We start from the raw sequence: 138,499 nt of genomic DNA, 5'->3' as shown, positions 1-138,499 counted from the left end.
GAAGAGCGGTAAACCTGGCTGGCTGTTCATCCTCAGTGCAGTGTCAGCCATGGCCGGTTATGTTGTGTGTATATTCACCTCTCCTGTGCAAATCAGAGCAAGAACAACTTCTTTTCCAGGAATGGGAAGTTCCTGGCTCTATTACATATGGTAATAGAAATACGCTATATCAACTGCTGATAAGGTGCTGATTTAAAGAGATGCAGACTGTGAGTCATGGGTTTCAGTGGACATATTTACCTCAGAAAGACTGAATACAAGCAGAAAGGTTTTTGATTGTCTTCCGTGATCAACATCTTGAATTTAAGAGCTAGATTTCCTCCAACAGCAAGTGGACAAATTTCAATTGTTAACAGAGTTTGTTTGTGAGGATTTTACATTGTCTAGCTCCTTAAAGAAAATAGCTTGCGAGTAAAACCAATCCCTTTTGCTTTGCCATCTTTTCATGGGTGTCTGCACAAGTTCTTTTTGTTGTTGCTGGTCTGGTTTGTTCTGTTTTGTATGAATTTGATCACTTTCCAGTCTCCTTGCATTAAAGCATGGTAATAAAATCCAATGTGACAGGTCCCCAAATGTTCCAGTGCTTTCAAGAGGGAGGTGTGAGGCAGCAAAGAAAGGCTCTGCCCTTGAAGGAATTAAATCTCTTGGAAAACAGTCTCAGGCCCTTCCAAGCGCTTCATTGACCGACTTTCCAGCAAACTGCTGACAACCTAATTGGACTGTGTTTGGATTGGTAAAACAGATCTGCGAGGCAGTCCCTAAGCAAAGGGGAAGATAAGAAGGGAAATGCTCTCAGGCTGCTCTGAACTTCCTCAGACTACTACACTGTGCAAGAAGAAAGAGCCCCAGGCTAGCTTCTCTGTGGTGAAGTCTGCCTAGTGCAAGACACATAGACCACTTTGCTAAGGCAAGAGGAGGCAAGCTGGGCAGTATGGGCAGCTACTGGGCTCCAGGGAACCAGAACTTCATATTCAGTGGGGGAGAGAAAGGTTGGAGGGAATAGTGGAAGGTGTGCTCTCTGCTGCAGCTTGCTCTCCTTGAACTGATGCTGCAGCAATCACTGGCTGAGGATCATGGTTAACCTCTTTCCAGTTTCCTTCATCCCCCGTCCTCTTTTAGGTAACTACCTAAAAAAGAAGAAATACTTAGGTTTGCTAGATTGCCTGTAATGCAATCCCATCAAAACAACAGATTCTTTTGATGTCATGCCAAGCTCCTTGCAAGAACAGCTATAACCTTTCATTTCTGGAGCAGCTCTATTTTGTTTTCATCTCTGATGAATCCTAAATCTATGACCTATGCTCCAAAACATACACTAGGACTTAATTCTAATCAGAGACATGTTTATCTCAAGGTTCAGATTTTGAATATCATTGCAATGAATTCCACTACAAGTACACATGCTCAGATAAATAAATGCTGTAGGCATAATACCTGTGGCTTAGGTGCATATTTTCTTCCAAAATTGTAATAGTTAAAAGCACTGATACCAGAGGTCCAGGAATGTACAGCTGGCATCCCTTTGCATCCTATGTGTGATAAAAGTTAATGTAGAGTGCAAATAAAGTTTGCACCACAAGACAAAGAGTATTGCAGTAAATTAGTGTCTAAACATATAGCTGAAATAGAGAAGAAAGAACAAACTTGAAGACTCAGAATGAATCCAAGGACCCTTTTCTAGTAGGTGATTGTAGATTTCTTCTGGAGATCCCCATCTCTATGCAGAGGTGAATGTCCCTCTGATGTTTCAGACTCCCCACTCTTTCAAAGGAAATACATTCTGTGTGGAACTGTATCTGTTCAGTTGTAATTGCAGGTAGAACTGGCCTCATAAAATGAGTGTAAAATTAGTAACAGCATATAATTATTAAAGCTTATCCCTTTTCTTTCTCGCTCATTTTACAGTTTCTCTGAGTAATGTCATTTTCTCCTGTAATTTAAACTGGAATCACTGTACTCATATCTCCTAAGTCTGCCTTTTTTCACTAAGGCTTCACAACCAGCTGAAATTAAACCTAGCCAAAAGGGGCTCATTATCTTCCCTTTACCTTGTCTCCTTTCTGCCTTCAGTCCATTTCTTTGTCTTTCCCAGTCACTGAGGAAAACATAGTTATTTAGTCTGTTTCTCAGGTCTGTTTCTCAGACTTGGACTTCACATTTGACTTGCCTCTTTTCTAGTGTTATGCTATGTCTGTCTCTGGAGCTTGTAGAGTCATTCTCTGTAGTATCTCTATGATAATGACAGCCACAGGGCTAAACTTTCATCCTGGGGCTTGAGTCTCTGCTGCAGTAGTCTTCTTGATGATTTGGATTGCTCTATCCAGAATGATTTTGCTGTAACCATTCTGACTCATCAGGACACACTCTTTTGTTTTCTTATCTTTAATTTGCTAAGTCTAAGCCACTTGTCTTTGCTCTCAAGACCATTCATAGCCCTTTTATCCTCTATCACTCAGTGTAATAGATTCTTCATTAATCATGGTAACAACAGCTGTGGGCTAGAGTCTGCTTTCTTTTTCCACATGCAACGGTGTATTATTACCCCTGGAGTAGCTGCTTTGGTTTCAATGGGCATATTGGAGAGATTGCAAAGAACTCATTCAGAGTAAGGGTAGGAAAATCTGTTCTGAATTAAGGAATCTCCAGATGAAATCACTGGATCGATTTCAAAAATCAGTATCCTCTGAAATAGCAAAGCAACAAGAACAGATGTATCATCATGTTAACATGCATTACAAATGAAGTGAATGGATGCCTGTGCGTGAATGCCCTGACTTGTAACATCCATCAGCTCATGTTTTGTAATAGCTGGGGTAAGAAAACTGTGAAAAATTAGCATAATTAAACTCATACAATATTAATTATAATACTGCACCATTAGCTAGTTTAGAAAGCTTTCAAAGGCAGATATAGATGGACTTGACATGGCACCACTGAACCAATAAGCAGATTTATTAATCTTTGATCTCCTTGTGCCCAGGGCTACCCTCTTTGCAGTCAGTAGGAGTCATCCTTGCTAATGATGAAACTGTTTAAGAAAGAGCATTAATGGAGAATTAATTAAATATCATTAAGTAAACTTGAAGTAGCTCTTGTCACCACAGGGAATCATGCATGAGTCATTGAGAAGTGATTGGATTTAACAGCTTAACTGAACAAAACAGTTCCTTTAGTCCAAGATTTAGACTTTCCTAGAACACCAATGGAAATGCATTGCCACAGTGAAGAAGAGTATATCTCTGTTTGGTTTATTTATTTGTATAGTGGATAAAGGTCTGTTTCTGTGTGCATTAGGATTTATCAGAAAGTTGGTGCCCACTACTTTGGAGTAGGTAATAACTGAAAACCTGGAGAATACTAAAGTTTATTTTTAAAATGGTATAGGGTGAAAAACAATGGTTTATGTAGGCTCTGATGTAAAAAGTACATCTTAAACTCTGAAAGTAGCACAAATAAATAGTTAGCTGCTTTTCTTTGTCTTTTCCCTTTGAGTATATTTCCCCATTTTCAACTGCATCAAGAGTTCATTCATTTAAGGGAACCTTTCTAAGTCGGTGGGAAAATAATCTCTGTGTGTCAGTGACATGCATTTAATGAAAGTGACAGCAAATTGCTCCATTTTCATAATGTTCCAGATAAAACACTGCCTTTTTATGAAAACTGACTTAAAATTGAAATCAGTCTCATAGATAAAGTACTTTTATTCTAACTGCAGGACTGCACAGTTCTATGTACTAGAGAGAAATGGTGAGGAGGTGCTGCCTACAAAAGCATGCGTATGTGAAAGATATTAGTTTGGGGTTTGGCAGGTGAAGTTCTTAAATATCAATACAGTGACATTCATTCTGGTAGGAGTTAATCTTCGTAGAACTGATCCAACTGGTAGAGAAAGAATGATGTCCTAAGGCAGCAGCAGACCATATTAGCATCTGCAGTGGAAATCTGGGTTTCTGACACATTGCCGGCAGTGCTTTATACCACAGGGGTTCCCTTGGAAGCCTGCAAGTGCAAAAGCCTCTTCTTTATTTTCCATTCTTGCGTGACTCAGAGGCTTATTCTGTCAATGTGCTTTCCTGTGGGGATGGAGACACAACAAGAATTTTTAAAACTTGATTTCCAAATTTCTTTTCCTTCTTAAATTCCAGTTCTGGCACCTCACTTGTAAGTGTGGGTTTGCATTCCTGCTATTGCTGTAAATATGCACCCTGGTGAGATACAGCTGGCAGAAAATCCAATCAGTTAAAAGCAGTGAGTTTCAAACTGAAGTATGGAGTTATCCTGCTTTGCTCTTCATTTTTTAAAATCCCTTTCCCTATACTTTTTATTTATAAAGATATAAAAGGGGATGTGGGACAACTAAATGCCATGACCCTGCTACTGCTTGATCACAGATGATTATAGTGACTTTGGATAGTCCTGGTTAAGATTCACTAGATTTCCCTCCTATCTCCAGACTGAAACAAAATTTACAGGGCAGAGCTGGCTCTGGAGTGACTTTGAAGAAAACACCAGAATTTACTGCAGCCTACATTTCACAGACTAAAGGAATGGAAAGGAATCTCAGAGGATTATTTTTTCTCTAATTCTTTACATTTACAGGCATTTGTAGGAAAATCACACAGATGTGGTTTGTTTTCTTAGCTTGTGGTACCTTCAAATTATATCAGTTTGATGTAAACATAATATTTAGATAGATAGTATTGAAACATTAGCTTCTTACAGTACCAGTGTTTTAAGAGGCAGCCTAAGAGAAGTGATTTTTCTTTATATTCATCTGATAATATTCCAAATATCAATTATTTCATTTTGCCCCACAAGTGAAACAATGGGCCTGGGGAAGGTGCCAAGAACTTAAAAAGTATTCCAACATGTTGGCTGGTACGCCTGATGGCTTGTAAAGCAAATGTTTCTAATACTCCCATCATCTTTCTACACATGCACACAGTGCTATCCTAATAGTCTCATCTGCTACAACATTACATTGTGTCTAGAGATCACAAAGAGTCAGTCTAGCAGAGCTACTCCACAACAAGCAGTAATGCCATGAACAAATGACCTCCTCTTTTCTATTGCTGTCAGTGCCCAGGGCTGGGAAATGAAAGGTTTTCATCTATTCTAAAACCGGAGTGTTGATGTGCTGCTGTTGGGCTATGACACGCAGCAGTAAACAGTCTTCTAGATATGTCAGGACTGTCATGCACTTAGTGCTGTATGAGCTCTAAATGGCCTTATATACTACTTGAGTTTCACTTTTGATACTCATTTGGAACTGGGAGACTATGGTACAGATTTTTTTGTCCAGCTTCCTGGTGGATTATTGGGAAGAGCAAAGGACCTGTAAATCAAGTTACAGATCCTGCAAGGTACAGAGGGCTTTTAGTTCTTGCTTTAGGAAGCAAACCACCGGTAGTGCTTCAGTTGGAGTCCCACATAGATAATCAGCTATCTGTTTGTCTTTTCAGTGCATCACTTATCCTTTCTGCCCGTCTTACTGTTCATTACCATTGTGAGTCTGTTTTGTATTTAGCATGGTGGCCCACCTACTCTTCTTGTCAGATGCAATTAATGTCACAACATCCAGAGGAAGGAATGACATTCGAGAGCTGGCTGCACAAACTTGTTCCCTCATACAGTACAACTGGTTAACTCTTCACTTCTTTTCTTGCCTAGCCTTTCTCTAGGTTGGGAACTCCATCTGAAATATGTGCCAGCTGAACTGGCGAGGTGAATCATTTCAGATGCAGGAGGTAATACCTTGAGCCAGTAACACATTACATCTATTTCTGGGGTTTCGTCCTACCTAAAGAGACTAATGCAGCATACTATATATAGTCAGTGTCATACCACTCACTGCATGTGAGTATGGTACAACCAGGCCTTTGGATCTGTCAGATAAAACAGAATTTGAAACCTTTAGCCAGCAGCAAACTACGCTGTCACAGTCATTAGACTAAAAACCACGGGATGTGCATTAGAGATTGTTGTGAAAGTATATTCTGTCTGACCACAGCTACAGGCAGTGTCTTTCTGAAGCAAGAAATAAATCATTAGAATGCAGGTCTGATTTAACAGCAGAAGTCAGGAGGAGGTTTTATGCTGTTTACCTTAAAAGGGATGGGGAACCTGTTTGTTTTGGTGTCTATAATTGTTCTGAGTTCATGTAAATGTTTCATTGTTCAGTCCATGATGCTCTGCCCATTTCCCAAAGGCAAATGTTGTTTCTGGAACTGGAATATCTCAAAATGATAAGCAAGGTGTTGTTCCTTTGCAGAGAGTTTGCTGGTGTCACTTGAGAAGACCAGCAAACCTCTTATACAAATCACAGTGGACAGAGATAATTGTAGCTGCTGTCACAATCTGTCCTTGTGTGCCTTGCCAGGAGAGCACCATTACCTAATGACTGAAATGAAGTGCTGAATCCTCTCCAGTTCTTAGTTCCCTCCACTGATCAATGCTCCTACTCCTCAGTTTCTTGCGTTGCAGGTACAGCTTCCATACCTGGCACCTGGAAGCAGAGGTATTTGATATCCCACAGGCTGACTGCCTAATGATTATGCCACCTATACCACACCTGCGCTACACCTATGCCACAGTTTGCTGAAATGCATAGTGTATCCAGTCCTTAACAGATAGCGAGTTCATCTTCCTGGAGCACAAGAAGCTCCTGAATACAGTTTAGTTGCCTTGATATTTACCAGTCTTCCCTTTTGTTTCATATCATAGGCAGTTTTTCCAGTAATCTTGCTTCTGATAGTGGAACATCTCTTTGTTCAGAATAGTAGCCTCCATTACTAAACTCTCTCTCTTTCTAAAAAGGTTAGTCTAAGTCTTTTATTACTACCACTCTGGCAATAGATCATGGAATTTCACAAACAACAAAAAAACATTAGAGAGAGTCCATTCAAAGTCAGTGGTATTATTATCTTGGCAGAACCCCTCCTGTTCCATAAAGGAGGATGCATTCCACTTAGTGGCTTTCTGTCATAGCCCATTAAGCAAAATCAAAATTAATCAATATACTACAATTTCTTCATTTCCAGCTGTGATAATCTGCAGTTATCTCTCTGACATATGGGCTCCATTTCTCTTTAGAAATTCTGCTTAGGCTTGTAGCTTTCATTTTAGCAGAGATTCAACAGCCTGGGTCCCAGATACATACACTGTTTCATTTGTACCAAGAAAATATCATTCACAATTATTTATGAATGAACAAATGTAGACAGAATTACATCTACAGCATCTGGCATAACAGGGACTTTGATCTTGGGAGGGTCTTTGAAGGCAGTAGTAAAAAACAGTGCAGAGTTCAAAAATCTTAGTGATGTTTGTGTTCATAGGCCCTTTTACAATTTAGGTCTGGCTCTTTCTGTGGAACTATTGAATGTTTCTTTTGGGTGTAGACGTAGACTTAGTATTGCTTTTAAAACGTGCACATAATGACATTTCTGCTTTTATAAACTATCCCCCCAGACACAAGCACTCTAAATGATAAACAAACAGTGCCATTCGTTTTGTCCTTTTTCCCCCCTTTTTTTCTCTTGTATGGTTGGAAAGCCAGAGCCATCTGACACTCTGGTGGCAGAAATTGAGTTCAGATGAGGAGCGTGCTCTTTATTCAGTGACCCACAACAGTTAATGGTCAAAAGGAAGCATTTAGCTTTCGCTGTACAGTCTGTGGTTTGAGATGGCTGTTCCCAAAAATGTTTCTGAAATGGAAAAATGTTGGTGCTCTTTACAAATTAAACCAGTATTACAGTAAAATAAAAGTTTAAATATCCCTGCAGCTTCACTGTGGCCCCTTTTTCTGTCAGCTTTGTTCTGAAAAGTGGAGATATTACATCAGCACAAGCAAGTTTTGAGTGTAGCTTCTCTTTAATAGTGTACCTATATAGTCATCTTTCTGTTGTTTGTATGCCAGTTTTTATGTTAATACCTTCCTGAAACGCAGTTGTAGCATTCCACCTACTTACTTTGAGAGCTGATATCTTTAAACTACTCAACATAATATCCTGTCCTTCTCCCATGTTTTTCCTGTTAACATTATTGATGGAAGATGCTCAAAGGAAACTGCTCAAGGCCGAATGCATCTGGGATGCAGACGGAGGAGCTACATGTGAGCGCAGTGACATGAAGCATGCCCTGCACTAGGTGGTGCTGAAGGGAGAAACTGCAGCCTCCTCAGTACTCCAGCTGCTGCCATTATCTTTAAAATATACTTCAAAGTGATTCTGAGACAGAAGTGGATTTCTTAGATTTTGAATGAGGAAGGGGCTCTTGAGAAAAACGAAACAAATTCTGTAGAAAGCGTCTTGTTTGTACTAAGGGGTTGCATGAATGTAAAATTGTGTCTGCTGTGCCTAAGGAACTGAAACCCCAGGTAGTATGTCCCTGTATCTGAGCCAGATTTTCTGCTTTTCCAGGGATTTATGAAGATCCCTGAACCTGTGCAGCCATTCAGAACATCAGGCTTTTCATATCTTACGTAAAGAAAAGGGAATATTCAGAAATATGTGCTTTGCTCATGAGCACTTTTGAAAATCATGTGGATCCTAAGCTATAAATTGAGAAGCCTACATACAGCTTCTTCTTTGGAGAATTCTGTTCTTTCCCAGTTTGATTGCTTTCAGCTCTTCATCTGAGCATTGAGTGAGACTCATAGGTAAAAATACTGCGATTCATAGAGGTGCTGATTACCCTTTCCTTTTACTGACATCAGTGGGAGTTCAGATTATTATTAATTCTAAAGACTAAGGTTCTTTTACTTGGATACCTCATGATATAGTTTGTGCATATTTCAGTATCCTTGTTTGAAAATCGTGGTCATAATCACTTAGGTCCCTTGAGATGACCCCTCTAATCTTAATTGACAAGGAAGTGGCTTGAGTTATCTTGATGCTTTCCAGATAATGTTTAGACAAAGAATGTCTGCATTATTGCTTTTCAGTCTGAAATCTGAAGATCTAGTACCAGGGAGGAAGCCTGGAAAACAATAACCCCCTTGTCAGAGACTCTGGTTTCTGTTGGGAACGGTCACTTGGCCTGTTTAGTTAATAAGGCCCAGAAACCTTCTAAATTAGAAAGAGCAAAGGATGTTAGTTTAGAAGGTCAGAGGGTTAACAATGGAAGGAGCAGTTGTACTCAAGGTCATTTTCTAAGCAAAGTTTAGCAGGACAAAACAAAGATGGGAGAAGGATTGAGCGAGTTAGAACACCTACGGCTTACGTATTCCTAGACGTCATCTTCTGGCAGTATAAACTGTCATAACTTTAGTGGAACTAGTAGAATCATGGTTGCTTTTATTGGTAAGGAGTAACTCCAAACCCTTAGACTTATTATTGCTTTGAAATAGGCTGATGAAAAAGTTTTCAAAACAGTTGGAATTTTAAATTGAATTAGCGGATGAGATCTCTACTTCCTGGTTCTAATTTATGTGGAATGCTAAATATTCTGTTGTGTTAGGAAAGAGAAAATTAATTTTCTTCATCTTCTTTTTGTCTGCCAGATGTAGTGGAAAGCTTTTGAATTTAGCATATACACAAAGGTCAGGGCACCAGAGTAAAATCTAGGATTGTGCAAATGGCATGGCCTTTATAGCTTCAGGACATGGCCCTGTTGGGAGTTCATTCCAGACCTAAATGAGAATATATTCCTTTGAATTCACTCATTCTTCTTCTGGACATTTGGAAAAAATAACACAGTCCTCTATCCCTGGAGATGAAGATCCTCTAAGAGTCTCCAAAGGCCATGCATCAGGAGGTCCATCTGCCTGAGGAAGTAAATCTTAATAGACCTGTGCTGTCTTCAAAGAAGAGCTGACACAGTTTGATTACTTTTATATTGACAGCTATGGCTTTATTAATGCCTTTTGTTCAAGCAAATGAGACTTGCAGAGTTCCCTAAAGCCTCTGTGAAAAGCACTGATTTCTGACACCATGATAACCCCTCCATGAAAAAGAAACAACTTTTCTGTGTTAGTGGTTACAGGGAGTGCTTCCAATATCACAGTGAAACTTCAGCACTGTCACAACCTACAGTATTAAGGCAAGGCTGGGTAACACACAGAGCACTGCTCCCACTTTTCTAGCATGGTTCAGTTTGTTGTGACCACAAAGAGACACTACCAGGCATAGCTCAAAGGAAAGGCTGGGTTTTAAAAGCTGCTTTACCAACACCACTATCCCTTGCCTGACTCAGATGCACATTTGGAGACACCTACTAAATACGTAATAAGAGCTATTTATTTAAAAGCCTCTGGTAGGGGAACAGTAACTTCATTCCTGACTGTTGGACATACCTGTGAAAGCTTATTTGGATCACAGATAGTTTGATTTTATTTCCTAGAGATCTATGTAGACCAGTGTGTCCCAGCGTCAGGAGCCCAGGTAGTGCCTGCCATAGCTCCTCTGGTCTCCTAGCCTGGTCCTTGCCTTAAGTTGCTTGTGAGCAAGTGCAAGTGATTTTACTGCTTAAAGAACTTTGCATTATCCTGGCTGAACCAAAGGAACTGGGCTGAAGGAAAGCATCCCCGAAATTAGTTGAGTCACTCTGAATACACTATTTAATTCAGCTTCCTTCAGTGAAGAACAAACTGGGGAAAGAGAGCCGCCCTTGATTCACAGAATCACCAAATCCATCAAACGTGCATAAGGCTCTCCACAGAAGATGACTTTCACTCCCAGGCCATTCTCAACTTTAATAGAGTCTGAAATTCAATACATTCTCTTTTCTTTTTCTTTCTGAAGTACATTATTTTACCCCCAAAAAGATAAAGCTCTGTTTAATCACGTCAATAGATTTTTTTTCCCTATCCGTACAAGACTGTATTTTAAACTTGCAGACTGATAATGTGGCTTCAAAACTGTTACTTTCTGCCCTGTTGCTTTATCTGAACCAAAGGGGTTTTGGAACTGATAACTCCCCTTAAGCTGCCAAGCCACATGCAGAATCTGACTTTTGGGAGACAGAAGTGTTCAAGGCAGCTGGTGATGGCTGGGCAGTTTGGCCAGAAGGTAATGTCACTTATGTTCCTATCATTCTCCGTCAATGCTCAGATTCTGTGCATGTACATTAAAAGGTCCAGCTACTTAAAATCTATATTGGATGCTGGTTATTCAGTCTGACCCTTCTGCACAACCATTCAGCAGTTTGCAAGTGGTTTTACAAAGCAGTCATTTAAAATAATTTATATTACAGACAAAATATTAATCTGAGACTGAGTGATCTTGATTTTCCTCTCTGCTAATATTTGTGGGTTTATTCTGGTACTGGCCCAGGAAAAAGTACCCTTGAGCATCTCTAAAACACAGTTCCTAGTTATTATGTTACCAGCATTGCCACTGCGCATTGCTGGATCAGGATCAAATTGCTCAGCAGTCTGCAAAATTAATGCCCAAGTGAAAACACAATCAAACTCCCTTTGTTTTCCAAGTCAAAGCAGCAAATTTCACTTTGGTTAAGAAAACAATCCCCCATTTTATTGTATTCTTGTAGCAGTTCAGGAAAGCAGGTGGCCAGCTTAAGCCTGACTGTTGCAGAGAACAGGGATCAGTTAGTTCCCCTTGAAAGGGAACATTATAGGGAATGAATTAAATTATAATATTTAATTGCTTTTAATGAACATAAAACTGACAAACACTTTGCTGTCTGCCTTTACCAGTGTAAGTATTCATTTAGTTTCCTATTAGTTAGGTCTCAAAAACCAACAGGGTAACTTGGGACTGGAAATGCCTCTAACGTTTTAGCTTGGGAATAGTGGGTGTTCTTTCAGCTGGATGAGAGTGCAGTCGAAGGTACAAGGCAACAGTGCAGAAATGCTGTGTACTCTGCATATATTTATATTACATTTCACCTATTGTCATGCTGGAGGCCCACTGTAAAATTATTTGGCAGATAAATTTACAATGGTAATTTGCCTTCCAGTTGTATAATTTTTTAATGTCAGAAATAATTTATTATATTCTTCCTTAAACCAAGCTTTTTTTTCTAGGTACCACCTTAGTAAATAAAATTTATTGTTTACACCGGTCCTTATGTGACTTCCCAGTGGTCAGTCCATAACCTCAAGGGGATAGTTTTGGTCACATTACTGGTCACTTACTTGGATGGATGATGGAGTGCCCCAGTCCCATCTGTACATATATTACTTTCTTTTGTCTTAGGGGCACCGTTGGAAAGATTAATTAGGTCCATCTGCAGGGAAGGATCAGCCTTAAGGGATTCAGGTAAATAAAATAAATGCCAAGGGGAAAAACTGCTGAGGGGGATGTTTTGAAAATCAAACTGTTTTCCATAACATTAATGGGGAAATTACATACAGAAGGAGACTGAAAGAAAAGTAAAACTGCCTTTTAGTCTGGGTTATTTCAGCGTGACCTGATAAACATCTATTGCTGCTGTGCTAGGATAAGGATCTGTGAAGAGGGTTAAAGTCCATGGGCAATACTCTCAGCTGATATAAATCGGTATCACGTTCTGATATCAGTGGAGCTACCTTCACTTTATTACACTAGAGATCTGCTGCAGCGGTATCATTTCTGTCCTTCAGCTGCATGACTCAAGACATGCTGTAAACTGATCTTAATTCACATTCTGTCCTCTTCTAGTTTCTTTTTCTTATTATAACAGTGCTATATTCTTTACGGATCTTACACCCTACCTCTGTTTTCCTTTCCTTTCAGCTTCTTTCCATATTTTCTTCCTTATCTTTTTCTTCCCTTTCCTCCAAAGTTCAGCATGCAAATAGATCCAATAGCATTGAGCAAGCTGATATGGTCACAGTTTGTAAAATAGAAACTCAACTGTTACAAACTTTTATATAATTATTTTTTATTTTATATCATTTTATATCATTCTTTTTATTGTTAGAAATGTGAGGGCATACTTTTGAGATAGAGAGGGAAAACATAAATTATTTAAAATGAAAGGAAGAAGCTTATAGAGAGGATACAAAGAAAAATGTAACTCAAAGAGCAAGGGGAGGATGGTTATTGGTGATCAGTTCAGCTACTGTGTATACATGGGGAGCTGCTGCTGAGAGGGAAGATGCCTGTCTCCAGCCTGTGTCAGCAGCAGTGGCCCCTCAGCCTCAGAGAGAGACAATTCCTTCTGTGGCTGAACTTTGAGGTCTAATTCCAAACAGTTGGTGAGTTCACAGTATGCAGTGCTTGAATGAAACTGCCTCTCTCTATGAATAAGGTGTGAATAGGTACATATTGCCAGACAGAGCCAGTTTAGACACCTTAGGGTGTATCTGGGTTTTTGTTTTAGGAAATGTACTGTATACGTGAATCTGTAACTCTTGGTATTTAGACAAGATTTTCAGGTAAATTAAAATGTAATGTCATATCTATGTATTTAGGATGAACAGCTCCATGTACTGCCATTGCAGTAGTGTTCCCTGTAGCTGCAGGGTATTATGAAGGTTCTCTCCAGGTCTTCATGAAATAGGTCAATGGCCACAGTCCAATACCTAGAAAGCAATTGATATATCTTAGACTCTCACAGCTAACACCTACTGGAATAGTTCTTGTTCGTACCAGTGGTGCAGCAAACAAAGGAACAGTTATAGAACTTCAGTGGTTCTTTAAAGAATAAATTGTCGCCCCTTAAAATCTTCTGGGCTGATTTGTTTTCTCAGGTAGTGATAGGTGGTCCCTACCTTGTTTATGCTACACACACTTGTTATCACAAGTAGCTAAGGACTTTGTCCTTCAAAGAGTGAGCCAGATCACATCCCCTGGGCTCCATGTGTACATATATTCTGCAGAATTCTGGAAGCAAGCCTGAATGATGGTATTATGTTTTCAGTTTAGCAATTGGGAACCTGAAACTGAGGATCTGAGCAGGGTTTTTCCTCACCATTTTGTAGCAATACACAGATTGGGTTTCTAGGACCTGCAGCCTTTTCTTTGTAAGACTTGAATCTACCTGCAATAGGGAAATTACTTGTGTGTTTGGGTTTGGGGTTTGTTAGTTTGCTTGTTGGTTTTGGAGGCTTTTTGAGGCCATTGGAAATCTTCAAACAAAGTATTTCTGGTGGGGATTAATCCTTTTTTCCTTTGCTAGGAAGTGAAAAATGCCTCATGCTCTGTTTTCTGGGTTTGGTTTGATTTGCTTTTCAAAGAAACCTTGTTACTGAAAACAGATATTCCTCACTGGAGTTGTTATTTCAGGGAAAAAAAAGCACATATGCATCAAAATATTTCAGGTACAGAACCATGCCAGGTCACAAGGGTATCCTTCTGAAAAGACAAGAGGAAAATACCTGTAGGAAAAGAGTGGCTATCAACAGACAAATATTTGGTTCTGCTCTATGATTCTTACTCAGGTAAAATTCTTCCTGGAGTAAGTAGGCAAATTTCACTATATAGGAACTGGAGAATCCTGCCTAACATATGGCTAAAGTAACTCCCAGATCTGTATATTTTCCAGGAGTGACCACATTTTATACGTATCTCAAGTAACCGACTTGTTCATTTTACAGAGTGAGTCTAACAAGTGAAGAGTGGTTGTGAATGTACCATGAAGCTGGCTCAGCAAAGGTTTTCCTATAATTAAAATACATCTGGCTCTGTTCTGAGTGGGAAATCACAGACCTCTAATGTTCTGAGTATTTCCTTATGCACAGCAGCAGCAGAAAAACTCCATATGCCTTAACCCATCAAATTCTGTTGCCCTTAATCATGTGGATAAATCAGATGCAATAAGGAACTTTAATCTAGCATCTTTGACCTGAAACTAAGTGATTGGTCATGGAAATGGGAATGGTCTGGAAAGTCTGAGACATTGTCTATGTCTTTGTCACCTTTCTTGAAGTGGCAGGCTTGGATCAGGGGGCAGTAACAGATTCCTTACAGCAATCTCCTGCCCTGGAAAGGGCTCCAAGGTTAGCAACATTGGAGCGGATCTGCCAGGCTGGGAGGCTTGTGTGCCTGGGGAGCTCAGGGCTAGTGTGGAATGTAAGACTGTGCATCAGCCCTCCTGTGGAGGGGATCAACCCAGCATGAGCTCAGAAAGGCTGTTCTTGTTAGGAAGTCATCAAGTCCTCAATGTCCACCCCAGATGAGGGAAAAGTGACTGTCAGGCTCTCCTTCTCTCCTTCCTGGGGAACTCCAGGAGGCAGCTGGCAGGCTGTGAGGGAAGGAAGGGAGGAAGGGAGGAAGGGAGGAAGGGAGGAAGGGAGGAAGGGAGGAAGGGAGGAAGGGAGGAAGGGAGGAAGGAAGGAAGGAAGGAAGGAAGGAAGGAAGGAAGGAAGGAAGGAAGGAAGGAAGGAAGGAAGGAAGGAAGGAAGGAAGGAAGGAAGGAAGGAAGGAAGGAAGGAAGGAAGGATAGATGGATGGAAGGAAGGAAGGATAGATGGATGGATGGATGGATGGATGGATGGATGGATGGATGGACAGACGAAAATGGATAGATGGACGGAAGGGCAGGTGGATGGATAGACGGATGGATGGATGGACGGATGGACAGCCGGCAGGGCCATGTCTGGGCGGGCGTGAGGGGGCCGGCGATGCCGCTGGCCCCGGGGGAAGGGGTGGGGGCCGGGTGGGTGTGACCCGATCTCTCCCCGCCGCCGCCGCGGTCCGCCCCGCTCACAAGGTGCCCGAGCGGCAGAGCGAGCAGCAGCAGCAGAGCCGCCTCCCCGCCGCCCGCAGCGCCCGTCCCGCCATGCCCAACTTCGCCGGCACTTGGAAGATGAGGAGCAGCGAGAATTTTGACGAGCTCCTCAAGGCGCTGGGTGAGGCGCTGGAGCCCGGCGCTGGGCAGCGGGAGGGGAACACGGGGAGGGGGCTGCAGCCGGGGCCTCGCTCCGGTGCCCGCTGCCTGCGAGGCCGGGCACCCGGGATAGCTCCTTGAGCCCACCGCAGGCGGGAGAGGGCGGCGAGCGCTTCCCGGGGAGGTCGGAGCCTCACCGGCGAGCGCCGGCGGTCCTGCCCTGGGGATCCTGTCTTGGGGATCCTTGCAGACCCCGCGTTTGCCGCCCGTGCAGCTCCCCGCCGCGGAGGGTGCGCGGAGGGAGCTTTGTCGTGGGGGCTACGCGCGGTGCCTTTGCGTGGTGCTGGGCGAGCTCAGCGCAGGGCACGGCTGGCGGCTTCAAGCTGTGCTTCCTCCCCGCTTCGCCCAGGTGTCAATGCCATGCTCAGGAAGGTGGCGGTGGCTGCCGCCTCCAAACCCCACGTGGAGATCCGCCAGGATGGGGACCAGTTCTACATCAAAACTTCCACCACTGTCCGCACCACCGAGATCAACTTCAAAATCGGGGAGAGCTTTGAGGAGGAGACGGTGGATGGACGAAAGTGCAGGGTAGGAGGAGAGCTGGGGTGTGTGTGCGTATGTGTGTGACCAAGTTCTTTTTAGACAGAACAAACACTTCTGCTGCCAGTTCCCGGACAGTGGCATCGCTCCCCACCACTCTCTTCTTTACAGAAACACTCTTTGGGGGTTCTTAGTGGTCATAGCTCCTCTGGTCTCTCTTCCAACTTTTTCCCTCTTGCAGGTTAAAACTGAAACGTGAAGGCAACAGTGCATGGCAGGTCCAAAAGGCAGAGTTTGAGTACTTGCTTCTCCTTGGCTGGCAGGGTTTTGTCCAGCTCTTTTTGCTTCCCTCTCCCCTGGAGACCTCAGTTGCAGTTAAAGCTCTCCCCAGCCTCTGTCCCTGACAGAAGCATGGGGAATGGTGGAGAAAGAGAGACGTCAAGGGTCAGGATTTAGTGCACAAACCTGACATAACTTTTGTCCTAAACTGAATCAGCAGAGCTCACAAGCAGGACTGCAGACTGTTACTAGTCTGGGGCTGAAATTGTCTTTCATTCCCTTTCCAGTTTGCTGACCATGTAAGTCTCTAAGGGTGTAAGACAGACTTTTAGCTAGTGTTATACCAGCAGAAACACTATATAGATACTGTTTCCATCTCCTCATGCAGAAGTGTATTAGAAGGTGTTCACTGGAGGGTTTTGGGCTTAACTCTCTGAGCCCCTGGTCCTCTCCTTTGTAACCACTTCTATGGTCATGGAGGGGTCTTTAATTTGGCAGCATCCAACATCAGCTTCGCAGTAGTCTTGATACATGGGACCTGGAGTACTGGAAAGCTGGGCTGTGATCATAGTTGTCTTGTGAAAAAAGTTATCCTAGGCTCATGGGCTAGTTGTCTTTTCCTCAGGCACTTTACTCTCACACTTACAAGAAAAGTACATAAAAGAAGTATGAATAAGGAGTATTGGAATGTAGTCCCAAAGGAGAATACAGTTTTAAAAGTACCCTATGATGGTAAAATGTTCTACTTTCCAAAATACGATCTCTGCTAATCCTTGAGCCAGATTCTGAGACCATTTGCACTACTAAAAATGCAGAACTTAGCGTCTGGGGCGCAGTAGGGAGTCAGTGAATGTTTAGAACATCCACTTGGTCTCTATGATGAGTTCTTGTGTGTTTAAGAGTTTGTTCAGGAAATGTTGCTGGCTTCGTTAATTTATCTTGTTCGGCAAAAGCAGTATTTTAGTGTCTCCATGAATAATGCATATACAATAAATGTGACCCGCTTTCTAGAGAAGGATTTATTGCTGCAGATGGAAAAACAATAATTACAGCTGCAAGCTATGAAAGTTGGAAAAATCTGAAAGAAATGTGTTTTGTGAAGTAGCAAATTTTTTCCATGTGTTGTGAAATTATTTATAGCCCACTATGAGGAATAAGTTGTAGTGCTGTGTGTATCTCACCAAGATGGGCCCACAGAGCAGAAACTGACAGATCATAAAATCATACTTCAGAATGTAATTTGCAATTTCTGGCAAAACTGCTGACGGGTGATAGATTTTTACACACTTTATGGGGTGGAGGGTTTTGTTCTGCCAACTAACTTGATCCATTGTTCATACAGACAAAGAGCAAGCGGGATGGAGTTGTACTGTGCAAGGCTCCTGTAGCTGCCACTTGAGGTGGCCTGTTGGCTTAAAAAGCTATTGTTTTGCTAACATATTTATGAAGTAAACAGCTAGTTTTAAATCAAAGTAAAGTTTGTTTCCCTTGGAAAGTCTGGGAAGTGTTAACTTGAATTTATGCGTACATACGCACACACACACATGTATATGTATGTGTATGTATATGATCATAGACTGATGAATGTCTCCCATGTGCCAGTTATAAAGTGATTGCTTGCACATTCATTATGGGGCATCCTTCTGCACAGCTGTTCCATTGCACTGTAGAATAATAGTTCACTGCTAGAATGAAAAGCAACAGAGTCAGGGCTTGCCTGTTTGTGAAACCCAAACAAAATCCTGTATTTTCTTTTCTTTTGTTGGCTTGTTTGGGGGTTCTTTGTTTATTTTTTCAGTGGTTTCATAGTCGTTATTGAAATGCTTTGACCAGACCCACAACCTTAAAAAAGTAATGTCCCAAACACTAGAATTCTAACCAAGTTTCTTGAATTTAGTTGTGATTTATTCTAGTTGGTCAGCAGACCCAGTGGTTAATACACAGTTACCTTGGCACAGAGCATGAATGGGTGTAAGTGACAAATGCTGCATCATTTATGACCACAACATGATACATGTGATTGTTTATGCTTTTATGCTAAGGGGACTCTGTAGTGATAAATACCATATCAGATCAAACCACATGTGTACAAAGATGCTTGGGAATGTAGACACTACATTATCACATGTTTCTAAATGATGCTGTTCAACATCAAGCATTTTATGAAAACTGGCTTTTTAATTTGGAAGCAAATGCAGATTTGCACTGAAAAGAGACATTTACGATTACTTTGTTACTAATATAGACCTATTTTCAAAATGCCCCCTCACACCTTAATTTTGATTTCACCACTTTTCCACTGATCTCTTTTGCCCTTTGCCGTTATCTATGTGTTGCTCCTTTACTGCCCCAATTATTCTCACTACTGCTCATTGTTGTCTCTCTGCCTCATGCTGTTGGGGAATATAATTAATGTTATTCCTAATGGTTTTCTTGCCTGCAGAGTTTGGCCACTTGGGAGAATGAAAACAAGATCTATTGCAAACAAACTCTTATTGAGGGAGATGGCCCCAAAACATACTGGACTCGAGAATTAGCTAATGATGAGCTGATTTTGGTAAGACCCTTGACCCCACTCAACACATGAGCCATATTAACAGCTTTTTGTTACCATGTAGTGTGACTTCCTATTTTTCCTTACTTAAATCCATCTGCAAAACTACCATTTTCATCTTCCTCTACATCACTTTCATACATTACTTTTTTCCCTTTCTTTTTAAATGTTTCTCTTAAGAACAAATGAAGATATATGCAGGTTCTCACTCGTATTTTACTGCTCTGGCTTCTGCCATACTTTCACTGGTTGAATAATCACAAGTGGGCCACTTCTGTTCTGCAGATTCACAACACAATCAAAGGATTTTCTTGATTTATTGCAGATTTTCTGTGGTGAAAGTGAGATCAAGGCATTTGATCTCATTTCTGGAGAACCGTCTCTTTTAGGCATGTGTATAATATGTTGCTTCTTATTCACAATCACAGGTGTATATCAGGAAAGATGTGGCATGTTGTTAGCATGCTCTAATTTCATTCTGTTTATGAAGAACATACAATTCCTCCCTAATCTCTGCCACCTTCACCAGCTCTTTGATCACCTCTGAATCCAGTTCACAATTGCCTTTAAGAGTTTCTTAAAATATACTGATTTGCACATTTGCTGTCAGCCAACATCCTCTCACTCCTGTGTGACCTTCCATAGGGCAGCAGGGTTGCTGTAGGCATGCTGAGCAGCACCTCTGCAACTGCCTCCCCACTTATGCCATGAATCGTGTGCACTTTATTTATTTATATCATTCTTATTGCTCTAAGAGTTGAGTTCTCTTCCCTGAATCTTTCCTCAGCCGTCACTCTTCATTAATGAAACATTATCCAGGAGTGGATAAAAACAGTTTCTCTGAGTTACAAGTAGCACAGTTCAGCTTGAGTTCAGAATCACTTTATTGCACATGTTCTTACGAGTGGATTCTGGATAAATGGTCGATTAGACTGTTACGCCTCATCAGTTTGGGCATGGAAGACAGGCTGCTGGAGTGATGGGTAAGAAAACATCAAAGCAGGGAGGGTTTATATCACAGTTACTAAACCTTTGCACTTTAAAAAACAGTCTCCCCAGTGTTTCTCTAAAGCAGTAGGAGCTCTGTTTTTAAGATTGCATCTGAAACAAATCCAGACCCAAACCTAACTAAGTATAAACAAAAAGCTTTTAAGGTGTTCATATTATTCCAGACATCTTGGAACTGTTCACCCGCCCCTCATGAGGAGGTGTACGCTGTTAGTGAAATCACACTGGTTTCTACTGAACAAACGCTCCAGTTCTGGATAATTTCTTTTGAGTCAACCACTGGAATTCTTTATATTATCCAAAAGCTTTAGGAAGCCAGGTTCTTTGATCTCTGCTTCAGATCTTTATATATAATGCAGTGGACAAAATATATTCTCAACTTTTATTTTTCCAGCTTTCTAACAGTATGTTTCTGCAGTTTACTGTTTAAGCAAAAACTAGTGAGGGTGCTGTTCAACAAAGTGAACTGCTCCAAACAAAACAAGGAAACCAGTCAGAATACAATTGCCTCCTGCAATCAGCAATGTGAACTTATGCTGTTGGGGAAGAAGAAAGAGGTTGGTTAAGAAACCAGAGTGATTTAAAGATTATAAAGCCATCTAACCTGTTTTCTTGTAAAATACAGTCTGTTGAGCTTTTCTGAACTAATTATTTTCCAAATTAGATATAAATTAGGAAGAACTTCCTTGTTGTTGAAATATTTCTATTTGTAGGAACTCAGTCACAACTTCTGATAAGTTGTTTTACTGGTTAATTTCCTTGCCATTAAAATATACACATCATTTATAATCTGTAAATGTCTAGATTCAACTTCCAGTCATTACATGTTGTGTATAAAAGAGCCTAAATTATATGCCAAAAGTTTGTTATTGCAAATACTTCTCTTAACAGCACTGATCAGGCCACCTTGGAAGAACTTTTTTTGTTTTAAAAACCATTGGAAGACCTTGAGCCCTTCAATATAAAGGGCTTTTATAACCCCCTCCAGTTTATCAATTACCTTTCTAAACTCTGAACACCAGCACCACACATACTGGTTGGCTGGCAATCCACTAGCACCTCATGGAGTGGTGACTTCATCTCCCTACTCTTATCTAAAATTATTCTGATTTATATGCAAAGACTGTATTAACTCTTTTTTGGGAACTCTCACTCAGCTGATTGTGATCCCGAGTAATGTTCCTGCTTTCTGACTCTCCTTCCCCTCTTCAGTAAGTTGGGACTATGTTCACTGGTTGCATTATGAAAACATAGTGGTTGCTTCCAAGTGATCCAGATCATTCTGTGTGTCTTTTAGTATTCAATATAATATGTAGTTCCATTCTCCTACCTCTTTTTTTGGAGCATAATGGCTTCTTTTGCTTTATCAAATATTAAGATATTACTTGGTCATCAGGACAAAGATTTTTAACCCCTGATGGCATTTGACCATTATTTGGGCTTTAAAAGCTAAACTACCTGTAGGGATTGGCGGAGGTATGTTCCTCAGCTCTAACAGAGAACAGAGTAGGAATAGGAGCTCTTAGTGAGGACACCCTTTTGATCTCTTACCTCTCAGCTGTGTTTGGGTTTTTCATCACTACACTGAAGAAAGATTCAACATAAACTATTTTATCTTACCCTTGGAAATTTTCCTTGGATCTGAGTCTGCAAAACCCTATTTACATCTTCAGAACTGAGATCACAGTGAGGAGAAGGTATTTTTCTTTGTCTTCCCTTTTTTTCTTCATCCATCCTCCCAGCTTTGTTAGGGTTCTTCAGGACCTGAAATTCGTTCTCGTTCAGGTTTGCTGCCCATATCACTTCAACTGCTTAGCAATTCCTATCTTCACACTTCTAAAACCTTCCTGCTTACCTAAGAAGTATTTTCTGTTCTTTTACTCTTTCTGATGTGCTTTGGTAAGCTTCCCCTATTTCCATTCTGGCAGAGCACCTTAAGTAAGCAGAGGAAACCATATTCTTGTGAACTCCTAGATGTCTGCAGCTAGGAAGCTGTCTGCACGGGGCAGAGCCTGGGATGTAGCAGGTTAGGAACTCTGTAAGGCTGACGCTTATTCTCACAGTCTCTGCTCCTGTTTCTCTAGCCAAAGAAATCTTTAAACAAGTCTTGGGTCTCCTTCTTAGCTATTTGCAGAAGGAATCAAGAAAACACATACCCCATCTGGAAAAAGTTGCAAGAAGGAATCTGAAATGTGTTAGACTGAGGCAGGAATTAGAAAAAGGCTTGGGGCAACAGGCAGGGGGTAAGGAATGAGTGTTACTCTGCTAATACTGGCTGCATAAATGTTGGAGCTTTGCCACATCATTTTGATCTAATATGCTGCATTGCTTAGGGGGTCCATTTGATTATGACATTTTCCTAGTGGAGGGATACATTTTTCCCCCAACACAGCATGTTAAATAAAATGCATTGACTATCACATATAATAAATGAATAAATAAAAAATCAGTGTTGAATTGTCATGACTACCACAGAGCTAAAATAGAAACCATATTACTGTATAATTATCCATCTTTCTTGCATCCTGGCAGAAGAATTCCTTATGTTCTTCAAATACACTCCCTCGGAGCAGTATGATGGTCTTCCCTGTCACTTCGTGTCCTTTGGTACACAGATGCTAGGAACAAACTATTTAGTTAGCAAAGTTCTTCTTTACCTTCAGGTACCGGTTAAGTTTGAGTTTAGTTCTGCTTTATAGAAAAGGTGCTGTGAATGTGTTAGAACACTGCAACTCCTCTCATCAGTGATGGTTATTCTGATCTCTGATGCGTTTGCTGGGATTTCAGTGCTGCATTCTTAGAAGTACTGGACAATGTAGATAAAAAGATTACATGGAATATGCAAGCAAGGGAGGGTGGAAAGGATAGATCCCCACCAAATCCACATCTGCTTGTCTTGACTGTATCTTTAAATTGTGTTGTACTTCAAGACTATAATGCACACAGAGAGTCAGGATATCTGTGTTTACAACTCCACAGTCATAAACTCTACTTGTATTAGCAGTTGATCAGAATGTAACACAAAAATATATATTACCTTTTCTTGTCTGAAACTTAAGACCTGGGAATAAGTCTGTTCTTAATAGGCTTTTTCTTCCCTTTTATAAGGTTTTTGCTGTTGCTGTGTGTTTTTGTCAGGGATATTAATGAACTATCAATCACTTGTGTAAGTCAGAAGAACAAAAGGTCTGCTCTTTACAAAGTTAAAGGATGTTGCTTCCAAATGTTAGTTATTCAAATGAGAAACAGTTCTATTCAAACTTTATCTGCATTGCTGCTTTCATGGCTGCTCATGCTTCTATATATTTTTCTTTAATCTGTAACACACAAACATTTTAAAGTGGGTAATTACTGAAGTGAAGCTTTAAAAACAGCCTCAGACCACATTTTGCACAGTTCACATATCACACAGGGGTTCTCAGAATCAATTATAGCAAGGGTCAAAGATCAGAACATTAGGGGGGTTCAAGCATGGTTTCTATTCTTCATTCCCTCCCCAGCAAAATCATGCTGTAGTTGATTAAAACTGGTGAACTGTGGAGCTTAGATGAGTGAGTGAACATCTTTTAAATGATATTGCTGGCTTCGGAAATTAAAATAGTAGGTGAGAAGGGTCAATGTGAATTTGGAAAGACACTTTGCAGCCGAGTGCTGAGATTTGTGATGTGCCTAAGCCTTGTACTGAACACTGTTAAACTACCTAAGTGTTTGACTTTTCTATAGTTTTTGGAGAGTGATATTAAATAAAATCAGTTATCAAAAGGAGGGTCCACTCATACGGAGGTCATTATGAGGGGGGTTTTGTTGCTGAACCTTGTTAAAGCAGCCTTGATTAAAGTTTGTAAGCCTGTAATAATGCATATATATGTGTTGCATGGACCTAATGCTTTAATTTACTGTGAGCAGATTTACAAGGGGGCTTAGGGATCTGCAGCCCCTGCTCACTGGTACAGCTTGCTCTGGGTAACATCCCAAGCATATAAGCAGAAAAAGAAGCCAAAGCCAGTTGCATCTTGGATGCATCTGATCCTGCATGCAGCTTAAATGTTTGCTGTATACTGGTTTTACTCTGGGAGATACCATTGTCTCATGTACTTACTTCCGTCATTCATTTGCTGTATGACTCTGAGGACCTGGACTTGTCCATGGACAAAGACTTTTCTGAGCATTTAAGTAATAGCTTCTCTTCTCTATTTGTCTGCTGATATATTCTGTCTTCTTTTTTGCAAGTTGCCCCTGCAGGTTGGTCAGTCAGGAGCAGATAACAGGATTCTTGCACACACTGACAGAAGTGATCTTTCCCAGGTGGTTAGTTCCATGACACTCTTTGTAATTATACTGTGTGCTCCACTTACCACAAAGGCTCCTCATCAAGTGTTTATAAAGAAGGCCTTCAAAAAAGCAGATTTACTCATACAGTAATATATTACTGCCCTGTAATTCTCTCTTAATCTCTACTGATGTCAGTGGTCATCAGGTTTTGAGTGAACGGAGTGAGGTCGTTGTATTGGATTATCCCCCTGTGCAGGGCTTTGTTTGCAGGGTGCTTTCGGACACTAAGCTACAGATTATGACAAGCCAAGTGAAGACAACAATTCTGTAATTTGCAGTCATGGCATATATAAAATCCTATTTTAGATTTAGATAGAAGCCTTGTAGCATTTTGCAACGTAAGGAGGACCTTTGCAAACTGATGAGAAGGTGATGATTGAAAATCCGTCATATTCTCATTAGACTTTAACTGCAGTTTGGTGGTGCTGCACTCTTTTTTGAGTTGCTTCAGTGAAACTTCACAACCACATAGTCAGGATCGCTCACTCTTTCTTTTTTATTAGGAAGTTCTACTCCTTTGGGTCATGGAAATCTTTAAAGTTTGCTGGTTCTGATATGAACTATCACTTCTTTCCAATCTAGAATTAGAACCATAGACGCTTAATGTCTACTTAAAGACACTGCTTCATCTTACCACCGAATACGAGGATTTAAGTGCGAAGGATAGAGGAGTAGCAACCTTTTGATTTGGATCTTTCTCCTGAGCTTGGTCCCAGCTGTACATTAGACATTTCTGTGAGTAACCACAAGAAAAGGAATGCAGCAAGTTTGAACACGTTCCTCTTTGCTTTGTTTAGAAACATTTAGTGGAGTTTTATCAACAATGCTAGTAAATTACAATAAGATAGGGAAACACCTTTTACGTAAGTCCACATTTAAACCATGTACAAAGCCATTTATTTATGTGCTTCAGTATGGAATTAGGTTGCTAATTATCTGAATGGGTATAAGGTACAAAATCTAAGTGCTAAAATATGCAGCTTATCCCTGAAACAGGTCAGAGGCCACATAACCAAAGCTGGATCTTCAAGGAAATGATGCTTGGCTGTTTGAGAAGTGTCCAGTGGCTACATGGTACTCCAGAGTAATTGTAATTGGGCTTTGCATGAACTTTCTCTCTTTACATTCTAGATTTAAACATATGATTGTGTGAGATCATAGTGGTTTCCCAGACTGTGAGGCTGTTGTGTTGCAGAGAATGACAATTCTTGTGTATAGCAACTGATTAAGACTAGTATGGTTTTGGGGTTCCCCAGGTATGTCCATGTTTTTCACACTTAGTTTTTATCCTGGCAGAGCAATTTGAATGCAGTCTTTTGCCTGAGATCCTCAAGAGTCCAGAAGTCCAGCTGGAGCTGGATGTTGGGAATACAAAACGAACAGCCATTGCACTTTGTCACAAGCATGTCATGCTGTGACTGTGTGAGTGCACAACAGTCAGTCTGTGTGTACATACAGTGCACTCGCCGCCTCTGCAGTGCTCTGGATGTATCCACACTATTGAGCTCTCCCAGAAAGTTACTGTTTCTCTTTTCTTCCTCCACAAATTCTTACCTTTATTTTCACACTCCCTCCTGTGGGTCTTGCAAGGAAGCTGCCAGACAGGTTACATGGATGTCTTAGGAGCAAGCTCCGCCCAGGAGCGTGGTCTCAGAACTGGATACTTAGTCCTACCGTGGCATCCTAGACAGGCTTGCAGTATGGATCACATCTATTGCAATCTACTCTTCCCTGCACTGTTCCCTCTCAACACAGCTGCTGACCTGTTGTGAGAATAACTGCTGTTGCACAGGATTAGGGGGAAGGAGTTTCTCTCTTAATTTCCTAAAAGAATAGATACAAATTTACTAGGGAGGTTCCAGGAGTTTTGGCAAACTGCTGCTGCAGCCTTTCTCGTTAGAACTGGCTGATGTGGCTGCAAAGCTGTGCAGCTCCAACTGTCAGCCTGGGGCTGGGCCAGCTCTTGAGGAACAGAACACAAAACCTGGTTTACTATTATTTATGTTGAAGCAGCAGCAGCAGGGTACCCAAACTTCACTGTGCTTAACAGCACCTGAGCGTACCATAGAAAGACAGAAAGACAATCACCATCACAGTGACCTTCCAGTCTCCACAGACAACCTCAAGCCCTGGCTTCTCTTGACTCTGACTTGCTTTCTCTGGCAAAGCTTGTGCTAAAATCATTTCACCTTTGTGTTTCATTTTGGAAAGGTTGAAGGAAGCCATAGCAAAGTTATTGGCAGCCACAGCTGCGGGCAATAGAGACCTATCTGCATCCTTTCATGTTAATTTTCAGACATTTTCATGTATAAGCTAAAAATGTACATATTGATAGATGTGATGTGCTATTTATAGGCATGAAATCTCAAAAATACTAACAGACTTTTCTTCTCAATAAAGCCAGAGTCACTTTTAAAGCGAAGTCCTTTCAAAGAGGTGTTGGCCAAACCAGGTGTAGAAAGCATTAAAACAAATAAAGTCCAGCTGAATTTTCATAGCACACTGGGGTAGGTCTTAATTATATTTTTCAGTGAGACCTTGGCAGTTATTACAGCCAAACCTCCCACCTCACAACTTCTCAGTGCTGAGCCCAGAGCTGTCAGTGTAGCTAAGCAGGAAGGACTTTGCAGTCAGTATTTCCTCACTCTTGCACCCATTATTTCCTTCATGTTTAATTGCTTGCTTAGATTTTAGCCTGCCAGACCTGAATACATACAAACACTTTGGGGTTCAGGTGGCTTCCTCACACAGCTGCCACAATCACCGTCCTGCCTGAATGTCCTGCTAATCTGTGCTTCAATATTGCTGTGATAGAATTGCCTTTTAAATGCAAAACTACAGAGTGATTTAAAACTCGCAGGCTTTCAGATGCATGTCTGAAACTGCTTCAGTCAATGATATAGCATCATATAACACCAACTCTCAGTATCTGGAAAATAGAGGTACTCTGAGGTACTGATTCTGGTGTAAGAAACAGGATGATAATGGGACATAGTCTGCAGTAAGTCTGTGACTTTCAGATATGTGATGATCAACCGTTTGTGAGATCTCATAGATGTTTAGTCATGTGAAATGAGCTTAACTTGATCTCCACTAGATTTCCCTCCATTATATGCCCTCATTTCAGACCTTCATAATAGTTAACAAATTCACTGGTTAAGGTCAGAGTATCCTGTGACTGACACTGCCCACATTATGGCTTGGGAGAGAGGGTTTTGCTATCCTAGCAGAGTGTGTCAACATCTTGCAGTAGCATGATATGAACAGGTTATAGGTATACATTCTTCTGCCCTTCAGCATTGCTCCACTGACTTCATTTGAAGTACTCTGATTTATACCTGCAAAAACCAAAGAATACCTTTTGAACATTCCACCCTCGGCATTTCCAGTTCAAAGTGCTGCAACTGCTCCTAAATGTAACAATGGTACATTCCAAATTCTCTTTCTTTTCTCGTGTTTATTTATAAATGCATGCCAAGAAACTATAGTAAAAGGGAATTTCTGTCTCATTTATCATTCTGACAGAATTCATCGTGCCTTGGGAGAAAAGGTCACTTACATTGCATTCCTCTTCCAAAATGATTCATTTCTTTACTCTCATCTGTCAGAAGACATAAGAAAACGTATTTCTGCTGTTGAACTAACTACTATTGTAAAAATCACATCCCCAAATCGTGTTAAATGTTTGCTGGTTCTGTCTCTTCTGATTGTTTTATATTTCTTTTCCAGACCTTTGGTGCTGATGATGTTGTGTGCACACGAATTTATGTAAGAGAGTAAACCCATCAATTTACTTGTCATCTGGGATGAAGTGGAGAACTGTGAAAATCCCCAGCATAATGAGTATTTGTGTGTGCTGTTACTAATGCAGTGTTGTATGTGACCGTGTGTGTTATATCTGAACCCATATCCTCTGTAATGTGTATTTTGCTTTCATTTTTCATCGCAGAAATCCCACTTTCCCACTTTCATGCCATCATTTTTTGTGTCTGCTTTGTATTTTGTAGTTCTCAGTTGATACAGTTTCATCAATTATTAAACTTATTGGGCTTAACTCAGAGGCGTCTTGGGGTGTTTTTAACAGAGAATCCAGCAGTGCTTTGGTTATGACTGAAACACTTTTTGCCCTCTGTTGAAAGCAGTGTGGGGTTTCACTGCTGCTGGCTAGCACTATGCCATCAGGGAACACCTCCTAGGGCAACACGAAGCACAGGAGAGAAGTGAATTGCAAGGCCTTTGGCGGAGCTGCAGGCTGCTCTCTCAAACCCAGAGCTCTGCTTCTTTCCTTCTTTCTGTCCCTGTTGTTGAGGAACAATTCCTGTATCCTGTGGTTGCTGGGACTGTGATTCAGCAGAACCAGACAAGGAGAGATCTTTACTCTCTTTCCTGCTGTCTCTGAAGAACGCTCTAACTTCCCCTGTTGAGACACTCATTATCCAAGTAGGAGGCCCAGTGCATCTACAGAACAAAAACCATCATGATCACGACTAATACTTATTGTCATCACACCCAAGCACCTCAGGCCTGATCAGAGAGCCAGCAGAATCTGACAGACTTTACTTGTTTGGGCCATAAAAAGATAAAGCTGATGAAAGCTGCTTTTCTCTTACTTCCCCACCTGAGAGAGAAAGCTTCTGAAGGCTTCAGTCCCCTGAAGGGTTACAGCTCTCACTTTTGATGGCTCAATATGAACAACTAAATATTTCACAAACCAGGGCCATAGTTCAAGAATTAAAGAAACACCACATTTAATGTATATATTCTGGCTCAGAGTTCTGGCCACAGCACTATCAAATATTAGATTCAAGCTGAGCAAACATTCCTCTAATGAGTCAGAGACTCTTCCCTTCTTCAGCCTTGGACCTATCTGGAGATTAGGAGCACTACTTATTTCAGTGCAATATCCAAGCTTATCTGACCAACTTTCTGCTTTGCAGTGACAATTTATCTGCTTCATGCCACCCAATCATAGCAGATTTATAAGTGGTTCAGTGTTAGCAGAGTATATGCACTATTCACTGGGCTGTGCTCAATATTCAGAATGGGAAAACAGGTCCAGATCTTGATCATCTTGAGACATCCATAGGAAACAAAGTACTTTGTCTCTTCATCCCTCACTTAGCTGTGTAAAGGAGTTCCCTTCCATAGCATTGTCCAACTGCTACAGAGTTGTCCAACCAGCCACCTGCTCTATAGCAGTGTGAGCTACACCAGCAGAACAGGAGAGAAACATGCACTGTTTCCTGTCTCCTCTGACGGGCTGCACTTTATTCCTCTGCCATCAGCATTCAAGATACAAGATTGCAGCTGAAAGGGGCGACATTTTCCTTCCACACTCTGACCTTATGCCAAACCCTGTTTCCAGGACCTTGGTTCAGTTGGTACCAATTAAATACACTGCACATTAGCTCCCATTGAAGCATGGGCTGAGTGCATTGTGGTTTGGATGCAGGTGAAGATAACCCCTGGTAAGAATGAAACACGAGCGGGAATGACAGGGATCTACCTTTATTTTCTTTCATCTTTGAGGATTCAAATTAAAACAGTTGGGTCTTTTTTTCCAAACAAATTCCCTTCAGGAGTATCTGGACCTGCTTGTGCATTCAGCTGTGCCAAAGGGACTCCATAAAAAGTGCCGGGCTGAGCTAGCTCAAAGCACCTCAGTGATCCAAACAAAACTCTGTCTTGCCACATCAAGGCTAAGAAGTAAATAGCATTGTGTTGCAGGACACATGGACACATACCACATCCTACAGCAACAGGAGCCCACCAACACTGTAGAAGACATGGGGTGGTGGATATGGGGTCTGGTACAAGCAGATGAGGCAAGTAGGAGAGACAAAGCCAGTAGGTAGCAGTGGTGTTCTGCCATTCCAGAAAAATACTGCTCATAGCACTTATCTTTTCTACCCGTGTCTAAAGCAGCACTGATGCATGGTTCAGCAAGGTATTGGTATGAACCTCATGTTGTCTAGAGCAAGCAAGTGCATTTCATGGAAACAATGATTTCTGTGTCATTTCTAGGGAGACTCATGTTAAGCTGTTGTGCTGCTCAAGCAAATATCCTTCAGAAAGCTTTCTCATCAACTGGAAAATATCAAGTCAGGTTTTTCATCCAGTTGGCAACTACTATCCAAGTAGTAAAGCATGAGTTGTGCAACTGGGTTGTAGGGTTATGATTAAAAACAGGCTCTTGAGATATAAGCTCCCCTGCATACCTGGGAACTTTCTTCTTCCAGGATTTAAACTGTTCCCCGAAGCTTCATTTGCAGTCTGGCATGACAGAAGTTCCTTTCTTCAGTGTGGAAGCTTCTCCACTTGATTGACTTTCATGGACTTGCATTAGAGTTATTGGTGCATGGATAAATTCATATGAACAGAGACTAGAATTGGTCCAGGGTGTCAGTTTTATGGCTCATTGTTGAAACAGTGCAAAGGCCAAATTGGATTTTGTGAGTCCTGCTGGATTTAAAAGCTCTTCAAATCTAGGCACGCAAGGATTTGGAGTTATTTTACTGGCCAAAAGCCTTGCAGTTGTCTCCTGCCTTTCTTTTATTTGCTGACATTAAGCTCCTTTGGGAACATGGAAGTTGGACAATGCCAGGATGGCCAATGGAGACTGTTTTATTCACTTTTGTGTAAGAAGTCATGAATTAACCCCTCCCCAGATGAGGTGATGGACGCAGAGCAGAGTTACTGTAGCTGGCATCCACAAAGACTTGATCTCACAATGTCTGAGTATGAAACAGTTGCTCAGCTGATGAGGATCCTGAAAGCTTCAGGCAGTCACTCTCTGCACGTAGGAGGGAGGGACTTTTATAGGCAAAGGTGCCAGGACAATGGAGCACCTTAAGGGGGTTCCATAAATGGTTTGAAGGTTACTTGATAGCATGTGAATATCTGAAAAGGGCCCCAGGGATTTTATGGATATTGCCTTCCAGATTCAAACCAAAGAGATGCTCACTCCATCACTAGCTCTTCTAATCAGGCCTGTGATGGAACAAGCAGTGGAGCCAGGGACAAAGCCCAGCTCAGTTACGTGTATCACTGAGCAACCAGAAACTTCCTTCTTCTCATGCTGCTGTGTTTTAACCAGCACTTTGCCATTTGACCTGGAGGCAACTGGCTCCCAGCCTGTGTGCCTGCAGGCTTGGGACCATGCTGTGCACTGCATTGACCACACTGATAACTAAGTGCTACAGCAAGACAATGAAAGGGTTATACAGATATCTGCAACAACTTGGCACATGTGTAGCATTTCACTAAGACAAAACTTCCCCACATGAGCGGAACACCAGGATAGAGCAGCCGCAGTTTCTGCCCTATGGCAAGAAGAGTTCATGTCAGGATTTTCCTTTGATTTGCCATACTTTGTTCTTACGCTGCTTTCATAGAACACTTATTGTTTTTCTTCTCTCCAGGAAAAATAAACATTCCAACCAGTAAAGAGATCAGGCAGTCAAGCTGCATTCAAAATAATCCACTGTGGGAAACCCAAAATATGAAAAAGACCCCAAACAATCTCAGCCAGAAATGTGATATTGCATTGAATTGGTCAGTTCACACGTATCTGTACCACCAGCTCCTATTGTGTGGGAACAGCACTGTCCTGCTGCACCCTGTATGACCTGGAGAGCTGGTGCTACTTTAGCCCAAGTGCCCGCTTTTCGCACTCTGAGTGCAAAGAGATCTATTTCTGCTGGCAGGAAGCTCCAAATCCCACATGGCTGCAAAATACAGTCTTGGAATCCTGTTAAAATATGTGCTGTCTGAATACTGCCATGTCAGAAGTGGAACAACCTAAGATGTTCTCTTTGATATTACAGATGGATGGATGGCTAACGAGCGTGGTGGAAGAAAATGCTGTTATGAATAACAGAGGAATAGGTGGGAATAGATGGAAACATAGAATCAACTTGGTTGGGAAAGACCTTCAAGATCATCAAGTCCAACTTCTACCCTGGGACTGCCAAGTTCACCACTAAACCATGTCATCAAGGGCTTTGTCTACATGGGTTTCGAATGCTTCCAGGAACGGTGACTTCACTACTGCCCTGGGCAGCCTGTTCCAATGCCAGAGCATGCTTTTGGGAAAACATTTTCACTAATATCCAGTCTAAACCTTCCCTGGCACAGCTTGAGGCTGTTCCCTTTTGTTCTGTCAGTTATTTCTTGGGAACAGAGCCCAGCCCCTCCTGGCTCCATCCTCCTGTCAGGCAGTTGCAGGGAGCGATAAGGTCCCCCTGACCCTTCTCTTCTCCAGACTGACTCCCCCAGGTCCCTCAGCTGTTCCTCATCACACTTGTGCACCATGCCCTGCACCAGCTCCATTGCCTTTCTCTGCACAAGGGAATGTCATAGCGCTTCCTGCTTATTTCTTAATTTCTAACATTCCCCACATTGCCTCCCAGAACATGAGGCCAGTTTCAAACAGAAGCAAAAAACCAGAATTCTTGAGATTTTAGCTCACTTTTGCTTGACTCTGCTGCACTCTGCTAAATCAGATTGAAGTTGGGGATTGTGTCTTCTATCTCTCATTCTGTTTCCATCCGAGGGCTTGCCAGTGATGCTCTGCCGACACGATCTGTGGCAGGCACTCAGTTTTGATGCCATGTTCTCAAAGCAAAGAGGAATCTGGCAACTAATGTGTTTTACAAGCTTGAGTCCAATTTGCTGTATGGTCACATATTGCAACCAGGGAGTCTTCTACTAGATACTGCTACCTGCTGCACAAACCAGCTGCTTGCTGGGAGAGGCAGTTCAGTTGCTCAAGCAGAAAGGAGGTGACAGTCAAGGTGACTGACTGAACTTCAGATTTCTTAAAGCCTGTAGGTATGTATCTCAATGTTAATCTTCACAAGAGGTTTGTGTACTGATTTCATCAGAGGTCTGATGAGTTCACAGAAAGTTTTCAAAGGGCTGAGGCTTTCATGTGTGAGCATCTGCCACTGTTGGAAGATAAAGGTGCAATTGGAAATCAAGTGCTCTTACAGAAACTGAAGATAGGAATAGCTACAGTGGGTCAGTGCGAAGTCCTCTTTCCTCCAGTACTTGATTACTAAGACACCTCTGCAAGCCTGCATATCCCTTTAGCAGCCTGAAAGACATAAAGCTAGTCTGCCTCTAGACCATGCACTGGAAGCACCTCTAGGTGCTGGTGTCCTTTTCACTCCAATTTCCTCATCTTTGTGTTCCACATGCACAGAAAACATCAGGACTTTTTCCCCCCATCAAAGAGACTTTGTCACCTCTTTAAGTGCATTGGGAATTTTTGGCATCTCAGGTTGGGCTGAGGCAGACAGTGTCACTCACACATACAGCAGTTCTGATGGCCAAGGACTAAGGGATTCTACCCACTGTGAGCAAATTAGAAAGTTTGCTATCCTTTTGTGTTTAGCTTCTATTCTGCCCTTTGACACAAACCCAGAAAACACACCTACAAGATGGGAGTTTATCTCAGCATCTCTGGAGGAAGAGCCATGATTTAAAACAATCTTGATGGAAAGCAGTGTTATCAGTGTTACTCAGAGAGACCTTCTGAGCACTCACCTATTGTCCAAGTCAGTGCTGAGATTCTGATGCTATTAAGAGGTTGCTGATTGCTGAAGCTATTTCTTCCCATTTCTCTTGCTGCGGTTGGGAGGTTTCTGAAATGTTTCATATGTGGAAGTTTATGTGGAACTGACACTGTGCCATAATGATGAGTGAGTCTGGAACATCTAAATAATTATATTAATTTGCATATGAGCCTCCTTAGAGTGTGCCAGGACATCTGCAATGACTGCAGTGAGAAGTCTGTGTCTGAAGAAAGCACCTAATAACTCTTTTCGCAGGAGTTTTTAACACTGACCCTATGCAGCCTGTAGCAAGGCCAGACACTGAGAACATATTGCAGTTATTACAGTTTGAAGTCCAAGTTCCTTTCAAGTCACGTCACTTTAAGTTCCTTTAAAGCAACGTGTTTTAATCAAAAGTATTTTAGTGAAGTAAATTGCAATCATCTGGACCTGACTGGCATCACGTTCTCACAAATGTGATTTATTTCCTAGTTCTTTTAATGAACTTGATACCAGTACTTTGTGATGAACATGAAGGACAAACAGTAAGGATCTGTAATGTTTCCGTTTAGGTTATACAGAAGTGTTGCGGTTGGTGGCTTTGTCAGAGCAAAAAGAGAATCTTCACGGCAGGTCATAGGGCAGCTATGGGAATGGTCAGACTGCCGTACAAGGACCATTTTCAGGGGCAAGCTTCTTCCTTGCTATTGTTTAAGTAACAGGAGAATGAATTAACTGCTTTACCTCTGACAATTCATCCTGCTGGAAATACATCTTAGTAGATACTCCAGGACTTGGGATGGGGGCATCTTGCAGTGTTTCTCCTGATTCCACAGCCAGGGTCTCAAGCAGGATGGAGAGAAAAGTACATTTTCAAGATAGGAAAGAAAGAGGCAAGAAAGGTGTAGTGTGTGTTCGCCTGTGTGTGAAACAGCTCTCACATCGGAGTACCTCGTGTTCACACAGCTCTAGCAGCCATAGTTAAGGAGAACACAGTGCTCTTTTGCTTTTCAGTGTATCAGCAAGCGGCCAGTTTTGTTCAAAAGTTATTAACTTCTGTCTGATTGAGAGAGAGGTGTCATGACTGAAAGACCTCACTACAACTGTGGGAAACCAGGCTACAATACAATGAGAGGTCTACAGAGGTGTCACTTTTAGTGACAGACTGTGCCCTCCTGCAGGTAGGCTGAGCAGAGCTATGGAATGTGCCATTCCTTTGTTTTCCCAAAGCTTGCTGGAATTGATGCTGTGGTGCACAAGATTTTCCATACAAAACTTACACAGCTCCTTCCCCTCCCACTACTGATAGTATTCTGTGTGTTATGTCAGTGAGGAACCCTGTGCACTGTAGCTAAAAGTGTAAAACATCTCAAGTATAATACTTAGAACTATAGAAGGATCTCAGAATAAAGCCCTGAATCTGTTCCAAGGAAAGGAGGAGGAGAGAGGGAATTTATAACTTTTTTCTACCATTTTATTTTCTTCTGGATTTTGGCTGAGAAACAGAACTTATAGAAGAGTTTGAATACTCTGCGATGGTTAACAGCCTGGGAAGAGCTTCTTTGTGCACTTTTTAACTTCCATGCACCCGAACAAGCTGCTGTATAGCTCCCTAAACTGCTTAACATTTGCTCTTGTTAGGGCAAATGGTGGTTACATCTACTTTTGACCCCGATACCTTGTGAAAGAGTAAGTTGCTCTCTACTGAGTTTAAACATTTGCATGTGCTAAATGTTTGTAATAAGAGCAGTGGCCTGTTAAATTAAGCTTGAATTTATTCAGGACGTGTTAATTTGATGAATACTTTTGAATAAGTAATTATCATTTTGCCTGAAGCCTGTCATTTGGATGCTGCAATAATCAGGGTGCCCCTTACCCAGATTTTATCATCTAGTAACACAAAGCAAATGCAGAAGGAAACTGAGGAGAAAAGAATTGTATCTTGACGAGAAGATATGGGGATAAGGATTTAAACACGTCTCTATAGGGAAGACAAGGGCCGATTCCACAGTGACACAGTTCCAGAGTCCCTCTCACAGAAGCAGCCGTCACAGCTGGGTGACTGGAGGCAGAAGCAGGCAATGGCCCACGGGGATGGTTGGGGACGGCCGCTGTTTGTGTTGAGTAGAGCGTAAGAATCTGATGGCAGCACACTAATGTGCATCTGGTAAAGAGTAGAGTTCACATAAGCTGGTCATAAACAGATGAGATCAGTCTCAAGGAAAAGATGAGAACCAACAAACATCCCAGTGTTCACTGGCTGGGAATGACATGATTCTCCCTCTCAGCTGCCTGGTCCTGGGAGGTGTGGGATTATTCTGTTACCCTGCAACCTGGGCAGCAATTTTTAGCTCATTCTTACAAGATTGCATTATTGCCTTGCAAGGGTTTTACTACCATAGTTACATGTAAAGGTGCTTTTTAAAATCAATTCTTCTCTCTGTAGTCTGGGCGTACGCTCCCAGTGCTGTCTGCTGAGTCTCTGCCCTGTCCAGAGTTCAGTATTGCTGCACAGAAGATGGAAGGAACTTTGGAGGGTTATCCATGGAAATAAAATGTAAGAAGATCTATGTCTTACACAGATGTGAGACATCATGGAGTGACCAGGTAGAGAATGCTATACACAGAGCCAGTGCAAATCAGCAGAGCAAAACAACTTGCCTTTGGTCAAGGAAGCTGCTCTTGATTCTCCTCTGCCCCTGCTTGGCCAGAATCAGGCTGAGCCTTTCTGGGTGAGTCTAGGAATGAGGCACAGGAATATAGGAAATAACAGGAAGGTCAGGGATTGTAGCCATGATTTACTAAAACTGGAGATGTTTGTGTGGGACACACTTTCATCCCTTGAAAACAGATGTGAGAGTGTCCTTATATTTAAGGGTGTCTTACATAGGTCTTTCACTTCACCTAGTAAAGACCTTAGTCCTGCAATGGCTATGTTGAACTCTGCTCTCTTGAAAGCAGCATGGTTACTTGCTCAAAGGCTGCTTAGCATGTGTTGTCCCTGCACACACACATTTCTGCACTGGGAGATCCGGGTGCGAGGCTATTGAAGGAAACTACTGGTGTGGGCATAAGGAATTTCTTCTAAGGTCCATCTGTAAAGTGCCAGCTGCATTTCTGACTGTAGAAATAGCAACAGTGCCCTTTGTATACATGACTTTCAGGGCATAATTTGTCTTATATTGGTATAATAACTACTGTCTTCTCATGCTTAGTGTTGCAAGAATAGCCAGAAGGCAGTCAGCATGCATGAAGCCTGCAGCATATGTTGTATTCTCCATAACATGTGGTAGAGTCCTCTATTGTTTCTGGAAATCTTTGTAGTTTGAACGTGTTATTAGGTAGTCTCACCATTTGTGCGCATGATAAACCGGGCACTTTTGACTTGATTTATAAAACTGTGGCTATGAAAATGAAATGGCCTTTTATTTCATTTGGGTAACAGAGTGAATTATGAAAAGACATATCCATTTTCCTGCTGGGAAGTTCATGTGTGCTTTAAGCCCTAGATCTGACTATGGGCTGAGACTGTGCATTTGCCTTAGTCATTCGCCATTTATACTACTGGAGTACACAGGAGGCCTGAGTCCCACTACTGCCCCAGACCTTGCTGTGCTAGGTGCTGTACAAGGAAGGTTTGAGGACCTCACAAGCTTCAGTCTCTGTAAATGCTGTGGAGCAATAGTCCTGGGAACAGAGAGACACTCATTTTACCCACAGGGTTCAAACCATCCACGCCGAGGTTGTCATCTCTTATTTTCAGTGGTGAGCTGGAGAGACAGGAGGAGGATTAGAGCAGCACAGGAAATAAATCATTCACACAGCTTTGCTTCAGTGCCTCCCCTCAGCTCTCTCCACAGCAAGGCCTTCCTCCAGAGCCACACCATTTTCACTTCACTGAGTTCTTGGCTCAGTCTGGACCTGGGAAACACTGCTCCATCTGCTATGGGGGGTGTGCGTGTCTCAGGACAACCTTTGCTTGTATGAAATGAAGCTGTGCTCAGCTTTCATCTGCAGTCACAGCTGAATGCATCCAGCTTGGTTTGGGCTGCCATGATAGCTGGCTGAGGCCACTTGGTTTCATCTGGTGAAGGCTAAATGACTGGAAGGATGAACACAGGGCTTTTTAATTGCCAGGCCACTTGAATCAATAGGGAACTCTACATGCTACTACGTGTGGTCTCCATGGACCCCATATGAAAGATGAAGGCAGCTGTGACCTCGCTTCACCACCCTTGCCTCAATCAATAGCTACCAGCTTTTAAAGTCCCAAAAGGTGTGATTAAGCCTCTGCTGCATGAAGTTAGTGTTTCCTAGCATAGAGCCCATTGTCCTGACTGAAAGGACCCAAAAGCCCTTATTCTTCGAGGGCTAATGACCAGATGTCCCTGGAAGGGAGCCCATCAGCCCTGGTCCTCAGTGCCAGGAATTATTGCAGCTGATTTAATTCCCCTTTGCATCTGTGTCCTGGCTTCAGTGGGCAGCATGGGGAACTCCACTTGAGTAAATGGGTACATACACGCAGGACTAATCCCAGTGATGTCCTGGGAAAGGACTAAAAAGAGAGTTGTGTTATTCATTACTGTTGTGTGAAGGATGCTCTTGGTCTACGAAAGAAAGCATCAGAGTGATGCGCACTCAAACCCTTCCATACCTGGGAGTATGATAGTGCATGTTTTAAGTCCATATATCCAGCATTTTCTCTTGAGCTTCTTATGCTTGTGTAAATGTGATGGTGCCAGCAAGGCTTAAATCAGACTACCCCTTTGCAATAGCAAGTCTTTAACACATGAGCAGGACAATTGCAATGTCTGTGTGGAAACAGCAAGGGCAGGTTTATGGTTTGCGACAGCAGGTGCTTCAGCACCTTTAACAGGAAGGGAACAGGCAGTATAATTTGGAGAAATAAATGAACAAAGCAAAACTCACCTCACATGATGTATGTAAGCTGCACATTCAGCAGTGCTAATACTGATACGTCATTCTCTAATGGCCATTTTAATGTCACCATTTTCATGCAGAAATCCAACAGTATATATATAACAACTTGAAAGGGTTCTTTGAGCAGCTGGCTTTCTTACTTGCGTTTCTCTTGTGCTCTGTCTCATTATTGATCCCAGAGCTCAAGAGGCAGTGAGGACGTCTCATTCCAAGGAAAACGCTAATACCGGTGTCTTGCTCTCCACATGGTGTATTATTGACTGTGTGTTACTCCACACAGGCAGCACAATTGGACAGGGAATCTGGTTAGCACAGTGTTACCATGTCATGTGTCATTACCAGTCTTACGACATGTTTTTGCAGTCTTTAAGGCTTTTATTTTGCTTTCGACATTACAATAGTGAAAAACTTGGCACAGTATTTATAAATTGTAAATCTCAAGTCCCTGTGGCCAGGAGCAGCTTTGCTTTTGGCAAAAGAAGAGCCCTGTACGTCTTCTTTCCATAGGTTGTGCCTTGCAGGTGACTCTGTGTGTAAGGTTTTGCTGCTCAAGGACAGAGGCAGAAATAAACTTACTCATGCACAGAGTATGGAGCACAGATGAATCCAGTCATGTTTCACTCTGAGTGCAAGATTAGTTTCCTTTGAAATGCCATCAGAAAGCATTTGCTCACAATCTAGGTCACAGCAACAAAGGCTATGAGAGGGATTGACTGAAGGCAGAAGGAGTGAAGCTGAAATTACCTATGGTCAACAGCTGTCTAAATCTAAGCCAGATATCTGCAATGTTAAATATTCCATGGGAACAGAGGTCTGTACCCATGTAGATGTTGTAGTGGGAAGAAACTGAACTGTACATTTATGCAAGTCCACACTATGACCTCCTAACTGCCTTACCTGTGCTATTGCTACAAATCTCTGCTTCCCCTCACACTACAGCTATGCCAAACACTCATTTTCACAGCTAGCTCATACTACGTTTTTTTGCACTGCATCACTTCCTTCCCCTGAACAAAATAATTGTTCTTTAAGCTCAGTACCACGAACCTAACATTGACCCAGATTAAGATGCCCAGCAGTTGATGGGAAACAGAAAATCCAGCTAGACTCATTCAGCATTAACAAGTATTTCAAGGTGCATTGCTCAGGCAGTGATTACTTTGCCAGCTGTAGGCAGAGCTATAGAGGAAATTAAAAAGATGAAGTATGCAGAGGGAAAGTAGTGACGTTAGGGCACACTGATTCATAACGCAGCAGGGCAAGAGTGGAGTTTAGACTAGAATCTGCTGGATTTTAAGGTTCCTGCCTCTTTGAGAGTCAGTCCATCTGTGAGACGCTCTCTATGCTGTCACGCCAGCAGTGGAGCGGAAACTCTTTCATTTTAACATGCAGGAGGAGGGGGGAAGCTCTCATAAGAGGGAAATATGGCATGTACCTTTTCAAAATGCTTCAGGATGCAGCTGCAGATAATGAAGACAAATGATTCCTTCAGAATAAAGATAATAATGGAAACAAGCTATGCCTAGAATACACTTCAGCTTTAGCTTGATGGCAACAAAGATAGTAGCGTAATGGAGACTATTAATGCAGTAGGAAGCAGAAACAGAAAAAAGCTAGAAGGGTGAAAAGTTATTTAAAATCTCAAAGTGATGTGTACAAAAAAAGTCTGAGGCAGGAAATCTTCACTGAGATCATGAAAACATTACCAGTATATGCTGAATAATAGAAGTGGCCTTGCTACCTTTACTTGCAGATAAGTACAAGTAGCATCTCTAGTGCCCTCTCCAGATTGAGATATCTCAGCAAACAGCATTAAGTGGAAAACAGTCTGAATGTTTTCAGAATTACAATTGTTTTTGTCAAGAAACATCAGACAGTCAGGAAAAATCAGTAGATTTAGGGCAGGATTTGTACTGAAAAAGCAGCCACTTATAGAAAATATCCCAGTCATTTTGGCAGTCAATGATATTACAAGAGACAAACTATCAAAAGCTCGTTCAAAGTTCTTCATCCTGTTTTAAATGACGCCGTGAACTTCAGCACAGATATGGAAGATGCTGTTTATGGTAAGAGCTTTTTGGCAGCCTGGAGATTCTGGTCCCTGGAAATGGTGAAAAGATCTGAGAGAAAGAAATCTAACCTATACACACATCTAAACCAGGATAATATTCACATTATCACTTCACACCTAATTCTATCTTGGAATGCAGCAAGGCTGGAGTGTCCTTTGGGGTCACTTTCATTTGTAAGATAAACTGGGACATGAATTAAATGACAGAATAGAAAGAACATGTTTTGAGCTGAAAGTTCTGGAGAAGGAACTGAGAAGATTCAAGGATGGGACAAAACAGATGAGGCAGTAGAAAGCCTGGTTCATGTCTGTCCAACTCATCCCAGGATTGCTGGATGATAAAGCAGGCATCGCCTGAGTGTTCATGAACTCTGAGCAGGAGTGTAGCCCTGTTCTGTGTACAGCAATATATGAAGTTGTCACTAAGGTCTGTTGAGAACAAGGCTGGAAGTGTCAGGGACACGCACACCACTGGGATAACTGTACTTACAGATGACTGCTGAAAGTACAGCTGGCAGCCTGTATTAATAAGGTTTAATCTGTTATCCAAGAAGACCATAAAAATATCATGGGAACCTGTGACCTCCCAGAGGGAGACTGACTACTGACTTCGATGGGATGGTTTAGAAATGATCTTGTAGCCCTTCAACGCCTCTCCTCTACTATCATCTCATATGCTTTTGAGAATCTCTCTCACACCTGGCCTTGAAACCTCAACCTGGTCCTTTCTAAACTTGCCCTGGTAGCTCTTTTAGACTTTCACGTGTAAAAATCCCCAGAGCCACAGTATTATTCCTCCTCAGAAACCCTGCCTGTGTCAAGGGGTCTCTGACACACAGGACAGTGGTGCAGTGGCACAAGGGCTGTGCCACTGCTCCTGATGGGCTTCCCCAGCCATGTGTCATCACTCAGATGCTAAAGCTCTTGCAGCAGGAGCAGTCTGTTATACATCCACACACCACGTTACAGCAGGGCCTCTGACTGGAGGCAGCAGTACGTTACTTCTAAACAGAAAAATACTGCTACTAAGAGAACAAAGACTTTCAGGCAAGATTAACGTTTTATTGCCTGGGCGGTAGGTATCAAAAGGCTTTATGGCTCTTTTGGAGACACTTCAGTCCAGTTGGATTAAAATCAGCACAGCTGTTCCCCAACTGGTTTTAAAAATGCTTCCAGCCAATGCCACTTCCTGCTGTTGGTGTCCTTCTTCTGGAAGCTGCACCGTTCTGCTCAGCTTAGCTCAGAGACTTGCCCTTCCTCTTCCTCCTCCTATACTCCTGTGTGTTTACTTCAGGCCTAGCAGTCTCCATCCCTGCATCCTCTCTGCAGATCCCAGCAATAACCCTCAGCATAAAACTGAGCATGGTGTGGAGTTACCTGTAAGTAAATGAAATTGCACAGGCAAACAAGTGAGGCTGCAAGTCTAGGAGACGTTGGGTTCCACTTCTCTGCCTCTGATGGGGTGCAGAAGCCTTTGACAGCAATGCAGGGATGAACTGGGGCTGGAAGACACAGGCCTCTAACTGCACTTGGAAGTGAGCAACAGCGGGTGTACATTTAAAAGACAATAGTTGAGAGTGGTTGTCCTGAAGAAGCCAGGACAGCAGGATGGTGCAGCTCCTCTTCTGCTAAATAGCAGCAGATGGGCCATGCTGGTGGGAGGCTGAACAGCAGAGTGACAGAAGTAGGGTTCAGAGTTTGTCTAAGCTCCTTTGATTGCTCTCCAATGCGCTGTATCCAGCAAGGCTCTTTCTGTGCTCTAGCCTAGACTTCACTCCATCCCTAGGATGCAGATGCCATCTGCAGGAGCCACTTGCTGCAGCCTCCTGCAAGCTGCAATAGCTGCGAGGGGCAGACTGGCTGACTCAGGCACCTCTCTCAGATTGAAGGTCTCTCCCTGTAGAAGTGAGGGTTTATCACCTCCAGCAAGTGTGTTTGACAGTACTTACACAGAAAGACTGGAGTTGTCTGCTCCCACAGCTGACTTCTTCCCCAGTATGGGCTCTCTGAAATTCACAGGTCTGCAGGACTGTTACCTAGTCCTGACTGAGGAACATTCTCTAAGACAGACGACACAGTGTACTTAGCTCAGACTGTTCCAGTTTCTAGGAAGGATGGGTTTGTGTGGATGATAGCATGAAGCTGGGTTTTATCTTGCTAAAAGCCTCATTTAGTGCAATATATTCAGAAGTCCGGAGCACATCCCCAACATCTCTCTCTGTCCTTTCAGTCACAGAGCAGGTAATGAAATACCAGGACTGAGCTGAAAGCAGAACTTCCTGTGAGCCAGGTCCCAATTCACCAGGAAACAAACCGCAGGAAGTGGCTTGTCCTGCTGTGGAGCTTTCCAGGGGTGACCAAAGATTGTCAGGTGTGGATAAGCTGTCATCATATTAGAAGCATTTAATAGCAATCAGCAGTTCAAAAGAGCTTCACTGCCCCTACACACCAGGGAATTGCAGTGCCTGGTGCTGAAGGGTGTAACCTTGTATTCCTTTTTGCTGACTATTTCACTAAATCCCCCAAATTTTTTTCTTGTGGATGTGTGGAATGTGTTCCCTGCTGCCATCCCTCTCTGAAGGGATGGAGCTCCCGGCTCTCGGCAGCTGGAATGTGCCCAACAGTGGTGCCCAGCACTCAGCCCTCCTTGCTTTCTTCCCTCCAGATGTGAGAAATGCATGTAGTGGTACTTGCCAAATTAAGCATTCTCCTGCAGTGAGGAGAGCAATTTGGCTCCCTAGAATATGTGTGAGCAGATGGCAGGTAAGCTCTACCTTCCTGAGAGGGAAACCACTTGTTCCCAGAGGTTTAAGGGTGAAAGCTTGGCCAACAGTGCCTGGGCTTGCAAGAAATCCTGTGGTAAGAAAGCTGAACTGTGCCTCCCCCCTCAGTTTCCAGCAGTGTTTAGGAAAGAAGGCAACAGATGCCATCCATTTAAAACAAGCATGTCAGTAACAACCACAGCCTGAACCAAACCAGATGTCATCTCTACGGCTGTTAAGCCTGATGTTTCACAGACTGCCCTAAGCGCTGGACAGTGTAGCCTGAGGCTCCCCAGTTGCTTGTTGTACTTCCTGAAATGGAGCCCTCATGCTCACCACTCAGAATCCAGTCAACCTGCCAGCAGCACAAAATAGGTCTCCTTCTCCCCAGCCTCTCTGGGAACAGACTTTGTGTACACTTAGACTCTGCTGAGTAACTAGGAAAGGCAAATTTGCAAGCTCCCTAATGATACAGGAGGGCCAACAGCACTGAAACCTCAAAATAGGTGCCTGTTTTCAGAACAGCAAAAGTTCACCATTCTATTCTTTTATTAATATGATCTATTTGGCAGCAAGCATCTTTACCCTACAGATTTTCTCTTTTGGTACTAATAAACTATTCATAACAATGTTGTTTTCACAAACATAATTTGTGCAGCAACCCATATACTAGCACTTCTCTCACAAGTAAAAATCATCTTAAACACACCTGTTCTTTATCTGGAGAAGTAACATGTACTCAGACAAGAAATAAGCTTTGAAAAGCAGCTTCCGTGAAGCTCTCCTTCTACCTTACCTATACTTTAGAACAGTTCATGTGCTATCTCTAGGTATTTACAAGACAGCATTATCATCTGATTTACTGAGACTGCTGAACGCTTGCAGGTACTTTTAGAGTGCTGTAGATTTGTGTACAGCTCTCTGAATGGCACCTCTTGTAAGAGATTGAAACAAACTTTTTGACTTCCTGAGTGCCAGAATTTTAGAGGAAAAACTTATCATAGCAACTTGAATTGCTACCAGAGAATCAGGTAATAAACGGAGGTAATGGGTACCCCAGGGGTGAGAAATCTAAGGAGTGTTATTTCCTAGAGGAGCCTGAGCACAGGTAAGGAACCTTCAGTCTTCTGTGACACTAGCTCATGCAGCACAGACTCACTGCCATACAGTGTTAGGAATAAATGTGTTCTCCTCTGGCAGTTATTAATCTGCATGTATTTACATTAGTGATTTTGTGCAGCGATGATAGGCAATACACAATCAAAAGTGAAGCTTAAATTCGTATTCTTGAAGATTACATGGTGGATACTGTATTACAAAAAGAAAATCCATTACAAAAGCAAAGACTGTATCTCAAACCATTATCAAAACTAAATATTCAGCCATGTTCTTACAGGAATATCCAACCTGCCGTGTTCTTAGTATACATCTCACCCAGTTCCTGTGGCTTTGCTGCTGTGGCACAAGACATACAGGAATGGCACTACTTCATTTTTGTCTTACGAATTGTCCAACATGAACTTGATGATTTTCCCCAGTTTGTTCCTGAAAATATGCCAATGTCAAAGTGTCTTTGTGGTCTTTTATTGGCTGCCCCAACTAGCTCCAACTTCAACATATTCTGTGCATAGGTTACTGTGCCTTACCCACCTCTGTAGATTCACTTGCAGATCTTAGACCTAACTAATGGGACTGACCTGAATTGCTGAAGTAAACATTCTACAGAGGTTTTCCAAGTTTTCCTCTCATAAACTCACTGATGTGGAAAAACCCTTTAGTTTCTGTGTTATTTCTTTCACCTATAGCTAGGTATGGAACTTTTTACTCTCCTCCTGTGCAGATCTCTCACTGCCTTAGAAGAACTAGGTAAGATTTACTGCATTTGAGCTCTAAATGCACCAGTCATATGGAAGTTTGTTGTAGTCAGGATTAGAAGTTATTTGATTCAAAGACCTGCACTTCAAACTGTTGGACCAGCCATGGTGTGGGTGCTGCCTGGTTGTTCCTGCTGTTGTCTTTAGAGAAAAAGGGAGGAAGACAAAGAAAGGCACAACTAGAAAAGAGCCTTACATTTCTCTGGCTTTCTCTGGTTTGATATGGTCTCTCTTTTGTATGATACTGCCATGGAACATGGACCTGAGAGCACTGTTTAGCCCAGCATTTCCACAACAAAACTGCTTTCTCTGAAGGCTGAAATATGCAGAACAACAATACTGAAATTGTCTCAGTGGAGTGACTGCCTTTTGCAGAAGTGGAACAAAGTAGTTCATTCCATTCACATCCTCTTCTTCATCAAGACACTCCCATTTAGCCTGCTTCTGTCAGCTCTAATTACAAACCAGCAATACCCATCCCCATTTCTCTTCTGGATAAACTCTCCCTTGAATTTGACTTATTTCAGAATATCGGATGCCAGCTTGGAAATGGAGAAAACATTCTGGAAACCGCAAAACCACCATTCTCCCTTGACTATTACACAACACCTTAAAGGACTCTATGGTTCCAAAAGAATCACGCACACACAAAAGAAGTATGCAGAACAGTGGAGTAGCCCAGGTGTTAGTAAGCAAAAAGAAAGAAAATTTTCAGCATAAGTCACTATTGAAAGCCAAACATTGTGTTAAAACCAATATATATGGGATTAGTTTTCCAAAACTCTGTCTGATATGTAAGAAGGGCACAAACCCCTAAACATTTGGTGCTAAAGGATTTAGCATGTGAACAGGAAATACTCCACACTTGCTCAGATTCCTTTCTGTGACTGTATCCAACCCACTACAGTCAGATTCAGCCCACAGTGGAGGATAACCAGAAGTCATTTTGTCACTGGCATCCCGTGGACTCTGCACTATGAGACGAGAGGTGTCTTTCACAAAGGAGAACAAGCGGGTCAGTGCTGGTGCAGCACGTCCCTGGAGATGTGTCTTATCTGAACCTGTCAAGAGACAAAGCTGCCATCATCTGTCTGCCAACGCTTCCTCTGCAGTCAGCAACCTCCCAGCACTGACCCCAGGAGCTCCTGCAAAGTCCTCTGGGAGCAAACGTGTGGCCAGCACGTGTGAGGCAGCTGCGTGCTGAGGAGCAGGGGGGAAAACTGCCTTTGACTGTGCTGGTCCAACCAACTAGGAGCTGTAAATAAGATGCCGCATGGAAATAATCTGTTCAAAGGAACAGCCAGCTTTGGGCATCCTGAACATGCTGCATACAGATGAACTCAGGAGCTCCTCTAGGCACAACCTGGCCACACCACCACCTTCCTTCCCACTGACCAGTTCTTTCTGCCTGCACTTTTCAAGGATATGCCTGACATCACTGTGATCTAGAGCAGGTAAAGATGCCAGAGCTATGGTTGTTCATGTAGTTTTGAGTAAAACTTTTGCAATCAGTGTGTCAAGTCATCCTGTCACAGCTCAGGAAGGCAATGGTAGCTTAGGTCAAGACAGATGCAGGCAAAAGGGAGAACAAGGCAATTAGGGGCTGAGTCACAGACATCTTTTCGGTAATCTTGGTAATGAGCTTGGTAATGATTCTGGCTGTATTAGTGTCTAAGCCCTAGATATTATCTATGTCTTACAGCCTGGAGGAACTTGTATTGCTTGACTTGGTGACCGCTATGAATGTGACCTTACACTGCCACCATTTGCTGCAGATCAAGACAACAGTAAAATTCCATCCTTCCGCTATGAAACAAGATCACCACCTGAAAGCAAAAGAAATATGAAATCTAGCACCATAACCTAGGACCACATCTGGGTGCCAGAGCAAGGGTAACCCTGCCGGGTTACACATGGTTGGTGAATACCAACACGGTGTCTTCCCCCGGCTCCCGCATGGTTCCACAGCAGGGCCAGCTCACGGGGCACATCTCTACCCGGAGGGATTGGTGTGTGCTGTTCCAGAAGCGGAAGGCGAGAACGTGATGAGCTGCAGCCAAGCGCACAGTAACACGGGCTCTGGAGCGCGCCTGCGGGGCGCTCCGGTGGACGCCGCTGGTGGGGTTCGGCCTAACGGTGCCTCGTGAAAACCGTCAGAACGCGTTGCAGCGCTTCATCGCAAGCCTCGCGCGGCAGCGGTGCCGAACCCACCCGGAACCCCGCCGCCGCTCAGGCACGAGTACGAGCACGGGTGCGGGCGCGGGCACGGGCACGGGTACGGGTACAGCCCGCAGCCACACCACGTGTGGGCTCACGCCGCCGGGAGCAGCCAATAGGCGATGCCCGCGGCCACACTCACGCAGCGGCTCGAACCGCTGCCCCCGGAGGCAGCTCCGCCCCCCGCTGCGTTAGTCATCGGCCTCACAAGTATCGCGAGAGCAGACGGCTTCCCTCACTAGGCCACTTCCGCCCACTCCGCCAAACCTCGCGAGATCTCGCCTGCTTTACTCCGCTGAGGCATGGCGGGTATCGCGAGCGGAGGAGGAGGTGGCGTGGGTGGAATAGTCCTAGCATATCGCGAGACTAAGCCCGGCGCCCGAGGAGGTGGGGCTTCGAGAGCAGTCTCGCGAGAGCTGGGGCCGCCCCGCCCGGGCCCGCTCCCCCCGGCCCCCGCCGCTCGCCCCGCAGCGCTAATATGGTCGCCAGCGATGGACCCTGTCAGGCCAGGTCAGTGGGAGGGCGGCCGCCCTTCGCCGTGGCGCGGTCCTCGCTCCCGGGGGACACCGCTACCCGATCTGGCGCGACCCCCGCAGCCTGGGCTGCCGCCTCGCCCCCTCTGCATCAGCTGGCGGTGAAGCGGGGCCGGCCCGGCCTACCCCGAACACGGCTGCGGCGGCCCGAGGCGGTTCACATCCCCGGCGCGCCGTCCGCTCCCTTTCTTCTCTGCCCGCACGGCGCCGTTGTGTGGCGGCCCTTTGTGCGGGAGCGCTGTCGGGCCCATGGCGGGTTCCCCTTGCGCTGTTCCGGGCATCCGCTGCCCCCGCCGTTCCAGCCGCTTTGTTCTCGGCGGCGGGCCCGACTTGGGCTGCGCGGGGCGCCTGGCCGTGCCGGTGCGCCAGTCCCGCCGGGCCTCCCGTTATTCCCAGCGGCTGGTTTTGTCCTTCTTTCGGTTCCCGCCGCCGCGAACGCTGTGGCGAGCGAGGGGTGGCATCCCCGCAGTGCCGGCTAGTGGGGTGAGGTTTCACCGGTACCCGCTGAACCGGGGTCGTTGTGTGGATGACGCAGTTCGCTGTCAGCTGCTGGTGATGGAGAGTTGGCTTTGCAATGGAAGTGTAGCTGTAGTGCGTTAAGATCAAAGCAAACAAAGGGCAAGTGTTATGCTGCAGGCCCAGGGTTTGCTGGCTTTGCTCGGTGATGTCAGAGCCAGCACCATTTTCCCCACTGTTTGTAATCTATGGCTTATTTTCTTAAACTTTTACGGTATGAAGCTTTTTAGGCCTGAGGGAGTCTGTCATTGACACTGCCCCTTTAGCTTGCCAGCAACTGAATTAGAGCTTTCTTTTTGTGAACAGCTCCTCTTAAGAAGTAATTTATTCTCTCCACCTAGTAGCTGTTATGAGGTTTATTTTTGTCTCTCGTTAGCTTGTCATTAGCCTGATGCTTGCTGCCTGATGTTTCCTACTGTATTAAAACCTCTACCTCTTATCTCAGTTGGGTGAGGTGCATTTATCCTGTTTTGGAGATGGTAAACTAAGACAATAAAGGTTAAACGTATTCAGGCGTGTAACTGTGTTGATTACCTGCATGACCTGTGTGTACCTGGTATTACAGATACTTTTACATTTCATCTTAGTCACCAATCTGTATCATTAGGTGTTTCAATCCATTTAGAAACCTGTCCATGTTTCAGTTCCCTTACAGCCCTAGGGGCACGTTATTATTTGTGAAAATCCAGGATAAAAAGCTGTTGTTACGAGTTCTCTACTAGTGATCAACCCTTCAATTCTTTTATGGCTGTAACTTTCTTGTTTCCCCCCTCAGGAAGCCCTTACCAGGCCGTAATTGAAGCATTAGAAAACTGTCCACAGAAGTTCTACAATGTCTCAAAGCTTGGAGGCGCCAAGTATGGTAATGATACTTTCTGGTTGGTTGTAGTTGGGATGGTACGAGCAATAAACATGCACCACATCCTGCTGTGAAGTCGTAGGAGATGCTACCACCATTATGTGAATTGTTAATGGGTGTATCTGAAAGCTGCTCATTTTCTGGTCCTACTGCTTCAGGAAGTTGGTAGGGGGCAATATTTATAGCCTTTTCTTAGTAAGGGAGAACGTAGAGGTGCTGCTGGAGTTGTCAGCAATACACCAGAATTATTTGTCTTTTGGAAAAAATGAAGAGACTACTAAAAAACTAAATACATTTTTTGCCATCATTTTGTACTGCTTCTTGGTTTCACCTCACCAGCAATTGCAGATAATGGGTAACTGTGTGTTTCTTGAACGTAGCTTCTGCTGCAGTTGCTGCAGAAAAGATGAGGTTTTGTGGTGTTTATACAGTTGCTTCATCTCAGCGTGTCATTAATACGTAACAGCATGGAGCGCTATGTGCAAAAAAGACTTTGTGTCTGTGCATCTGGGTCCCTATTGAAAAATAGAGTATGTTCTTGTCTAATGGGGACGACTGTAGATTGAGACAGCTATAGATCAGTGTCAGCTGAAACAGCCTTACTCCTGCAGATAATTGGAACATGCTTTCATTATTCTCTCCCTTTGCCTTCATGTTAAACTCCTGAAGTACTTACTGAGGTACATATTAAAGCTACTTGGGACTTTTTTTCCAGTTTTGTAAGGTCTGAATTACTCTCCTGTGTTCACAGAGTTTGTGATATGTTTCCTAATTAAAAAATTGCACTTGAAACTCGTGTTTGACAGCAGTAAGTGCTTCTCCATTCTTTGAAGGGAAGAGAGAGGAGAACCTGTGCTGGAACTTCTGTGTGACAGCCATGTGTTCTTGCACAGTTCTACTACTTGCAAAAATGAAGGTAATCATTGCAATGATCATGCAAGTGGCTTTGCCCAGGAAGAAGCAGTAGTGTGGTGGTAACAGGACCAGTGTTCTACAGCAGCTTTTTGAACAGCCTTGTGACAGGAGTGGAAATGTATAGAGAAGATGGAGCTTTGTGCGAAGGCATGCCATACAGCTTGGAGCAGCAGCAGATATTCCTGAAGAGGTTTGGAGAAGAAGCTTAAGGAATCTAAATAGAATAGGCTGAGAGTGTCTTTGCCTTCCAATAGAAACTTATGTGCAGAAGTTGGAAGCCTCATATTACCTGCTATTAGCAAGATGTTGAATAAAACACAGATACTGTGTGGGACAGCAGTGATGGCAAATCCAGTATCTGGAATTGCTCATTGCATTTGTTGCTGAAATAATAATTTGGGGGTTTACCTCTTTGCCCTTTGCCTTGAGGCTTCTGACTATAATCTGACAATAAGAGCCTGTTTAAATTAATCAGATTCCAAATGTAAAAGGTAATTGATTTACTTGCCTGTTTACTAGGGAGCATCTGATTTTTCTAGTGTTGAAGAAAGTATTCAGTTATGGGGAAAATGGTAGCTAGAACAAACTCAGAATGATTTAGGGCAGAGAGGGCATCTGTAGAGCTAGTCCATCTGCTTACTGGGACTGGTGTGAACTTGAAGAGCCCTTCTTAACTGAGCTCTGCAAATCTGCATGGATGGAGTTTAACTCCCTTTCCTGATTCTGTGCTTAACCACTCTCTCTGTGAACTTCTTTTTGCTTATGTCCAGTCACAGTGTTCCTGCACCTTCTGACTTTAGTTTTGTCCTTTCACTTTGTGTTTCTGAGATGCCAGGTCAGGCCTCCCCTTCTCTGCAGTTCCTGTTGGGTTGTGGGTGACTACAGTTAGTGCACTACAGCTTTCTCTCTGGGTGAGCAAAGCCAGGTCTCCCAGCTGCTCCTCTGTCGGGTACTGCAGTCCTGGAAGACCCTTCACTGGATATGATCTGATTACTTGAGAGCTGCATCCAGAGAGGCCCAAAACTAGGCGCAACATTGCAGATGTGAGCTTCCTAGTGCCTAATGGAGAGAGGTAGTTGCTTCTCCATAGCTTCTGGCTGCTAAGCAGCCCTTTGAACACTTAGGTTTATCACTGTAAGGATGCACTGCATGTTATTTATAATCCAAGAAAAGGCAGAATAATTTTCTCCTGGTAACTTGGTTTTTAAATCAAGTGAGTGGTGGCATTAGAGCTCATTAGACATGGTTTTGATAACATTCTTACATTGTTTTGAGTGATTTGTCTAATGAGACAACAATAGGTAATACCTGAGAAAGAGACCCAAAGATAACAGGGTCAGTAAATCCTGTATTAACAGTTTGTGGTCAAAACTGTGGGTTAGATTGAGACCAACAAATCTTAACTTTCTTGCTAAAGCCTGAACTGAATTGTTTCAACCCTCTTACAACTAGTTTTTAATATTTCTCACTGTTTTCAAAGTCATTTGTCTGCTTGCACGGTGCTGTGGAAAATAATGGGATTTGGGGAGAAATTATGACTGATATTTTTTGCTGTTGTTTGCAGTGAGTAGTAACACTGATGCTTTTTTCTCCTCCCACTTCTTTGACTCTCGTTTCCAGTTCCCTAATTTTTTTTGTGCAGAAAGCTCTTTCTAGTTAATACCTTAATCCAGATCAGTAACAAAATCAAGTTGTATTTGGTTAAGTTATATTTTAAGAAATGAGTTTAATTTTAGGGCATGTGGCAGAATAGTTTCTGGTCTTAATATCACTGTTTATTTAAAAACATAATCTGTCATTGGATGCTTTTGGCTTTATCTCAAGTAACAAAAAGGTGAAATATAGAATTGAAAAAATATTTTTTAACAATCTAACTGTTTTTGCTTTCCCTCCCCCTCTGATCAGTAATTCCAGCTCTAGATTCCTTTCATCCCTCTCCTGCCAGCATAACATACCTTCTTAAATGTCACTGCCTTAACACAGTGTGGTCAAGCCATTGGTATCTTCCATTCCAATCCCATATGATAACTCAGTTTCTACAATGTATGTTCCATATTGTGCAATGAAGATCAAACCCCAAGGCAACTGGAAGAGCAGGCTCCTGGAGCTCTCATCCTTCCAGTCCCTAGCAAAGTGGAATCCTTTAGAACACTGGGATTGTAATTTTTAAAGAACTCCTGAAGCTGAAGGTGTTGCACTAACAGAGCTCCTTTGCCTTGCCGTAGATACTCTGCCTTATTCCATACGAGTGCTGTTTGAATCCAGTGTCCGTAACTGTGATGGCTTCTTAGTGAAAGAAACAGATGCTATGAACATCTTGGACTGGAAGACAAAACAGAATAATGTTGAAGTGCCCTTCTGTCCCGCCAGAGTTGTTCTTCAAGACTTTACGTAAGTGTGTGCTTGCTGGAACCACTGACACAATCCCTGCAGCCTCACTGGGTTGTACATACAATTCCTTGGCTTGAAAATAAATAGCACCGAAGCATCAGTAGAAACCTATGCACTGCCTCTGTTACCCGGTAGGCTCCTCATGCTAATGCCATGTGATGTAAGTGTAGGAGTTCCACAGAGTATCCTGGTTTCAGTGCAGGTTGCGAGGCTGAAGCTGTTGGCCTACAAGAAGCACTGTGTAGGATAAGAGCCAAAACACAAATCGAAGTGGTGACATTTTGGCTGCAGCCAGATGGGTGACAGTTCTCCAAAATAAATGAGATAACTGCAGATTAAATATTGCTTACTCCACAAGTGTATGTAATCCAATTGAATCCATGAATAATACATAGATTTAAAAAGAAGTCTCTTAGAATATTAAGTTTCTTAGTGATTTGGCTATGGCATAACTGAAAGGGCAGTCCTTCAGCAATTTGTAAATATTAAATTTAAGCTGGATTGCTGACTCCTCATATATTTATCAAGAAGTGAGATAATTTGAAAAAGGAACTGTGGTATTACTAAAAATTAGGTAACCTCTGCTTAGCAAAGTCAGGAACATTTATGTAGTACTGTGGTATATAAACATTGTCCTCAGTTTTCTATTTCAGGTACACTTTATTTGATAGGAGCAAGAGTATTTTGTCCAGTACTATGAGCTTCATAAATGGCTTTGTAAGGAAGGTGTTAAATGTACCACATGCTCATTGTTTGCATAGCAAGGTTCTATTGAAAAGGTAGTAAGTATCTAAAAATCAGTTCTGTGTTAAAGTGCCATCACACTTCAGAAGCATAGCAACATAAGAGAGGAGTGTAATCCTCTGAGGTGTTCCTGTACTCTTGTTGGGTATGTTATATTCAAACCTGCTGTTGGCTTTTTGTGAACAAGTACCAACTCTTAACTTCAATGTTTCAAGTTCCTTAGAATTTAGAGATTAGAATAGTAGGGGTTTATTATTGCCGTAGAACTTGAGTAGAGCTAGACTTCAAGTGGAAAAAAGGTGTTGTATTTTAGTGAGTTGATGTCCCGTGTTGTTATACTATTTGGTTTTTCCATCTCTTAAGTGGAATTCCAGCAATGGTGGATTTTGCTGCCATGAGGGAAGCTGTGAGAAATGCTGGAGGAGATCCTGCGAAAGTCAATCCTGCCTGCCCAACTGATCTCACTGTTGACCACTCTCTGCAGATTGATTTCAGCAAATGGTAACATACCTCTTTTTTTTTTTTTTTTTGGATGAGCTATGTGTGTTTGTGTGGTACTGAAGTACAGGGTCACTCTGGTCTTGGTACTCTCCCATCAAATCCTTTGTCCTGTGTGGATCCTTGATACTACACCTGATGGTGTCTGAAAGAGGGCTGGATAAAAATGGATGAGGTAACACTCCTGAAGGAGAGGAAGGTGAGGACTTGGGCTGAAGCTGTTTGACAACCCAAATTCTGGGCTAAAATAACTGGTTCGATCATGGTTTCCAGAAAATACGCCTGAAGAGAATGAGGCAGAGGGAGTTTGTCATTTTGCTTTACCCTGTTTTTACTGTTAATGTTAAATCCTTCTGCCTTGTGACTGGCTTGTCACAGCTCCAGAGAATGGCTTATAATCCTGTAGGACATACTGAAAGGCTGTCATTTCAGCCCATAGCTTAGGACTAATTTAACTTTTCTTATGGGCCTGCATTTTACCACAGATTAAAAAAGGCTGCAGATAGTTGCAGAGAGAGAAGTGTAATTGTAGGAGCCTGGAAAAGTATGGGGACTAGAAATGTGGCTTTCATTGTTCTGACAGGCAGTAATGTGATGAAAACAGCCCGGGGCTGCCTTTTGCTGGAAGCATGATACTGCAGAAGAGGAAAAACTTGAATTCTGCTCAGTGCTGAAGCAAACACTAAGTAGATAATGCAGCTCCCCTCCATCGTGGAGCCTTTCAGACTCGTGCAGAATTGTATAAAGTGCTCAAGCTCTTTGGGAATTCTAAAAGTGAAGTGAGAGCAAGCCTGTGGCCAAGTGGACATGGGTGTGCGAGTAGTTTGTTTCCAAACACAGAGGATTTCAGTTTGCTCAGTACTGGAAGAGTGAAGAGTAAGAAGCTGCAGCTCGTTGTGTTGCCTACATGTTGTCTTTGTTGCATGCTCTGTCCACCCTTGTGTCTGGAGGGACAGCTGATTTGATTGCAATTAGGCTTGCCTAAAATTCTCAGAAGGACCAAGTGCTGGCAAAAGGTCTCAACATGCTGCTTTGTAATGATAAATCCAGCCTCTGTAGTTTCCGTGTTAGAAGGCGTGCAGGATCTTGGCAGCTGCTGGCCTGTGATAAGAAACCCTTTGCTACAGGATGGTTTGTGTTGCTTTTATGTGGCTTCCATGTCCTGTTGATCAGGGGAGGCTGGCAGACTAGGGTAGGATTTAGACAAGGCCATGCAATATCCTTCAATTGGATAACTGAGTATCTTTTTCTTGATACTAAAGCAGAAGTTTTAATTCCGGATCCTTGAACTGGTGAATATTGAGAGGTAAAAAGGCATTAATGTTTCACAACAAGCTTTCTTTGCTCTCATGCAAAGACTGAATATTGTACAAAGAGGGGGTAGCATGTTATATGGACTTGAGTTGTTAAACCCTGACAACTTTCCTATCTTCTGACTAGAACAGTGTATCAAATTTATCTGAGCCTTTGGGAATTTGTGTAAAAAGCCTAATTAGATAATGAAGTTCCTTTTCTGTCCTTGAGAAAGCTTTGTTTGCTATCATTCCTCTGTGTATTTAACAGAGCATGTACAGCACTATCTTAAAAAGAAACATGTTCAGTAAGCCCACCACTTGGATGAGGCTCTGCCTACCTTAAAAGGTTAAAACCCTGCTTGTAAAGATCTCTGGTCTGCTGTGAAGGAGTTAATCTGGTGTTAATCTTTCAGACAATCCAGTTCTGTTCACTTACTTATTACCAGACTGTTACTTAACTGAGCTTATCCCATGTAGTTAACTTTGCAACAGTGTTGTTGTAAAATAACTTTGTGAGATCATATGTTGTGTTGGGAGGCTTTGCAAAAGACAAAAGAAAAGAAACAAAGAAGGAAAAGGAGGAAAATTCCTGAAGTCTGAACTGTTCTTGTGTTTGCTGTTGCAGTGCAATCCAGAACGCTCCGAACCCTGGAGGTGGTGATGCACAGAAGCCGGTGGCGAAGCTATCCCCGCTGAAGGTGCAGCCTCGGAAGGTGCCCTGCAGGGGTCAGGCCGGCTGCAGGGGGCCCTGTGGCTCTGGGGAGGCCGCTCGCAGCCCGGGGCAGTTTTCTGCACAGATTGAGAACACGCCGATCCTGTGTCCCTTCCACCTCCAGCCCGTGCCTGAGTACGAAACCTTCCTTGTAATTATTTGTACCCTTCTTGTGGTGGTAACCTCTGCCTGTGACAGTTCAGAGATGGGACTGGCTTCTAAACAGCCTCCTGTACTCTCTTCACGTGTGCCGTAGACAGGTTTCAGCATCTAGAAGCAGGTCTGATGTAGCAGTTTTGAGTTAGTCTACAATCATTATCTTTTGTATTTTGCAAGAAGGGCTTTGGTGCAGATGGCCAGCTCTGTGGCTCATGGCTGTGATTTGTAAATTGAATTTGGAGCCTTCCCTCGTTTCTTTGTAGGGACAACAAAGCATTGGGGCAATCCTCTGGCTCTTACAAAGTAAACATCAATGAATAAGCATTGATTTATTTTTAAAAGTAATTTTTAAATTGTTCTATGAGAACTTTTCGAAAGCCTCTGGCTGTTAAAAAAGACCTAAGAGCTAGAGCTAGCCTGTGCATCGTTGTCCAGCGTCTACAGTCCATCTGCCCTTGAGGTGAAATTCAATGAGTATCCTGCCTATATGTAATGCCCTAGGGAAACTTCATCTGTCTGCCTTCTTCAGGTTTCCAATATTATTAACAGGTCATTATATACAACTCCATCTATGACAACTACATGTCATCATCCTCCTCTTTCAGCTGCACCTCTTTTGTCTGCTGGCCTGCTCAGATCCCTATCTTCCAGCACTGGACAGGTGTTGCATTTAAAAACTGATCAGATCTGTATCCCACAGTGATAGGATGCTGATTGTCTTGGTGGTTTTATAGATATGTAAATACTCCTGCTCAGTACAGGTGTGGGAACGCAGTATTAGAATCTCTTCAGCAATATTGATGATTCTGGCAGCAGAGCAGCAGTGGTATTAATTAAGCTGCAGTGTGATTGATGACTGTCCCTCAGGGCTTTGCAAAGCAGGATAGCCACTAACCTTCTGTCACTGCAGAGAGGGAAGGGACATGATGTAAAATACACCTCTAAAAAATTGAGGACTTCCTTCCTAGTACAAAGCAAGTGTATTTCCTTCCTTGTCCACCCTCTTCAAGCAGAGGTTATTCATCTTAAATTGTGGATTGCTCCTTTATAATGAGTATCAGTATTGTAGTAAATAACACTAAGAAAAGACAGTTAATTTTATGAGACTGTATTGATGAGTACTTGTGAAGAAAAAACTGACGTGGAGGCCAAAAATATGTGAATGGAGGATAGGTATAATTGCCCTGATGCTCTGCTCGGGTGCTAAAGGGCCAGTACTGAACACAGAGTGTGTTTTTACATGAACTAGTGACCATCTTGGTTCTTTACTGTATTGAACTTTGAATTTACAACCTCTAAGACTTCTGATCAAGGGGAAAAAAGAAAAGCTTCTGTGCATTGAAATGTGTGCTTGGTAGAGATCTCTTAAAATGAGTATTTTTGAGATCAAATATTTTAAGCAGACTATACCCAGAGTAAACATGTTCCCAGGGACAGCACAAATGAAATCAGTTATTATTCACTGTTTAGAGAAAGCTTGCTGCAAGGAAGGAATTATCTTTGTTCTAATAAATGACTTCAAATTGTGCTGCAGGCTTATGTAAGTCTTTTATCAAACAAGCAAAACCAACACCTTGTTTGTCTGTAATTTGAAATAAATTATGACAGTGCTTGTAAATTTGATATCTTCCTAGGCCTGAGACAGTATTGAAAAATCAAGAGATGGAATTTGGCAGAAACAGAGAGAGGCTTCAGTTTTTTAAGGTATGTCTGTACCTGTGGGCTTTGTATTGTGTTGTGGTTGTCTGAAGAGCTTGCTTCATTTGTCTGCCAGTGTTCACATTTAGATGATAAATGTGGTAATTTGGAAATGTCAGATGCTGAAATCTGAATTTAGTAAGGGAACAGAAGATTGGCTAATAACATGGCTTGTGACTTTGAACGTAAAAACCATTATGGAGCAGCAGCTCTAAAGCAAGGTGTCTCTTAAAGGAGAGATAATCTTTCATAATTCTAACTTGAAAAAGTTTTGCACCGATTTGGCTCTTGGCAGTGTTAATGAATTGGACAAAGTAGGTATTTATGAAGCATTAGTCTTAATGCTTTTTCATGAGCTCCGTGCCTTAGGTCCACATCTGTACTTCTGTTACAAATCTTACTGGGGTTGGAGATGTTGAGCAGAGGCCATGTTGAGACATTGCTGCTCTCTGAGGGGGCAGCAGTGCCGGTAAACTTACTTTTGGTGCAGATCTTGTATGGTGAACATTGGCTTCTTTGTTGCTAGCCAGGGGTCTGCAACATGAGCATTTGATCCTCATCTACTGATTTCACATGGTTGAGTTGTCCAGTGAAACGACCTTTTCATATGGGTAGACTGGGAGGTTTCTTCTCCGTTATTAAAGAGGGAAACTGCCATGCTGAATCTTGTTCTGAGTTTCCATGTTAGCTTTTTTAAATCGAGCTCCTGAGTTCAAGACACTTTCCTGGTTTGCATCTTCAGTCTCATCCAGGAATGTAAAACCTAAACTAAATCCTGCAATAAATACAAGTGCTTATGTTCTGTTGAAATACTGGTCTTAGCTGGGCTGGCTATCAGTTGTGTGAACTGGATGGTGAGAGATTTATGCAGCCCAGCTTTTGAAAGGTAGGTATGAATTATTGATTCAGTCTTCAGCAGAAAAAGAATGCTTGCTTTAGTTGATTAAGAATGTTCCAAGTCCCAGGGGATCATGTACTTCTGTTTGACAAATGAGCAAAAGGCACGTGCTTAAATAGCAAGTACTGCATTCTTGTGTATTAGTCTTGTCTTTTTAGTTATGTTCTAAGAACTGAATATACCTTTGGAATAATGGAATTCCTTTCCTCTTTTTTTTTTTTTTTTTTTTTTTTTTTCCCCTCTAATTTGGGAAAACTACAGTGGAGTTCCAAGGTTTTCAAGAATGTTTCCATAATCCCGCCTGAGACTGGAATGGCTCACCAAGTTAACTTGGAATATTTGTCCAGAGTTGTTTTTGAAGTTAAAGATTTCCTATATCCCGATAGCGTGGTTGGCACAGATTCTCATACAACCATGGTAAATGGCTTGGGTATCTTGGGCTGGGGTAAGTATGCGAAGAGTAACTTGCTAGCCCTTTGAAGTGTCATAACGCATTACTGAGACGGTGTTCTTCCTACTGGATGTCTGTATCTGAAGCGTAACAAACTCTGTCTTGAATTGTTGTTCAGAATGCTTATTGTCTAAAAGGAATCCCAGCTAATATTTTTTCCATTAAAAACTGCTCTTTGTCAATTTAAAGAGAAAATAGTGAAAACCCAATTGATAAGTAAGTGCTGTTAGTACATGCAGTAAAAATTCTGTATGGTGTCCCTTGGAAAGTTACTTTTAGATACAAAGTATTCTCTGGTTGAGTGTGAAGTCTGACTTCAGCAGTAGTCTTGCTTTGTTTTATTTTTAATGTATAAACATTGACTAGAACTTGTGCATTTCTTGCTATAGCCTGGTTGCACTTGACTCATAAGAGAGAAGCAGCAGTGTTTATTGTCGCAAGCCTTTAGGATTAATAGCAAGATCTTTATTAGAGTTCTAGGACCTCAACATATTTAGTGTCAGGCTGCTTTTCGATAGTTAAGTAACGAATGTTCCACTTTCAGGTGTTGGGGGCATTGAAACAGAAGCAGTGATGCTGGGAATGCCGCTTACTCTCACTTTACCTGAGGTTGTTGGGTGTGAACTGACAGACACAGCCAGCCCGCTTGCTACATCCATAGATATTGTTGTGAGCATTACAAAGGTAAGAGTTTGATGCCTTTTCAAACAAAGCAAAGCTTGGTGCCAATTCTTCTAGTGGTGTCTGAGAACTGAATTAAATGCTGGGGGTATTTTTTAGTATGTCTTTAATTATGGCAGTGCAGACAGATACAAACAATCTCCAACCATTTTTATTTACTAGTCCTCCAGAGTAGTGTGTTTAGGGGTTGGGTTTTTTCCCTCCTTCTATAAGGGTTTATTTACAGGCCCTCTTTCACTAAAAGAATATATTAAGAAAAAAAGCACATGTGCAGGGTTGGGGCAGGGAAGAGAAGCCTTGTTTTCCTTTTTTCTCCTGCTGACAGCATGTGGGCTTCTTCCCTAGCTTAAAAACTTTCCCTGGATATGCTTTTCATTCCAAAATATTCCTGCAAGGCACAAGTCCTGTTTGTGACTCTGAGCTGGTACAACTCCAGAACCTGTTTTGTGAAGATGAGGTTTTGCCAGGGTAGTGCAGGCTGTTGCTGTTGTGGTAGGTGAAGAGCATCAAAGCACTGAAGAGCTGTGAATGCTTTGAAAACTCCCTTCTCCTTGCTGGCATGATGCCTGAGGAAGAGTGTATCTGCTCTCCACTAGGAAATCTGCAGAACTTGTTTGCAGATGGAGGTGTGGGGTAGATGTTTAGAACCCCGTATGTTAAACGGGCTTGGGTTTTGTTGCAGATGTGAGCCTTAAAGTTCACCATTTAGTTTTAAATGTTCATGACTAGCTAATTGCAAATTGTTGCAACAAACATTGCTTGCACTGTACCTCTTCTCGTAACAAATATCGTTATCTCCTCTCTTAAACAGCATCTTAAGCAAGCTGATGTTGCTGGAAAATTTGTGGAGTTTTTTGGGAGTGGAGTTTCCCAGCTCTCTGTAGCAGACCGAACCACAATAGCAAATATGTGTCCTGAATATGGTGCTATTCTGAGCTTTTTCCCTGTTGATAATGTGACACTGAAGCACTTAAAGCATACAGGTAAGGTGACCTTAAAGCAGTGATTCATTGTCTCCATGTTTCAGATATGTGGCAATGCATTTTTTTGCTTGAAACATCATAGTTCCTAAACAGGGATTTTTCTGCAGAGTTCTGACATGGATTTGGTGCCTGAAAACATGCTGTACAGTAAGAGGCTGTTTCATGGGATGTACTTGGCTTAACTCTTACCCAGTGGAATCTCAGGCATCTGAGTAATACCTACCACAAATCTTGTGCCATACAGATTTACTACTGGCTAGGTCTGTGGCACACTTAGCCGGTGGTGTTTGAGTCCGAGTTATGTACCTGCTTTATCAGTGCAGGTGTTTCCTAATGTGGATGATTTTGTCTGTGTATCCCATGTATTGAGGTGGGGCTGTAGTTTTTGTATGTACAGCACTGGCCTGGGCATAGCTGGCTACACTTGAGGTTTGTGGCTGGTTCATTTGTCCAACGCCCAGTTTACTAACATCATGTCATTTTTCAACATCCAAAGTCTTCGTTCTGAAAAGCATATATAAGCTTTTAAAAGAAAAGAAAATTCTCGTTACAATATATGCTATATATAGGAAGAAAATTGTCATTTATATTTTGGGAAGTGTATAGAATATGAGTGTTCTCACTATGAAATGAATCCCTTAACCACCTGAGAGTCCCTACAAGATCACAATCTAAAATGGTTATGAGAGCTAAGTGGAAAAAAACCTCAATCACAACATATTGCTACTTTTTTCCACTTTCTTTTTCTTTCTCTCTTTCAAGAGGATTATTTCACTGACCTGTCAAGCTAAACTGGAAGGGTGTTAATTCATTACCAAGCTACTGCAAAGAGAGAAAGCTGCAGGGTAACAGATGTCAAAAAGAACTCGTTCACATTAGTGAGCTTTTCTGAAACTGAAATCTGTCACTTGGAAATAGGAGTTACACATTTTTAATTGCACAGCAAACACATTTTGTCTGCTCAGGGCAGCACAAATGCATCCTTTTCTAATGCTAACCACTCATAGTGCCTATTGCTAACTAAGCACATGACCTGTATTCAACAAGTAAATCTTAATGGGGAAAAGCTTTATGAACATCAGGGGCAAATCTGTAAACTTAGAGCTACAACTGCTGGAGTTGGAGCAGCACGTTTTGGTCCCTGATATAAGATGGAAAGTTAAGCTAATTGTGCATAATTCTTGACTAGCTCCTGGGGGTTGCCAGTGGGTGTGGAAGTGGTGTCTTTGGAAAACAGTACTTGGGATGATATGTTTGAAGTCTGAATTTCTGAGAATTGTTTGGTTGGTTTATTTATAGTTTGTAATGTGACTTTTCTCATGTTTGAAATAACCTTCTCAAGGTTTTGACAAGGCCAAGCTTGAGGTCATGGAAGCGTATCTTAAAGCTGTGAAGTTATTTAGAAGTGATGAGAGTTCTTCCAGAGAACCTGAGTATTCCCAGGTATGCTTGAAATGACTTGGTTTTGTATGTGGTTCTTTTAAGTAAGTACTGCTGCCTTAGCAAATTTGTCTGCTCCTGTAATTTTTATTGCTTTAATAAAACTGCATTTATAAGTCACAATTTTGAGGAGCAAAGTATGTTGCAGGGTGTAGAGCTGGTGGGAGAAAGAAGGGAAGCACAATACAGGTCATGGCAACTAACAGGTACAGAACTCCTGTCACTGCTGAGTGATGAGGTAGCTCTTACAAGTGGTAGAGAAGTTAGGGGTAGTATTAAAACATTTTGGGAAAGTAGGGTAGCCCTTTAGAGTGGGTGGGCTTGAAAAGGGGAGCCCAGAGTTTTCATGTCTCAACACCCAAATTCAAAGTAAAAGAGGTCCTAGATATGTCTCATTCACTGTGCTGTTGAGCTAGAATTGATGCATGTTTTCGCTTTGTTTCTTGTATTTTTTAGGTAGTGCAAATAAGTTTAAGTTCTATAATTCCATATGTCAGTGGCCCCAAAAGATCCCAAGATAGAGTGGCTGTTAATAACATGAAAAGTGACTTCCAATCCTGCTTAAATGAAAAGGTTTGTACAACTGACATATTCTTCAAAAGGTACTTCGTATGACCTACGTGAATGATATTTGTTACTTATTCCTTGTATACCAGCTGAGCTGTCCTGATGAGTAGATAGACAGCATATCCAATAATATTCTTTAGCTTGACAAGTGTCCTGAGGATAGTAGCTGGTAAATCATAGGTGTGTTTGTCAGGAACATGAACTTAGAAAAATCCTTAATTTCGCTATTTATATTGCTAAGGAGGATAAACCTTTAAGTGATAAATCATAGAATGGTTTGGGTTGGAAATGACCTTAAGATCATCCAGTTCCAACCCCTCTGCCATAGGGTTAATAGCAAAAATAGCATAAGCTCGGGAAACATTTACTCATTTCTAGAGTTTTTTAAATGGCTTTATTTTACTTTTATTCCAAAACAATTACCATAAGAAAAGAGAAGTCGTCATATCTTAAAGGTGATGCCTAAAGATTGCCACGATCTGTAGCTAGTTGGTGTTCTGGGTTCTTAACTTAGCGAATGATTTTTCCTCTCAACTTGACTTCCCTGAGGAAATATATTTACTGTGAAGGTGATATTTTTGGTTAGGGATATGCATATGTAGCCAAGAATGAAGCTAATACAGGAAAGCCTCTTCATTTTTAGTGTTTATCATGAACTTGAAGACTGGCAGCAGTATTAGAAGCATACACTGTTAGACACTGTAAAAATACTTTCTGTTGGTTTGAGCAATTCTGGCTTGTAAGGAGATGTATAACACAGAATGGTCAGTTGTGCTAGGGAGAGAAGTGGTAACAGATCACAGATCATGGTGTGGTTGAAGTGGAAAGGGACCTTTGGAGGATATCTGTGTGCTGAAGAGCTGAGGGTATGCAATGTTACTGGCCTAGTTTACTTTTAGTTATCATCCTCTCCCAGTAAAAATCTTAGGTATTCCTCTAATTCAGAAACAAGTGTTGTGTAGTAGACATGTACTTGTCAGGGATTGTTCTTTCCTGATTAGCAAGGAATGTGTGGGATCAGCCATGCTTTGACTGGCGTTTGTTTGCAATTGTTGCAAAGTTAAAGCAGTTATGAATTAAGAAGGATAAGACCACTGTCTGTATGGAGAGAGGCATGAACTGAGGATGGCTTTTAAAATCTCTTCAGGTATTTCCTAGTGGGACAGCTGAGTGTTACCTTAAAGTGAGGGTTCACTTAATCTCACTGTAATATCATACTTCCTGTGCTATAGTAACTGCTAATGTGTGTGTTTTTTCATCTAGTCTGGTGTTAAAGGCTTTCAGATTGCAGTTGAGAAACAGAATGACATTGTACCTGTTCAGTATGAAGGAAATGAATACAAGCTATCTCATGGCTGCATTGTCATTGCTGCAGTAATCAGCTGTACAAACAATTGTAATCCATCTGTCATGCTTGCTGCAGGTACGTTTGATTAGCGACTGCCTGGATCCTAATGGTGCCTCTCTGATTACACAGCCTTTACCTTTTATTGTGCAGGTTCTTGTAATGACTTGACCTAAAGGTTTGACACTAAACTTTTAGCTTTAAGCTTGTTGTATATTCTGGAGGTTATGTAATGAAAGTTACTTTTCAATAATAGAATCTCAGAATTTATGACGTAAACCAGTGTTAATGATAGTAATGACAAAATATTTATGTTGGGTAGTATTTCAGCAGGTCACCAGTGTCAGGGCTGTCTTCAGATGGATGAATAATTGATGCAGGAGTTGCTGAGCAGTTGGTCTGTGCTGTAGTTGCAAGTTAAGGAGTATGTGCCATACCTCTGCAAGCTGTCCCAGAACAGCTACTCCTGTGTCAGACCCTGCTTGCTTATTTTGAGGCCCTCTGGGCCAAGGGAAGCTTTCCTTTGAGGCTGTGTGGCCTGTATCAGAAGAATAATAAATGGATTTAACACTGCCAACTAGAACACGGGAAAGAGATGTTCTTCTTACAGAGAAGAAAATGGGCTTTGACATCATAGGAATGGGAACAAAAACCTGAATCATTGTTACGAATTAAACTTTATTCAGGCAAGTAGTTGCTTGAGTAATAAACTGAAGGTTTACTAATCCTCTGGGGGTGTATGCTTAATTTAAGCTAGCATCATAAAGATGTTCTTTTAAGGGATATACTAATATAAGTTGCTTTTTTTCTGTAGGACTTCTGGCCAAAAAAGCTGTTGAAGCTGGCCTAGTGGTTAAGCCCTACATAAGAACAAGTTTATCACCAGGCAGTGGAATGGTTACACATTACCTCAGTTCGAGTGGAGTATTGCCATACCTCAGTAAGCTTGGGTAAGTTGTGACTCCCACTTCATTTGTCACTTCAGGACAATAGCACACACGGGGCTTATACAGGCTGATAAATGATGGTTATTCATTTGGGTGGCTAATTCTGAACTTACTAGGTTGTCATTTTAACTACTTGCAGGCTTAAAGTTGTATTTTATTGCCACCTTACAATTGACTTGTAGATCTCTACCTCCTCTGAGCTCTGTTTTTTCAGTAGTGGTCTACTTAATTGTAATTGTCTTGCAGGAGAGGATCCACTTGTTGATGTATGTTAAAAGTGGAACCTGGATGTAAATTTATTGGGACAATCTGTATTAATCTTTTCTTTAAACGGCTGCTGTTGTGGGTTGCTTGGCCTGGTTTTGGTTGCTTTGTAGCAGTAACTAGAGTATGTGCATAATTCTGTAATGGTGCCTGGCTGTGTTCTGTGAGGAGTGTTACTGCCTTTGCTTTGCTATTACTTACGGAACAACATCTTGAGATGTTTTGACTTGATTGATTGCAAAAATATTGCCTTGTACCCTCCTGCTTGCATCAGTGAGATGTGGTGTCTGCTGCTCACGTCCTAAAAGGTCTTAATTGTCAGAGAAAAAAAATCCTAATGATGGCTAATGAAAGAAAAACTGCTTTGCTAACAAACTGCTTGTAATCATTTAATATGTTACTTGCTTGTTCTTTTTCAACATAGGTTTGAGGTTGTTGGTTATGGGTGTTCGACCTGTGTTGGAAACACTGCCCCCTTACCAGAAGCCATCAGGAATGCAATCAAGCAGGTAAAGCTCTAAGGCTTGATGAGTACAGAAATGCAGTTCTCACTGAGAGCAAAATATACTTTATTGTTGCTTTGGACTTTGCATGACATTTTAGCACATCTGCATGTCAGAGACCATGATAATTCATGGCTGTGTAAAATAAATGTGATAGTGTTTGTAGCATACAGATGTAAATTATAAGATAAATGCATAGGATTAATTTTATGGAGGAAGCGATATGTAGATTTTGTTCTGTAAATGGGTTTTAAAGATCTATGTGCGTGAGTGATTTTAACCAGCAGTGTCTGAACAGCTGCAGCATCCTTCTGCTGTGAAGAAGGAAAAAAGAATACAAGAAATAAAAGGCAGGGGAGGAGTTCAGTGAAGTGACTGGAGAATACATCCGAGGGTCAAGAGTGAAAAGGAAGGGAAAGAGGAGGGGTGGTGGGAGAGCAAAATGCATTTCAATTGAAGTGTTAGAATAAATAGTGGAATGGTAAAAGCACATCCGACTTAGTCAACAAAAAATAACATAAGCTGTTGAAGTACTGCAAAGTCCTATAGAAAAACAACCAGGGTTCTGCCTTTCAGGGGGATATAATTGCCTGCGGGGTGTTGTCTGGAACAAAGAACTTTGAAGGACGTCTCTGTGACTGTGTCCGTGCCAACTACCTTGCTTCTCCACCGCTAGTAGTTGCTTATGCTATTGCAGGCACAGTCAGAATAGACTTTGAAACTGAGCCTTTGGGTAAGTATTTCCTTACGTCTTCTATTTCTGCATCTAATGCATGTGTAGAAGATGTTTCTGCATCTAATGCATATGCAGAAGAGGTTCCTTCACGTGCATTTTGGCACGAAGAGAAAGCACAGTTGTGTTTGGTGTTGCTCATAGCTAAAGCAAAGCATCCACTTAACTGATGAAATTCTTCACATATCTGGTACCATCTCTGAATACCTGAATATAGACATATTTGTATTCTAATAGAAATATGAAGTCTAATATTCTACACAATTACTGCTCTGTTAAATCTTCCACAGGCACTGGCTTCAATGGTGAAAACATTTACTTACGAGATATTTGGCCCACCCGAAAAGAACTTCATACTGTGGAGGAGGAGTGTGTGATATCAGCCATGTTTAAGGAGTTGAAAGAGAAAATGGAGGCAAGAATGGTCTTTTGTTTTACATAACTTAGATTGTATTTCATGTAGCTTTGTAGTATCTTCCAGCTGAATCAGATTGGTTTGTCAGTTTTTTCCCTTACTGTAAAGGAGGACTTAACTGAGATGGGTACTTGTATTAAATACTGATTCTCAAATAACGTCCACTGAGGTTAACTTGTAGTATAGGGTAGAAAGAAACCCACCAGCAAGTCTTTGGTTTCAGAATGTAAAAATTATAAACCAATTTCTCTGTTCTTTTTGGTTACTTTTTTGTAGAAAGGAAACAAACGATGGAACCTACTGGAAGCACCTGAGTCAACTCTATTTCCGTGGGATTTAAAATCTACTTACATCAGGTGTCCTTCCTTTTTTGATAAACTTGTAAGTACATTGGACCTATCCGCCAGATGATGTGCATTACACTTAAGTATCAGAGTAGTTATTCCAGTAAAGCTTCACTCTTAGAGTGACTAATTTGGTTATTGTTAAAATTTCTCAGTCTTTAAATACTGCTTGGATCTCTGGAACAAGTGGAGCCTGTACATCAGTGCCTTCATATATTGCAGATATGGCTTATGCATATAAAGATCTTGTAAGAAAAATGTTTCTTACATTTCTTACATTATGGTTGTCTGTCCTTTCCCTCCTTCCCTGGCCCCTCTCTTTTCAGGCCAAAGAACCAGTTTCACCACAGCCGGTTGAAAATGCCCATGTCTTGCTCTATCTGGGAGATTCGGTAACCACAGATCACATATCCCCTGCTGGAAGCATTGCAAGGAGTAGTGCTGCTGCAAAGTATCTGACCAACAAAGGGTAAGGACTTCTCATATTAACAGTCTAATGATACCAGAGCACTGCTTCCCATCCCGAATAATTGATCAGCACCGTTACCTGACTGCATAAAGTGGAGATTATACATGGAAAAGCAAAACGGTAACTGTTGCTGGTGTCTGTAAGTATTAAAAAGAGTGAAGCCAGGTTTTCTAAATGAACGTGACTGGTGCTGTAACTCACCTCTGCATCAGTGAGCATCCTGCAGCAGAAATTCCACTGAAATTCCCAAAGACACAGAGCACAACACGATGCTGAGCCACTGCTGAATGGTTTGGAAATTAGATTGTTGCGTTATATTGCAAAGGTGTAATTATTGCAGTATCAGTGAAGCATGACAAAATAATAGCCTGTGGTGTGGACTCCTCCGTAACTAGTGCATTCAGTCTGAATGATTAGTATTATGAGAAACAGAGGAAGACTTAATGGGACTGTAATCCCAGGATAGTCATTTGATTTTGGAGTAAAGCTCTCATTTTGGTCCAACGCTTGTTAATAAATATGCTGGTAGAGCTAAGAGGATTAATAAACAGGCTTGTTTCTTAGAACAGTCTCCCCATAATTCTCATGTAGTTTGTGTCATCTTGCTTGTAGCACTCCATAAAAATATCATAAATTAATATAAAATTGCAATTTTCTTCATGGATAATGTAGCAATGTTTACACATTTGGTTTATGATTTCTTATAATTGCATTTGTTGGTCAAATAGTTCTTTACATCTTGCACTGAAAACTTTGAGATGCTGCAATAATTATTATAAAAATCACAATATCATTGTAAACCAGATCACCTTCAATTGATTCCCTTTTAAATGTTCTTATTCTAGACTCACACCTCGTGAATTCAACTCTTACGGAGCTCGAAGAGGTAATGATGCTGTGATGACAAGAGGTACCTTTGCAAATATTAAGCTTCTGAATAAGTTCATAGGAAAGCCAGCTCCCAAAACAGTTCACTTCCCATCAGGACAAACGGTAAAGATGTGTTTGTTTACAGAGTGACTCTGAACGTGTGCAGCAGGTTTACAGCTCACTCACACCGTTTCACTTGCTTACTCCACAGCTAGACGTGTTTGAAGCAGCGGAGCTCTACCAGAAAGAAGGCATCCCTGTAATTATTCTAGCAGGAAAGAAGTATGGACTGGGTAGCTCAAGAGACTGGGCTGCAAAAGGGCCTTTTTTACTGGTACTGCTGGTTTGTTTGGCTTTGGGGAGTGTCTTTGTGTTACTTGGAAATACCTAAAACCACATTGCTTAGTTTTGGGCATAAATGTGTTCAGAAACTGTCCTCAGTCTTGAAAATAAGATCACATTTTATTTTTAAGACTTCTCAATAATGTCTTTGCTGGAACCCTCATAGAAGAGAATCACTAAATCTGAATTTCCTAATTAACTTCCTGTCCAGACTTGGAGATAAACTATTTCTTTATCCAGTGTTGACCTGTCCTTGGTCTCCATGGGGTACTACATATCCAGCTATTGGAGACTGATTTCCACTAGTACTCGGAATATTCATGTGGAATAATGGAAGCAACTACATTTTGCTTGGGACCCCCCCACCTGCTAACCACAGCATGGTCACTGTCTGTTGTAGAGCTCCATCTCATGCTCTGTGGGCCTGATGTGGTTCATTTGCTTTCATATAGTTGTACAGCTGAAAAGTGTTACCAACTTACTTATGCACAGGACTCCTACAAAGCACTGCTTTACTGTTCAGTTTGAATTGCAAGATGTTGGATATAATGTGTATTTGAAGCTTACTTCTGCATTTTGCTGACTACTGTACTGAAATACAAAATCACTTGGCTTTTTTGCAGGGTGTTAAAGCTGTCCTGGCTGAAAGCTATGAGAAGGTTCATAAAAGCCAGTTGATTGGGATTGGTATAGCTCCACTTCAGTTTCTTCCTGGGGAAAATCCAAGTACTTTGGGTCTCACTGGCAGAGAGCGATTTTCTATATTGTTCCCTCCAGAGCTGTCGCCTGGAATGACTTTGGATATTAAGGTATCTTTGCAGTATTTCTTTTATTTCTCTTTTGAATGTACTGACAATTGAAAGCACAGAAAGAAGTTAGTCCTGATGATGGAAAGCAGGATAAAAACCCAAAACTTAATTGTCTTTGTAAGCAAGCTTGTAGTAGTTTGCTGTGGTTATTGAAGTTTCCAAAAGTATTGCAATGTGAAATGATTGATTGTTCTTTGGAACCTTGTTTACCAAACCCTGTTAAGGTAGAATTGAGTAGTGTGTCTCATTCATGCCCTTTTCAAGACGTGGGTGTGACTATTTGAGAGAGGCTTCAGCTTTCCATTCTGTGTAAGAAGACCTGTAGTAACACATAATATGCCCATAGTAACGTGCATTGTACCATCTTAGGGAAATGGCTTTCTCTTTGTCAACAGCAGGTACGTAGGATGCTCCAGCTGGGTCTGCGCTATGGAGTAAAGTGGGCCTTCATTCTGTTCGCAGCAGTGTCTTGGCTCTGCAGTGGCAGATAGGCAGGGTGAATTTGCTTGTGTTCATCAAAGTGCGGGGTTAGGATGTGAACTGAAAAATGAGCCAAAGGAAGTGAAAGCAAAACTCTTAATTGGTCTCTCTTTTTTTGCTTTTCTTTTGAAGACAAGCACTGGAAAAGTATTCAGCGTGGTTGCCTTGTTTGAAAACGACCTGGAGATAACTTTATACAAGTATGGTGGAAGTCTAAACTTTGTGGCTCGGAGATTCTTGTAGTAGACTGACTGACTGATATGGGTACCTTGCATAACTGGTAATGCTGAAAATGCCTTGTGTGAACCCAGGAACCTGTACTGTGGAACTGCAAACAGTCCTAGTGTGCTCAAAGTTACTTCGTCCATGGATGTAAAAGATTGTGAATCATTGTTACTGCAACAAGATCCTTCCTGATTTTAAATAATATTCTAATGGTGCTATTAAACATTGCTAAAATCAACATGTGTGTTGTGGCAGAGAGCTGTAAGTATGGAGGGGATGTTTTATCAGACCATTTTGTAAATAAACGATGCAAAATCTGAACCTGATCGTGCCGAAGGTTATTATGTCAGGAGACTTTGTGCAGTTGTTTCCGCTCAGTTCTTGCACCTGTAACTCTGTGTACTGCTGTGTGTTGGTTGTAGGGTAGCGGATGGTATGAAATGATAAAGGCCACACATCACTTTAGTGTCATTATTATTTATTTTTGCATCCAGAGCTTAAAACAGACCCTCAGTTTTGAACTTGCTGTATAGTTTATGAGCGTGCTAAAAAGCAGTGCACATGAGGCCTATGGTATCCTGTATTGCAGATCAGGACTTCCTTACCTTTAGTATGGGATTACATTTCATCTGAACCCAGATGTAAAACTGGTCATGCTATGAAATATTGTGTGCCTAGAAGTACAGCAAACATCTCTGCATTCAAAAACATGCTCACGGTTACTTTGCTCACACCAGTTAAGTGTAGCACCCCAGCCTTTGGGAAGCTGCATTGAATTTTGTCCGATTGAAGCTTGTCCCATCTCCTTAAAGGGATGCAGTTTGTCCTTTGTGATACCAGTTGTTACTGTGCTGTCTTCAGTATCATTAGACAAAGTACCTCCCCTTAGTATTTTCACTTTTAAAAATGTTTAAAAACATTAGGACTGTTTAAATTCTTGTGCTTTAAGTACGACCCATGTCTAATAAGTTATAGTTGAGGTAGCCATTCTGCTTCATCATCTGCTGTTAGTTTACAGCTCTTCCAAACAAGCGTCAAGTTCCCCTACTGAAATCCCAGACCACTGAACAAACCTGGCTCTTGTGCCATTGCATCTTCCATAAATACAATGATCAGCACACTGATGGTAAAAGCCCTTTTCCATATTGACTCCTGACAGAAGATGCACAGTTCTTCACAAGTGCTTGTTTTACCACTTATCTAAGCACTGACAGCTTCTAATCTGCCCAAGTGAGTCTTCCCTGTTTCTGTGTTCCTGTATCTTGAAAAGCTTCATGCCACCATTTAGGGTTTACGTAGAGATTAATTTCTTTTGAAGGACAAAGCTGCAGTAACTTGATTAGAAAGTGTCAAGGTTTTGCTTTAAGATCTGTTGCTCATGATAAACGTGGTCTTAAATATCAGAACTTCCAAGAGAACTGTATTAGCTTTACTACCTCTGCTTCCAGTTTATAACCAGACACGAAGGTAGTAGATGCACCATTCAAATCTTTAAATAGTGTGTTTCTGACATTCCTTTAAAAAAACCTGACCCTGACATAATTATATGGTCACAAGCCATTGTTTTGTGGCAGTTCAAATGACGAATTACTTTGACTTCACTGGCATAACTGTGATATGCCTTTTTTACTTTATTGGACAAAGTTCCCTGAAGTTTGAAGTTCTGTATAGTCTGTTTCTGTATTTCACTAGTTTTGCTGTGGTTTTCTTTTAGTCCAGATAAAAACATTCCAGTGACTCCTACCACTGATATGGATGATGACTCAATGCACTTTTGAATACAATGTTCAAATGGATGCTGAGTGAGTTTCTGTTGTGTTGTACACATGCTAATTTTATCCAGAGTTATTGAGCAGATCTTCTTGCACAACAGTGTCTAACACTATTCTTTTCCCCAGCTCAAAGGTATGATTCAGTTCAACAAAATGTGTGTTTGTCATTGGGGAGCAGATAGGAATTTATTGCTGGCACAAAATGATGCTTCGTGCAGATGATTAATAAAACCATGACAAGCCATTGAAAACTCGTGTGGTGGCTGATGCTGGAATGGAACACAGCCCCTGCCTTCTCTAGTGCACTGACATGCTCTTGCTTCAGGAGGAGGCAGTGATGCAGCCCTGTGGAGGTAAAGCAGTATTGTGGGGTTTAGTGCAATTTCATGAGATGTCACTATCCATAAAGCTAGTCATCGCTTAAAAAAACACAATGGGGTTCATAACCATAGCAGCTATTTTAATTCTGCTGCACTCCTCTGTCTTAAAATCAGTGAAGGACCCTGTTGGAGCTGTGCTTTGGCACAGTTGCTGTTCAACCTCAGGCTCCTGCTGTGGTTGCTGCAGGGGGTCCAGCCCTACGTATGCCCAAGTGAGTGGCACCTTTGCCAGGCATGCACGCTGCCTCCCACCTGTCAGACCTGCACACCTGAAGCGTGGTGAGTGCTGTGAGGAGCAGCCCCTTGCAGGTGCCCATCTCCCACATAAAGGTAATGCTTGTGGTGTGCCTGTTCCCTCTCCTGTGAACGTTGTCCATCAGCCCTGTGGCCAAGGGGAGATGTTTAACTTTGGACACACTACTAGGACCTGTGAGCTTTAGCTGGGCAGGAGCAATGCCTGCTTTCAGGCAGTGGCAGGGTATGGTACAGTCAGAGCAGTGCTGTGATCACACACAAAAACCCCAGTGTTAGATAAGACCTCTATGGTATCTGGCAGCATAGGAGGAAATGTACCTTTTTGAGGATATGACTAGTGTGTTGGATGTGTTTAACCTTGGCTTCTCTCCATTTTGATTTGGGGAAGAATCTGTTCCCGCTTTTCTAAATGTCTTCTCTCCTTGCGCCCCTCTCCCTCCATCCCCCTCCCAAACTATGAAGCTTTGGGAGAGTGTTGATGTTTATACATTTTGCATCTAAGTATAAGGACATGAAACTATATATATTAATCATATTTAAGTAACTGCAAATCAGTGTCTGCTGTTTAAAGCCAACAGAACAGTGCTTTAAGTTCAGTAAGTATTGTACAGATATATCTTAAGTTCAATTGATGACAATTGTGCATAAAATGTTACTGATGCTGTAAATTATTTTTAATAAAGAAAATTGTATCACACTTCTTGTATGTTTTCATCTCGTTTGATTTCATGGTATGAAATACGCTTAAAATGGTGTGAAGGGGTGGGTAAGGAAAAGAGTATAATTGTATTTTCTCCTTGAGAAGTGTCTTATGGGCTTCCAAAGCGTGTTTAGTTGCTGTAGGAAGATGTTTCCTAGGTTGGCTGAGCCCCAGGTACCAGTCTATTATAACTATATCAGGTGCTTTTTTTTATTAACCTGTTTGTTCTTCAGGAAAATGTCTACTTTAATCTAGACTCGAGATGAGATCCTGTATTAAAGCCAGCTGCTGACCAGGATTATGGTTACGGCACATAGAGCTCACCGCTATGACAAGACCTCCACAAGTGATCTGGGCACGCCTCGGAAGACTCCCTTTTAGCATGTGAGATGCTAAATTATTCAAGTCTAATCTTTCTTACAGATAAGGGCGAGGGGGCGAAGTCCAGCCTCAGTCCTGGGTGTTGTTGCCTCGCAAGGGCAGTGAGCTTCCCACTGGAACACCGAAGCACGGAAGCCTGTAGGTATGGAATCTTGGCACTACTGCCTGGATGGCAACGAAGGCAAGGCTAGCGAGGTACCAGCCTGCCACATGCACCCACGGGTTGCTTACCAGGCAGAAGGAGCGTATTCAGTTTGTTCTGTATCAAGTCCATAACAGCAAGAACGCTTTCCTGCTCTGTCTGTTTTGTTCCAGTAAGGCAAGCCATCAGCCAGCCTCAGGAATGGACAGAAGGAGCCTTAATATTTACTGGGGCTCCTTTATTCCTGAGACGCACTGGTGTGATTTCTGGGGGGGTGAGGGGAGAGTGAAGTGGTGAAATGTATTGGTTGGTCAGGCACCTTCAGTGGTGTGCTGTGACACTGGGAACAGGAAACCAAGGAGCTTTATTTGTTTCCCTTTATCTAAATTCCCTATTGGATAAAATAATGTTTTCAATTTAATAGCTTTATTATTACAAGTATTGCTGAAATTGTGGCACAGAGCATTCTTAAGAGCTGGTTTACTTAAAACCAGAGTTTTTCCCTTTTTCCCCTCAGATTCCTCACTCTGTGCTAGCAGGATCTCAATTACTGTGGAAGATTAAAAAAAGGTAGAGATTTGTGTATCCATCTTGACAGTTAATGTAAAGTGTGGGGTTTGTATTTATACATAATGAGATTTAAAGCTCTCCAGGCCTGGGCCGGTGTTCCCAGTGAGGACTGGTACAGGCTAAAGGCCAGCGCGAGAACCGGGCTTGTGGTTCGACCGCTCCGCTGATGGAGGGGTTTAAACGGGATCATCACCGTGGGTCTGTGTCAGCGGGAGCCCGCTCCTCACCGGGCGCTGCTCGTTCCATCTCCCGCTGCCTGGAACCAAACCGCTACGAACGGTGTCCGGTTCCTGTGCCGCTCCCGCGGGCCCGGGCCAGGCCCGGCGGAGCCGGCAGGGGGAGGCTGCGGCGGCCATGGGCCCGTTCGCCTGAGGCGGCTCGGCCTAGAGGGGCGCTGCGGGCGGGGGGGACCGCGCAGGTCCCGGGGCTCTCCGGCAGGGCAGAGGTCGGGGCAGCTCCCGCGAGGTCCAAGGGTCGCTGCCTGGGCCGGGGCTCGGCGCTCAGCACCCGGGCAGGCGGCAGAGCAGGAGCGGCAGAGACCGAGCGAGCGCCCGTGTGTTCGTTCTGCAGGCCGCGGCCGGGCGGGAGGAGCCCGCCTGCTGTGAGGGGTACTGAACTGCGCTTGTCTTCTGCAGGTGCGAACCCAGGAGCTCCGGGGCAGCGATTCGGCAGCTCTGGTTCTCGGGAAACCATCCCCGGTTCGCAGCGTGCCAGGTTAGGCTGCGACTGCAAATTAGCTGACAGAAACGCTCCTGGTTAATCAGCTCCTCACATCTCCGTGGTCTGAACATACTGAGTGCATCTCTCTGGAAGGCCTTCGTGGGGGGAGTACAGAGTAAGCAGCTGACAAGAAACTGCAATGTAAGGAACCCAGCCTGGCTTAGTGGGTGCTCTTTGCTTGATGAATAAATGCAGGAGGCTCTTCTCCCGTTCCTGAATGTGCTTTGTTGCAGTGATTGCTGCTTCTGGTGTCGGAACAAGGATAAGATCGTCCAGCTTCTCTTTTCCTTCTAGAGACACGATGTCCTCTGGAAACGACCGTCACCCACAGGCGTTCACCAAACCAGCCCTTGGTGAAGGAGAAGTGGCTGCGCTGGTGGACAGGGTGTTTGGGTTGAAGGTGTCTCGGGTCAGGCCGCTCCCCAGCTATAACGATCAGAACTTCCACGTGCGAGCCTCGAGAAGCGAAGGTGCTGATGAAGGAGCTGATGAATACGTCCTCAAAATCACCAACTCGGAGGACAGCCAGAAGCCAGACCTCATTGAAGTGCAGACCCAGGCCATGATGTTTCTCAGCACCAAAGGCTTTCCTTCAGCTACTCCTTACCTTACGAAAGGTGGTGACATCATGTCTCTGGAGTCAGGTGAGCGATTGTGAGCACCTTTACTGCCCTACTGCCCCCCTGAGCTTGGCAGGAGCTTGCTGTATGGCATGCCATGCACGTGCTAAAGTAAAACTCTAGGTCTACTTTTAAATACTAGGGGTTATGTGTCAGGCGATTTGTGTGTCCAGCCATAATAGACCAAACTTACAATGCCAGAAGGAGAGCAACTCAAAGAGAATAACACTTAACTACGAAAACACTTGGGAAACAACCTCAGTGTAATGGAGACAGCGTTGATCTGACCTGTCTGAGCACAAGAGAAGGGAAAAAGCCTCACTGGCTAAGTGATGTTACAAATTATTTGCCCACGGAATGGGGTAAAATACAGTTCCAGCCCATCTGTGCGGGAAAAATTGTTCTAACAGTGCTTGGAAGAAATACTGCATTGACATTCTGCTTCTGCTTTGACTATAGCTTCCCTACAAAAGCTGGGAGTCCCAGGGCTCCCTGTTCTGCTGCACAACTGTGTACGGGGGGTTCATTGGCACTGGAGGGAACCTGCTGAATGCAGATTCAATCCCTAGCACAAAGACTCCAAGTCCAGTGCAGATGGCAAATGCGCTAAGGTCTGCACATCATCCTACAGCATTCTGGTAAATCGGGCCTTTGAATGACATCTGTTTCATTGGCTATCCCTGATGACTTCTACACTGGGATAAACCCTTTTTGCCTCTTGCATCAACTAATATTTGATAGTGTGTATCCAAGTGACTGACAGTGTCTCTCTTCCCTTGTTAGATGGTGGCCCTGGGAACAAGAAGTACCTGGTCAGGCTGCTGACTTACTTGCCAGGCACGCCGGTAGCAAAGGTTGCCACAACCCCTCAAGTGTTCTATGAGATTGGTAAGCTTGCTGCCAGCCTGGATACAGCTCTCGCAGAGGTGGGTTGTCATCCCTGCAGCCTCACAATTGCTCAATGAACTTCTCCTCTCTATTTCTTCTTGTGCTCGCTGTCTGCTTTCCTCATCTGCAAAGGTCAAGTTGGTGAATGCAGGTGTCAGCTTAATTCACCTTTTGGGTGCCAGCCTGCAAGCCCAAACCATTTCCCCAAGTAACATGACCAGCTGGTGCTTATGACAGGGTATTGGTGCTCCTCTTGCACTGCAGCTTTGTGCTGTGAGCAGGGCGAGAAGGGTTTCTCTTTACTTCTGCAAAACTCCCCTGTTTGGTGTTGCAAATCTGGAAAATGAGGAGAGTGAACCCTGGGGTTCTCAAACTAGAATCATGTAAAGCATTTCTGTATAGTGCACATCGGGCACAGCTGCCTGGTCTGTTGCTTTGAGTTCACTTTGGCTTGCTGTCCTTCTCCTGCTCAGTAAAACTGTGACCATTTAACACCGGGAGCAGTTGGTTCCTTCCCTCCAAGTGCCAGTGAACAGAGATTTGTGACACTTGTCTCATTTGCCCCGCTCCCAGTCAAATAATCTTAATGCAAAGTGAGTTCTTTCTTTACTCTGTAATTATACACGATAATGAAGCTGATAAATCAGCCAGTAATTAAGTTTGATACATAAAAGAACTCTTTCATTATTTATTGCCTTTCATTAACCTTTCCTTCTCATGTTCTGGCTGCCAGCTCCAGACAATTATGAAATGTGAACTGCCAGCTTTACTAACCACATTCTGAAATTACAGGAGCAATTTCCAGTTGGGAAGGATAATGTACTGCTGCTGTCTTAACGCTCTGGGCATGCTCTTATAATGCAATTAAAACAGTTCTTATAGACCAGCCAGTATCAAAAGATGCCTGTGACTTGTCCTGCTAAGGAGGAAATAGTTGATGAGAAAGCAAATTTTGATGGGAAAGGCTCTCGAGGCCCTTAACAGATGGATTATCACCCTCCAAGGTTTTCCATTTAAAAGAAGGAAAACTCCAATCATCACTGTCAGGACTTCACAATATCATTGACACTAACAAGAACACCTGAGGCTTTAAGTTTTCTGATGACAGATCAGAAAATACAGCCTATCTTTTCTACCCAATTAACTCACTTGGCCAACTTGCCGGCACAGTCATGGGCCGTGCGTTGTTTTGTGCACAGAACAGATTCCACTGCTTCCTCTGCTGGCGTCTCCCTTTGCTTGGATGTGCCTCATAGCCTCTAAATGGAGAGAAGTTTGTGCCTGTGAAATGACTGCCTGTGGCTTTACAGTAACAAGGGCTCCCGACTTTGTCTTACCCTTCACACCCCTCGTAACCCAGGGGTAGCTTGCTGAAATGTCTGTGCTGGGAAGACTGCAGTGGTTGCTGTTCTCCTACCAGTGTGGTGCTTCATACAGCCGCAGGGATCCTGTACTGTGATTTCTGGTTTATGCTTGATCATGTGCCTTACTTTTTCACACAGTTCCAGTTTTGGCTATCATTTAGCTATCTTAAAGAGCCTTAATTACAAGCATAGGCTTCTATTTAGGAGAAAGCCAGCTACTCTTGTTTTTTGGTTGTTATTTGCCCTATGCACTGGTAGAATCTGGCCCAAAAGCCACCTTGCCAAGCATCAGAGGATTCAAGGATAAGCACAGTATGTATGGAGTGGGAGAGAAAGGTTTCCTCCCTGAATGTCACTTTCCAAACCACCTTTTTCATTGCTAGTGAGAAAGAGGTTAAAGACCGTACTTGTTTAAAATACTTAGGCTGCCTGGATGCTCCAAGGGAGATGTTCTTAACAATAAAGCTCTGTCCAACATCTCCATAAAGCACTCCCTTCCTCAGTATTTCTTCATGTACCAGATGATCCTAAGGCTTGTCCTTAGAAGCTGCCATGTTTAAATGCATGCAGAGAGTGCCTGTTCCCTGCAGGCTGTGTGGTCCAGGCTCTGCCAGTGTGGGACTTGGCAAAGCCTCTCAGTCACTGCATAATGTCACGCTACAGAAAGTATCAGTGTTAAATTAATGATGAGTGACTTAAGACAATCTTTGTGCCTAAAAAATGGGAGAAAACCCATTCGGGTTCTATGCCCATATTAAGATGCTTCCCTTAACCCTTCTTCGGGTTATTCTTTTACTTGTGTTTACTTTTACTTGCTATGAAGCAGTGGTCAAAGTCACAGTGCTTTTTAGTGGGTCTCATCAGAAACCTGTTAAAAGTTAATAGGGGTCTTGAGTTGAGACCTTTGATCATAAACCCAAGATTTTTACTTATGGCGTATTTTACCTTGTGCTTTTTCCATAGAAATTCCATCATCCATCAGTAAAAAGTCTGCATCGAGGTCAGTTCATCTGGAACTTGGCAAACGTTCCTCTGCTGGATCAGTACATTTATGCCTTGGGCCAGAACAAATACCGTGAACTTGTGGAACAAGTCATTGAGCAGTTCAAAGGGAGAGTGGTACCCAAGCTCAGCAGTTTCCGAGCCTGTGAGTACTTCATTCTCATTGTAGTTGTGTTGAAGCAAGACACTGACATTTCTTACAGGCATTTGGGTCTGGGAGGGGGGAAAAGCAAAAGAGAAAAAGAAGCATCCTTCATCCCTAGTTAGATAAGTGCAGATACTGTGCAGGGCAAACACAGCACAGGAGCAGCAGGGAGCAATGTGCTGTCCAGAGGCAGGTTCAGTTCTTTGTTTCTGATAAGTTTGCTTCCTGTTCAGGTGATGATATTCATGCTGCTGTCTCAGGTTCATGAGAACACTTGGAGTGCACCCCTTCCTTCCAGAGAGGCCCAAATAACCATTTAATCATACTTCTGCAATTTGACTGCCATTGATGTTGATGATTTGGCAGTTTGTTAATATGAAAACTGCTGTTCTGTGTTTGGAGCACACGTAGCCTTGTCACAGGTGGTGCCAGAGCAGAAGAAGCTCTTGTCATGTTCCTTCCTTATGTGCTGTCTGTTCACCTGTTGGTGGGATGAGGTGCCCAGGAAGGGCAATATTGGTGCTGGAGGAGACTGCAGTTGGTGTTGCCATAACTTCAGTGTTGTGTCTGAGGTTTTAATCTGAACTTCTATGCTTCTTTTCAAAGCTGTTTTACTTTGAAATGGGGGGTGGAGGGGGAATAAATTCTGCTGTTTGATAATTATTAAATATGTTTTCTCTTTCTTCCCTGTTTAGGTATCAATCATGGTGATCTGAATGACCACAACATCCTAGTAGAGCCCAGTTCCCTGGAGCACCCTCCTCAGTACAGGGTGTCGGGCATCCTGGATTTCAGTGACATGAGTTACGGGTATTACGTGTTCGAAGTGGCCATAGCGATCATGTACATGATGATCGAGAGCTCGGACCCTCTGCGCGTCGGAGGGCACGTCCTGGCGGGCTTCGAGAGCGTTCTTCCTCTCACCGCAGCGGAGCGCGGCGCCCTCTTCCTGCTGGTGAGCGGGAGGTTCGCGCAGTCCCTTGTCATAGCTGCGCATACGGCGCTGCTGTACCCCGACAACAGGGAGTACCTCATGGTCACCGCCAGAACCGGCTGGAGGCACCTCATGAGCATGTTCGAGGTGGGCCAAGAAGCTGTCGAGAAGATGTGGTTTGAGACTGCCGCAGCGTACGGGCACCGCGCACCGGCCGAGCCCAGCGGCGGGGCCGCGGGTGACCGCTGAGTCCCTGCACGGTGACACCCGGCTCGTGCAATAAAGGCGGCGCTGCAGGCGTCGGAGCTGTTCCCGCGCTCGGCGTGTTCCGCACCGCCCTCCCGCCAGGGGGCGCTATGGCTGCTGCGGCGGGAGAGCACGGGTACTCTCCCGAGCCCCGCCCAGAGGCGTGTGAGGGAAGGGCGCCGTAGGCCCTGCCCCGCTCCGTCGCACGGCGCAGGCGCGGCGGCCATTTCCGACGCAGCGGTGGTGGTCGGTGCCCGGTTGTTCTCGGCCGCACCGGACTCGCCTGACCCGCGCGGCCGAGCGGCCCCCTCCGGCCCGCCGCGAGTGAGTGTGGGGAGGAGGGTGGGAAGGGCGGGCGGGGTGCGGCCCTGCGGCCGCAGGAGGCAGCGGTGCCCGCGGCGCGGTGAGGATGACTCTGCACTGTGGCCGTGCTTGACGCGCGCTGTGCTCTCTTGCAGGCCCGCGTCCCCGGCGCTCGCAGCGCGGCTCCGGCACGATGGTGAGTGGCAGCGGCGGCCGGGCTCCCCTCCCGGGGCTTGGCTGGGCCGCGGGGCGCGCCGAGTCACGGCTCGGCCTAGTGCGGTGCGGTGGGGCGGGGCGGGTGAGTGGGTGGTGGCCCAGGTCTCACTGCGGGACCTGGGCGGAGGCAGCCGGGGACTGCTTTGATGCGCGGCTCGGAGCCTCGCTAAGCGTGGGGTGTTGGTTTGTGGGGAGAGAACGCTGACATGTAACGAGCTGTTGGTTTTTGCAGTCTCGAAGATATGACTCCAGAACCACCATATTTTCTCCTGAAGGTACTTTTTAACCCCACTCTGATTGTTCTGTCCAGCTTCTCGAAGCTAAGTAACAAACAGCTTGTACAATGCTTGGTTGCAGAGTGTTTCCAGCTATATGTGGCTTATGAAATCGTATTTACCTGCTAGAAGTAAGGACATGGAGGGTCTAAAGTGGCAGCCCCCCAGACTCGCTCCAGTTTAACAGCACTGTGCCCCATCAGTGAGTGATGCCGCCTGCCCCACTTTTGAGATAACTTGAGCAATCTTCACCATCCATCTTTTGTTGGACTATGGTGGAGTTTGTTGCTGCACACCCTAGAACGCATGCTGGAGTGATCCCACCTCCCCTTGTTACTCTTGCACATGCTGAAACAAGTACTTACAGCTTGTACTTTCCTGTTGTTTAGATGGGATGGGCTTGAAATGTCTATTGTCAAGTGTCTTCATTATTTACAATCCATTTTGGCTCTACTGCAGCACAGTTCTGCTTTCCCTATTAGTGATGCCCTGTATTACCTTACCAGATTTGTTGATTTTCTTTCTCTGACTTGTCCTCCTTTTCAACCACTTCAGTCACTATTAACTGGTAACACACTGGAGAAAACAGACCAGGTCGTGCAATGAGCATTGATCAGACTCTTGCAAACTGAAGTCACTTTGCGTACTTGGTCTCGTTCAGTGTTACTTTTGGTGTCACTCATTGAAATCCTTTCCTAGGTCGCTTGTACCAGGTTGAGTACGCAATGGAAGCCATTGGACACGCAGGCACTTGCTTGGGAATTCTGGCAAACGATGGCGTTCTGCTTGCAGCAGAGAGACGCAACATTCACAAGCTTCTTGATGAAGTGTTCTTCTCCGAGAAAATATATAAGCTGAATGAGTAAGTTGAACTGGTGATGGGCTGTGCAGTGATGTTACCAGTATTAGAGCAGTGCTGGTACTCAGCTGATTTAGCATTGACCCTGGCTTTGTTTGATTTGAAGTGTGACTGTTCTTGTGCAGTGTTTCAGGCAGGTGTGACTCCTGTCATTGTTCACTTCCGTAGTTCTTGTAGAATAGAAGTGTTGCCTTTAGTTTTTCACCCTCTAGAAGAACGTTGTAGGTGGGACAGCCTGTTTGTTGTTACCCCATAGAAGGTGATATTGTTGTAGCAGCTAAGAAAACTGAGAACTGTCAGTTTGACAAAATACCATTGGAGGGACAGAATAAAGAATGCACACCAGAATCCCCATGCTGTTTCAGCTCAGCATCCTCCTTAAGTCTTTGTTTTCTCTTTTGTGATCCAAAGAGAACAAGGTAACTGGGTTAAACATGCTGTAGGTTTCTTTGCTATAACTGTAGCAGAGACGATACGTCTCCCTGTTATGACTTCCTTTTTAGCTCTCTGGAAGGTAAATTTGCAGTGTCAGAGCAAAGAGTGTTCAGGCTTATGTTCCCTGTAAGGGGGGTGGAGCTCCTTCCTTGCCAGAAGGCGCACATCGAACACAAAGAGCTTTTCATCCTGTCAGTCTCCCATTCTGTGTTGATCTTGAAAGCAGCTGGAGCTGTGGGAAGCACTTGAGTTTTCAAGGGGGGCACGCTGGAATAGTCCCCTAGGCTAGCCCTGCCATCTTCTGGAAAAAGAACTTGTTCAAAATAACCTGGATTACTTTGCTTGCATCCTTTCTGCACAGTGAATTTCAGATTGGGCAGAAGGGAACTTAAAAGCTAATGAAACAAGGATGTGAAGAGCTTATGTTTCTTAAGATCAAATCAAGATCACCAAGCTTCAGCTGCACAAACACCCTGTCAGCAGGATCCTCTGCTGAAGGCCTCTCCCACCTCTGTGGCTCCCTTGGCATTGCAGAGTGCTGAGTCAGGGGCCTCCTGACAGGCGCTTGTGTGTAGCTAATAGCTCTTGTAAAAGTAACTTGGGACTTAACCACCTTTGTCATGAGCCTCTTCTCACAACTGTATGTCTAAGATACTGACTCACTTGCTTTTTGCTGCCCGCCTCTGCTCTTATGAAGTGGTTATGTGATATTTCTGGTGTTCCCTAAAGGCAGGAGCCGATGAACATGTTTTCTGTGGCAGCTCTGTAGTTTAGATCGGAGAAGCCCAGCAGTAGGTGTTCTGCTTGAACCACTGTATGAAGATGTGAGCGCTTGCTGGAGATTGACAGGAAGTCAGTTAATTTATATGCTTTGATTGCAGGGATATGGCTTGCAGTGTTGCTGGAATCACTTCGGATGCCAACGTTCTAACAAATGAACTGAGACTGATTGCTCAGAGGTAGGTTCTGATAATACTTAATGTGGTTTAACTTGCCTGTGCTGCCAGATACTCTGTTTGTGTATTAAATCTAAATGAACGTGTGTTTAGCAGAGCAGAATTAGATTGTTTGAAATGAAACTGCCAGATCAAAGAGGCTCTAACTTAGGAACTTGTTTCTTGTTACATGCCATACAGGATACTGCCAGCAAAACAACCTTTGAAAACTGACCTTTTTTTGTTAGGTACTTGTTGCAGTATCAAGAGCCGATTCCCTGTGAACAACTGGTCACAGCCCTGTGTGATATCAAGCAGGCTTACACACAGTTTGGAGGTGAAGTCTGATGAACCTTTGTGCTTTTAAATGTCTATGGAATGTTTCTCGTACATGATTTGAAGCATCTGAATCTCAGAGCAGTTCTACCAAATGCTTCTTTCATGAGTTACACCAAGAAAAACAATAGCCAGATTTCAGAGGGGAGTGGGTGGTCACAGTTACTGTTTCTCTGCTGAAGGTGCTACTTTTTAGTCAGTGAGAAATGATGGCTGGGATTCCAGCTCAATGCACAGTGTGCTTTGAGTGCTCTTTGGCTCAGTGAGTGCCTGCAGAAGACCAGCAGAGAATTGTTTGCTATGTAAGCTTCCAGTATTTTGGGCCTATCCAGCATAATGGCACAAAGAATCTCAAATAAGACTGGGTATAGGGGTAGCAATAGTGTAACACTTCAAAAAATACCATTTCTGTGAATCAAGCAACATGTTAGAAAATATTGTCCTAAGTATAGTTCCCCAGTAGGTGAAGTGGTGATTCTGGTATTTTACATATATGTAGTGTGAAAGAATGGCCTTTTTATGTATCTGGCTTTTGACTCTGTTAAGTTACATGCTTTAACAGCTAAGCTGCATGCTTTAAATATGAAGTCTTTATTTAAAAGTTCTGGGATGATAAATTACAATTTGTGGAGACAGAATTGAGCTGCTCTTAGGGTTAAATGAACTAAATCTGTGCTGCCCGCCCCTAGCCCATGACTGAGAAGGAAATGCTGATGTGCTTATCTCAAGCAGCAGAAGTGCAGAAGAGTCTGTTAAATCCCAGTTCAAAGGAATAGGTTTGAAAAAGAAATCCAAGAAAATAATTGTTACTCGTGACCAATCTGGTGACTAAATTTAGATTGCTAACAGCCTTCTTTTCAACAGGAAAACGTCCTTTTGGTGTTTCATTGCTCTATATTGGCTGGGATAAGCATTATGGTTTTCAGCTCTATCAAAGTGATCCGAGTGGAAATTATGGAGGGTGGAAGGCTACGTGCATTGGGAATAACAGTGCTGTAAGTCCTCTTCTGGGTTTTTTGTTTTTCCTCTCAAAAACCAAGCAAAAAGCAAATTGCACTGTGCTAATTAAACTGAGTTGCTGATTACTAACAGAGCAGAAACAGATAACTGTAGAAACACTTATGTATTGATACCGTCTGGTAAAAAGTAACTGTTGGTTGATGACTTATAAGATATTGTTCTGATTTCTGTGACATTTATAGGCAGCTGTGTCAATGCTGAAGCAAGACTACAAAGAAGGAGAAATGACCTTAAAGACTGCCCTGGCATTAGCCATTAAGGTTCTAAACAAAACCATGGATGTTAGCAAGCTCTCTGCAGAGAAAGGTAAGCAGTTGGCTAATACAGGCTAACACCATTTGCTTAAAAACAGAAAACAGACTGAACACATAGAGACATGATGTGCTTTATTGTATTCTTAGTTGTCATGTGAAAAATGCTTTTAGGAGGTGTAGCAGCTCTCAGCCTTACCCTGGCTTGCCAGTCAGGCTGCTTTGTAGAGGCAGGAGAACCTTCTGCTTCGCTGTCAGTTGTAACCACAAATCTTACCCTCCTGATGATTGCTCTGTCTGAAGGACAAAATTTAACACCTCTGTCTGTTCCATATGTTTCAGTTGAAATTGCCACACTGACAAGAGAGAACGGAAAGACATTAATAAGGGTTCTGAAGCAAAAGGAGGTGGAACAGTTGATAAAACAGCATGAGGAGGAGGAAGCAAAAGCTGAACGTGAAAAGAAGGAAAAAGAACAAAAAGAGAAGGAGAAATAGAATATGAAATGAAGTGTTCTGTCGATAATAAAGGACCTGCTTCAGTAAAAGGTATTCTGTATTGCTGCTGGTAGAAGCCTACAAACAAATACGCTGTAGAGGGCCCAGAATTACTTTTGGTGAACCAGGTCCTTGATCATCATTCAGATAATTAGTTTCATGCTCCTTACGTTGACCAATAGTTGCTTTAATTCTTGGAACACTCTATTTCTTTCCTCTTCTATTTTTTATTGTGGAATAAAATTAAAGAAGAATAGTGATGGGTGTCTTTATTTCTGAAGTAATGCCTGGTATATGCACAATCTTAAGGGTTTTGATAACTTTAAACCATTAAACCAAGTTATATGCTAGTAGGTAGTTGGTAAAGAACTAATATGGTGGTAGAATTGTTAGAATTTTGTGTGTATGTGTGGATTTTCCTTTTAAAGTAGTAAAAGGGCTCCTAAGTTTGAAAAAACACTTCACAAATACAGAATTAAAGTGTGCTGGCATGCCAAGCTTTCATTTTGGTCTGTTTTGTTCTACAACAGGATGTGTCAAACTGATGGTCTCACAAAGCAGACGTGTTTGAAACGTGCCCTGTAGCAAATGTGTTCAGTAACTCACTGGCTTTCATGAGTGCATGTGTTTGCTAAGAAATTACTGATATAACACTAGGTATATTCAGACACAGTAGCCAGACTTTTTACAAAGGCCATGTGGGAATGCGAAGTTATCTTGTCAAAATACAGTAGGTGAATAACATAGTGCATGATTTTAGACCATGTTGACTCTTAAATTTTATCCTGAAAGGAAATTGTGTTGTATGTTTAGTTTAGTGTTGCTGATGTTTCCCCAGAGAACTACGTTCCCTTCTCTGACATCAACAGTAGAAAACTAACAAGTTAACCACTTGAGAAATCGAAGTATTTGTGGATGAATTCAGAATCATTTTTGTTCTATACTAAAAGCAAAGTAATGATTTTCAGATTAACAACAGTCTCTTGTAGTTCTGAAAAGATAAAAGTTACTGAAAATCATTTTGCACCCTTTCGGTTATCAAAAGCAAATTGAAAAGCTCGCTCAAGTGACATGCTTCAATGAGAGGACTTGTCTGCTGCATTTCAAACTGTGACACTGGTGCCCCAGCCCATGCTGCCCCTGGATTGCCTTTGTCAGTAGCTTTTTGTTTTACCCTAAAGGATATCTAGAGTTCACAGGATTTAGTATGACCATTTGAATAAATGGTGTGAGTCCAGACAGTGTTTTACCCATCCCAGACACTTCTGACTGATAAAATGTACTTTGTTAACATGGCCAGAAATTGCTTTTGGTCTCAACAAAACCCATTTTTGAGCTCATTGCTGTAAGATTCACTGTTGAGAGCAGAGGGAAGGAATTTGACTTGAAGCATCTGTGCTGCAGCTCACATAGATAGACTGCACTCACTTTGGCAACCTCTGTACAGAGCATGGTATAGAGTGAGATGTGTTCTGTGCGATCTGCAGGACCTGATGCTTCATTGTCTAAATCTCAGTGCAAGCCGATTGCTTTAGTCTTTTGTACTGAACTTAAGACAGGAGTTTGACAGTATTCAAATTTTATAGCTAATAAAAGCTTTTTACTTTTACCTTGTGCAACAGTAGATCTTCCAAATAACAAGATAGGAATGATACTCATGTAACAAGTACTGAACAGTTGCAGACAACATGCAGTGGGTAAGATTTAATCTCAATTTTTAAGTGGTGTATTTTTATGTAGAAAGCTCAGTGCTCAACTTTATTTTTTGATACCATGAATACTGTATCATCAAAATAGTCATCTTTTGCAGGTTTCTAGATCACTGGTAATGGTTATACAAGTACCTGAATATGCCCTAAAAGCAGCAGTGAAAGTGGAGTTTTATCTAACCTCTCAAGGATTACTTGAAACAAAACGTGGTAGACTCCAGCATTGAGTCTGGATTCATCAATGTATATAAATCACACAAAGCAGTTTGTTTAGTATACTAGTAGAAGTAATATTAGATAGCTTAGGATATAGGTTATAACATTTTTCTTGAATGCTTCTGTTTACAACAACATGGGGATAACAAATATATTTGCATCTTTATTTAAAGAATTACCAATAGCATTTCATTGCCGAACACTGCTTCGTTTGCTGATAAAAGAGATACTGTAATAATCAAGTTGGGGATAAGTTTCTGATCTGTAGTCCATTATTGAAGCATTGTGGTAAGTTGTGTAGTTACGCTACATTTTAAAAGACCTATTTATCTCAAGGTTTTGTTTATCCAAAGTAAAAGTACTGTCAAATACTTTGAGTATAATCTTTGAACAATAATTACCTATTTAATTTAAGAAATGCCATCTCTACTCAGTGCCATTAACAGCTGACTGTGAGATGAACCTCTGTACTGCCTTGGAATAGGCAAGTGGCTCTAGCTGGCACTTGCAGCCAAGACGTACAGCAAAGTTCTGCTACACTAAATTTAAGTTCTCATTCTTTTCTGCATGTGAACCTAGCACATTAAGCAGATACTGGGGATATTTTATTGATAGGAGTCTTATGGAGATATTCTTACCCTGTTTTTCCTAGAAATAGAGCAGCAGTTGCCTGCAGAGGCCTCTTGTATGGTTCTGGCTTTGTGCCTTTACTGGGAGTGGTTTGGGGATAAGTAGTAAAGAACAGAAAAATGATCTTCCTGTTCTTTGTATGGCTTTTTTTTTTGTGCATGTGATGTTTATGTAGCCTTTAGAATGTATTACACAAGTATTTCAACCAACTAGTTATTGATGTGGATTAAGTGTTAGTTTAACACCAGAACTTCATGTGGTGCTGTGGAAGGCGGCAGATTTTTCACATTAGGTACAAGGACTTAATTGAAACTGTTTGCATAATAGGATGTTAGTAAACTTAAAGATTGGATAGCTTATATCTCATTTGAGTGCATGACAGAGCTTGCTAGGGCAAGTATTCACGAATAGAGTGTCCTAATAAACTGTAATGTGTTTTGTTTTTTCTAAGGAGTTTAAGAGATAATGGAACTACTGCTTCTCCAGTAATGCCTGTGCTGTTTCTTGCTTAGATAAAGAGTTAGCTTGTTTTCTAGATGATTGTATCCTGTTCAAATAAAGGCGCATTAACTTCCAAGACTGCTTCTTCTCTCACTTACTATGTTGTGCATAGGCAGAATATGCTTTTAGGTATGTCTCCCTATTCATCCAAATACTTTTACTCGTCAGCACTCAAAATAAGATGATAAACGAAGTACTTCTTATGTTCAGTTTGCTGGCTGCTTCTATTTTGTAATAGATTCCCAAGGCAATTCTGTATTTTATTTATTTATTTATTTAAGAATCTTAAAATTAGGGACAATGTTTCTCCACTGTGTTGGGAGAATGAATCTATTAATGATTACCAGATATTCAAATTAATGGTTTTAGAGGCCACAGGACTGTATGTGATAACATACATAACTAATGACATCTGAGTGTAAGAAGTGAATGTGCTCAGGTACTTCATACATGAGAGAAATGATGTAGCTTCAGACTAGATGGAGGTTCTAGGACATACTTAAGTGTCCCAGTTTCTTTAAAGAATATTTCCCATTACAGATTTTCTCTAGTAAAAGCTGTCCTCATTTTCAAGTTTTAATTGCAGTTCTTTCTATTACAGTATGAAAACCCACTAAAATAACTTGATCTGAGAGTCCCCTTCATGGGTTACATAACTCCTGGCTTTAATCTGGACAAAACTCAGCTTCACACACAAAAACCAAATTAGAGTATTCCTGGTTTAGCGCAGAGAAGTGAGCAGCTTGCTATTTTTATCTGTGATTAATCTGGCATTTGGCTTTCCAGTTCAAGTACTCCTCAACGCACAAGAAAATCTGCCATCAGCCAATTCACTGCAGATTCTCAGAACATACATTAGTGGGGACCTTCAAATGTCAACTCCTGCTGAGAAGGATCCTCCTCAGGAAGGATAGCAGGCATTACTCAGGTAATTGTTCAGGCTTTCACTTAATGACAAATATTAAGCTTAACATGCTGCTGTTACTATGAATGTTTTGCTCCACGTTCAAAGCAACAAGAAAAAATGGCTTCTTATTTATAACTATGGTTTTCTATCAATAATAATACCACATAATGTTTGCCAGATGATGCTGCATCAAATATTTAGTGCAATGTTGGGCATGTAACCCAGACAGTTTAATCCTTTTACAAGATTACAGCATCTGTTTTGCTCAGCTAGTACCCAGCTGCAAACAAATTCATAGTTATGTAATAAAACCAGTTTGCTGTGCTCTGCATAATCCAGTGGCAACTATATTTAATGCTGTTAACCAGACATGATGGCTCTAAAATGCATCTACTGCAGTGCTCATCGGCTGCTAACAGAAGTACAAATTTGGAGGTGATAACCTTACCTCAGGTGCAGTGCAGTGGTGGACCAGTCGTCATCAAAAACTGGATCTGCAGTTTCAGATGGGCAACATCAGAACTTCACTGTAACACAAAGGGATAAAACAGAGGGGTTTGTTCCATGCTTTGGAATAAAATAGATTTTGATTTACTCCAGAATTTTGAGTTGACACTGCATATATACAGAGCGTTTCAGTCCCGCTGCAGCCTTTAACACATCCATACTTTGAATGTGGAGGGCATGCAGGATACAAAGGGATTCTCAATATAGAAAATGACCATATTTACTGCAGAGCATTCAAATCAATACAGCATGTCACTGGAAGTGTGCTGGAAGAAACCACTGTGTAAGCAGCCTGGTTTTGGAGGGCTTGGGCAGGCTGCACTGACATTCACATCCTAAATGTGGTGCAGGGTACGATAACATAGAACACCACATGTTTAAAATGAATGAAGGGATTTAAATGCTGAGGTGCTCTGTTTTGGTCATCTGTAAGATTAATGATTTACACAAACAGATGCCCTGTTTTTCTATATCATGAACACTTGATATCAAAACATTCTGAGAACTGACAATGCTCTTCCTGAAATTACTACTTTGGGTAATGTTCATGGTAAGAAAATTCAAAGTTGCTAAAATTATTTGAGCTGAACAGGGTCCCTTTTATTTCTGAGGAATCTGGTATTTACTACAGCATGTAGCAGCTGATTAACACCATGTAAACCCATTTAGCCTTTCTTTCCACAGCTGCTCTCTCTGTAAAAGTCTTAAACAGTCCCTTAAATGTAAAGAATGCATTAATGGCAGATGTTGCTGTTCTCTGTGTCAACATGTTCACTGAGTGTTTCCATTGGGATGATTTAGGGAGAAAAAAAAATCACTGCATTGCACGGTTGGTGGATTCAAAGCTGTCTTTTGTAACAGCATTTTGTTGTGCTGAGAGAGAAAAAAAAAGGTGGGGTTTTGTATAATATGTTATATATCTATACCATACACAGAAATGGAACTATCCTAGGTACTTTTTTAGCTTACATCAGCTCATCTATTTTTTATTAAAAGTTCCAAACCATTCCGGTTTAGAAACTTATAAACCCAAACTACAGAGTGTTTCCTGTGGCATGGAAGTTTGAAATTACTTAGTGCCGTGTTTTTCTCCTCGCTAAACGTCACCCGCAGGGACACCCTCCCGGCCCGCGGTTCAAAGGGGGCAGCGGCTGCCCCGGGTGGATTTACCGCTGTTGTTCCCCGCTGGACATCGCTGCCGCCGCGGGTCGCTGGGGCACGGCCGAGGCGCCCCGCACCTACCGAGCAGCACCTGCGGGAGGAGCCGCGTTCGTAAGGATGGCACTGACGGGGCGGGGCGCCCCGGGCACCGCTGCGGCTCCCCCCGCCGGTACCTGCCCCGCGGGGGCCGCTTCCCGCCCGGAGCGGGTCTGTCCCCACACGCACCCTGCGTGGCCAAAGCCCGGGACCGCGGGGCTTTGCCGAGGCCGCAGCCCCCCCTCACGGCTCGGCGGCGGGGCGTGGCCAGCGCTGTACCGGGGGGAGCGGCTGCCCCCGCCGCTGCGCCCTGTCCTCGGCGCGGGGCTGGGAAGCAGCCGGGGTCTTGCTCCAGCCATGGCCGAGTGCGGGGTCCCGCTGCGCTGCTGCCGCCCCCTGCTCCTCCTCACCTGCTTCTTCGCGCCCTTTCTTGGCCAGCCCGGAGCCGGCCCCGCCGCTCGCGCCCCTCACGCGGGTAAGGCGCCTCAGGGCGGGCGGCCCCGGGCGGGTGAAGGGCAGCGGGGCGCCGGGATGGGGCCGGGAGGGAGGAGGGAGGAGAGGGCGGCTGCTGCAGCGGGGAGCCGGGAGGGCGTCGGAAGGCACCTCTTGAGACCCGGGTCCGTGTAAGTCTGCCGGGCCGCCGCCGCTTCCCCGGCTGTGCCGGTCCTGGGTCCGCAGAGCGGTGGGCAGCGGCGGGAGGAGGGCGCGTTCCATGAGGGGAACGTGGCGGGCTCTTCGTGTGGGGAGAGCGCTGCCGTGGCTGAGGCGGCCGCGCACCGCGCGGGCAACTTTTGGCCGGAGGAGGATGAGGCGAGGCCGATGTTGGGGCTGTTGGTCGGTGAAGCGGGGTTGTGTCGGTGCCCGAGGGGTGCTGAGGTACGGATCAGCGTTTACAAACACTGACGTGACCTGCAGAGGCCGCGGTCACACGGGGCGGCTTTTCGGGTACGAGGCGTTTCACCGCATGGGTGTTAACGCTTCCTAAACGAGCATATAACGCTTTGGAGGTGCCGTAGCTGTCAGTGTTTGCGGTGCCCGCCTGCTCGGGCGAGGGGCAGTTGTAGGTTTGCGGTGCATGCTCTTGTGTTAGCAGCTGGTGGGGGTAAATTTACGCAATGTATGTTAATGATTGCAATGTCGCCTATGGATCTGGATGCACAATGTTCCTCTGAATGATTTATAACAGAATTGGTTTTAGTTTGCTTATGCATTGTTTCTTTAACTTCTGAAGAGCCGGTCATCTGTCAGGATGCTGCTTTCAGAGCTGAAGGATGTAAAGTAGCACATGAGGCTGAAGCGCTTATAAAAGTACACCAAGAATAAAGGAGCAAAATCGATGCTCTTTCAAAGAACTATTTAGAAATAGTTACTTTAAAGCACTGCATTTGTATAATTTACGGGTACTTTGTGAAGAGTTCTGCAGAATGTCTCGAAGTCAAAACTGCAGCGCTCACAAGCAGAAAGGACATGAATGAAAAATAAAATCTACCTTTTTAATACTAGCTCAAAACCGGAAAAAAAAAAAAGATTGTAAGTATGGTTTACAGAAAGCAAATTGTACTGACATCTTGGTTTTAATTCAACACACGGAACCACAGCCTGGTTTTGGTAAATGTGGTTTAAGAGGTTATTCTTTGTTTCAGTATTTGGAGAAGTAGTGTTTCTCATCATGAGAGAAGGTATTGCTGTAGGAGATGATTACATTGTATGATGTACCTATGACTGTTTAGAGTCACCTGCAGTCAGGTTAAGCCAAATTTTGCCTTTTGGCACTAGCCAGCAGTTTTGATTCCACTGAGAACTGGTCATAGGATTAAATTTTCTTTTCACGGTTTGCTTGGTCTAAAATCAAATGAAATCTGTTGTTCAGAAGATGCAAAATGTTATAGCTTTCTATTATTAAAAACAGGGCAAATAGAAATAATAACCTAGATCAGAGTATCATGTACATATGGTTACCGTTATTTTAGAGGTATTGCTTTGCATGTGGTACGGTAATCATTTTAATAAGTAAAAGTGATTTATGGACATGACTTTGGTTTTGATACTTTAAGAGTACTTGTAAATGAATTTGTTTTTTCTTTTAGTTAGTAGTCCAGAGGTGAACTAATCCTTTATCCTGGGTAACTCTGATTTGACTAGACAGAATTCATGCTTATTTAAAATACAAACAAATTGTAAGTTTTGTTCTTTGCTCTCACAGGCGAAATGTCTTAAATGCACAAATTGAGTCGGTTGAAGCACCACCTGTACTGTGTACACCTATACTGTACTGCTGTGCCGTGCTGCAGACCTGTGCTAGTGTTTTCATGACAGTTCATACACTCAGGCTTTTTCCACTCAGTTTAAGAGATTGGATCCTTCTCCCTGGCAAACAGGAAGCTGCAAACCTTCCCTCTTGTATGGTTTTCTTGTGATTTTTCTCTTAAAATATTTTGGGCTTTCTCTAGAGATTCTTAGTAAGAGAAATGTGAGCATTGGTTTGTGGAGAAATGCCTGTACTGATTTTGTAGAAGGAGCTGCAGAAGGAAGTACTTACATAGTTTCCCACTTTTCAGAATGGTGAAACCTGATTTTTGTATGATAGTATATATTCTGACATCTCCTATCTGCATCTGGTTTTGAGCAAAGTATCTGATTCCTGAACAGGGTATCTTATTTCTGTTAGCCATAGAATTGTATGTTCCAGTATATCCAAGACTGGAATTGAGCTGCACAAGCAAAATGCTTCTGTGGCAGAAGTTACTGCCAAGTGAACAACATCTGCAGCACCCAGGACTGCACTGGCAACTTGGGAGAAGCCCAAGGCCTGAAGCTTATTTGCTTAGAAGTCTTAATTACATAAATTGTGGATTTGTGTTTACTTCAATGATGCATCCCGTCTAAATCAGTATGAATCAATGGTTCTAATTTTAAGAATCTACATGCTTGTTCTTCCTTTTACTCCTTGTGCTATCGATGCTTGTAAGCATGCTTTTTGCTGGTTGCATTCAGCATACCTCAGTGCTGTTTTCATAGTCCATCTTCAGTCCTTATCAACTGGTCAACAGTCAGTGAAAATGATGCAGTGCTTAAAGGTGGTCTAAAGAGAGATGACAAAATCCTGGATCTGTTACAATAAAAGTCCCCCTGGCTTCAGAGTGAGCAGGATTTTTACCCTGAGACATCTCGAAATGGGGCAGCCTTTTCATGAGGTTCGGCTCTTGGGCAGTGGGAGGGATTCCATTTCTGTCTGCTCAAAGCTGAGTGGAGCATATTAGTGTTGATGAACTGAGGAGGAAATGCTGTGCCATGTTACCAAACTGTAATGTTAGTGCTGTAGTAGATGGCTGTTAATCAGGATACTGCTGCTGGCAATAGCCTCAGTGTAGAGTTCAGGAAGCTGTTTGACATGCTGGGTGGTTTACAGTAGACTCCATAGCACAGGTAGTTGAAAAGGAATGGTTTTTGCTCCAGTTAGCTCTTAATCTAAACACTGACCATCAATCCACAATAATATCTATTTCTTGATTAGTTACAAACTACATGGCAGTATATTATGCTGTTATTAATCAAACTTGTAAATGCATTAATTATTATGGGCCATAATTATCCCTTGATGTTCAACTATTGGGGAATAGTTAATTCTACTTTGCCATTATCAAGCTGGAAATTTTAATCTTTTAAATTTGAGTGTAAGAAACATCTTCCCTGCTTTCAATGTGCAGCTCTTGTACCTCTGTTCGTATTGGTAGGTGCTAAGCGGTACCGCAAGAACCTATCCTTGATAGGTTCATGTCCACAGTATTCCATTTAGTTTTGCTACTGATTGGAAGGAGACTGATATGCTGAGTAAGACAGAAGGCAGAAGTCCTCCCGGTAACTTGAAAGCTATGGAACAATCCTTAAAGTCCCTGAAGCAGCTAGCATTGGTGGTTGAAATACAGGGCTGTCACTTTTGTAACTCTCAACTTTAGAAATCACAAGACAAGCTCTGAACTAAACACAGCAAACCAGATTTGCAGAAAAACCACCATAAGAAATGGTTAAGAATAGCCACCTTTTCCTGCTTGTAGGTGTAGTGATGGGCTTTGGCCTTACATTTAAACAGGGGAGAAAAGGTGCTACTAGGAAGTACAGAATTTAATAGCTGGGTTTTCTGACTCTTGTTCAGTAAATTGAACAGAGTTTGTAATCCTGCTTAGACTCACAGACATTCTGGTAAAGGTGATTTTGATGTCTGTAAATGATTACCATTAACCAAATGCTTGACTGTTAGTGATTGAATTCTTGGCAATTACTAAAGCATAGAAGGAGAAGTAGAAAACATGACTCACCATCCTTTTAAAGGAAGTGGGGAATCAGTACAGAAATAGAACTTCCATTCTATACTTAATTTAATATATTACATATCTTTTCTGCTTAATGAAGTAGTTGTGGAAGATTCTCTAAAATGTAAAGGGAGGCTCAGACAGAGAGGTCTGTGTAGTTAATACTGAACATGATCTTGTTCTTTTTCCTGTCTGCTGCAGTGTAAAGGTGACTTGTAGTTAGAATTGTCACCTGCTACCAAAATACTGTGATGTGAATAGATTTTGGGGGGAGCAGCTGTAAACTGAAAGGAGGAAAAGCTCTGATGTTCACTGTAGGACAAGTTTGTAGGAAAGGTGGAAAACTTTTCTTTTGTCTCAAAATGACCACTGAACACTTTCAGGGTCAGGTTTAAACAGTTACCATTGTGCTTCTGGACTTCAAAATGCTTCTGTTGTTATAAATTATGTAAAATGTGTTAGTTTAAAAAAAAATAAATCACAGCATCATCTGAACAAATACACTAGTGTGTACTGCAGGCAGGTGTACTGTATATATTCATTCACCTTCCTAGTTTGTAGGTGAACTATTAGTTGTCTTGTAGTTTGTCATAGTTAGATTTGTGGATAACAGTCTATATGTTATGATAGCACACTGTTAAAAAATCAAATGTTAACTACAAAGTATGGATATTTTTCTGTGCTTATTGTCCTTATAGTGTTCTCTTTCATTACACTGGTATGTGATTGTCAATCTGTGTTAGAAAAATGTGTTACTTCTGAGTCTACATCTTAACATTAGGACATTTGGCTTCTAAAAGTGACCATTTCCCTGCTCCTGTGATCTCCCTTGAAAATGCAGGCAGAAGTGATCCAAAGAAAACCTGAAATCAGTAACACTCAATTATAGCAATTAGAAAATGCTTTGAGCAAACAATTTAAGTCAGAGGACCAGTGATACACCTGCAGTGCCAATGTGGCTCTTAGACACTTCATGTAAGGAAGCGCAGAGGAATATAGAGTTCAAAGGAAGTTTATTTGGAGAAACATGGACTGTGATGTACTTTCATTAAAAAAAAAACCCAAACAAAATGACAGGAAAAGGTATGAGGCATAGCTGTAACACTGAATATTTCATGGCAATTCTATAAAAAGATTACTGCTGCTAAATTGTATGAAGAGCCTAATAAATTTTGTCCCATAATTGGTACAGTAAGAAACAATGTAAAAAGATGGATTTTACAGAAGAGTAATACTTCTGTAATTTAAACTGAAGCATTCAGAAACACCTGCCATTAGCAGCAATGGTGGAACCTTTACTTGAGGGTGTTAACCAAAGGAATAGACATGTACATGTTTTGTCATGCGTCTGAAACCCATGTAATGCTTCCTTCTCTTTTCTAAATAGCTCTTTCAAAGTACTTTTATTAAATGTTTCAGGAGGAAATGTTAGATTTGAATTTTTAAATACAATTGTGTCCGAGATCAGGTGTTTAACTAGAATTTCTACTTAATATTTGTCAAAAGTGTGTTCCAACTAGTTCAAAGTTGAAAGGATTTGAGTCGTTGTGCTTTGTGCATAAATTTTTGTCTCCTTTTCCAGAATTCAAAATTCTGCCATCCAGCATTTTCTTACATGATTGAGGGCTTTTTGCTGCTGATGGAATCATGCTGAGAGGGAGTGAGCAGAGAAGAGTTTCAGGTGTCAGTTACAAAGCAAATATTGTTACACTTTATCACTGAACAATGTAGACAGCTAACTTTGATTTAGACTAGAGAAGTTACCTGACCTCAACAGAAATAAAGCCACACAAATACAGGTATGCATAGAAATGCTACAGATCTAAATTTTATTCAGTACAGTGGGATAGTAGCAGGAAGGAGTGCCTCCGTAATCTCTTGCCTTCTGAAATTTGTACTCCAGGTTATTTGTTTGCTAACCTTGCTAGTCATAGGTTCTAACCACTTTCTACTTTTCTTCCACCAGCATAGCTAGTCTGCAGCCTTTAGGCACCAACTGCATTTTACCTTTTTTCCTCTCTTCTGTTCCTTTTTGTGCTTGCCACCAGTTCTTCATTTTTTTATTGGAACTGATACCGCAATATTAAAATCTTAAAAGCACACAGACACACAGACAAGGGAAATCAAACATATGGTCTGTGTAACACGTGAGCTGAGTGGTCCTATTGAATAAAATACGGAAATGTAGGGGTGGTTATTGATTTTATTTTTGTCAGCTGTTAATACATGTTAATACATGTTAATACATGTTAATACAATAATTTTGTCAGCATGTTAATACATGTTAATACATTAATACTGCAGCCTCCTCATGGGGCATTCCTTTGTAGAAGCTGCCTTTTGTAGACAACTATGCCCCAGCTTATTAAATAACAAAATAAATTAGAAATATGGAAAAGTGTGGCTATTTCTGTGATAGAAAAAAACCACAAAACAGTTTAACTGTATTGTTAATCAGTGAGTATACTGTAGATGCAAGCATGAAGTATTTGAAACCCTTCCTGTAAGTATCTGAAAGTGGTAAAGGAACGTATTCCCATTCAGCGTAACTAGCAAGATGCTGTGTTTTAAGAGAAGCTTAATCTGGAAATAGCCTCTGCCCTGAAGGTGCTGTATTTCTGTACAGAAGGTCATCTTACAGGAACACAGGACTGGTGAAAGTGGAACTTTGCCTCTGCATTGCTTCAAGGTCAATTAGTGGCAAGAGAATACCCAGCTGCACAGTCATGCTCAGATTGCACAAAAAACTTAGCTGAGATTGTAACCGTAAAAGGGAAATGTAATTAATGCTAATGCAAAAATCGAGTATTTATGAAACATTAGGCTGAAATATTCACAAAACCATCCATAATTCAGGAAATAGGGTTATAGAAACAGAGAAGTTGTGTCTTCAGGAAACATTGTTTTGGAAGTCTGTACGAAGTAGGACTTGGCAAATCTATATATAGTTACAGGTAAGAAAGATTCTTTGGCTAGTGAGGATACACTGAACCTAAGGCATCAATAAAAATAAACATATTTTAACCTAATAACTGTGAAGGTAATGTATGTGTGTGTAACATTTTGTTGCTGGTTCCATTTTGGCAGCAATTCTTTTCCTGTGTGTTTTCATGTATCCATCTAAGGTGTGCTCAGTTGTACAATGCAAGTTGCTCATTAGTTCTCTGCTGTTACACATCCCACGTGTCAAGAATTTTGAAATGGAAAGATGTTAAATTGTAGAGCATGTACAAATAATACATCTTGAAGAACATTAGGACTGTGAATTAATGAAATACACTGTAAACAGATAGATTTGTGTTTTGAAACAGAAGGGTGACCTGTCTTAAAACCCAAATGTTGATTTGGCCTGCAACAACCACCATTCAGTAGCAGTATGGTAAGATTTGGAGGGAAAAGGTGTCCTGTTGCTCCCACTTTGTTGATTCTATTCCTGAAGCTATGTTTTGCTTTTTTTCCTACTGTAAAATTTCGGAGAAAATCCAGTTAGTATTCACAATAACTAACACTAACTTCCCCAAACCTGCAGTGCAGAAGGCAGCAAATTCTCCTGTGCTTGGGCTTTGCAGCACTTTGGGTGTTCTGCTGGAAGGATGTGAGTGCAGCCTTTTGCAGTGCAGCAGAAAGTGGCCACTGTCACAAAAGCACTTTGAAGAATGGGAGGGAACTTAAGACTTAGGCTGCCTGTTTCAGTTGTCTGGTCTGCAGTGGTTGCAGTCACACAGGACTAGGTCTTTCTAAGTTAATGGTTTAGATGGTGTCAGCCAAGCCTCTGCACCAAATGCAAGCCAGCAAACTGCTGATCCAATTCAGAGGTAGATTTTGGAGGCTGTGTTGGAACACGCACTGGTACCCTGTGCAATGATGATGCTCTCTGGTATAACTGACAGTTTAGTAATCCCAGGCAACTCTGAAATTTTAGTCCTCTGCAGTATCTAATAATCTCTGATTTGCTGAATGTTAATGGTACAACTCCAAAAAGAAATTGCTCAGACTGCCTTTAATTGATGCTCTTGTTTCCTTTACCTTATTTTTATGAGAAAGGTTAAATGCCATCAGGGTTTTTTCTGCATATATTTTTCAGCACTTTATCTACTTCTGTTATGTCCAGTAAATTCACCTCCTTTCCAAACAAAATAATGTTAATCTTTTCAATCTCTCCTTGTATGGATGACTGTCCCTGGTTTTAATCTGTTTATGACATTCTCCAGTGCTTTTCTGCTTCTGATATATCTTTTTTTTAGGTGGATGCTGTTAGTGAGCACATTGTTTCTAGAGAGGTCATGCCATACGTTTATGTAATGGTATAGTATTTTAAATCTGCATTAAAAAGAGATGGTTGTGAGTATCTTTCTTTGGTTTACTTTGCTCCCAAAACTGACTAATAATTGTTAGGTCTTTTCTCGGCAGTATTTTCAATCAGTTTAAATCTCATTGGTGAGTAGTAAAAATCTTTGTCCAGAGCAAATGTTCATGTCTTCTGGTGGTTGCTGTGACTTCTGTCTGGGAATTGGAGATCCTTTTGGAGCTTTGCCCTTCAAAAGGCCAAATGTGTGTTGCTTGTGCTGCTTCTTAAGGCAGTGGCCTTCTTCAGGTCTTACACACTGCCTTTGAAAGCTGTTCAAGTTACTTAGCTAGACACTGTTTTTGCCTTTTTTGCCTCCCCTCTCTCCATATCTTCCCCAAGTTTGTCCTTCTTTTGTTATTCAGGATTATATATTAAGATATATATATATTTTTTTTTTTTTTTTTTCCCCATGGTTTCTCTTAAACTTTGCCTTTTTTGGAGGTAGCAGGGTATCTGCTGATCTCACTTCAGTGAGACCACATTGGTAAAACCCTCATTTTTTGTGGATTTCCAAGATAAAGACCAGCGGTTGCTTGACTGAGGTGCCTTAGGACGACTTGCATCTCTTTTATAAACTCCGGGCTGCTCTCTGCCTGCAGTTTGTACATCATTTGTACATTTCCCTTCCACCCCTAAAGCTATGCCCTGTATTCTATTCCTGCAGGAGACAAAAGACCTTTAATGTCCACTTCTTCGTAAGCTATACGAGGATTTTTTTTGCCATTCCATTCCACCAGCAGTCTCCAGGCATTGAAATGACTCCTTGAGGACAATGAAAAAGAATTAACTGAATGTATACATTTACTTAACTAGAAAGGTGCCTTACAGTCAATATAACATTAGAATAGGTAGAGGATAAACTAGTAAATGCTTTGGCACATGTATTTAAGATACAAAACAGTGTAGGGAGAAGTGCTCTGCAACTACTACAAAGCTTATACATCGTAGATGTGACCAAACTTTGAGGAAATAATGTATAAAACATGAGGAGACAGATGTTTTAAACTGGAGTGAGAGTTAAACAATATGCTAGAGACATGTAGAGTATGGATGTAGGTTTTAAAAAGTACCACCTTGTTGTACAATGATAGAACTTCAGTCCCTCATAGATAAGCTTTCAGTTTTAGAGAAGTTCCATCATTGTATGGCACTAGGTAAATGATACAAGTGCATTTTGCCTTTATTGTTACTAAAATTATCTTAATGTTCTTGATTCAGAGATAATGGTTTTAAGAGATAATGGCATGAAGATGCTATTAAAACCTATATATATATATGGGTTATATATAGATAAACCTATATATAATATTGATTTATATCTATAATTCTATAAAATTCTAGTTCCAACACCTTTGTCATGCTTCCAGAGAAAGGGGGCTAAAATGAGAAATTTAACTCTGCATAAACACAGCTGTAGGTCTTTGGACACAGGAATGCAGATACACACTCTTCATTTAAAGCAGTGTTAATTAATTCCTATTTTTTATATAGGTATATCTGAACCTTCTTTTATTGCTAAAAGTGAAGATCGTTTGTTTAAACATTTATTTGAAGACTATCAAAGATGGGTTCGTCCGGTGGAACGCTTGAATGACACAGTAAAAATCAAGTTTGGCCTTGCAATCTCTCAGCTAGTAGATGTGGTATGTGTAGTATATTATTTGGGAGTTTTGATTCCTTGTTTGTTCTCCTGATTCTTAAAATTCTGGAAGATAATGTCATATGAAGTAACTGTGCATATTTTAGCTTAAACACAGTAGATGAAGCCTCTAGAATTACTATCAGCATAATAAAAAATGTGTTGTAGATGGGGGCACAAAGAAGCGACGGCAGAGGTTGAGAAGGCAAATGGCTCTTAGGTTTAGTGGTTTGGTTTTCTTGGATGGGGAGAATGTTGTGAAATTCTTAAGCCCAGGGATTTAATTGTGTTTTAATTTATTTATTCAAATGGGAAAACCTTGTAATTTTTAACTTTATCAGTCTAATGTCTGTAAAATTCAGGAACATTTGCAAATGCTGCTTGATTTATTTTCCCCCCTTTAAGCAGCAAAATGCCCTTAAGCCTTCAAATGTGTCACTTCTGTAATAAGGAAGACTGTCTCTTGGATGTAGATATTGATATACGTGTGATATTTATCACATGTAGCCTGTGATGGAGAAGAGATCAACCAGATTATTTTTTCCACTTCAGAATATTTTGTCCAAACTGAATTCAGTACTTACAACTGTAAGGGGAGTTTTTCTTCCACATGGTGGCTGTTCCTTTATGTTTCCATAGAAAAGCAGTAAGGCTGCATAACATACACTCAAAGAAAAAAAATTGAAGGAAGGAAAGAGACACGAAAGGGGAAATATCTCACTGTTAACAGTTGAATAATCATATGTCATAATTCTAGTGACTGGAATGCTTTTAGAAGCATGGCTTGCATTTGAAGTTACAGACCTCTGTGAACTAGCACTAGTTACTATAAATGTACTGTGCAGATTTTTGACATCAAATATGCTTTATTTTTATAGGATGAGAAAAATCAATTGATGACAACAAATGTCTGGTTGAAGCAGGTATGTGTCAAATAGTGATGGAAAATTGTAAAGTTTCGTAAGTGTAAGTCAAAAGTTGGAAGAAACTTTTCTAATTCATTGTATACTTGAAAAACCTTATCTGTTGCACGAATTTTTATTTTACATAGTTACTTTAAAAACAAGTCCCTAGAAATGCTTTAAAGGATTATTTGTTAGAAAACTCTTAAAAACCCAACCAAACAAAAATGATATTTTTAAAGAAAATGACAATGTGAAGAAATCTGATACGGCATCGCATGGCTATTTAATATTCCAAGGTGTGTGTATCCAGCCATGAAGTTACTGCTTCAGTACATAAGTTTTCCTTCTTTATTAAAAAAGGATGGGTTTGTGTAGTCTTTTGTATAACAGTTTTTTAACATCTTTCTCTTATGGGGTATTTGAGATCATCAGATAAACATCACTGAGAAATTTCATTTTCAAAGTTTTACATGTTTGCTATATAGAACTACTTTTTCCTCTTAAGTGTGTGGGCAGGAAAAGGGCTCAGGTTTTATACTAGTCAGAGTCCAGTGATAAACTAAGTGGCCACTTTAACCTGGGAAATGCAGCTCACAAATCACTCTTGATTTAACTTAGAAGAATGTTTGCACACCCTGATTATACTTACTAGCTTCCTGAATTACTTTTGTTAGGCTATTTCTTTGGTTTTTTCCTCCCTGATGCTTCCCATTCTCTTCTTTACAAGTAAGTGTAATTTCAGGACAAGTTTTTCTTTTCAGGAAAGCTTTGAGACTACTCAGTAAGTATGACATGGCAACAGGTCAATGAAAGCATGTTGTGCCCTCTTAAGACTTTCTGCAGAACTTATTGCAGTTGAATCAGTCCAAATAAGACGAGAACTGACCTAAATATGTATTTAAAATTCTATGTGATGGTAAATTCTTAGGAACTTGAATTTTTTCTCTTGAGCTTTTAGTTCAAATACAAAATTCCCAAAGTACCGCTATGCTTTTAATGGGGCTATTTTCAGTGTTGCTGGTAGAAATAGTAACAACTGTCATGTGAGAGTTGCAGTGTGACTTTTTTTGTGATGAAAATGTTTAAGTTACTTCAGATCAACTTCTGAAGTCACTGGTATTCATGCAGAATATATGTCTATAAATATTGTATAGACAATATTTAATTTTCTGTGCATTATAATGGCTCTTATTTATGTATACATGCTTTAAAAAAAGATTTTAATGTCCTAAGTTTGGTACAGAAATACCGTCAAGTGGCTCTTGCAACAGAAGACAAATAGTGGATGAAGTAAATAGCTGTCTGTTCAGCAAATTCACTGTGCTGTGCAAATTTTAGAAGCCAGTTTGATCTGGTTTTAATTGCATTTGTATGTATCTTCATCCAGTCCTGCCCTGCTTACACCAACTTCACAAGAATAATAATTGTTACGTCTCTTATATCCACAGGAATGGATAGATGTAAGATTAAGATGGAATCCTGAAGACTATGCTGGAATAACGTCTATTCGTGTCCCATCAGATTCTATTTGGATTCCAGATATCGTGTTGTATGACAAGTAGGATTTTAGTCTTTTCATATAAAATACATTTACTTCTAACTTTACTGTCCAAGCTGCTCCTAGGAGGTTCATTGGGTAGAAAAGTATAGAGCTAAGTATTCAGTAGAGCTAAGAATGTGTGGAAGAATTTGCCTCTACAAATGGATTTGGTTGTCATGTTTAATGTATTGCTTTGCTTCTGTACGGAATATCTAGTCTCTCTGAAAAGTTTATTTCTACTTCTTCATGCAAACTCTTTTTTTAATTGAAAAACCATGTCTTGCACAGTGCTGAGTACAAACTAGTAGTGTAGAGTGGTGGGAGGGAAGCAAATAATTTCTACTGTTGTAAGTCATGTTTAGGATGGATTTAGAATGAAGTACACTCAGCTGTAAGGGTTTGGGTTTATTTTTTTTTCTTTGAGACTTAACAGATTTTTAGACTCTGTGTGCTTTTATATTTCGTGATTGGTGAGGCAGGAGAAAAAGCTGTTGCAGAGATTGTGTGGTTGTAAATTCAAGTTGGAGGTGGCATATGTGTTATTTTACCTGTTCTGGGAACTTTTTGTTTTTCAATAATCATCATTTGTCCAAATTGAAAAGTCTTTGTGCTGTATTCCCAGTAGAGACCAGAGTTTGGTCATGCTATTAGAGATCAGGATTTTTACAATCCTTTCATAAGTCATTGGAGAAAGTTGCACAGATCTTTTCATGACTTGAAAACATTTTTCACTCTCCTGAAGTTGGTTGTTTGTAAACTATGTACACATACAGAATGTTGGCTATGGAGAGGGAGAAAGGATAAACAGCTGAAATGACAATAACAAAACATATTTTCTTATTTAAAAACACACCCCCATACACCCTCTCCACACTCATTGCATGCATCTATCTCTCTTCTTTCAGTGCAGATGGACGTTTTGAGGGAACATCTACAAAAACTGTGGTGAAATATGATGGAACCGTTGCTTGGACTCCACCAGCAAACTACAAAAGTTCTTGTACTATTGATGTAACCTTCTTCCCCTTTGACCTCCAGAACTGCTCTATGAAGTTTGGCTCCTGGACTTACGATGGTTCACAAGTTGATCTAATTCTTGAAGATTATGACGTAGACAAAAGAGACTTTTTTGATAACGGAGAATGGGAAATAGTGACTGCAACAGGGAGCAAAGGAAATAGGACTGATGGATGCTGCTGGTATCCTTTTGTTACATACTCATTCATAATTAGACGTTTGCCACTTTTTTACACATTGTTTCTCATTATTCCTTGTATTGGCCTTTCATTTCTGACTGTCCTTGTCTTCTATCTTCCTTCAAATGAAGGTGAAAAAATTTCACTTTGCACTTCAGTACTGGTATCTTTAACTGTGTTTCTTCTTGTTATTGAAGAGATTATTCCATCATCTTCCAAAGTTATTCCACTAATAGGAGAATACTTGGTGTTTACGATGATATTTGTGACATTGTCCATTGTGATAACTGTATTTGCTATCAATATCCATCATCGCTCTTCATCTACACACAACGCTATGGCACCTTGGGTTCGCAAGATATTTCTTCACAGACTTCCCAAGCTGCTTTGCATGAGAAGTCATGTGGATAGATACTTTCCTCGGAAGGAGGAAACAGGAAATATGAATGGATCAAAACCATCTAGGAACACCCTGGAAGCAGCTCTAGATTCTATCCGCTATATTAGAAGACATGTTATGAAGGAGAATGAAGTTCGCGAGGTGGGTGTTATAGTCACATTACGCCAACATTTTAAAACTGGAAAACAGAAAAGCAAGTAATGGTTTACTATGAAGTTGCGTATTAAGTGTGTGCTATGGGATTCCCAGTGTTTGTATTTCAGTGGAAGTTGTGTAATTATTTCCACACAGTACAAGTGTGGAAATAAAAGAAGTATAAGTATGGTACAATACTGAGACTTCTTATAGATATTGGGCTGATAAAATACAGTCCTGGGGTTCTTTAGGGTTTTTTGCTCTTCTGCAGTTCGTGTTGTTAGTTGCACATTGTCAGAGATACCTGTCTGTTAGAAGAGCAAGTACCTTAACTGTTACCTAGGGTGCTGCGGGATATTTTTGTGATGAGAGGAGTAGGTATTTTTCATTGTACTGTTGTACCTGAAGGCTATCTGAAAATGTATTTGCTTTAAAATATTGCAAAGCATTATTTGGCAGCTTTCAATTCCAAATAAAACCAGTTTTCAATGCCCTAGCTTATATTAGTTTAAATACAAGCTGCAGGTCTACTTTGGTCATTTTGTGCTGAGATCACACGTGGACTAGATGAATTCTTGAGTGTTCTCTTCTAGCCTTATTATTTGTCTCTACATTAAATTGAAAGGTGTCAAAGGCTTTTTTTCAGTCTGTACATTTGCACTCTGACCTCTCCTTAATGGATGTTTACACCATTTGGGAAAGAGCATTATGAATCTATTTTCGTTCTGAATTTTTTAAGCTAGCACTGTTGGTACATCAGAGACAAATGCTATTTTCAGGCTTGTATAGAAATAGAGACATTTGTTGTGTGGTCTCATGATAATGCTATCTGTTTCTGAAAATTCTTTCGATCTTTATCTATATGACAGTCTTCAAAAGTTGCTGGCTGCCAGGAACATGTTCTTACATGCTAGCCTAGGAATAAGCTAACTCCTCTAATGTACTTTCTCAGGACTCAATTCCAACATTATCACAAGGTATTCAGCCTAGATTTTGAATAAATCTATCTGCTGTACTGCTAAAACAGCATTTAATACCCCTGAATTGTATAAACAACCCAAATAGAATAGTTTGATATTAAATACATAATTTAATGTGAAGTAAGAGTGGGTTTCCTTTTTCTTACTGAACTCATGCTATTTGACTGTGAGTGACAAGAGAGGTGATAAGTATTTTTGGTTTTCAGGTGTAATGTTTTGACTCTAAACCTCAAAAATTAATATACAGCTACCTGGAGACACACTTGTAATTTATTATTTGGGCTCCAGAGAATGCAGGACTTAATTGAAAAAGTTGTTAATAAAAACTGCATATCTAGTGCTGCTGTAGCCTTGCTTCTTGGGAAGCAGAAGTCTTAGGAAATGGGGATAGCTCCAGTTCAAGTCAAATACAATTGTTTGGCAGGGTTGTAATTTGCTTGCACAATTATATCTGCTGTACTTGCAAAACTATGTATGGGTACGAATAATCCAATTGAAAGTACAGTGAGTACAGAAAGGTTGGGAGGTGTGTTTTGTGTGTGTGTGCGTGTGTGTATTTTGTTTGTTTGGTTATTTATTTTTATACAACTTTTGCTTCTAGCTCCCGCCTGGCAATTCTGCTTTATGATGAGGCTGTGGCATGAATCCTAAATCCTGCAGTATGCTAGAAAATTGCATACTGATTTCATCTATCTGTAACTGAGAATATTCAGTGCTTGTCAGTGTCAGTTTCTGCATTAAAATCTAGTGCTGGTCTGTATAGCTTACCCATTTTCATAGAGGGAAGTTTGGTCCTGTTCTAGCTCATAGAGTTGTTATAAAAAGTGATTAACATGGGTTACCAATGAACATGATTGGAAAAATGTGATCAAGAATTGCAGGGTTTGGTACTGTATTTTTGTCTTGCACATACTGACCCAACTCTCGCGTTCTTTGTTTTTTTTTAGGTTGTTGAAGACTGGAAATTTATTGCTCAGGTGCTTGATCAAATGTTCTTATGGACTTTTCTTTTGGTTTCGATAGTTGGATCACTCGTGTTATTTATTCCTGTTATTCATAAATGGGCAAGTATAATAGTACCTACAAATATAGGCAGTACAAACACATAAAATAGTTTTGGATCTGTCTCCTGCCAATATGGTTCAGAAGTTTTGCAGTAGCTGTATTTCCATATGTGTTCTTTGTAGGCATGTTTCTGATAGAGTAACAAAAAATCCAAACCCAGAAAATTATGTTTATTTTAAAGCATGGCATCCCTAGGACACATAGAAGTTAATTTGCTTATTGCCAGTCTACTAAGTTACCTTTAAATCAGGTCAGAATTAGAAGGATCTTCTTAAGCCCTTGCATGTATGATGTCAGAAAAGCATACACAGACAGCTACTGCAAGATAGAAGAATTTAGAGTGCTTTAGTGATGATTGCTAGAGTCCAATTGTTAAATTATTGTAGGAATTGTTATATTGAATATTAAACATTTGCAGATATTAACACAGTAGAGTTGCTTATTTCAATTTCCTATAGTAGGCAAAAGAGAATTTTTAGCGGCTCTCTTGAATGTGTTGTAAAAGTATAAGGTTTATACAAAGTAAATTCAAAATAATAATAATACCAATAAAAATTCCTGTATATCCAACATATCAGTAAAAGTAGCAATCTGGCTATGTTTTGCCTGTATAAATTCAATGGAATTTCAGCTAAATTTCAATCCTTTTAAATTTTATTATACTAACACAAACATTTAATATAGTAAACTTTACTAAAATGCCTGCAGGATACAGGTATATCGGTATCTCTGTGTCAGTTATGGAGAAGAAGACAGACACAATTAAATGAGTTCCCAAGTTGCACAGGTCTTCTAATGGGCCAGAACATTCAGATATGTTTATTCTTGATGAAGGATTTGATGAAACATGTTAGTTGAAAACAGATTAATCATTTCCTGCCTTTGTGTGTTTCTCAGAATTAAGTTTTTAAGCACAATTAGAAGGAACATGGGGAATGCCCTTCTGAAGGAAATGGGTTGAAAATTACTAGCTGTGTAACCAAATTGAAATGATTAATATTTCACACAGTTGTTAAACTGGACTTAGAAATTTACCTTTTAATCGGTTCTCTCTGTTGTAGAAACACACGTAACTAAACAATGAGGACTTGCATCTTTCCATGCTTTTTTTCTGGAAGTGCTGAAACTAACTTGTAACTTTTAATCCATTAAGATATATTCTTTAAATACTGATTTTTGAATGCATTACGATGCCACCTTTCTTAAAAGCTTATTTCTGGAAGAGACACTAAAATTGATGGGGGTTCTCTTCCACCAAAGTTTTGTCAGTGCACTTCATAGTGTTGTATCCTGCAGGGCTAGTGCAGTAATGCCGAGATGGAGCAAGTCTTGGGAGGTTTTTATTTTTGTTTGCTTAGATTTCTACATTAATATTAACATTTTTAGATTAGAAATTTAATGTAAATTGTGGTATCTTGGATAATGTAAGTTATGAATATGGAAAATGCATAAGTATTTCCCCCCATCTCTTTAAGAATAGTGCCATTTGGCACTGTACTGATCATAGTACTGATTGCTTATATCATAACTTATAGATTATTGAATATTTATTTCAAATGGTTTTCGCCTGTCAGATATTCTTGGATTTGTGTAGCTTTTAAAGGCTCACAGGCCTTAAAATATGCCAGTTTATAATTAATTCTGATTATAAAGAGAGTCCCTCCTTCCTGTTCAGTTATACAATTACATCTAGCATTGGATATCCGTATTTCCTCTATTCCCATCATAATTAATTTCAAACATGATTTTGCAAAAATTATCTGATTTAATCCATTAATATAATTTTAACTTTCTCAGGATTACTAAGATTAAACAATGCATCAGTGGCTTTCTCTGTGTGGAAGTTGCAGAAATACATGAGATATCTTCTTTCCTCTTCAAATGCTAAATTACTTCTTATAGTCCTCCTTGGGTTTGAATTACTGAATTTTACCTTTACCTGAAGAGAAAGCAAAATAAATAAACCTGTAGATTAGCTAGATCTGTTATTTTCTTGAACTCCCCAACTCATCCCTTTCCTTCTCTCAAATGATGTCTGTAAGCCCACATAGATCATAAGGCGATGGGCAGTATATTGACTGAAGGAGTCCCAGTCTTTATACTAGTAACTTACAAATGCATTAATTTCTTTTAGTCACTTCTACAATCTGATCATGATAAATACAGCTAAGATAGGGGACACTAGAATTCTTAGGGTCTTCAGCTTATCAGGTGTGCCTGAAACTAAATACTTTTAATAGAAGCATGGACCTTTCCTTACGTAACTTGTTTCTGAATGTGTTGAACTGTAGCTAATGCTGTCTTATACAGGCTTTTGTTACTTGGTCAAAATAAACGAAAAAAGAAAAAATGTACAATTTTCAACTGTTTGATTCTCTTTATTTTCATCTATGTTACACCACTTGATACACTGTATTTCCAAAAAGTTTCCAGTTTGGTACAGAGACAACAGTTCATATACTTACAAAACATTTTCTCGTAGTATTTGGTTGCATTCTTTATTCATGCTCTTAAATTATCTGCAGTTACTGATTTTAAAGCCAAAGTATGCCTAAGAAGCAATTTTCGCATGCTTTACAGGACTATTGTGCAGCTACCTGCTTTCCCTTGTCATAGAACACTTGCTGTAGAAGGATGCTTCTGCATCCAAACTATCCTATCAAAATATTTTGATCCTTTGCATAACCTGCACACTGCATCTTACTATGTCTCCTGTACATAGTTTTAAACATTATTAGGTTTGAATAGCTTGTTTTTTCTGGCAGCCTTCTCATACACTGAGATACACAAACGCACAGACTTTACATTCTGGCTGCTTTATTACTACCATCTATGATTTACCTATTCGTTTTCCTTTTGTAATAAACCTGCCCTTGGTCCTTTCCTCCCACTGTTTGATTCAGTTTATACACCAGGTGGCAATGTCTGCATTCTCTCAATTTGGTATGCATGCTTCCTAAAATATTTTGTCCTCATGAGGGCATTCATTGAATTCAGGCTGAACTTAATTCCAGAAGATCCTGTCATACTCTGGAGACACTTGGCACCAAAGTTTGTTTGGAAACAAAGCCAGTAGCCTTCGACCTGTCTTGACTTTCAAATATTCATGTAATTTTCAGGTTTTTTATCAATCTTCTTCTTAAACCATTCCTATGAATTTTGGTGTACTGTCTACATCTTTTCCAGTTATTGCAAGAAGCAGCTGTCAAGCATAGCTTGTATTACTTTGAGATTAGCTGTCTTAAAGGTTTAAAATGTTTTCTTTTTTAATGTTTTCACATTTTTAACAAAGCCTTCTTGGTCAAGCAAAGTTGAGGCCAAGAGAGATCCTTATTCTGCAACACAGAAGAGAGATCGGGTGCTGTGGTGGGGCTGTGGAGTTGGTCAACTAAAGTTTTATTTGATGTCACAACGCTCTATTTAATCTTTACATTTCATCTCCAGCCATCAAAGGTTGTAAAAATAATCCTGCTGTTCCTAGAATACATACCAGGACGAAAACCCACAGAAAAATACGATCAATTACCATGGCAACGTATTTCCAGTCATCCTGAATCTGAAAAATAAGTGGAATAACAAGTAGGCATGTTTAGTAGATCAATAACTTGCATCAGCAGTTGGTACCATCTTAGGAAGGAAACACATGTTTTTTCCCTATGTAGATGTCTTTCATATACGTGCAACTTGCATATATCTGTTTTCACTGACAAATTAGCTAATCTTGAAGAAGCTTTATTTGGATGTGCTATTTGTGGCAAAGCCAAAAGCTACTTCTTCATATACAAAAAGTTATTTGCTAAGACACTGGACTTCATGAGATACTATTTCTCTCTGTATGCCAAAAATGAAAGTGAAAACTTTACATTCTTAGGTGATCAGGTTTGCCCAGAAAACTCTACTGAAGTAAAGAGGCTGCTTCTACTGGTCTTTGATGATAAAAAGAGAAAGGTTAATGGGTATACAATTAGTTGTAGTGCTGAAATTTGATTATCATGCATGATGTAAAATCCATCTCTTTACCTCCCATGTAGGGAGGCAACCAAGTTTCTAAACCCCAGATTTCTCTTTTTTTTTTTTTTTACAGTGGGCATTGTAACAAGAGGGACACTAGAATGTGACAAATGTTGTATATTAATAGTAACTACATTATGTGATCATTGGAGTTACTCTTGAGACTATAATTTCAATTTTTACTTAATTTTTCTTCAGGAAGTCTTATATATGAATAATACATTTATTGTTTTTGAAATGTTGTGCTTTTTAACTTAGAACTTGTTTGTTAAGGCACCCTTTAAAAAAGCTCAACTAAACCAGCCCCATATATTCTATGCCCACTTACTCTAAAGTTCTGATTTTGACATAAAGAAAGCAACTTTATTCTAACTCTAAATGCCATAGCACATAAGATTGAAATTGGGTGACGACTGTGATGGTGTGGCTGCTGCGCTTAATAAGTTTGAGGAGCATGACGGAAAGAAAACTTTGTTTTCATTGTTTTAAGACAGTTTTATGAGAGATCATGGTCCCAGTCTTGCAGCAGTTGTCTCATTTAGCTACAGCACCTTTCTTTGCTGCAGCAGCACAATAAATTACTGTGAAGGACGTTTATTCTTAAGTTCTTTGTTGTTGCTGGTAAGCTCTGGAAGGGAGAATGTAACTTTCTAAAGACCATAGTCAACAAATTCCACTGTTAAGATTGTAACTTGGAAAATCCTCACTCCAAGTCTCATAGGACAGATACTTAAGTGTGGTGGTTACCTTGACATGACTTGCTCAGTATGTGTGTTGTCAATAAAGAGAATGTTGTGCAATAGAGCTGCTCCCCAAAGTGATCTGCATTCAAAACTGCATGTTTGTCATACAGCTTGGGTAGGCATATAAAATAATGGTTTGTGGTGTCCTTTTTTTCCCTTGGGGGTGCATGTATTGTGGGGAGTTTGGGATCTCTTTCTTACAAAACACACTAATGGCAAATGGTGTCTGCAGTTTGAGTAACAGTAGAATATTTTCTTACCTCTTTTGCTTCATTCTGCATTTTCATATTTTCTGCAATATATTTAACACTTTCAATAGCATCTCTCATTTCTGGTGACAGAACTGAAAATGAAAACAGAGGATCTACAGACTCGGAGCTTGAACTTCTTGTGAGATTGCCACTGAAATCAGAGAACTTCATTCGCTGGTACTGACAACAGCTGCATGCCATGTCTTGACATACAAAGCCATCTTTGCAGCATTTTGTTTTGGAACTGTTGAAGCAATTTAAGTTTGAAAACTCAGAAGTGAAAAATGGTTTTGGCTCCTGATTATTGTCATCATCACTGGCAGGCCTTGTCATAAACATGATCCTGGGAAGTAAGTTCAAGAAAATGGTTCTCACCCACACAGGCATTGTGTGTGTCTTGGGTGTCCTGTAGTGCACGTTAAGTACAAAGACTGTAATGACGATAGACAGAGTTACAAATATCATGGTGAAAAGGAGGTATTCCCCAATAAGTGGAATTACCAGGGAAGTAGAAGGTATGGTTTCTGTGATAACAAGAAGGAACACTGTTAAAGATAGAAGGACTGATATGCAGAGTGTCACCTTCTCACCGCAGTCTGAAGGCAAGTAGAAAACTAACACAGTCAGAAAAGAAATCAGCAGGCATGGAATAATCATATTGATAGTGTAGAATAAAGGTAAACGCCTAATGTAAAGAGAATATGTGATGTCTGGATATATCTCTTCACAGCAGTTGTATTTGATGTCATGTTTATAGCCAGGGGCTTTAATAATAGCCCATTCTCCACTCTCCCAGTAATCTTTCAGGTTCATTGTAGAGCCAATCAAAACTAAGTCAATTTTGGCTTTATCGTGAGACCAGGAACCAAACTTCATGGTGCAGTTCTGATAGTCAAATGGGAAGTAGGTTACATCTATTTTACATGAGCTTTTAAATATAGCTGGAGGGATCCAGGTCACATCACCTGTGTATTTTAATAGGGCCTTTGTCTTGTCATCAACCTGGAAATCCCCAACTGCACTGTGAAGCAAATAAAAACAACAGCAATTAGAATGCGACTACTCTAGTAGTTTCATACATTCAGGTCATATGCACTAACTCTTTAATCTGTTTTGGGAAAGTCAGTAAGTACACTTTGACATGGAACTGGATTCTATGTGCAGGACTGAGTCAGTGGCAATTTGCATAGTTAAATAAACAGCTGTATAAATAACATGGCTCAGTGCAATATATGCAAAACTGCAAATAGAAGATTGTAAATGATAGAGCAATAGATAATCCCTGTAGGTCCCTTCCAACTGAACTATTGTATTCTATTCTATTCTAGAGCAAGCACATCAGAGCAAAGGGCTGATCAGAGGATAGCTGCAGTACTGCTGTTTCCACCTTCTGTGAACAGTGCAGGTAGTAATTATGGAAAGAGGGATTAGGGTTGGGGTGCATCTTTGCATAAGGAGTGTATTTGGTGAGGGTATTTTTAAGTGCCACATTGCTATCCTGACCATGTGGATCTTAGATCTGTGTGACAATTTCAGTGATTTATATGAGAAAGTAAAGCTAAAAATGTAATTTAAAGTTTTAAGGCTATAGTTAGAAAAGGACTATCATCCCTGTTGTTCCACAGACCTCAGTTTTGGATGTGTGTAGCTAAATCCATTGCCTGAGTACTGCTTCCCTACTGTCATGGTGCTTAAACCATGACACCTAGCAGAGGGATCCATTTAGTTATGGTCTGGCTTCTCAAGGTTTCAGAAACTGACATCCAAAGTAAACTTCACCTGTAGCCTTTGTATGTCAACACTATTGCAAAGGTGTCAAATTGTGAATTTGAAAGCTAGAATTTGGAGGGGTTTTCAGCTGAAGGTCTGACTCCCAGACAAGAACTCTCCGGTCTAAGGGAATCTCTTGTCAGCTCCTCTGTAGACAGCAGTAAAGTAATAATAAAAGTGTGTGCTTGTGAAGGGGAAAAGGAGTTTGTTCTGGCCTGCAACCTGCAGCTCCAGGTGAGGAACTGGCTCCTGCCCAGTGCTGCTGATGGGGATGGCACAGAGGTGAGCACAGCAATAGGGTGATGGGGGGCACAGGTGCAAGCCAGGCTTTTTAGTTCATCCAGTGAACCTGCTGCTGATTTTAAAGTCATAACATCACCCCCCATCTTCTCAAATTACGAAGATAAACATACAAGAGTCTTACTTGTTATATAATACAATATCTGGCTTCCAGATCTGGCCAGATGGTACTCGGATGAATTCAGCGCCTCCATAGTCTGCTGGATTCCACTGAAGCCTGTAGTCATTCCAGATCTAATTACAGAAGAAATGAGTCTGTGTTAGGTTTCAATGGGCTAGACTCAAACCAAGAGCTGGCATATCGCTTCTGGAGTTGCTTTATTTTGGGTGCTACAATGATTTGATGTTTCTATATCAAAAATATGTCTGGTGTTTATTCACATGGAGATTGTGGATGGGCCTACTGGTCTAGACATGGCTCAGATGTGTGACTGTGCATGCCAGGAATGTTTACTCGGTAGCTGAAATAAGGTGAAAGATGGAATAAGACAGAGAGTGTAGGACTTTAATACTAACTGAGGTCTCAAAAAGCCACGCATGTGTAAGGTGGTCAGAACATGGGGTGTTTTCACACCCAGGTGTGAGCACTGAGTGAAGGACCCCAGGTAGCAGGTGGAGAAAGAGCTGGAGGTGTCATTGCTCCATTAAGTGACAGTTGTCTTCATTAGGGCTCGTTAAATCCCTGTTCAGCGAAGCTGGATATTAAGCTGAAGGCAGGAATTAAGATGGTTTTAAGCTGACAGCAGCAGTGGTAATTGCGTATTTAACCCATAAAGACCTTTTTGAGTGAAGTCAATGTTGTTGGTTTGCTCTCGCTTCCCGGAGGCTGCGCAGGATCCGGGCAGGCGGCGTGGCGGGACCGGCGCGGGGCCTCCCTCAGCGCTCGGCGGCCGCTGGGGGGCAGCAGCGCCCCGGGCAGCGCGGAGCGGCGCTGAGGGGACGCGATGGGGACTGTGGGCGCCTCGGCGGCCGGTGGGTTGGTGCCGCCGGGACTGCCGGTGAGCTGTACTTACGTGCTTCAGCCACAGGTTGGTTTCCATGATCTGGTTGACTTCATCCTGGAAAGGAGAGGTGTGTCGGTTGAGGCCCTGGCCCTTCCGCCTTCAGTGGCCTTGCCCCGGCGGGGCGGGTACTCACCACCTTCACCAGCTGGGACATGGACACCTCGAACTGGATGATGACGGGATCCGAGGCGTTCTTGACGGGCCGGACGAACTGGTTGTAGCTCTCGAAGAGGGCCCCGTAGAGCCGGTGCTCGGCCTCGGAGCCGCTGCAGCCTGCGGAGGGCATCGCGGGATCAGCGCCGCGGCGGCAGTGCGCGGCCCCCCGGCTGCGGCCCCCCCGTCTGGGGAGGCTCGGCCGGAGCGGGAGAGCCGCGGTTGGTACCTGCTTGGCTGGGTATTGACTGCTTGGCATCGTGTGGTGCTTGAGGAAAGGCCAAGCCTCGCCAAAGCGGGCAGGAGTGTGTCATGGTTGGCATTTGCTTAGGCTGGGAGAAGGAAAGCAGTGAAAGGCAATGCTATGACAGTTTTTCTGCTGTGTATCTCTGCAGTGGGGTTCAAAAACTAGTTAGAGGGAGTTACTAAAGAAGTGAAGATGCAAAAGCACTTTCTCCTCAAAGGCCTAGGGCCCTAGACCTGCCAAAGCTGCAGGGCTGTGGAGCAGAGGAGGGGAGAAGTGTGACCTGACGGACCAGGCTGCTTGTGAGCCACTGTGGAGTATTTTGCAATAGGATTCCCAGGAAATGAGAACTCTGCTTTCCAGCCTGAGCCAGAATTGCGTGTTAGAGGGATACAGCAGCCTGCTTGTTGGAATATGAAAAAAAAAAGGGGGGATTAAAATTTGATTAACCGCTATATTCAAAGACTTTTCAAGACATTTAAAGAAATGTGCTGATTACCCATTTATTATTCATATTTTTTATTTATAATATATTCCTGTTGTCCATTTTGCCACTGAAAATTGCTGTTCATGGAGTCCTGCGGCCAACAGAAAAGCTGTGAGCTGAAATTTTTAACCAAAAAGGTCTTTCATCTCTTTTGGAGCCTGTGTTTCACACTGCCTTTTTGTTCTCTAGCAATAGGTAGCTAGGCAATAACTGTCCTGACGGCTGCACACTATTTAAAAGCCATTTTTAGGGGTCTCTCTTTTAAATTCTCTCCTGGACAACACAGCCTCAAGCACTCCAAATGGAAAACAGACTCATAAAAAGCCCATTTGTCATTTATGGCTGACACTATGCCAGTTCAGCAGAGGCACAGAACTGAAGTCTGTTGAACATACTCTGCAGTTCATTTGAAACACAAACATAAATCTACAGATATTTGCAAGGGCACTTTTACGTTTTGCCAGCCAGTTGGTTTTCAGAAGAGAAAGAATGAGAGGCAGGAGTGTCTGCAGGTGACTGATCTGTGGTGTTCCACAAGGCAGATGTTACTTTATATGAGCCCCCCTCCCCCTGAGACAACAGGGTCCCCCTTGTGTGAAAATGTATTCAGGTGAAAGCTCTTTCTTGTCTTTATTTCTTTGTTCCTTTTCCCTTTCTCTTGTTCACTTGGAGGGCAATTTCCTTTTCAGATCAGTGAAATCATTCGAGCCAACTTGTTAACTAAAAAATTAACACATTTATTTTATACTTTTTAGCTTCTAACCTTGCCCTTATTATCTATGGGTATGTCGTATCTCTCAGATGAATATTTCCTGGAATAAATACTCCCAAATCTTTTAGGCAAATGATTTTATAGCTTGATCTTAATGACCCTTTAGTGTAGTCAGTCCAAAATTACCAGCCTTTTTACATGTCTGCAGCACTCTAACTAAATGTAGCATCCACTGTATCTAAGAGAAGGGCATTTATGTTTGTTTTGGTTCTTTATTTCAATGGTTTGGTGTTTTCCAGATCTGCAGAGAGAAGGTGCACTGTTTGCAGCCTGGACCTAAAGCTATTTAATGTTGTCAATTTCTTGTGGTCTTCTCTACAGTATTTGAAACCACACCTTAATATGTACTGTGCTTTCTTTTTATGATGTTAAAATGGCTTTGTGTGTCCTGGTTGGCATTTTGAATCAGGACTATTTAACTACTCTACAAGGAGAAATTAAAATAAAACCCCAAGCCACACCAACCACAGCAAACTGTGTAACAAAAAGAGCTGTACTGGGATTCTGTACAAGTATCAATTGATTCAGAGGGAGCTCCAGCACTTCTTCAAAATCATTTGCACCAAAGCCATCTGTTCACCTTTTCACCCACCCCTTCACCAACCCCGAATAAACAAACTGAGGATCACTCACCTTGACAGAGAGAGCAAACAGCAGCAGTTAGCAGGAGAGCCTGCATGCTCTCCATGGTGTTAGGAGTTACTGTCTGTCGACAGAGGCTGTTGAAGATGAGCTTAGCTGCTAGGATTGCCCGAGCTTGGGAAGTACAGAGCGAGCTCCTCTCCTCCGACGCGTGAAGTGCCTGGAAGCAGCAGCCGGCAGGATCCTGCGCGCAGTTCTGTGCAGTGAGATCCCATTAGGTTTTCTCTGCTGCCCCCTTTCTACCTCCGCGGGCCGTCAGATCATTGGAAATGGCCAATAAATTGCAGGCAAACCAGATGTTATTGTAGGCAAGGAGCAGTATTCTGGCAAGGATAACAGGCAGAAGTTCTTGAACTGGTGCATAAATGAACCTGGTAGTTTGACAATGCTAAAGATTTTTGCAGTCAGCTGCTGTACAGGATCCTTCTCTATGAGAAGCTCATGCCAGTCTACTAGAAGTTTAATTAATAAAACCCTTATAATTGAAATGTGCTGAAATGGGTATTGACATTAGGGATGCTTGATTTAGCAGTGAACTGCGATCAGGGGACCTGAATTTCCAATTATGCTGTTAATGTTGAGGTTTTTTTCCTTGCCTGTGTCTCATCTTGCAAGTGAATGTGCTAGGTGCATGACTGTATAAAAAGGATGTGCTACTCCCAGGAGTAATTAAAGGCATGTACTACTGTTGACAGGATCTAAGCCCAGAGTGATGTACATAGCAGCTGGGATCTGTCAAGAGCCAGGGGTTTGAGTAGGAGATCAAGCTTGACTAAACTCTTGAGAATAACTGTCTTTGGACCAATCCTATTTTGATGGGTTAGAAATTTAAGAAGGAGAATAAGAGCATAGAATGCCAGCTTGATCCCACAAAACCTTATTGTTCAGGTGGGAGGAGATGGGAGAGAATGGCGAGTTGAGTTTGAAGTTCAATTATAAAGTCATGATTTGTACTGTGGCTCATTCCCCAGGTGCCCATCAGCTTCCTTGTTAGCTTTTATGTCACTTTTTGCCCCACATTGAACGACCAGGTGATGGAAAGCTTGTTTATGCAGTGGTGGCTGTGCACATCTGGGCAGTCTGTGTGGAGGGAAGGGGCGGGGGGAGAGAAAAATGTGGGATTCCACCTTTGTTTTTAGAAATTACCAGGGGAAAGCCCTGTGGGACCAGGAGCTGCACCCAGTAGATGCTTAACTCCCTGCCGTTAGAGGATAAATGATGACCCCTTTTGGCACTGCATCAAGAGGTAGCACTGGGAGAAAGAGCACCAGAGCGGGTTCAGCTCAGCTGCTCTTGGCACAGAGCTTGTTTATCCTGTTTGCCCTATCTCTCAGAGCATCATTCACTCCATCCCCAGACACATGCTCTTATGATAATTTCTGTAATTCTATTAGCTTGGAGGAAATAGCCTTTACTGTCCATTTGATTTATTTATTATTTCTTTTTTTTTCTAGTGAACTTGGCTGCTTGGTCTTTTAGCTTAACCCTTTGTGGATACATATTTTTGCCTTTCCAAGACATAGAGATGAGATGTTTTACTTTTCTGCCTTCTTGGTTTTTATCTATAAGCAGTATTATAATGAGATTTTGTTTGTTTCTTTTTTGTCCCAATTAGAAATGAGCTAAAGTTTCGAAGATTGGATCATAACCCATATTCCCCAAAAGCCAGTGCTTTAACTGAATAACTTGGAGACACCTGATCTGCAAAGGTAGCAAGAGTTGTTGCATCAAGATGTGCAGGCATTTTAGATTTATTTGCCATGTTACTGAGATTTTCAGTGGTGTTTGTATGTGCGGATATTTTGTTTCTGACATCACATGTTGGAGCTCCTGGTGAAATCCACTCAGGTTTGTGGTAGAATATATTTTTATGTCTAGGGAGAGTGATGTGATAAGATGGCATCACCATACTGCATTGCAGAACCACATAGAAGAATTTATATGGGCAGGAGGAAGCTAATCTACCCAAGAAGATCTGCAGCAACAGACTCCATAGCCTTTTCTTTTCAGTAAACACACCATTTTTAGAGGTGTATTGCTTTGTTAAGATCAAATCTTAACCCACTCTGGTGATAAGGAAAAGAGTTTTTTGCCACCTTTGTCTGGGGTGTTGATGCTCCCTCTATAAAAAGCCAATACTGCTTTTCTCTCTAGTGGCTGCAAGGGTGCAGAAGCAGTCCCAGATCAGCTCACCTGGACACAGACGGTACCTGTGTATGGTGGTGGTGACAATTCTGTGTGTTCTGATGGAAGACAGCTTTGGTCAGACTTGAAGAGGTTTGTAATGGTAGGGAATGGGGAGGGAGCCAACCGAGGCTTTTCTTCAAGTAGAAAAGCAAAGCCTGGTTCCACATTGCCACTGAAAAACAGTTCTAGTGAAAAAATACTTTTTGAATGACCACTTTCATTCTTCTTTTTTTTTTATTTTAATGGAAAACATTCTTGTAAACCACCTGAAAATTGGAAATCATAGAATCACAGAATAGTTAGGGTTGGAAAGGACCTTAAGATCATCTAGCTCCAACCCCTGTGCCATGGGCAGGGACACCTCACACTAAACCATGTTACCCAAGGCCTCATCCAACCTGGCCTTGAACACCGCCAAGGATGGAGCATTCACAACCTCCCTGGGCAACCCATTCCAGTGCCTCACCACCCTAACAGTAAAGAATTTCTTCCTTATATCCAATCTAAACTTCCCCTGTTTAAGTTTTAACCATTACCCCTTGTCCTATCACTACAGTCCCTGATGAATAGTCCCTCCCCAGCATCCTTGTTGGAATTGATTTTGTTTGATGCGCTAGGACATTCTCTCATTCATTTTAGCCACCAAATGACACTTTTAATGTTTCGTTTTCTTCAGAAATGTTTTATTTTTGAAATTTTGCCAAAAACCCTTATCAGAAAGCCCTGCAATTCATTGCCCAGTTAAACTAGGAACACTGCTGGGTATTACGTAAGTGGAACTGCTGAGAGTTAGGCAGAAAAAGCATTTGCTATTTTGAAAGCAGAGTCTTGGGAGGTCAAAGCTTTCCAAATTTGAGGACTTTGGGTGAAATTTTCCATTCTAAAGTTTTCTGTGGATGGAATTATTTCTGGAAACTTGAAAAAAAAGTACACTGGTGGTTTCCAAGAACATAACTAGGGAAGAGCATATTGCTTTACTTATGGTGGAAAAAGAAGTAAGTGGGCAGAGTGGATGGAAAGCACCAGAGCCCTGGATGAGGAGCTCTAGTTCTGCAGGGATCTCCTGGGGGACAGTGAGGTGCTTTTTGAAAGCTTTTTCTGGGTTTGTTTGGTCTGAGCCCTCCATCTGAGCGTGCTCTGTGTTAGCCGTTAGCTGAGCTGCCAAATCCTTCCTGAAACTTTTGTCTGTGCAGGGGATAATTCAGCTGAAGGCTGCAGTTATGGAGCCAAGCGCCATCAGTCATTACTGCTCAGAAAGATAAGGCCAGCTGTGAGATGGGAGTATTGGAGGCCTCATTTCAGTTGCATTCAGGTAGTGAGGGGGAGAGGGTAAGAAGAAGAAGGGACTGGGGAGAGAAGTGATGATTGGTAGGAGGGTGAGAGTGGGACAGAGCCAAAAGTGCTGTTGGTGCTGGGTGAAAAGAGCAGAGAGAGGAGTTTCCACTCTGCGTGTGTCCAGTGTCAGTCAGGCAGATGTAGGGTCTGCAGCTAACTTGCTCCTGGTTGCTTGGCTGGGTGAGTCCCTCTCCCTCCTGCCCTGCAGAAGTGTGTAGTAGCTCACAGAAGCATTTAAAGTCTGTGCTGCCTCTTTCAGATTCACTGTTCAGGGTTACTGTGGGATTTAAAGGGGCTTCACCTTTACATTGTCTGCACAGTCCTGGCAGCTTCTCTGGCTTCCACGTGAGTGGAGAAAGCAGCTGGGGCAGTGTGTGCATGTGTGCTGGTGATGCTCTGTGCCACGTCAGCTCCTGGCATATAACCTAACATAGGGGAGCATCTTCCTGTGTGAGTGAAGGCACCCCTCTGCTCCTGGGGGGGGCTGTTTGTGCTCCATCTCATCTTATGACTGTTGTTTCAATTGTCTGAAGAGAGATAGCTCTGCTCCATAGGTTTGAGAGGGAGAAAAAGACATTTGAGGTGGGGAAAGCACATTTAGCACATTTGGCACTTTTAAGCTTTATGCCGCACACCAGTCACCTGGGGAAATGTCCAGAACAGTTAATGTTTGAGAGTTCAGTGCATGGGCAGGACCAGGACCTTTGCTGAACACAGGAATCCACAAAGGTCCTGGAGCTGCTGTCAACAATTGGAAAAGTGTTGCTGTAGCTGTTTTGGCATGTTGAAATCTACGTAGTTATCTGTAGCTGTCTGGAGATAGTGATCTAGGTAGAGATGTAGCTTGGTTTTGATGAGGGCAAATAGAGCTGCAGCTGTGATTTACAGAGTCATAGAATCATAGAATAGTTGGGGTTGGAGAGGACCTTAAGATTATCTAGTTCCAACCCCCTGACTTGTGGAAGAACACAGGTTTAGGTGTCAGCTAATCCTCCCCTGGAACAGGACAGCCTCAAATCCCCTTCACAAGCAGTAGTGGAGTTTAGCAGTTTGTTCACTGAACATTAGTTGTACCTATCTTTGGTAGTAAAATTGTTGTGTTCTGACAACACCCCGAGGAACAGCTGAGATTGGTTTAGCTTGAAAAATGCCAGGAGCCCTCTTCTCTTTCTGCAGGACAAAGTGTGGTGGGATTGTCCTGTGATGGGAGTCTAGGGCCTTGATCTGCCTAGCTAATTTGTTGAGGATTATACTTAAATCCTCAACAAAACCCTAGCAAAACATGCAGGTCTGTTTGTTCTCAGGTGTCTTCTCATTCTAGCTGCCTTTTACAGCTATCTTCTCCAGCTGCTTTCCTGTGCTCTTAGCTGTAGCTTCATAAAAGTGTGTATGAACCCCAGTTACATGAGCTGTTAAAGTTGCAATAACACTTGAGGACTAAATCTCTATAAATGAAAAGTTTACATTTTATTTCAATTTCATCACTGAACAGAGTATATACATGTTTGTTTATCATATATTGATTTGGCCTCTGTTGATCAGTCAGTGATCAGAGATGGCAACGTGAGAAACCTAACAGTGGTTACCTCAGAAGTAGGTCTCTGTTTCTCAGTTCCATTTTCAAGTTCATACTCCAGCAGCGAAACAGTGGTTCCACTTATAAAGCTCATTATATATCACACACAAGTAGCTTTGATGCATTTGAAGGAAATAAATATCATAGCGATATCTTCTTTATAACAGGGAAATTACAGTATTCTGAGGAAAGAAAATGTCCTTCCTGAGGCAATGCATGGAAAATACTTATTTAATAATAACCCTTGTGAGCCAGGATGGCATCTTGTACAGTAAAAGCCTTTCTCTGTAATGTTCACACTTCAAGTAACAAAAAAAAAGGGCCAAGATATCATCAGAAGTACTGAACTTATTGGAAAAAAATAATAGTTTTCGTTCATTTTACTTTTTTTCCTATTCCAATAAGTCAAGTTCTACTTTCCATTTCCCTACTCTTAATCTGATTTAAGAGCAAATCACTTGGCATCTCTGTGGGTTTAACAGAGGGGAATAGAGAGCAGGATGAGACCCAACATCTATGTAGGTACTGACAATTTTAAATGACAACTAAGGGTTCATGGAAGTAGTGTGGTTTTGAAAAAGTGGCTGCAGAAATAATCCAACAGTCCCCAGGACACAAACAAGGACGAATATCCAGAGGAACAGCCTGTCCACTACCATGGCAACATACTTCCAATCTTCAATGACCTGAAAGAAAAAGCCAGTTAAAGGTATTAGCAATTGGTCGTATTCTTTTGCTCTTTGTCTTGCTAATGCCAATTTTTCATTTCTGAAAATGAATGGAAACAAATCTCGAGGTTCAGGGGATAAACTGATTTTAGGCTTGGGAAGGGATTTTTCTCCTACTGCCATTCTGGGCAGTGGAGGAAAATACTGCAATTACTTCTTAGGTGTCTTAGATGCAGCAGGTACTGAGCATGGCTGCCTGGTGGGAGCCAGTCCTGAAGGACCCACAGTATAATCCAGTTAAGGATTTTTTTTCTTCAATTTTAGTTTGCATATGCTATTAATCTCAGTGGACAAAAATAGATGGTGTTTACTGCTGTTAGACAAGGTTAGCTTCAGAGTTCTGCTCTTAGCAGCAGTCATCTTAATCAAGGGTCTTAATGCATATTAATACTGTTGCTTTTATTAAAATCCCTTTTTGCCTTGCATGTGTTGACTGTGAAAGTCATGGCCTTAGATTCTGTTCTCAAACTGAAGTAACTGTCAGGCTGTTATTGTAAAGGGGGAATACATCCATCTTCATCTGCATCTCAGAAATTGTTATTTTTTCCTCTCTCTCTGGTTCTAGTTCCACACAGGACGTTGTCACCTCAGTGACTTTACCATAGTTGTCAATTATCCCATGTCTTATATTAGATTTCCACTGATGCTAATGGGAATTGTGTGCTGCTGAAATCAGACCACAGTAAATGTGCATGAACAGTTGTTACCAGATTGTGATAATTAAGGAAGAAAGTAGAGATTAAAATTAAGCATCAAAGAAATTGATATGTTATATCAAAGAGCCCTGTGAAAAACATTCAATTAATTTTTAATGTATAAAATATCCTTGAAAATTGTCTTAGCACAAAGTGGAAGCTTTGTAGCTTAGTGTGCTACACATTCTTGCTAGAATTTCTGAGCTATTAGAAGCCTTTTTCTCTGCCATGAGGTGTCTGCTTCTGTTCACTCAGCTTCAGTGTTTACAAGCTCATGTCTAATGTTAATAGCTGATCTTCTTTATTTATATTGACAGTAATTTCAGTTAATAGAAAACATTAACTACTCAGCAGCATGCTCCTCAAGGGACTTCTGCAAGATCAGAAACCAGACTTCATTTAATCTGCTTGGCTGAGGGAGGGAGAGCACAACAAGAGTAGAGAACCCAGATTTTCATTGGGATCTTGGTCAGAGAGAGGATACTAGTAGGTGTGAGGATGATTTTTCCTAAGTATGGGTGCTTGTCTAAACAAAACTGAGCAAAACCATCTGAGTTTTCCCAAGTATTATTCACAGTGTACTAATATCAGCTTTAGTGTGTTAGCTATTGGCATATGAGTAGAGCAAGTGAACAGGGCGGCAGCAGCATTGCTTAAACACATCCTGGATAAAGTACTTCTCATAGCCAATAACGAGTGATTTACTCAAACGAAAGAAGTATCAGGTCAGCTGGCATTAGGATTTCGATTCTACCCCTTGTTTTGCTACATTTGGGCAGAGAGGGACCCTCTCTTAACCCAGAGAGGGTGTTTGCAAAGGCATTTTGCCAATTTTACTAAATCCTTCTTCTATGCACAGTTGGGTAAATAAATGCTTGAGCTGCAGGTAGAGTGTTTCTGGTTAACAGGCCCTGGCCATGGGTCGAGTCACAGTCATACTGAATACAAGGGGGAAAAATACTCTTTTTCTGACCTGGAACTGAATATTATTTTATTTCCTGCCAAACACTACTTAAATGTGGCAGCACAGCTTTTTCGAGGGTATTTAATGACTTAGTGGGCAGTCACCATTCTGTTGTGGTAGAAACAGCCATGTTTCTTTCATCTCAACTTTCCAGGAGAGTATTGGGGTTTACCAAATTGCTTCATTTACCAAATTTGCATTCATTAAGTTCTTCTAATGGCAAAAATTATTTCCTCTTATAAGCTACAGCTACAGTCTCTCTTAAAACTTGAGAATAGCTAGGGAGTTCAAATATGCTTTCTGAAGAACAGTGTGTTACAGAGGAGGGCAGAAGATGACGTTTGGAAAGACTGGGATGATCTCTCTTTTTTACTTACACTCTGGTCGTTGTCATCACTTTTCATATGCTCTGCTATAAAACTGACTCCGTCAATTGCTTCTTGGACTTCAGGGGAAAATTTGGTGCCTGTTCTTAACCTAAACTCTGGATGAGTGCTGACATTGTCAAGAGTCTCAGTGATTTTCGTGTCGTATTTTTTGGCGTAGGCTGTGTTCAGAAAGTAGGTAGAGTTCTTGTAGAAATCGGCTGGCTTCTCTCCTTTTGTCTTTTTGCAGTTGCACAGCTTTTGCCGTGCAGAGTTGTTTTCTGGACGCTTCATGAACAGATAGGCTGGGAGTCTTTCAAGGAACACCAGCTTTACCCAAGGGGGCATCGTATGAGTACTTGGAGATCTGTGGTGGACATTGAGTACACAGACACTGGTGACTATTGAGAAGGTCACCAGAACCATTGTAAACATGAGATATTTTCCAATCAGTGGAACATCTAGAGATGTTGGAGGGACAATTTTGGAGATCAGCAGCAGGAACACAGTCAAGGCAAGCAACACAGATATGCATAAGGTCATTTTTTCACCACAGTCTGAAGGCAAGTAGAACACCAGGATGGCTAAGGATGTAATTAGCACACAGGGGATGATAAGATTGATGGTATAAAAAAGAGGTTTCCTTTTAATAATGAAGTCATATGTCACATCAACATAATTGGGGTCCAAAGGATTTACAGTTCTTCTTCCTGGGAGTGCTACAATGTCCCACTCTCCACTTGGTGTAAAGTCATCCATGCTTGCCATGGAAGTTTTAAGCACCATATCAATTTCTGTATGATCATATGTCCAAGACCGGAACTTTAATGTGCAGTTTTGTTGATCAAATGGGAAATGCTTAACTTCAATCTTGCAGGCACTCTTGTAAATAGCTGGTGGCAACCATCGAATGCTTCCGTTATACGTTACAATTGCATTTGTGTAGACTGAAACCTCGTAAGTGCCATCCGCACTAATGAAACAAGAGGAAAGGAAAAGGAGAGGAGATAGGAAGACATTAAGAAGAATAACATAGTTCAAACCACACATTCTTATGGGCCTCAGTTGTTTTTGGAATCAAAGTCTAGTAATATTTTGATTTGGAAGTGTATATTGTAGGGAGCTATAACTTGATATGGGGATGAAGGTCGCATTTCTCTCAATCAGAAATTATATTTGGTCCAATACTTAAAAAGCTATTTTAGAAAATTATTATTAAATAATAAACCTGCATCTCTCTTCCATTCAAAAAATTCCAAGTGTTTTGTAAATGTTTGTTAACGTAATTAAGGCTTACTATATCTGTGAAGACTGAGTAAAAATGAGATCATCCAGCATGAAAATGGAAGGTACCTTTGATCTGGAACACAGCAACACTCCTGAATAGCTCAGGTGAGGAAATAGGGATGAGCAGTGTTAGTTAGAAATGCAGGGAGAGTGTAGGCAGAGGAAATGTGCTTTATATGGTTTATAATTTATTGTGCCATTCTAGTTAATGTTTACTTATTACAAAACCAGAACAGATAACCCACAGTGTTCTTGGCTTTGTATTTTCTCCAACTGCTGAACTTCCACCAGGAGAGTCTTCTGTGTATGCTGGGCCTTTTAATTCAGGAATATCATTATAAGTTAGTCTGTATCTTCTCCTGTCCAATGTTTCTGGGCAAACAATTTAGGGCTGTTTAATCTATGGTGTATCGTGGAGTAGAAATGTGGTCAGCTGCTGATGAATATTTCTTAGATTTAGTGTTTCAGTGTGTCTGCTCAAGTGAGTTATGTAGGATCTTTCAAGCTCAGCCAATGGGGCTACTAAAAGAAAGTGCAGCAGTAGGAAGGAACAACTGTTAGTGATTATCTGCCTTGACAGACGAGGAAACTCAAAGGCTTGTTCCTGTGTTGATCAGTTGCTTTTACTAAAAACTGGGTTAGCCTCTTTGTTAGACTGCAGAGTCTGGACTAGACACATCTCACATGCCTCCTTTTGAAAAATAAATATAGATTTAAAGAAATGCACATAACCTAAAGACAGTATATTATCTGCAAAATATGAGGCCAAACTCATGGCAAGTGTAAACAAATGAAGTTCAGGTGTCTGGCTAAGTAGCAGCCTTTTATTTGGGTGGAAATGTTAAGAGCTGTTGAAAAGACTAATGAATCACATGCTTGTTGACAAGGCAATCTTGGAAAATAGAGCTATTTCAGTTCTAAGGTTGATTTCTTTCTAAGCAGGGAAGTTCTACAAGGATCCAAGGCTTGGCACATGATGTTCTCCAGATCAGTTATATTTGGCTCTGGAAAACCCTCATGTTGCAAACCCTAGTGCCTAGCACTGAGCTGAGACCCTTGTAGCTAATTTATTTAGGCAGTGAAACAACCAGATGCAGAAGTGAGTGGCTACAGCATACAACGGGCATTAGTTCATTGCCAGTGAAACTGCTGGGTTTTAGTCATGAAATAGTTTCTTATTTCCCACATGTTTTTATCTCCCTGCATTAGATTTACCACTATGCCCTACAATGTACTGCATAGACTCCTGGGCTGAGAATGTGTAGGTTCTGCTGGCTGCCCCTTGCTCAGCTGTGGGACAGGGGCTAGGCTGCTGGTGCTGTTTCAGCGTGCTCTGCAGTCCTTTGCACAGGCTACATAAAGACAGAGCTGTGGTGCATGGGGATGCTGTTTGTGTTTTCCTTTGCACCTTCTTGAACTGACTGATGCCTATGAAACACGTGCTTCAGCAGCAGAAAGCTAGAGGTGGTTGTCATTTATCTAATATAATTATAATTATAATTATATATATAAACAGTTTTAATTTGAAGTTTTGTACTAATGTAAAAATCTAATAGAGTGAGGCTAAAACCTTGTTCCCAGGCATTTAAGAAGCGTTTTACAACTGTTTCTTTCCATTCTTACGATCTGTTAGATGGTATTGTTTGGGGAGTAAGAAGGAAGCTGACAGTGGGGGCACAATGTGCCAGAATAAGATTTGACCTGGCAGAGTACATCCTAATCCACTGGCTGAATTATTTTGTGACTAATACAATAGTTTTAAGTATTTCTCAAATCTGATTTCCAGTAGTAGGATTCCAAGGACTTAACTCAGTTATATATAAACTTCCTAGGTTTCCCCATCTGTATATGTTCATAAACTGTTGCATGTTCCTGAATTCAATGGGTTTCAAAGTATCATGAAAGTTTATTATAAGTTATGACTTTTTTTTTTTTTCCCAAGACTTGATATCATCCACTGAAAGGCTTTGATAGAGACTTAAAACAAAGCAAAACAGAGTTGGCAATTAGCTGTCTGTCTGAAAGAAGAACTAAAGTATATGTCTAGCACCAAGCTTCTCTTTTTTTCAGTACTTGTAAGGCGACAGGGTCAAATGTTGACAGATTTGTAATGTATTCTTATAATTGATTTTTTTAATGCCTTATGAAAACAGAACATAATTTGGTCTTGTAAATGAATATTAACTTATTTTGTTCTGGTACATGTGAACTTTGTAACAGATTTATCCTCGAGTCTGCAGTGAAAGGTGGGGAAAGAAGGAGATGGACATCTAGCTCAGAACCTGTTATCTGATAGAATTCCAGGTGTCTTGGCTTCTTGCAGACATGACCAGTGTATGGCTGTGCTTGTACTTACAATTCATGCTTTCCATATAGTCTAGTTTGTGCAGATCTGTGTCTCAGTTGTGAGCCCTGTCACAGACTCTGTGGTGGTGTAAGAGCTCACACTGCAGATGTGCTCCAGGTCTGCTGGAATTTCTTTAACCAGAGCCCTGATATTACTAAAATTACCTTTGAGGCCAGTACCCCAGTCAGATACACTTGATATTGTTTAAAAGCTACAAAATTCAGGTTTAGAATTTTATAAGACCTACTTCATTGGTTCTGAGTCTTGTTTCTTGATATATGCTTAAAATTTTGCTCACTGTCTGCATAAACTACAGAAGTTTTACTTACTTATTGTAAAGCACAATGTCTGGCAACCAGATGTGTTTTGCAGGTATTCTCAGCCTATTTATTCCTTCATAATCAGAGGGCTTCCAAGCCAAACGATAATCAATCCACTCCTAAGAGAAGAATTGCACAGTAGTGATGGGAGTATACACACCAGCACTAACGAAGCAATCACTGTGATGAAGTGAAAGCAGTTGCATTTGTGGTTTGCGGGTCTGTGTGCTTGGTTACCTGATTCAGCCAGACGTTTGTAGTCATAATTTGCTCCCGTTCATTCTGCAGGGAAAAAGAGAGAGAAAAGTTGTTCTCTAAAATGTTTCACTTTATTGCAGTAATAAGATTTATTTAATGGGTTTTTGAGGATATTTCCAACTGCGCAGCATGATTTTATCCCATGTGTTTCAAGACAGGCATTTCTCTGCTGGTAAGATTGTCAGTCTTGTGCATACGCTGATGATAAACAGTAACCCCACAAGTGTAGTGTCCAGGCGGAATTCTGCAGGAGAGAAGGAGCACTTGTCCCAGAGTTACCTGGTATATATGACACTATATCCTGGATAAATAGCTCACACATGTGTAAGATACCTCATCTGTTTGTACAGGTTCCCTTATGTTCCATCAGTGCCTCTCTCTTTTCCTCTTGAATTTCAGAATATAAATTATAGAGGTCTCTTAATGTTTGCAGCAGTCTGGTCACTGGCCCATACACAAATTCTTGCAGGGAGGCAGTCATCTGTATCTTCTTTTTTATCCAGGGAATGAGCAGAAGAGTTGAAAGCCTTGATTCAGGAAATTATTCTATTCCCGCTTCTGTGCTGGATCTTGTACCCACTGCAGTTAATTCTAAACCTCTCTTGGCATTGAGGTGTGTATTTGTACCTTGGAAGAACTGTTAAACACATGTTAACCTTGTGAGTGAAAATGTCTTTCAGGCTCATTGAAGTAATTTTTATTGAATATGAGGAGTTGCTTACATGAGGATTGTTTTGACCATGTTAAGCTATTCCAGGCAGGACTAATATGGCTTTTTCTTTACATTTCACTTTTTGCTGATATGCCTGATCTGCCATGAGATTTTGAGCTGTCTTTGTAGCTTGTTTTCAGGCCATTCAACCACGTTTCTCTGATGCAGGCAGCAGAAGTCAGTTTAGCATTGCATACAATGTCCAGGGCAGATCCTAACCTGGTGTAACTTTACTGAAATCAGTGGAATGATGTTGATTTTTTGATTGATGGAATTTTATTGGAGGAAGATCTGGCCGCTGTCTTTTATTGCTTGGATTGATCCTGTTGTAGCTGCATTCTGAAGTAATGAAAACCAGTAAATTGCATTTATGGCCCTGCCTACTGTGTGGTACTACGTAAAATAGAAAGTAACAGGGACATAGTAATACCAGTGTGATTTTCACTTAGAAAGCTGTGGGGGTAGTGATGAATTAAAAGGCATGGCCTAATTTGAACTTACCACGCTGATGAGCTGTGCCAGGGAAACCTGCAGTTCTATAGATACCAACTGGGATGAGTTGACAGCTGGTCGGATTAATTTATTGTACCTGTCAGGACTCAGTAGGTGGTTCATTAGCTTTTCTTCAGCATCTGCTGCGGTGCTTCCTGTCAAACAGCACATAACAGGGTTATAGAAGGGAGAGCAAGGGACGTGATGTAAGGATAACAGAATTTCTATGCATCAGACCTCATTATTTTATGAAGACAGGCTTTTGATGTGTCTAAAGACTCTAGGCTTGTGTGAACAGAAGGATATGGTGCTTGCACCAGTATCTGTTCTGCTGAAGTTGTCTGTCTTTCGCAGAGCATAGACCAAAGCAGATAAATCAGAATGCTTTGGATTTTTTTTCACAGTAAAATGTGAAGCTCAAATTGATAGATACTTTTGGGAGTATGTTCAGAAATAGACACTGGGAGCAGACTACCCTCTTAATAAAAGAAGAAGAATGTTTCATTGATCCAAATGCAGGGAGTCCAGCTGTGAATTCTCTGTTTAGTGTCTTAGGAAACAGAGTTGCAGGCACATGTACAAGCTGAAAGACTGGTGTATGTAGGGAAAACCAGAGGATCAGCACCAGGGGCTGTAAGAATTTTTAATGATAGGGATCTCTTTGGTATATAGTGGTGATATTATTTTATTTTAAACCCTAAGGCAACATGTAAGCCTTATTTTATGTGGAAACAAACCCCAATTAATGGACTAGAACAAATACTGTAAATCTTAGGTGGCCAAAGTTGACATTCAGTGACTGCAAAATACAGTGTCGCCAGGATACAATCAAGCAAGCCTGCACCTTCTCCATGGAGCGGAACAGCTTGCAGCACAGCCTCAGAGGTAACTAATTGCATCTGTCCATCATCTTCTTGCTTGTGCTTTTAAAGGCCATTCTAGTGGACTTCTTAAACCACTATTGACCACATAATAGTACGGATGACTAAGGTCCTGGTAACATGCTGCCAAAAGAATTGATTGACCAGAGAGACTGACCCAGAGAGATTCTGCTGTATGTAATTCTGTGTTGTGTCATTCGGCTGACAGTGATGGATGTAGGTGTTAATGAAAACAGATTCTAATCCAATTGATAGAATGATTCTACCATAGGAAAGGACACCTAACTCAAAAGTAGACGCTGCAGAAATGAGGGTAGTGTACCTACAGCATATTTGTTCCGTTCTGCCCTGGAGCAGTTTCACACAGTAAAAACCACTGGCCATGCAAGTGTTTAAATTTTTGCTACATTAATTTGTTCTGGGTTTTTATTGTGCTGTAGCGTATCCATGAGATCCAGAGAAAAGCAGACAACAAAAGGCCAGGATCACAAAGTTTGTGTGCACTTCTAGGTGCCTGGTTTCCGTGTGATCAGGGATGTACATTCCTTAAAAGGCAACTTGTTACTTCTGAATTCCACTCAGGTTAAAAAAATACTATTCAAACTTCTTGTTTCTGATCCAGCAAGAAAGTGGAGAGACAAAGAAGGAAACATCAAACAGATTTTTCATATCTAGGAACAGCTTTGGGGAAAGGTTGAGATGAACACCAGGCTCATTGTAATTCTTTTAAGACTAGCATGTGCTATGGCATTGGTAGCACAATTTTTGTGCCATATACTTAACCCTAACATTGTTCTTCAGAACGGGCTTCTCAAATACTTCCCAAGACATTTGGGAAAACAAATTTGGATGAATAGTCCTGTGTGTTTGTCAGGTTTGATTTTTGATTCATGCTTGACTTGTACCACACTGCAAGCCATTATTAAAGCCCTTATACCATGAAATATTCTATATTGCATTTATTCTAAATGTAAGCCTGTCTAATCAAAGGCTTAACAAGCTAGAACTGCACTGAGCCTTGCTAAGCTCCAGATTCTGTTTTTTCTTGTGTATTGCCATCAAGGTAGAGCTACGTTTGATATCGTGAAGAAAATGGGGCTGCACTCTAGGAATAAGTTGTTCTGTGTTTAAAAGGATGGTGAGAAGCCTTGTGACAGGTAAAGAGAGAATCTTGGTTAAGGTTATTTTATTGTGTTGGTTTGGTTTCGTTTTTAACAAACTCTCCCACTGTTGCATGTGGAAGTGACATAAGCAGATGGCTTTCATTCAAATATAAATACACTGTCATTTGGTTTGTTGCATATAGTGGTCACTGGACACTGTTTGAATTGTTGAATGTGTTTTCACTGTGATGCTGTATTTTCTGTAACTATGGCATATGGAGGGATTTGCTAATCAGGGAGGAAGGAGTAGAGACTGCAGAACGTTTGTACAAAAGTCATTCTGAATTTGTAATAATCCTATTATTCGAAACCTGGTTTTAGTAATTATAGTTGTCTGGTCTGCGAATCAGACCCTACTGTGGGGTCTGCATGTCTGATAAGAACAGCTCAGATCTCAAAGTACTGCCTCCCTCAATAAACTTTATGCAGGCCTCAACTTAATTATAACAAATTATTTGTTAATGAATCCTTTTAAGAAACATGATCTGATCCTAGGGAAGGGGTCCCTGTACTGAATAATTCTTTATAAAATTGCCATCCCATCCTAACCTTTAAATAACAGTCATCAGAAGTACAGATGGAAGGGGCTAATCTCTCATCTCACTCATGCCTGTATCAAACACCACTAGATGTCATCAGGGCACTGCTTTAAAGGTCGGTAGAGCAAATCTGTTTGTAAATAACGTGTGAAAATGAGCCATTCCTGTGTAATTTCTACTTTCCAGTACCAATCTACATATTTACCAGATGGCACCTAATGAGAACAAAATTGCCAAGCATTCACGTTCGTCTTTACACACGTCATGATGTCAGCAGCCATGCGTTTGGAATTCCTCTTCTTCCTCTGAGTTAGAAGAAATGGAAGAGCAGAGTTTCCCTTGCAAACTGTTTTTTGTCCCAAAGAGAAATGTTGCAGAGGAGAGACTGATGCTTTTAGACAAAGGATTTTAACAAGAATGATGAAGTGGTCCTCATTTGGGGGTGGAGTATTTTTTGTGTACTGAAAGCAGTAACAGAGAAAATGTGTTGGGATGGATCCCGAGCTAGGGAAATTGTTTTAGCTTCACTGAACATGCTACACATCTGCTCCTTTGACAAGGAGAGCAAATTGCTGTGTAACTTGCAGAACTCATTCTGCACTAAGTTTGTTTTCTCTGCAGGAGTATGACCATTAAAAAGACCCAATTTCACACCAGAACAAACAAAACCACAGACTTCATTCACTCCCCTCTGCAAACTTTCTCTTTTACATGGTCTAATTTAAATGTATAAAATGAAATAACTAGTCATCCTGTGTGGTTTATTTTCAGTGCAAAGACAAAATGTTGGAGTGATTTCCACAGAACAGAATAAGGACCAATGGTGATAAATGCAGGCAAGTGCACTGTTACCATGTCTAAATTGCAACATATCACACGAGGCATGTTTCCTCTGTTTCCCTGGCTTCAGTTATTTTAATAAATGTTGAAATAGCTTTTGCTTAGAAATAATAAATTGTAGAATATGTTGTCATTCTTGTTCCTCCCTCTCTCCCAAGTAACTTATGTGGAGAGTGGTGACATACCACATTCCCATCTGTAATTAGTACAGAGTAAGCGAGAAGCAGCGATAAGACAATCCCATTATCTTCTCTGAAATTACTTGGTGATACTGTTACTTCTAAGCAAACTCTTGAGAAAAAATATTCATTTAACCTCTTAGAACACTGATTGTTCCAATGGAAGTACTAGTGAATTTACTGTATTTGAAAGACTATTTTAATTTCTACACTGCAATTAATGCAAACAAAAAGGAAATACTGATGGGTTTAAAAGCATGTAATCTCAGAATCTGAAGTAGGCCCTCACTCTTCCTTTGTTACAAAGCAGATGTTTTCTAAAGGTGCCTTTCAGTGACTGAAAAACTGAAACAACGGTGGGATGAATAGGTAATTATGGGAAAGATGCCATTTTTGTTTTAGTTCAATTTCAGCCAGTTTCACTCTGAACACTTTGGTGGAGTCTCCGTGGAAAGAAGCTCCCATAGTAAATGCACTATTTCATGTTGCTGTCAGGCTGTTCATGCTGGCTTTAGCATATGTTTTAACATATGCAAGAAATCCTGGTGGACTAAAGAAAATGTTCTTAATGTATGTTTGCTCTTTTTTTTTAGCATCTATTTACATATTTAATTTATACTATTTACCTACTAATCAAGCCATTAGGAAGTATGAACTTTGCAAAATATATGAACTTGAGCCAGTAAGTGGAGAGGGATGAGTTCTGTCTTATTTATGGTTCAGGTTATGGTTCATTTTGTATTTTTTCACTCTCAGCACAATATCTGCTTTTCCCATCACAGATGATCCTGGGAGCATCTAAAGGGCTATTATTTAGTGATTATCATTGTTATCTCCTACTGTTCTGTCATTTTATCTTCAACTCACTGTCTGTCCATATCCCTCATAGTGGATTTACTGTTACCGAGCAAGCCAGAAACAACACTAAAATAATCCATTTCATGCATCCTCTGAAAGTCTGCAGCCTACCAAGGTGATTGTTACAAATTGTCTGAGAGGTTATAGCACAGTCCTACCTCCAAGCCCCGCAAGCTATTGCTGTTCTGCAAAGTGTATCCGAAAGAAAAGATCACTTACCGTTAAAATAAAAGGAGCCCACCACAAAGAGAAAGAGGGTGTATGTATTCCTCATGGCAGTAACAAGAAGAGGTGGATTACTGTTCTTCAGCTGGCAATAAGCTCTGTTGTCGGGGATGCAAAAGGAAGAGATGTAGAATCAAATCTGAATCTTGGAGGTATGAAATGCCTGGAAAGAGACAGACAGTAGGACCTGGCAGAAGCATTCTGCAAAGTGGAGTTTTCGTGAGCATAGTGGTCCCTCCCCCTTTGCAGCTGTTTAAAGAGCTTTGTGAAGAGGAAAAGCACATAAGAAGAGGGAACATAATGTGATAATGTTGAGTAAGAGGAAATGAAAGAGCAAGCTAAGCAATAGGATCTGCAAAACACCACTGCTTAATTATTGCTACTAGGTAACATTTAGAAGGCATTTAGAAGGCTTTCTGGTTCACAAGTGCAATGTGAGGGAATAGCTGTGTGGGAAGAGCAGGATGTAACTTTGTGCCATAAAACCTGGTAGTGAAAGACATCTCAATAAATTACAGCCCTAGCAGAGGGTAATTTTCTGTGTCAAGAGAAGAAGCGTGTTGCCCTTTTCCACTCCAAGGCCCACACATGTGAGCTCTCTAAACTAGAACTCCAAAAGGCTTTGTGGGAGCAGCAGGAGAGGAACGGAGTTTGTCATCATCAACATTTGACAGGATTTTTAAAAGAAAGCTAAAGCAGTTTGTTGAGAAATAGCAAGAAGCTATAAAGACACTCCAGAGGAGTATTGGAGAAATTTAATAAAGTGATCTTTTACAGCTGAAGGGTTCAGCAGAGTATAGAGTATCATGTGCTTTGGGACTTGCCGTGGGAAGACTTGTGTAAAAGGAAAGGGAAAGGAGATCTTACATGTGCTATTTGCAAGCACTGTAGGACAGGCTGAAGTCCCCAGAAAGAAATAAAAAGGGTGGTAATCTTCTAAATACTGCTTTATCTCCATATTGAGATATATTGAAGCTGTGCTTCAGCTGGGCCCGGGGTGCAGCTCTGCTCTTGTCTCATCTCCCAGCAGTCCAACATAATTGGCTGGGGTGGAGGCATTCCTGATTTATCAGCATAACATACCAGACTTGTGCATCTAGCACAGCTGCTACCTGACTGGGGTTATTTGGGGAAGTCACCTGCTGCTGCTTTCAGGCACACTGTCAGTGTATCATGGAATGATTCACTGCCTTCTTCCTGAAACATTTATTTTTTCACTAAATAGGCCCATGTGTTATAACTTGTCTTTAAAGCAGCTGCCATCAGAGGCAGCCCAATACATAAAGAAACTCTACTAAGATTTCCTAATTGTACTATCCACAATCTATGTAACTCCTATAAACAGTCTGTTATTTTTGGCTCATTTCTTTGGGATAGGAGGATGGATTCAGTGAGACAAATGGAAGAGCACTCACTGCAAGGACTTCCACTTGGAAAACAAGCTGTCACAAGTCAGTTTTGATGAAGTGGTTTGTGCTGCTGCCTTCTCTTACTCTGAAAACTCAAGGTATGTCAACTATACCATATCTCCCACTGAGGATTCCCAGTAGTTCTTTAAAAAGCACAGCTTTCTACCATGAGAAAGATGGCTTATACATTCTCATCCTTCTCCACCCACAATCTCAAACAATTTCCTTTAATATACCTTTAATATAATATATAATATATAATATATATAATAATAATATTTTAATAAACACCCTCAGTTACAATCTCTCAGGTTTTATGTGTTTTTAACTTTAAAAAATATAAAACTTTGATCTTCTGTAATTACTAAACTTTCATATATACATGTGATCTCTGTT

General features: G+C 41.6%; 7 protein-coding genes across 11 annotated transcripts; 5 read left to right on the top strand and 2 right to left on the bottom strand.

Moving 5' to 3' along the window:
- Positions 1-15,666: 15,666 nt before the first annotated feature.
- On the top strand, positions 15,667-28,246 carry CRABP1 (cellular retinoic acid binding protein 1; the record flags this gene model as incomplete). Its single annotated transcript, XM_080626179.1, has 4 exons — positions 15,667-15,736; positions 16,124-16,302; positions 18,977-19,090; positions 28,157-28,246. The coding sequence occupies 4 exons, from the start codon at positions 15,667-15,669 to the stop codon at positions 28,205-28,207; spliced, it is 414 nt and encodes a 137-aa protein (XP_080482305.1). The 3' UTR covers positions 28,208-28,246.
- A 19,876-nt stretch (positions 28,247-48,122) lies between these two features.
- Positions 48,123-71,256, top strand: IREB2 (iron responsive element binding protein 2). Of its 2 annotated transcripts, XM_080626033.1 has the most exons (22): positions 48,123-48,359; positions 49,674-49,760; positions 52,898-53,063; positions 54,171-54,308; positions 56,226-56,447; positions 58,106-58,175; positions 59,329-59,512; positions 60,063-60,202; positions 61,011-61,182; positions 62,525-62,625; positions 63,079-63,195; positions 64,453-64,612; positions 65,349-65,484; positions 66,170-66,254; positions 66,825-66,981; positions 67,272-67,396; positions 67,673-67,777; positions 68,067-68,209; positions 69,055-69,202; positions 69,291-69,413; positions 70,045-70,230; positions 70,843-71,256. In XM_080626033.1, exons 1-22 carry the CDS (start codon positions 48,152-48,154, stop codon positions 70,951-70,953), a joined length of 3,084 nt encoding a protein of 1,027 aa, XP_080482159.1. In that variant the 5' UTR covers positions 48,123-48,151; the 3' UTR covers positions 70,954-71,256. The 2 variants fall into 2 exon arrangements, with proteins under 2 accessions (XP_080482159.1, XP_080482160.1); XM_080626034.1 differs by lacking the exons at positions 48,123-48,359; positions 49,674-49,760; positions 52,898-53,063; positions 54,171-54,308 and adding an exon at positions 55,483-55,611.
- Positions 71,257-74,487: 3,231 nt separating this feature from the next.
- On the top strand, positions 74,488-81,057 carry HYKK (hydroxylysine kinase; the record flags this gene model as incomplete). 2 transcript variants are annotated; one of them, XM_080626609.1, is made up of 6 exons in its annotated part: positions 74,488-74,565; positions 75,771-75,996; positions 76,150-76,499; positions 77,259-77,401; positions 79,691-79,874; positions 80,570-81,057. In XM_080626609.1, the coding sequence occupies exons 3-6, from the start codon at positions 76,157-76,159 to the stop codon at positions 81,055-81,057; spliced, it is 1,158 nt and encodes a 385-aa protein (XP_080482735.1). In that variant the 5' UTR covers positions 74,488-74,565; positions 75,771-75,996; positions 76,150-76,156. The 2 variants fall into 2 exon arrangements, with proteins under 2 accessions (XP_080482735.1, XP_080482734.1); XM_080626608.1 differs by having other exon boundaries at positions 75,771-76,499.
- Positions 81,058-81,276: 219 nt separating this feature from the next.
- PSMA4 (proteasome 20S subunit alpha 4) lies at positions 81,277-91,324 on the top strand. Of its 3 annotated transcripts, none has more exons than XR_013957762.1 (10): positions 81,277-81,378; positions 81,513-81,553; positions 81,806-81,848; positions 82,548-82,710; positions 84,024-84,101; positions 84,326-84,414; positions 85,278-85,408; positions 85,616-85,739; positions 86,027-86,232; positions 90,024-91,324. XR_013957762.1 is itself a non-coding variant. In XM_080626610.1 (9 exons), the coding sequence occupies exons 2-9, from the start codon at positions 81,551-81,553 to the stop codon at positions 86,179-86,181; spliced, it is 786 nt and encodes a 261-aa protein (XP_080482736.1). In that variant the 5' UTR covers positions 81,277-81,378; positions 81,513-81,550; the 3' UTR covers positions 86,182-86,439. The 3 variants fall into 3 exon arrangements, 1 of the variants encoding a protein (XP_080482736.1); XR_013957763.1 differs by lacking the exon at positions 90,024-91,324 and adding an exon at positions 87,804-89,353; XM_080626610.1 differs by lacking the exon at positions 90,024-91,324 and having other exon boundaries at positions 86,027-86,439.
- On the top strand, positions 86,175-110,695 carry CHRNA5 (cholinergic receptor nicotinic alpha 5 subunit). Its single transcript, XM_080626607.1, has 8 exons — positions 86,175-86,232; positions 87,807-87,878; positions 90,024-90,165; positions 101,998-102,149; positions 103,024-103,068; positions 104,499-104,608; positions 105,496-106,327; positions 108,249-110,695. The coding sequence occupies exons 2-8, from the start codon at positions 87,870-87,872 to the stop codon at positions 108,408-108,410; spliced, it is 1,452 nt and encodes a 483-aa protein (XP_080482733.1). The 5' UTR covers positions 86,175-86,232; positions 87,807-87,869; the 3' UTR covers positions 108,411-110,695.
- Positions 110,696-111,793: 1,098 nt separating this feature from the next.
- CHRNA3 (cholinergic receptor nicotinic alpha 3 subunit) lies at positions 111,794-118,789 on the bottom strand (the record flags this gene model as incomplete). The annotated part of the gene is made up of 6 exons (XM_080626554.1): positions 111,794-111,922; positions 113,381-114,392; positions 115,566-115,675; positions 116,455-116,499; positions 116,579-116,718; positions 118,735-118,789. 6 exons carry the CDS (start codon positions 118,787-118,789, stop codon positions 111,794-111,796), a joined length of 1,491 nt encoding a protein of 496 aa, XP_080482680.1.
- Positions 118,790-124,386: 5,597 nt separating this feature from the next.
- Positions 124,387-136,743, bottom strand: CHRNB4 (cholinergic receptor nicotinic beta 4 subunit; the record flags this gene model as incomplete). Its single annotated transcript, XM_080626659.1, has 6 exons — positions 124,387-124,527; positions 126,606-127,566; positions 130,557-130,666; positions 130,785-130,829; positions 132,019-132,164; positions 136,689-136,743. The coding sequence occupies 6 exons, from the start codon at positions 136,741-136,743 to the stop codon at positions 124,387-124,389; spliced, it is 1,458 nt and encodes a 485-aa protein (XP_080482785.1).
- Between the last annotated feature and the right edge of the window lie 1,756 nt (positions 136,744-138,499).

This window comes from Psittacula echo, assembly GCF_963264785.1.
Source record: "Psittacula echo genome assembly, chromosome: 10".
Lineage (NCBI taxonomy): Eukaryota > Metazoa > Chordata > Aves > Psittaciformes > Psittacidae > Psittacula > Psittacula echo.
The sequence above is the reverse complement of the archived record's forward strand: the minus strand, read 5'-3'. Positions and strand labels throughout refer to the sequence as shown.

Bases quoted from the DNA above. Each gene is read 5' to 3' on its own strand.
- IREB2 (XM_080626033.1), top strand. From the start codon at position 48,152: ATGGCGGGTATCGCGAGCGGAGGAGGAGGTGGCGTGGGTGGAATAGTC. The intron at 56,448-58,105 runs GTACGAAACCTT...ATATCTTCCTAG, and splicing joins CACCTCCAGCCCGTGCCTGA to GCCTGAGACAGTATTGAAAA. The intron at 69,203-69,290 runs GTAAAGATGTGT...CTTACTCCACAG, and splicing joins ACTTCCCATCAGGACAAACG to CTAGACGTGTTTGAAGCAGC.
- PSMA4 (XM_080626610.1), top strand. The intron at 82,711-84,023 runs GTAAGTTGAACT...CTTTGATTGCAG, and splicing joins AAAATATATAAGCTGAATGA to GGATATGGCTTGCAGTGTTG. The intron at 85,409-85,615 runs GTAAGTCCTCTT...TGACATTTATAG, and splicing joins GCATTGGGAATAACAGTGCT to GCAGCTGTGTCAATGCTGAA.
- CHRNA5 (XM_080626607.1), top strand. The intron at 90,166-101,997 runs GTAATTGTTCAG...TTTTTTATATAG, and splicing joins GGATAGCAGGCATTACTCAG to GTATATCTGAACCTTCTTTT. The intron at 106,328-108,248 runs GTGGGTGTTATA...GTTTTTTTTTAG, and splicing joins AGGAGAATGAAGTTCGCGAG to GTTGTTGAAGACTGGAAATT.